Source organism: Miscanthus floridulus, chromosome 18 (genome assembly GCF_019320115.1).
Source record: "Miscanthus floridulus cultivar M001 chromosome 18, ASM1932011v1, whole genome shotgun sequence".
Classification (NCBI taxonomy): domain Eukaryota; kingdom Viridiplantae; phylum Streptophyta; class Magnoliopsida; order Poales; family Poaceae; genus Miscanthus; species Miscanthus floridulus.
The window spans coordinates 95,391,992-95,522,209 of NC_089597.1; the positions used below are offsets into that span (position 1 = coordinate 95,391,992).

Consider the following 130,218-nt stretch of genomic DNA (forward strand, 5'->3'; position numbering starts at 1 on the left):
GACTCTAACTAGATCATGCTTAATCAATCTATTCAATCGTTTCATTCCAACATGACTAAGTGAAAGTGTAATCAAGCCCTAATTGTGGGTTTTGTTGATAATGACCACACAATAAGAGGACTAATGAGATTTATCGAGATGACAAGTAGAGAATCTAGAATTGAGGATGTTATACGAAATGGAGGAGCCCCCATTACAAATGATGACTGCTTCAAACTCAAAGGAGGTTTAAATTCTTTTATATTTCGAATTTGAGTGTAGGAATGCCGTACTATAAAGGAGGACACAATAAACTTGCTAAAGTGTGCAACCAAGTGCTCAATCTTATACACATACATCCTTAGTTGCTCAGCCAAGATAGCCATCTTTTCACTGTTTTCACCCTTGCTGTCTTGCCTAGTGTAGCAACGCCACACCTGAAGAGAGGTGCTACTGCAATGCGGCACTACTGTAGTTCAGCCGCAGCACTGCAGCAACTTAACTGACCGTTGGGGTTGTGGGAGTATTTATACCTATCCCACTCCTCTCTCTCTCTCTCCAATGGCTCTTCTTCCACCTCTATCCATTCAGACCTATGCCAATAGCTCTTTGCTCATTCTCTCTCTTCTCCATTGGTGACCTTGAGCTCCCAAGCATTCCTTTATGATTTCCCCATCAATCCTTGAGAGAAAAGGCTCCAAAACTCGATTAGAGAGCAGATCCTTTGTTTCCCAAAGCCTAAGAGCACATGGTTCGCGTTTTAGCCAGTGGATTGTGTTTGTTACTCTTGGAGCTTGCTCCTAGCCGGCTAGAGCATTGCCCATGGAGCTTGCCAACTTGTGTGGCAGCCCTAGGAGGTTTGTAACCATCACTTGAAGCTAGTAAACTCACCCCTCATCTCAAGAGTTAACTCTCTTGACTTAAGATCAAGGAAGGGTTGCAAAGCCCTAAGCCTTAGTGGCTAACCTCAACAACATGGACTTAGGCAAGCCTTGTGAAAGCTCTAGTTTGGTTTTAGTTAATTGATGAAACCCTAAGTGCTAACCTAGTTTATCAAGTGATCATGATATAGGTAGCACATTCCAAGTGGTGAAGCAAATGAAGATCATGACATGATGATGGTGATGCCATCATGGTGATCAAGCACTTGGACTTGAAAAGAAGAAAGAGAAAAACAAAAGGCTTAAGGCAAAGGTATAAGTGGTAGGAGTCATTTTGTTTCCGTGATCAAGACACTTAGCGAGTGTGATCACATTTAGGTTCAATAGCCATACTATTAAGAGGGGTGAAACTCGTATTGAAATGCTGTTATCAAAGTGCCACTAGATGCTCTAACTCATTACATATGCATTCAGGATCTAGTGGAGTGCTAACACCCTTGAAAATGTTTGTAAAAATATGCTAACACACATGTGCACAAGGTGATACACTTGGTGGTTGGCACATTTGAGCAAGGGTAAGAAACTTCATCGACACACTGTATAAAAAGATAGGGTTTCACGAAGCGTAACGAACATGTCCGGTGGCTTCACCCAGGTGAATGGAGGTCACTATAAGTGACCAGACGCTGGTCTCAATAGGACTGGCACGTCCGGTCAGTGGCAGCAGTGAGCGTTTGGTTTCAGTCTCATAACCGGACACTGGCATGAGAAATGACTAGACGCTCAGGGCCTGAGTCCGGTCAGTATGATGTATGATGACATATGTAGTGCATAGGGGGAGATGTTGAGTGACCGAACACTGGGTGAGTCCGGTCGGGTAGGACCGGGCATGTCCGGTCGTGATTTTTTGCTTTTGGTACCTTACTGGAAATGACCGGACGCTGGTGTTGGAGCATCCAGTCACTTTAAGCAGCGCGTCTGGTCACTACTTAAATGTACTGATGACCGTTGAGATTGGGCGATTAGTGTTTGAAGCCGATGATATGTGGCAAGCATCGTGCGACCGGACGCTGGGGTCCTATGTCTGGTTGATATGACCAGAGCATCCAGTCACCCCGAGCAGTGCCTAGTGAAGGGGTACAATGGATCTATTTCATAGGGGCTTCTATTTAAGCCCCATGGCCGGTTCAAACTCACTCTCTTGGCCATTTTCATTGACATAGCAACCTTGTGAGCTTAGCCAAAGCCCTCCCACTCATCTCCATCATAGATTCAACATCTTTGTGAGATTGGGAGAGAATCCAAGTGCATTGCTTGAGTGTTTGTATCTAGAGGCACTTGGTGTTCATATTTCGCTACGGGGTTCGCTTGTTACTCTTGGTGGTTGCCGCCACCTAGATAGCTTGGAGCAGTGAGGATCGTCGAGCAGAGGTTGGTGATTGTCTCTATTTTTTATCGTGGTGATTGTGAGGGGTTCTTGACCTTTCCCTAGTGGAGAGCCAAAAGGTACTCTAGTGAATTGCTCATGGCTAGTGTGATCCGCATCTTGTGTTGGTTGTGCGGCACCCTATTGAGGGTTTGGCGTGTGATGCCAATTAGCGTGTGAACCTCCAAGTGAGTGTATCACCACAACGAGGACTAGCTTGCCGGCAAGCAAGTGAATCTTGGTAAAAAAATCATTGTGTCATCATTTGATTCTGAGGTGATTGGTCTTCATTGGTATTCATTCTTGTGATTGATTGGTTCACTCCTCAACTCAGTGGTATAACCATCTTACTCACTCTCTTTACATTATCATAAACTAGTCATCAAGGTCTTTAGTGTAGCTAGTTATGAGAGCTTGTTAGTTTGGTTAGTGTGACTCTTTAGTTAGCTTTTGAGGGCACACTAACTTAGTATAGTGACATAGCCATTGTGTGGTTAGAAACTATAGGAACTAGAATTGTGGTAGGTGGCTTGCATTTTTAGTAGGCTAGCACAACACTTGCTTTGCCTCATAATTGTCTAACCGGTTTGCTAGGTGTTGTTGTAGAAATTTTTAATAGGCTATTCACCCCCCCTCTAGCCATTAGGACCTTTCACCTTGGTGGCGAGCTGAACCATGGGATAAATACTTGTGTCACCTTGTGCCTGTTTTACTTCCATTTCATATTATTGTTGAGGTGATTTCTAGAGTTTGAGGTCGATATACTTGCATACTCTTGTGCTACCACTTCTAGTTGTCGATCTGTGAATTATATACCTACAGGAAGCTCAGTAATTTCTCCGATCTAAGTTTCCATTCATAGTTTTTGAACTATGCCTCGAAGTTGTCTACAAGTGCGGCAGTGCCGCTGTTTTGGTCTGGCAGTGTCATAGCTCGGCAGTGCCACAGGCTCAGAGCAGTAGTGCCATGGGTTGAATTTGATGTTTGCTCAAGTTTTGTTTTAATAGGCTTATTCATCCCCCTCTAGGCTAACCAGAGATCCTACAAGTGGTATCAAAGCAAGGTTACCTCGTGTGTGCTTCACCACATGAGGTAAGGAGCCCAGAGGAGGATCCAGTGGTGTGAAGCCTATTGACATCGATCCGAAGGATGTGAGCTTGCATGACACCGACAACAGCGAGCTCAGCGCCTCTACTATGAGCAACACCACACTTCCATAGCTAGAGGCAACCGATGCCGAGAAAGTTCAAAATGAAGAAGAAAGAAGAAAAAAGGCAGCTAGAAAAGCAAAAATAGAAGCATGAGAAAAGAAGAAGAAGGAGTAGTAAAGGCTAGAAGACAAGAAGCAAAGAAAAGAAGAAAGAAAGCTCAAGAGAGAAGCATGAAGAAAAAGAAGAGAAGCTAGGAAGAAGAAAGAAGAGGAAGCAAAAACAACCAATGCATCATCAAGTGACATTTGAAGTAGTTCTGAAGATGGAGATGATGATGAGTCCTACCAAGTGACCAAGGGGGGCAAGAAGGAGAAGAAAGGAAAGGGCAAAGCCGACTCCAACAACAAATATGTTGTCGTATCCTTTAACTATTCTTCTATGCCTATGACTAACCATGATCGAAGGTCTTTCATCAATGTGCCCACGAGCAAGTTACCTCATTTCAATGGGACTAACTTTGCCAAGTGGAAGCACTTGATGAGAGCCTATCTTATGGGCTTCACCCCAACATTTCGGAAGTTGTTTGTAATGGATTTGAGCCACCGGTTGATCCCAAGAATCCAACTCTAGACGAAATGTGAATTATTCATCTCAATGGTCAAGCCACAAGTGTGTTGCTTAGTGCTTTGGATGGTGATGAGTACAATAGAGTGATGGGTGTTGATGTTGCCAAGCAAATATGGGACACCTTGCACCTTGCACATGAAGGGGTTGACAAAGTGAGGAAGGCAAGAATTAAGTTGTTGATGGCCAAGCTCAACTGGTTCATGATCTTGGATGGAGAAGGGTCATAGAGATGTTTGATAGGTTGATGGTGATTGTCGACAAGATTAGAGGCTATGGTGGTGATGAGCTAGATGATCACAAGGTAGTGAAGATTATGTTGGAAGCTTATTCACCTAGAAATGAGACTGTGGTGACTCTAATTAGAGATAAGAAGAAGTTTGAGTACTTTACACCAAATGATGTACTTGGGAGAATCTTGACCTTTGACATGCAAAGAGAAGAAGCAAATGAGAGGAAGAAGCTTGGTGAGTTGCAAGCAAAGCTAGATGGCATGAAGATCAAGGATGTAGCTCTTAAGGCCAACAAAGCAAGCAAGCAAGGCTCTACTAGCAAGTCCAAGATCAACAAGCAAGCCAAAAGCAATCAAGCAAGTCCAACAGCAAGTAGAGACTACATCATCCTCAAGTGAAGATGAAAATGATGATGAACATTATGAGAAGGTTGATGATGTTGCTCTCTTCATGAAGAGATTTCAAAAGGGGCTAAAGAAGTAAGGCTACAAAGTAGTGAAGCGGAAGTTTCCAAACAAGAAGAAGAGGACATGCTACAATTATGGTAGCACCGAGCACTTCATTGCCAAGTGTCCATTTGAGATCAAAGACAACAAGTACAAGAAGGACAAGAAAGAAGAGAAGACCGACTGTAGAAAGAGCAAGAAGTACATGGGAGAAGCTCACATTGGGCATGAATGGGAATCAACTAGAGAGAGCTCAAGTGAAGAGGATGAGAAGATTGCAACCATAGGAATTCACAAGCCATCCTCTACACCAAGACTTTTCAACAACATATCCGATGATGACTACTACTCCCCTCATATTTGTCTCATGGCAAAGAGTGAGAAGGTAAAATCAAAAGCCAAACCTCCTAGTGATATCTCTAGTAGAGATATTAGTGATAGCTCTAGTGATGATGGATCTAGTGATGAAGAAATTAACTTCATAACTAAAAATTTGGATGGAAAGACCAAATTGTTCATCACTAAGCTAACGGAGGATTTAGAGAGTGTCCAAGCCAAGCTAGAATCTAGAGAGGAGACTCTTATTCAACAAGAGGATCTCTACATTGCTAGGAAGGAAGCTCTTGCATTAGAGAGAAGTGAGATGGAATCCTTGCACAAGGCCTTGACCAAAGAGCAAGAGGACCATGCTATCACAAAGAAAGCACATAATGCTCTCAAGAAAAAGTATTGTGACTTGGATGAAGAGCATAAAGAACTTGAGCTGTAATATGGCATTCTTTGGGATAGCAACTCACATCCCACTAAAGCAAAGGAAACCTCTACTCCATCTACTAGCCAAGGTTGTGGAAAATATTATAATCTTGATTTGAATGCCTATTCCACTAACCTTGCAAATATGGAGGCTATGAGAAAGGAGATTGCTAGACTCAATGAGAACATTGGAAAAGGGTGCATGGATGACAAGGCCCAAACCAATTACAAGAAGAAGGATGGACCAAAAAGGCCACAATACAAGAAAGGAAGGCATCTCTCAATCAAGCATGGTCTCAGCCACACAAAAGGAGCCAAGACAAATGGAAGAAAGATAGTGAATGTCTATGAATGTGTGCAGTTTGAGAGGAAGGGAAGAATTGGTGTAGAGCAGCCTACACAGACCGTAGCAGTGTAGCATCCTAGAGCGGCAGTGCCATGCCCCACAAAAATAGGAAGGCTACCAATCCTGTTCCTGATCAGACTAAGCCCATTAAGAAGGTGTTCCAATAGAAGCAAGATTCCCAGAAGTCAAAGGAATCAATATGGGGCACTAAGAATAAGTATGCTTATCAACCGAAGACCCATGCACCTCAACAAAGTTTGACATCATGCTTTGTATTGAAGAACAACAGCAGTGGTCAAGTGGTTGCTAAATATGTTAGAAAGGAAACCAACATATATTGGAATACTTTTGGGTTCCTAAGTTTCTTGTGACTAACATGCAAGGCCCCAAGTCAAGTTGGGGACCTAAACCTAGCAACTAAATTTATTTTATGGGCATACTCCTCCGGTGGATCAAGTTGGGTGCTAGATAGTAGATGTACAAATTATATGACCGGAGAAAGGAGTATGTTCTCATCATATTCCCCAATGACGCACTCAAATGAAAATATTGTCTTTGGAGACAATTCAAAGGGGGATGTGATTGGTCTTGGTAAAGTTGCTATAACCCTTGAGCATTCAATTACAAATGTTTTACATGTTGATTCATTGAATTACAATTTGTTGTCTATTTCTCAATTGTGTGAGATGGGCTACAATTGTCTCTTTACGGATAATGGTGTAGAAGTCTTTAGAAGAGAGGATTCCTCTATTGTCTTTATGGGTTGATTAAAGAATAAGCTTTACCTAGTTGATTTCAACAAAAGTAAAGCTAAGCTTGAGACTTGTTTAGTGGCAAAATCTAGCATGGGTTGGCTTTAGCATCACTGACTAGCCCATGTTGGGATGAGAAACTTGGCCAAACTTCTAAAAGATGAACACATCCTTGGACTAACAAATGCTCACTTTGAGAAAGATAGGATTTGTAGCGCTTGTCAAGCCAGAAAGCAAGTCGGCGTACCTCTCCCACCAAAGAGCATCATGACCACCAAACAATCATTGAAGTTAATTCACATGGATCTCTTTGGACCGGTCATCTACCTAAGTCTCGGGGGTAACAAATATGGTCTTGTTATTGTTGATGACTATTCCCATTTCACTTGGGTTTTCTTTTTGTATTACAAGTGCCAAGTTCAAGAGAAGGTGAAGATATGTGTTAGAAGAGCACAAAAGGAGTTCTGTCTCCCAATCAAGAAAGTGAGAAGTGATAATGGGACCGAATTCAAGAATACTATTGTTGAGGAGTTTCTTGATGAAGAGGGCATCAAGCATGAGTTTTCAATTCTATACACCCCTCAATAAAATAGTGTAGTAGAGAGGAAGAACTGAACACTCATTGACATGGCAAGGACAATGCTAGATGAGTACAAGACGCCGGACCTTTTTTGGTGTGACGCCATCAACACTGCTTGCCATGCCATCAACCGCCTCTACCTATATAAGAAGTTGAAGAAAACTTCATATGAGCTTCTAACCAGAAACAAGCCAAAGGTGTCTTACTTTAGAGTGTTTGGGTGTAAGTGTTTCATACTTAACAAGAAATCCAAAACCTCTAAGTTTGCACCTAAAGTTGATGAAGGTTTTCTTCTTGGTTATGGATCAAATGAGCATGCCTACTGTATTTTCAACAAAACCTCCAAGAGAGTTGAGATTGCGGTAGATGTGACATTTGATGAATCTAATGGCTCTCAAGTAGAGCAAGTTGATTCAAGTGTTGTAGTAAAGGAGGATCCACCATGTGAAGCAATCAAGCAATTGGCTATTGGTGATATTAGACCACAAGAAGATCAAGTCACTGAAGTGGAGGTTCCTCAAATTGTTGTTGCACCAATTTCTACTGACGTATCTGATGCGGACCAGCATCAGACCCCTGCTACAACACCTACACACAGCAGTGCCATGCCTACCCACTTAGTAGCAGCTGATTCAACTCTACCTCGTGGATAAAACCTACAACCAATCTTTGAGCAAGAAGAAGATGAAGATCCAAAAGAGGAACAAGAGGCCATTGATCACCCAAGGCTAAGGCAAATGATACAACGGGATCATCCCGTTGACAATATCCTTTGGAGTCTTCAAAAAGGAGTAACAACTCATTCACATTTAGCAAACTTTTGTCAATTTTACTCGTTTGTTTCCTCCTTGGAGCCTCTTAAGCTAGCACAAGCACTTGAAGACCTAGATTGGATCATGGCCATGCAAGAAGAGCTCAACAACTTTGAAATAAATCAAGTGTGGACCTTAGTGGAAAGACCCAATACCAATGTCATTGGCACCAAATGGGTCTTCCACAACAAGCAAGATGAGAATAGTGTGGTGACAAGGAACAAGGTAAGATTGGTTGCTCAAGGCTTCACTCAAGTAGAGGGCTTGAACTTTGAAGAAACATATGCACTGGTGGCAACACTTGAAGCAATCTAGATGCTTCTAGCATATGCCACTCATCACAACTTTAAACTATATCAAATGGATGTGAAGAGTGCATTCCTCAATGGCCCTATTCAAGAACTTATCTATGTTGAGCAACCACCTAGCTTTGAAGATCCCAAGTTCCCCAACCATGTCTACAAACTCCAAAAGGCGCTCTATGGGCTTAAGCAAGCACCAAGAGCATGGTATGAATGCCTTAAGGAATTTTTGCTTAAACAAGGCTTTGAAATAGGCAACGCCGATCCTACCCTTTTCACTCACAAAGTTGGTAAAGATATATTTGTGTGCCAAATATATGTCGATGACATAATATTTTGTAGTACTAATCACTCTTTTTATGAGGAATTTAGTAGGATTATGACCAAGAGATTTGAGATGTCCATGATGGGTGAATTGAAGTTCTTCCTTGGATTTCAAATCAAGCAAGTGAAGGATGGAAGTTTCATTAGCCAAATGAAGTACACCCATGATATGCTCAAGAAGTTTGACATGGTGAATGCCAAGCCTATCAAAACTCCCATGCCAACCAATGGGCATCTTGATCTCAATGAAGAAGGGAAAACCGTGGACACCAAGGTATATTGTTCCATGATTGGCTCTCTACTTTATTTGTACGCATCTAGGCCTGATATTATGCTTAGTGTGTGCATGTGTGCTAGATTTCAAGCTAATCCGAAAGAGTGCCACTTAGTGTCCGCTAAAAGAATCTTGAAATATTTAGTACACACTTCTAACCTTGGCTTGTGGTATCCTAAGGGCTCTAAGTTCGATCTACTTAGGTATTCAGATTCCGATTATGCCAGTTGCAAAGTAGATCAAAAAAAGCACTTCGGGGACATATCAATTCCTTGGACGGTCCCTAGTGTCTTGGAGTTCTAAGAAGCAAAATTGTGTAGCCCTTTCCACGGCCGAGGCCGAGTATGTTGTAGCCATTGCATGCTATGCTCAACTACTTTGGATGAGGCAAACCCTTTAAGATTATGAATGTCGCTTTACCAAAATCCCATTATTGTGTGATAATGAAAGTGCCATAAAGCTTGCAAACAATCCCGTAAACCACTCAAGAACTAAGCACATAGACATCCGACATTATTTCTTGAGAGACCACGAAACCAAAGGAGATATCGAAATTCGCCATGTGAGCACCGAAAAACAACTAGCCGATATCTTCACTAAGCCTCTTGATAAGTCAAGGTTTTGTGCTTTGCGTAGTGATCTAAATATACTTGATTCTCATAACATGGTTTGAACTATAGTACACCTTTGCTTGATCAACTAGTATGAATAGGTAAAAGCTTTTGCAAAGGTTTAAATATTGTGCTTCAAAATGATTTATCAAAAGCAACAAGTGTATTATGATCATTGCTTGTATTGATTATCTATTGCTTATCATAATATGCTTGAGATATGTGTCCATATCCCATATATGTAGAGCTATTTAGTTTGTAGCTAAACCCTTGCTGTTGTGGGATGTGGCAGCACCACGCTTGTACTGCGGCAATGCCGCTCTATGGTAGTGCCGCATATAGGCCATGGCAGTGCCGCATTTTGAAATGCGCCTGGCATTTGGGAAAAAATGGCAGTTAATGTGGCCCCATCTCTTATACTTTACCTCATCTGGGCTACAGTAACTCTCTCCTCTCTCTCTCCCCCCATTCACCTCGACGCGCCGCTCCTTCCTCTCTCATGCGCCCGCATCGCCTGTGCCATCGCCACGCCTTTTGTTGCGCCCCAGCAATGCCGCACCAGTGGCAAGAGCTCCTGTGCTACATCGGCCACCGATGCTGCTCTTGGGTGGATCAAGTTCTCTCCTTTCCTCTCCAATTCGTGAGCTTCAAGGTGAAACCCTAACCTTCCCCGATATATGCAATGGAGTTCGTTTTGTATTGGATTATGGTTTCTAGTGACTACATGATTAGGATAGAAGTAGATTTGATGAATAGATTGAATCAAAATAGATATTCATGGTTGGAGTGTCACCAGTCCATGCGTTAGTGCCACATGCTAGGCGTGGCAGTGTCACGCGCTGCAATCACCATTTGCAGTATAAGATGACATTCCATCGATGGCTCTCTATTGTGATTGGATTTGTTCACCATATCTATTACTATCTTAAACATGAAGTCACTTTACCTATTAATTGTTGAACTCCATGTTTCTAGTTAGATCTACATTTTTTGAGATTGTGTAGTGGCTTAGAAGAGTATTTGAGGAGTGGTTTGAGTAAGCAAGAAGAAGCAAGTCATGGGCAAGGTGAAGCACCAGGTGCGGTAATGCCACACCACCTAAAACAGTATTGTTTAGGGTGCTTTCCTAGCTCAAGATTTGAATCATCTCACCTATTCAAACCATTTCACAAGTGTTCTTCTACCCTCCATTTATACAGTTTCTCATTTAGATCTATATTTTGCATAGATGGCATCCGGTGGAGATGATGATCAAAGGGTTCAAAGGAAGTTCGATGCTCCAAAGGAGAAGCCTCTCCCTTGATGTGGTAGAGGGGCAGCCAGTAGCAGTAGAGGAGCAGTAGGCTCCAATGGGGTTGCCCATGATAGGGGGAGTCATGATGAGCAGATTCGGTTGGAGGAGGCTTGGAGAGAGTTGGATGTGTCATCCCTCATCATACTTGTCTAGAGACACAACCTCATCTAGATGAGTTTGATCCTTCCTATATCAGGAACTATGATGAGGATGTGGTTGTAACACCTCGGGTGTTTAAATATTAAAATCTAACATGTCATCATATGCATTGCAAAGCCTTTGGCATTTGATGAAAACTTTGATGTGCATTTACTAAAACAAGTTTACATTTGTGTCATGAGTGTTGAATTGTATTGTTTGACTCAAGTTCAAAGTTTGTCTGGGTTTTGAATTTTTCAAGAAAACCCTGCTTTTCAACATTTAAATCCTACCCTGAAAATTCATTTCAAAATCTAAGCATATTTTGGGGTTGGGCCCAAAAGCAAAAGTGTAGAGCTTGGCAAGTTAAGAAAAATTTATCTTTGGAGTTTTTCAAGTTGTTTAGAAAAATTTTGAGTAATTCAAAAAGGCGTAATTCGTTAAATTTCCCGATTCAAATTCAAAAGTTCATTTCAAAATCTATACTGAATTAGGAGATGGTTATAAAAGCAAAGTTGTAGAACTTTTGATTTTGAACAACTTTTATTTTTGGAGATTTTTGAGTTGTTATGAAAATTTGTGAGTAATTTGTGAATTTTGGCGAATGGCAAACTTGTAAATACTGTGAACAGTGTGCACCGCCGTAGCTACACCGCCGGCGACCTTCAGTTCGCTTCCAGGCGCATGCGTGGACGTCCTCGGCTTCGCGCTGGCACGGAAACGTCTCCTGTGTCGCTTCCTTGAGCTTCCTGGCCATCCTTTATAACCAGAGCCATCGCCGTTTGCCCCCGCCTCTTTCCTCTGTTTTCCAGTCACCGTCGTCGCAGCTCCGTCGAGCTTTTGCCATCGAACCAGCACCCACGCCATCGCAGCAAAGCGTGTTCCAGCTCCGCTAGTTCCTTGCGCGTCCAGCAAACCAGTCCTTGTGGCTTGTCTTCACCGAAAACTAGCGGTGCACGCCCTTCTTCCTCGCGGCCGGCAATTCCTCCGCCGAGCACGATTCGCCGTGGCCAGAGCTCCACGGTGCATCTCTGTCCCTGGTTTTGGCTGATTCTGTTTCGTCTCGATGCTATAGTACTTAATCCATAGCTGGTTGTTCATTTTGACCACTGCAGTCACCGGTACACCATCGCCGACGATGTTTTGCTCTGCCGTGATCACCGTGATCGTCGTCATGCCTCTCCGTTGCTTCTCCGACCTCACTCCTTGCTTCAATGTGTTCGGGGTGAGCCACTGGTGCTTCCTGGATCCCTTGTTTGAGCTCTACCGGCCTATAGCCGCTGGCGTAGCACTGCCATGCCACCGCGTCCGCCATGGTCGGTGTAGTGCTCGGTTCGGGCCGTAATTGGTCGCGTTAGTGCCATAGATCGATGCGCTGTAACGTAGTGATCATGTTAGTACTCTTGCAGTCACCGTTGGACTCACCGTCGGCGAGAAATCGCTGGTCAGCGCCGTCGCCGTTGTGGTCAGCGCGCGAGGTTAGGGATGACAGGTGGGGTCGGGTTGTCAGTGACTCAGCGTTCAAATGGATTTTTTCTATTTTCAGATTTGAATGAATAGTGTCTATTTTTGTTATTTTTGTGTAGATTTATTTAATGCTCCAAAAATTATGAAAATTTTTGTGTGACTTCTCTGTGATGTATAGTATTTAAGAAAAATATGAAATAATGTTTTTCAGTACTTTTTGAATGTGATAAAAATTTCTCAATTTATTAATAAATGGATTTCCATGATTTTTCTAGGCTTATTTAATTGTCCAAAAATTATGAAATTTGTTTTGCCACTTACTTGTCATGTAATGAACATTTACAAAAATTTTGAGCTCAATTAGAATAAGTTGATTTATTTCATAATTTTGAATTAAATAATTAATTCATAAAAGCAAATAGTAACCTTTAATGATTTAGGTTTTATTTGAAATTTTGGATTGGGTCATTAGTTGATGATGATCCTTGGCCATTGATGTATGTGTTATGAAAAAGATTTAGTTGTTTGACTTGCAACTGTACCATGAAGGAAAGTTGTATTCAAATTGTTAATTTTGCATCCATCATCGAGCATCATGTTTCGTATTCTGCATCATGTTAAACATGGCATTGTTATTACGTGTAGTACACGAAGGTGAAAACATGGTAGTTAATCAAGCTATTGAGGAGGTTAATCCGTCTGTTGAGGTCGGATCGAATACTTGTGTAACGTCGCAGGAGCCAGACTTTTCCGTCAACAAAGGCAAGCCCCGGATGCATACAACCCTACCTTGTGTTTTATAAATTAATTTTGCTTTTGCTTTCCGTTACTGCATTAAGTGATTAGGAGTTAAGTAAAAGCCTAATTGTTGCATTACCACCCTTGTTATTCCATGTTTACCATATTACCAGTTTTAAACTCGTATATGTCTAGTTTTGCTTAGTTATGCGTAGAATGTTGAAAGTCGGGTGACAACCTGCCACCTGCAAGTTTTAAACGGAACTTTGGTTAACTATGTTAGCATGTGATATGGGAATGTGGAGTAATAAATCTAGACCGGGCAGACTCGGTGTGTGTGAGCCACAAGACATGGAAGTCTTGTGAGCGGGGTCTTTCCGCCTGTATCGATTAAGGCACGTCCGTTGTTGAATTGCATGAGGTGAGAATTTGTAGTACTAACCACATACTCTGGTAAGTCTGAACTTGGTAATTCTATTACGAGAATGGCTACTCGCGCACTGGGAGTGGAGAGATAGCGGGAATAGCGTGTACCCATGTGGCCATGGGCTGGAATGGTGGAGTACTGTATTCTCGGGTGGCGCGGACCCGTTCTTATTTTAGAGGATCTAAGGGTAGGTTGGTATATGTAGGTCGGGGATCTGCATATGTCGTGTGGTCTGGAATTCCCAGCTGGGTCTATAATCGGTTCGAATCGTCGTTGCTCCTCGGTTATGGAGACTCAACTCACTGTTCATCATCGTAGAATTAATAACCGGAACTTGAATAAGGCTTGTGAAGGTGTTGGATATGAAGTTTCATGATCTCAGTGCGGATCGTGTCAGCTTTGTATATAATTCTTGAGAAGTTTTCTATATAAAGAATGTTGTTAAAAGAGCTTTTACGCAAAAGAACTTTGATCATTGTTAAAGCTATACCTTAAATCCCTGAGCCTGCATTACTGAGTTTATCAGTTAATATTTTTGGATAAGTCTTGTTGAGTACTTTTGTACTCAGGGTTCGTTGACCCCTTGTTGCAGGTGAGCCTCATGAGCAGATCTATTTTGGATCGTGCTACATGACTATCGTTCGTTCTGACGATGAGAAGTAAATGTGTGATCCTTGGGCAGGATGTTTATTTTGTGTGTCATGTTTATGTTAATTATGCCACTCCACTACTACTATGGTTTGTAATAATTATCGAACTTAGTTTGTAAGGTTTGAAACACCTGGTTTGTAAACTATGTTATCGTAAGACTTTCGCTATTTTTACTCTGGTTTTGATATTTGAATAAATGTTGTAATACTGCAATGACTCTATAACGTGATCCTGCTCGGAAATTGTGGATGATTCGGGGTTCCCCGAGGACACCCGATAGTCTTTTTAAGTTCATGGAAACATATGCATAGATGTCAAAGGTCGTCGGACTGTGACAGGTGCATGTGGGCCCTATAACTTAGGAGGTTCTGCCATAGTGGTGGAGAAGAGGGCCAATGACACTCGTCAGCATCTAGTTGTTGACTATATGAGTAAGCAGAAGGCGGTTGAGGAGGCTAGAGAAGAGAACCCATATTTGGTATCAAAGGACTTGGGTGTTGATTATAGATTTTGGAATGTCTTCCATTCCAACTTCTATACCTCAGTCATATTCAACAACAAGAAGTCCAAGATTGTGAAGATGCAGTACCACTAGTAGGAATATCCACTTCTATGATGATCAGTTTTCATCACTGAATGTGCCAAATTCATTATAATTTCAGTTTTATGATGAATTTATGATAAAAACTGGCTCGTCATAGAAGTCGCATCACACTTGAAATTATATGATGATTTTCGCAAATCATCATAGAAGTGGAATGATTTATGATGAAAACATAACATCATAGAATTGTTTTGGCATGCATGGCAGGGGCTGCCACGCTAATGGGTGTTTCCATTGGAGATGCTTTCCTCATGTACATTCTATAGCTGGTTGCATTGGAGATGGTTCGGGTATGTGTCACCTTCTTATTACATAACATGGCCATCTTTGGTTCTTGCACATTTTATATTCTTACTGGACCATGTGTCATGTTCCTGTTGTTCCACATGTTAGTTTTCTATGGGCACACGTGTCGTGTTGCGGTTGGATCATGTGTCACTTCTTCATTGGACCATGTGGTGTATTTTTATTGGTCCCCGTGGCCATTTCTTATTCGACCACACATCACGGCACTGTCCGTCCACATTTCGCATTTTTATTTGGCCACGTGGCTCGACGACATCCTTCTACATGTTAGATTTTTAATAGCCCATGTATTGTGCTCTAACTATTTCACGTGTCATGCACTGGTTCCTCCACGTGTCGTATTTTTATTTGATCACGTGGCCTGTTCTGGTTCTACCGTGTGGAGTACAATCAATTCATCATAGAAGTAATTCGACATTGTCACTACTGCATAGATTTACTACATAACAATTCAGCCTGGCAATCAAATAACCACAATTAACATTTCACACGTTAGCAGTGAACCACTGATAGAGTATCATAACATCAAACCATCACATGTGTCCACACAACAGACCACAAATGTTCACCGCATCAAGCCATAGGAGTTAAAGATAGAGAGTTAATTACTAGGAGAGCTTAAGCGCAAGACTAGCTCAATAAGCCTATTGTACTCCTCATGTTGTTGTTGCTTAAATTCCTCAAGCTCCCTTTTAGCCTTTTCTGTTCTCACCTTTAGTTCATCCACTAGTTCGACAAGCTCAGATGTACTTTTCTGTTCACCAGCAAGCTACTCCCAAAGTGTCATCTTCGTTGATGTCTATGCTCTGGTGGAGCTTCTTAGGATACCAGCATTCTTCAAAAAAAAGTTTTTGTTGCTTGCCTGGGAGGGGCGCTTGCCCTGGTAGAGGCAGAGAACCTTGGAAACAACATTAGCACTAGTCATTGGTTGCTGCCCATAAGCAACAGGTTCTACTTGCATAGCTTCCTGTGAAATTCAATCAGTAAAACATTAGGTTACAGATAGTGAAAGAGGACTTCAACTAAAAACCCAAGAGATTAATTCATAACAAGTAATGCATAGGACTTCCTCAGACGACTGTTGATAGAGATTACATAAGCACAATGCATAGGTCTTTTGTAGCCTACTACCGATAGAGATTATATAAGCATAATGTATAGGTACCGTATTGATTGGTGTAAAATTGCAATTACAAAATTAAATGATGTTGCCACATTGGGCTCCTACTGCGTTTCCTTCTTTTATGGCAATGGGTTCAGTAGATTTCAAGGAAAGCAAATGAAGGTGCTTACAACTGCTACTCTTGCAACATCACTCAGGCCCTTTTCGTACTAGTATGGAAGTCCTTGAAGACTTCCACAACATTAACATCTTCATCAGGTCGACCATGTTGTTCAAGTCCTAGATCATCATGTTGTTCATCAAGTCCTTGATCAAGTTCTGTGGCCTTCCTCTTGTTCTCCTTCTATTTGCATTGCACATGAGTTTTTGTTTATATTTATACAAAGGCAAGAGTAATAATAAAACACAACCATCACTTACAAATATTTGTAGCTAGACAATATAGGAGCGAGATCCTATAGACTGGTGGTACTTCACTTATGCACGGTTTTGCTTGTTCATCTTAGATGTTTCCTATAGCTTCATTTGTGTTAGACTCAGCACAAGTAGACCATAGCAAGACTAGATAGGAAATCGATGGGTTCACACACACCTTGTTCTTAGCACTAGACCAAGTCTCGACAAGTTCACACCATTGTGCATCGCTCATGCATGGGACAAGAGAGGTCGTACGGATCTGATTAGCAAAGATGCCATTGAAGTAGGTTTGCTTCAACCTGTAGCATGCCTGTCGTACCCCACATTGTAATACATTCCAGCAAGCTTCTTGTGTTGGTGGGTGAGCCTTTTCAATGTCTAGCCTTGACTGCATGTAGTAGTGTGAATGAAAAGTAAATCTGTTAAAGTTGCTCAAAGCAGAGTTGAATGTCAAGAGAGGATACCCATACATATAGTTAGCCTCTCCACAAAATTCCTATAATGGATGACACCGGAGGTCTTCTTGTAATGTTTCCAATGTGTCAAAATTGATATTTCATGCCTGGCTACTACACCTACCTCTGAGGCAAACTTGACAGCTAGCACTAGATCATGTGGCCTTCTGTTCCCCTCGGTAACAGAGATGGGCATCCTCAATCCTCCCATTGATTTGCTCATTTTGTCAAGCAAAATTCCATGAGTTTGAGGCCTCAGCTTCCTCGCACTTCTTGACAATGGTACTACAAAGTTTTCATACATTTAGATTGTTAGAAAAGTAACATGGACATTTGTAAGGTAATACCAACCTAGGGAACTGTTATTGTTCTATGGGTGGGTGGAGATGGGAGTTTGCTCAAAGGGCTCCTCTTTGGCATGGCTATCATCATCTGGCCATGGGCAGTATCTCATAGGGCTAGGTAGCTCAGATGGCTCCTCTTTGGTATGGCTATCATCATTTGGTCGTGGGCCATCTCTCATAGGGCTAGGTAGGATGTCGTCCCGATAAATGTCTCTAGTCAATTCATGAAGTTTGAATTGATCCCTAGGTACATGAGTCCATGGTGATGGAGAATTATATTCACCTACTGTTGATACCTCCACCCTTTTGCTAGTGGTAGCCCTCCGAGTACGAACTCCAAGAGCAAACTCTCCTAGTCATGTTGAATTCAACCGCTTGGAGTGCCTTCACCTAGGACTCATGGCAGCGCTGCCTTTTGTCCTACTGACAGAGCCTCCTCTATGGCTCCTTAGACCCAGACACTAAAATTGGAGATACAAACTTAAGCAGGAAGCATGTATAAATTTAATTGCTATCCAAACAGTAAAGCAATGCATTGCTACCTACACACCGCCCCCTCTGAACTAAATACAAGATAGAACAAGCACCTCAATTGCTAGGGGTACTGGCTCATCTTCTAAGTCTAAATTTGTTTTATCTATAACATCAAATCCCTCAACTACCTCCCCTGGTTTAGGGATATATTCCAAATCTTCACCATGTCTACCCTTTGTGCTTGACTTTTTTGCCTTTGGAGACACAGGTTTTGGTCCCACACATATACCAAGTTCTTCCATCTTTCTAGATTATAAAGGCATTTATTAACTAAAGCTTCTACGGAATATCAACACAACAGAGCAAGAGTATGCAAATAAGTGCCTAACTAGTACATAACTTTAGCTTATACGAAAGTCATTAATCCAATAAAACATATGTCAGCTACACTCAACTATAGGAAATATGTAACCCCATCTCTATCTACATATTCTTGGTTCATCCTCTACAATAGATCACACATCATAAAAGGAATTTGGGTACCTCTTCCTCTATGTCCGTGTTTAGATCTTATCTTGTCATCGTGGTCATGGAGCTGGTGCGGCTAGCGTTGACGCAGGGCTAATAGATCTGGCTCTGGCTAGGGTTCAAATCTGATCGGTCGTGGTAGGTGTTGAGGTTGGGGATCTACATCTAGCTTGTACCGTCATTGAGGCTAGGGTTCAAAAATGTATGAGAGAGGGTGCAGCTAGAGAGTCAAGAGGGAGTCGAGCTGCTGTGCCGAGGGTTCAGAGCAGGGTGGCAGAGGGGGCGGCTAGAGAGTGGAGAGGGAGGTCATGGGACTAGGATTTAGAGCTAGAGGAGAGACGGTGCGGGTGGAGAATAGAGATGGAGACCGAGACGGCGACTCTTTGCGCTTTTATGTGGCCATCACATTACCAAAAATGCCTTTGTCTGAAATCGATGGTGTGGTATACCTATTTTCCGCACGGAGGGCAAAAGAGAGACATCTAATTTTCGGTGTGTGTTGGTGGGACTACTTGGCGCGGTGCTCAGCAGAGACCGGAATTTATTCTGTGTTTTAATAGGAAATGATTACAATAAAATGTTACTTACATAATATTCGTCTTTTCATTTTTTTTCTCATGTGCACCTGTTTATATATCCGATTAGTTAGTTGTTGCCTTTTTTGTTTTTTCATAATAATATAAATAAATATAAAACTAAAAGAGGATGATAATAAATAAATAATTAAAAGATGCATGAATTTGACACCTAAAATTTACCAAATAAAACCTACTTGTTGTAGCTTGTTGCACTGCATCGGCCGATTAATTTTTTTTATGTGTGTGACTGCATCTACGGTTGTTTTAATTAAGGCCTATAATTTGGAAGCAAGGGGATGGCAGACCCAGGGATGAAAACCCCTCCATAAATAACTAAATGGGTTATTAGATTTCTCAACCTATAAAAAGTCATGGATTCTAAGGGGATTTGAGTTTCCAAAGAAAGAGAAAAAAAGCATCCTCCTCCTCGCTAGTCCTCTGGCGATTCGCCAACTCACCAAACTCGTCACTGGACGAGTCGCAGTACTCCGGATCGTTCTCCTCCTCGTTGGAGTCACAGTCGGTGCTATACATGCCATTGCTCGAGTATGTTCCCATTGCTCATCACCTTTACTACTCGAATCACCAGTGTAGTAGTCGAGGGGTTGACGCATTTTTTTTGCTCTGATAACGAGAAAGTCATTGGCTCTATGTATTTACCATGTCGGACTTTCTCATAATCAGAGCAGGAAAACTACTATTCTGACTGCTCGTATTCTAAATCTATTTTATTAGTTATTCGTAATGCTACGGGAACTCACTCTTCTAACGTTTGTTAGTGTCTGTGTCGAGAATAAATATCCTTCCTGGTCTCTTTTACTTAGAACTTGCAAGTTGCTAGCCAAGGAAATGAGGCAGTGTTATAACTTTGTTAGTAGGTGTTGCCCATAGAACAACAGTGATCATCCTTGTTGAGATGAGTTTTAGTTTCTTTGTCATTTTATTCTAGTCAGGATCTCAATCGAGGCTAAGATATTCTAGTCTGTTGCTTTGTGCTAGTTCTTGCTTGTTCAAGGTATAGTGTTTCATATGTGGTTTTTTCTAATGATTTTTTCCTTGGGTTTTTGTTGTTTTGTATGTATAAAGAGAGATGTCATCGTACCACAACACCCATGTTTATTCCATTAGCAAGCTTGCGCTTTGGTAGCTAGGAGTGTCGCCAGGTATCGTACAAGGGGTGCTTGTTGCTTGGGTATGTCATGTTCATCAACAGCCTCGATAGATCGTTGTTGAAGCTACAGTTCATTATATGCTTGATAAAGATTGCTTTGTTACAGTTGTCGAAGACTATGATAGTGGTGAGATTTTTGTCCGTGTTAGGAATTTTGAGCAAATGAAAAGACTTGGTAGTGTTACTATGTTTATGGGAGGAGACTCTGTCATCTTCACTCATGTCGATCAACTGAATAAAATTTGTCAACCGTCTGACATGAGTCCCCTTGGTAAGATGAGTTATTTTAGACATTAGAGATTAGAGAAAAACTATGTAATGTACTTTTCTCTATAATGGAATGAAGTTTTTATGTTGGTCCAACTATATTTATCTTCCTTTATTTCTTTCATACTTTATATACATTGGTTGATTCTTATTACATTGAGTTTTTTTATTTTGTCAAATTTGACAATCTGACTCGTCGATTTGGGATGGAGGGAGTAGTTGAATTCATATTTGGGCTGATCGCAACCGTCAAAGGACGGATAAATAGCTGTTGAAATGTTTCTGCACCCTATAGACAGAACGATCCTTTAAAATTTTCACTAGCCAGACACTAGTGGAGCAATAAGGTTTGTCATAGAAGGTCTGGCGGTTTGAAATCGTGACTACTCGGATAGTATTGATGAACGACATGTGGAGTCCATTTTCATCTTGTAGGCTCCTAGATTCCTGGGCTAGCACACACATGTGGGTGGTGTCAGCGGGCAGTTCCAACAGGGGCATCGCTTCGTGGCCCATCGCATTGATGTGACAGAGAAAAGCCACCTGTCCACGCAAACATGTTAGTGGTCATGGGGCATGGGGTGGTTCCACGGCCCCAAACTATAAACGACACAAGGGTGTGAGAGGGAAGGTTATTTGCTACCTTCTGCGATCATCTACCTTCCCTCCTAGATCTCTTCCTTCCATCCCAAAGCTTTTGCCCTTCAATGCCTCCTACAAGGACCATGACCACGCAGTGGATGAAGTCATCCATCGACCGCAAGGCGTTCGATGAGCTATGACTAAACACGGTGATCCCAGAGGCTGCCGACACAATCGGGTGGAGAGTCCCACTAAGAACAGAAGTGGAGCCAAGGCCAGAGGAGAATGAGGTCGTCTCTTTCACTCATTTCCACTCTTTTGGGTTTTGGGTGCCAGTGCACCCCTTACTCCGGTGGTTGCTGTACTACTATGGGCTCCACCTCCATGACCTGACCCTAGAGGGGATCCTCTACCTCTGCGTCTTCATCATGCTATGTGAGGGCTTCTGGGAGTCCCTATCCACTATGAGCTATGGCAGTCTTTATTCTGGGTGGTTCACTCAGCGCCCAGGGGGTTCCATCTTCCTTGGATAGGGAGCACCTTGATCCAACTTCATCCTAGATTGGAGGACAGGTACCTAAGCCTTGACCGCTACCCTTCTATAGACTTGGGGTGGCAAAAGTTATGGCTCTATGTCCCCAATGAGAGCCCACCGCTACCGTCTTATTCTCCTAACTGGCTGCGTGGTGACCTCTAGGAGTCATGGGAGGAACTACCGCCCCTAGAGTCCTACAGGCACCATGTGCCCAACTTGTTGGATGCGATCAAGGACCTAAAGGACTAGGGCCTGACAAGAACAAGGGTGATCCATACCTTCATCGGTCATTGGGTCCTCCCTTTGAAGATGGGGCACCACCCCCAGTGGTAGTTTCGAGGCCCAACAAACCCTACAATCGAGTCGAGGGTCACCATCCATGAGGATGACCTAGACCAATGGGTGATGAAGGTTATGGGAGAGTACATGATGGATCATGGCAGAAGGGAGTCCCCGGTGGCCTTCAGCGTAGGCCATCCTCCACCGACAGATGGACCTCTCATCGGTGTGGTCTCACACCCACTGCCAATTCCTCCTGACGAGGTGATTTTTTCATGTACCGCTATTCATGTTATTTCTCTTCATTAAATTAACTAGAGTTTGCAAGCAACGCTCATGCTAGTCTTTGTGTTCATGCTGCTTAATTTAACTAGTATTTGGAAATTGCCTACTTTCTCAATAGGTGGACGTGGGCGTGATGGCGTCCCTAGGATCTTGGCCCTAGAGCAGGGTTCTTCATCCGTGGTCACGCTCGAAAAGCGGCCTCAGGAACCATCCCCCGGTGGGGGCAGCCACTAGTGATGATTCTGTACCATGCTACTTCGGATAGTCTGGTGAGTTGTTTGCCTTCTCAATCAGATCGCTCTCCCCCATATCCTATGGGATTGAACTTGGCTTGTATTGTGTAGAGAGACATCCCATTGCCGTTCCTATTAGACCTCGGATAGTCTTCTGGTGATGCATCGTCGGACCATGAAGTCTCGTCTGACCTCGGATAGTCTTCTAGTGATGCATTGTCAAACCACAAAGAATACTTTAAGTTAAAGGAGTCTTACCTTAAGGTCACAGACTTGTACTCAGGGGCTAGTCTGGACACCGACAAGCTATGCGATGAGCTAAAGGCCACACGCGCTGCACTTGGCATCGCCCAACAAGAAGCCACCTAGGCGTGAGACAAGAAGGCAACCACTAAGGCAGAGGTCCAGAACCTACTTGTCGATGCTACTACCGCCTATGATGCTGCCTTCTTGGTGCAGACAGTGGATGATCTGGTCACTGCACTAGAGGAGCGCCTCCGAGCCTTGCCGACCCACATTCAGGCCATGGTGTCCGAAGTCGTCCGTCAAGGGGCTGCCACGGTGCTGGTCGCTGCCTAGCTTGAGTTTGGCACAGTGGTGAAAGTCCAGGTGGTAAAGTAGGCTTTTCCACTAGCACCAAAAGATGAAGATTATATTGATGATCTGTTCAAGCATGTCAAGCTGGCCACCAACGCTGTCTTAGCGAAGGTGAACATGGACAAGATCCTACACGACCGCCTCAACCATTGATCTGTGGGACGTATCAGTAGTACAAGTCATGACTAGGTTTGGTCTGTGGGACGACCATATCTGAAGTCTTAATTATTTGCATGCATGTCTGTGTTAACTTTTATTGAACTTCATATTAGGTCTATTAAACTCTGTTGAGCATGGTGTAGCTCAATTCCTTTGGTTATTTGGTAATTTGTTTCTAGCCCTTGCTGGATGCTCTTGCCTATAGATTTCTTTTAGGTTTTCTTTCTGATCTGTAAATATACTAACTATGTTCACCCTTTCTGACCAGAGGACGTGAGTGTATAGATGTTGAAATTTTCTTTGATAAAATTTGTTGAGCTTGAAAGGCCACTTGGATCTAATGCAGAACGGATGAGCCACAGCTGTTGACTTTTACTATGAATGCAAGAAAGTCCGTCTATAGTGTATTTGATCTCGTAGGATAGTATAAAGTGTCGTAGCAATCAATCTGCCCCTCGACTGATGTGACTACTTGGATTGTAGTGAAATAAGTACAGAAAAGACCTATCACAACCGTACCAGGCATTCAAGTGTCAAGCGTGTCATGGTGGTCAAAAGCTCTTTTTCTCAATTCACTTCTTGTGTCCAGCTTTCCTGCCCCTCGGCTGTTGTGAGTCTACGACCGCTTGGGTAGGACTGCATTATATAGTTCACTGGATAATAGAAGCTCCGACCTGACTAAAATATTAATTACTCAAATACTATTAATGATGAACGTGGTGCGCTCGCGTTAGAAGCCTGTTCCAGCCCTGGCGTCCCTGTGTGTACAATGGCGATGCCGGCGACAATGAAACTATGAGGCGGTACATAAGACGGGTTGAGGGCGAGGAAGTATTGCGGACGGTGGTGGCAGGTGGTGGTGGTGGTGGGCGGTGGTGGTGGACCAACGAGTAGGTGGCTAAGAAACAAGGGGTGTGTGTTGTGCCACCTCTCGGCTACCGAGGTGGTCCTCCAAACAATGTGGGGCAAGTTGTCGCTGCCGCCACCGGCACAGGTGTGCGGTGATCTTCTATGCCCAGGCGGCATTTGTAGCTATGTAGATGGATGGGAAAGATAGGCTCTGTATTACAGTGAGGACTGTAGGTTTTGCCAAGAAATCCATTTTTCGAATGGGAAATTGGAATATGAAACTAGTAATTCACTATTTTTGAATGTAGTGTATTCTGGCATTTGAAATTCGTCCTCAAATATAGTGGATTGAGATGAATACATGCATATACAAATAAGTCCTTAGGGATTCAACGAAAGTACTAGTACAAAATAGGTTTCCCTGTATAATATGAGACGTGTCTGGCCTGGTCAGATTTACAATGCTCGGACTTTCTTATGTGCGCAGTAAACTTTGAATAGCTATGTGGCTCCTCTGTTAGGCATTAGATCGATGGGAGACTTGATTGGATGAATATTGTTATGCATATTTACCATACTATAGATCAAAAAGAGAACCAGAAAGAAACCAACAGGCAAAACCAACCAACAAGAGCTAGAAAACGGCTACCAAATGACCAAAGGACCTGATCTACACCACTCTCAACAGAGTTTAACCCATGCAATCGCTATGTCTGTGTTAACTTTTGTTGAACATTGTATTAGGTGAGTTAAACTCTGTCTGGCCCCTATTGGTTGCTTTTGCATGCAGTTCTCTTTCTGATCTGTAGGGTACTAATGGTGTTCGCCCTTTCTTATCGGAGGACGTGGGCATATAGATGTTGAAATTTTCTAGAGCCTAAGATAGTCTGACCCTAGGAAATATAGACAATCCAGATCACTACGAGTCGATGAACAACAAAATACAGTGATGGCAACTATCAGGGGCCATCCAACTAGTCCATAGAACCCAACAATTAGTTCACGATACAAATAGGTATGGACTAATAAAACAACTAATTGGCTAATTTTTAGCCATGGCTAACTAGTCGCAGTTCATCCAAACAGGGCCTAAGATAGTCCGATACTAAGAAATCTTGACAGATCGGATAATAGTATTGATGAAACAACAAAATACAGATTGTGTCAACTCTTGCGCTGAGTTCACTGCCTCCATCCACCGTTTGTCTTGCGCACCTCCTCCTTGAGCTTAGCTTCATCGTCCTCTAGCTCCTCCTCCCATTCCTCGTCATTGTCATTATTTCAGGTGGCCTCATGGATCATGCTAAAGAAGTAGGTGTCGCCGATGTTGAGGTTGTTGTCAGCGCAGAAGGCGCCCCACCCGTACATGAATGACACTCATAAGACTTTGTTCATGTGGGTCCTCTTCAAGCCCACAAACCAGGACTGCCTAGCCATCTGTAGCTCAACCATGCGCCACTACTTGTAGTCGTGCGCTCACTCAAAGTCCACTGGCATGTTCTTTGCCTCGCACAAAAAAAGACTAATGACAAAGAGGACAATGGTAAGTTGTGACATAATCAGTACGTTCTACGTCTTGCATGAGTGCTCACCAGATACTTCACTTTGAGGTGGTACTTCTTTAGGATCACTACAAAACTCCTCGGCTCCACGATGGGTAGGGAGAGCTGACTACCACCGGCCTCGAAGTCGTGCAGGTACTGCTTGCGGTAGGTGGTAAGGTCAAACACCTTGGCATTAATATGTGACCGGACGTCATACTGCAATACAAGAGAGAACACATCTTGGAGGTCAAGGGCGCAGGTGAAGTGCTTCCATCCCCGATGGAGGTACAAGTGACCGCCGTCCGAGAACACCTCCACCTTCCATTGGGCTAGGCTCTGCTCGTCGTCCAGACAAAGGTCGAGTTTTTGGCAACCTCTGACGGCCTGGGCCATTACAACCGGTAGTTTCTGCATGCACAACAATCAACATAGCCAGATAGAGGGACAAGTTCATTCCCAAAGGCAAACCCCAGCAGATCGGATTCAGCATACAGAAAACGGCCACTTACCAATGTTTCTGCATACAATCTAGGAAGAAGGATCTTCATGCACTCTAGGTCACTCTAGCTCGGTCCTACCATGTCTTCTTGCAGCCTTGCCATGCCAATTAGGGAACTTGATAGCCTTGAGGAATCCTTGCTAGAATGTCTCTGTTCTCATTCTCCTCTCATGGTGGTGGTGGTCTCTCCTGGCCCGTCACATTGACGTGACAGGCCAAGCCCTGCCACCCACCCACACAAATGTCTTGGTCATAGGGTGACCGACAGCCACCAAACTATAACAGTAGAGACAAGAGGCAAGAGAGAAGGTTATACATGTTGCCTTCTCTCTCTAGAGCTCCTGATTTCATCCCAAAGCTTTTGCCTTCCACTCTACTATGCTACCGACGCCTCCTATCAAGACCATGGTAGAGCGGATGAGGTCGTCTATCGATGTGGAGTCCCCGGAGGCCTTTGATGCTGGCAATCCTCCACTGATAGATGAATCTCTCGTTGGCCTGCTCTCTAACCCACCAGTTCCCCCTTTTGAGCTAGATCATCACCGTTCTTCATGTTGTTTATCTCCATTTAACCAGAGTATGTGAGCAATGCTCACACTAGTATTTGTGTTCATGCTATTTAATTTAACTAGTATTTGGAATTTGCCTACTATCTCAATAGGTGTTCATGGGCATGATGGTGTCCCAAGCCATGTTCACGTCGGTGCCCAGTTCTTCATCCGTGTTCACGCTCAGAAAGCATCCCCATGAGGCATCCCCCGATGGAGGCAGCCACCCGCGATTCCATGCCATGCTGCACCGGTAAGTTCGGTAAAAGTCATTTGCCTTCTCAATCATATTGCTCTCCCCTTATCCTATATGGGCTTGAAGTTGGCTTACATTGTGCAGTGCTTCCTCCATGGTGGTGCCATCCTAGGTCATGGGGCTTTCCCTCAGTGGTGTCGGAGAGTCATCCCATTGCCGCTTGCCGTCGCTGAGCCTGTCTGTGCCCGCACAACCCTCTGGTTCTGAAGTGGGTGAATCGTCAGAAGAGCATGAATCCTTATATGATATAGAGTACCATCAATTATTGAAGGATTACCTAGAGGTCCAAGTGGATTTGTCATTGACCAGGCTGAACGCCGAGACGCTACGTAGTGAGCTGGACACCACGCGCGATGCACTTCAAGCTTCCAAGAATCTAGCCTCCTAGGTGTGAGCTGACTTGACGATTGCCTAGATGAAGGCCCAACACATGATGAACCTTGTTGTGGCACTGAGGATGTGGGTCGACACCCTGTAGATGTCTGTGCTAGCCACCTATAATGCGGCCTTCCCCGTTAGAAGAGTGGGTAATCTGTTGGCCGTAGACGAGCACCTTTGAGCCCTGTCGGCCTAAATTCAAGCCGTGTTGACCGAAGCCATTTGTTAGGGGGCTACCACAGTGCTGGCTGCTGGCCAGCTTTAGATTGGCATAGTGGTGAACCTCGGAGTGGCGAAGCAGGATTTTCTGCCGTGTTCGACGGACGATGACATCACCGATCTGATCGAGAGTTTCGAGCCAGCCATTTTACCGAAGGTGGACGTGGATGAGATCCTACATGCCAACCTCGACCCTAGATCTATGGGACATATCAGAAGTATTAGTAGTAATGAATAAGTTTGATCTGCGGGACGCCCTTGCAAAATATGTGAAATCTTATTTGCATGTTGCTGTTAACTTTTGTTGAACTTTGTATCGGGCCTTGTTTAGATGCATATGTATCCACATCAATCCACATGTGTTGGAGTGGAATGGAATGAAATTTAGTTTAATTCCACTTCAATCCACTTCAACACATGTGGATCGAGATTAATACATGCGCATCCAAACAAGGCCTTAGGAGGGTTAAACTCTGTTCAACATGGTGTAGCTCAGGTCCTTTGGTCATTTTGTAGCTAGTTTGTAGCCCCTGTTGGTTGCTTTTCACTATAGATTTCTTTCTAGTTGTCTTTTATCTGATCTATAATATGCTAAGCATTCATGAGTGCCTTTGATCTTTGTTGAAGCCAACTCGTCTCTTTGATAAAATTTGTTGAACTTGAAAGAACCATACAGCGAGGAGTTCATCTGAACAAGTCTAGAATATTGTTTTTGCTTTTGCTTTTTTGTTGTTTTGTTTCAATTTTATTTGTTTCCTTTAGGGATTCAACAAAAGTACTCGTACAAAATAGGTTTCCATGTATAACGTGAGATGTGTCTGGCCAGGTCATATTTACGATGCTAGGACTTTCTTGCGTGCGCAGTAAATTTAAATACCTATGTGGCTCCCTAAAGGAAACAAATCTAAAGAAGGTACATGTGACAACCATTACAATTTCAGCACTTGGAACATGTCTCGCACTTACAATCTATTGAGCATGGTGTAGCTCAGGTCATTTGGTTTCTATTTGTTTTTTTATTGCCTTGGTGTCTTTGTCAATCTTTGTTGAACTTGCAAGAACCTTGCAGCGAGGAGCAAGTCTCGCCTCAGTGTAATACAGAGCAGAGGAGCCATTGGTATTGAAATGTTATTGCATATGTAAGAAAGTTCGACCGCAAGTCTCGCCTTAGTCTCATGCAGAACAGAGGAGCCATTGGTGTTGAAATGTTATTGCACACATAAGAAAGTCAGACCTTTGTATATTTGAACATATCTGACAGTATCCTCCATAGTTTTCCTCGTCTTCCTATGATGCTTGTTATTGTGTCATTTATGATTTTAAGTTTGGCTAACTTAATAGTAGCATAGCCTAGTAGTACAATTTGGTGGGTGCATTATAGTGCTTTTGAAGTGTCATTTTTTGTATTTTGGAGTGCCCTCATCAGCATACCCCATGTACCCATGACATTAGAAATCAATATAAGTATTGTACTATAGCTGAATTAATGGATGAAACAGCGACAGGAGCTGTAACACCACCATAACACATGTGCGCACCAAACAAATAATTCAATTTGCAAACAAAACAAAGATGGCACACTAGTTTAGCTGAAATAATGACAACATCCATCATTGAGGAAATTAACATGTCCATAGACAACCAAACAACATTGGTCTATTTAAAATGCATGACAGAGAGATACATCAAATGCAGCTTTACTTTCTATTCTGCTAATGAATCCAAGAACAAGGGAACATAAGAAAGATAGTATGGTCTGCAGATGAACTCTTTTTTAACAGTACGTCTACCATACCGAAAGACATGGATAGGGATGACATTAACTTTTTTGCGGTCCATGTTATATGCGATGATTGTTCCATCCTCCCTAGCAAAGAAAATCAAATTCAATTCTAGGTGAACTATGATCACTATGTTCTCGTTATCAAAATCTAAGAAACCAAATCTAATATTAATCCTTCCAAATAGGATCCGCGTGGTGGTCGTATGCTTCAATGTCCAATTATCAATACCATAGTCTTTAAGGATCTAGGTTCAAAGCTTGGAATCATTAGGACCATCAACAGTATATCAACACAAGTGACCCTAAGCTTGATGCATGGAGTGGTGAAGACCATCTGGCCTATCAATTTTCCTCCATGTGTTTCCCTCCATATCCATAACAAATATCATAGAGTACCTCCTAGAGTGCCCCATAATGTGTAGACAACCATTAAGAAACACACATGGTTGTCTGTAAAATGTCACATCAATATGCTCGCCCCATATAGATTTCTTATAGATCCATGTTGTAGTATGAGATGAGTAGATCTCCACACTTGCACACATAGCGTTTACATCCACATATTCAATCACATGGAAGTGCGAGGAGGCTGTCGGATCGAACGCCAAGCGAGCCTCACCATTAGCATGGCCAACATCATGGCCGCTAGGCGGCAGAATTTTAAACTTCTAGGTCATTGGATTACAGACAACATAGCAGTATCCATCAGCCCCAAGGCACCAACATAGGATGAGGCCATTCTAGCAATCTGAGAGAGCTACATTATCAATGTTGAAGGGCAAGAATTCCAAGGAGCGGGGGCGTACACCACGGACGACGCTGGTGAAGTTTCGATTGTCGTTCTCACTATCATAGAAGAAGTCGGCCATAGTCTGGGGTAGGATCTTATGGTTATTGGGGTCCGAGATGAGGTTTTTCTAGGAGCGATAGACACATTTGCAGCAGAACAAGGAGCGGGAGGGGAGGTGGCGGAGGATCTTGAAAATGACATCCTCTATGAGGCTGGCTAGTGCGTTCCTCTTGTTGGGTGCCTCCTCCATTTTGTCAGTGTGTAGTATGATGAGAGCTTCCTCAGTAATGAGATCACTAAAGAGGAAAATAATCCAACAAAGATCCATCAGTGAAGTCCACAACTCATACCAAAGTGCAACTTGAACAACCATTAACAATTTTCATGGTATGACCTCATGTAAATTTAGAGTAGCACCACACATATAATATAACTCAAACTAGAATAGCAGTTAATGGAGCTATAACCATTACAATTTTAGCAGTTAATTGAGCTTCCTTGGTTTTCACAAGTAGAACATCAGTGAACAAGTGGTAGTGATCATCATTGGCATCAGTAGCAACATGTGTAGCTTAAACATTATTGGCCTCAGTAATGTGAATGATGAACACAAAGCATTGATTTGCTTTTGATGCCTTCCTCTTGTTTGGAACCAAATGGATAACTTGGTTGTCAATAAGGAGAAGACACAGAAAGCAAACATATGAGCTGCATCCTAATACATCCAACAGCCATGTAGACACCATTGGCATAGAAATGTGGCCTCAGATATGTTACAAGTTCAAAATACCATAAGGACTCACCGGTGGCACTGGAGCATACGAAACAGAAATGTAGAATCAAGCAAGCAGTGGATAGAAAAAATAGTTTAAGGCAAAAGCGAAGGGCCTATATGTTTTCCTAGACAGATAGGTATAATCAAGAAAACACTTGACAATTAACAGGCCTATTTGTACATAGGCATTTACAGTAAGAACACTAAACATATGCAGAAAACCAAGACACTGGCAGAAAACCAACCAGTGCCACCTCCTAGTTCTTTTCATCAGCATTGGCCTAACTAGATCTGTAATGCTACAATGTTTCTTTATACCTCATGTTCAAGCAAGGACCAAAATAGTGAAGGCAGGAAAAGGCAAGAAAGGAGACCTGTGGATTGGATCTGTCGCCTCTACCGTGGCACACGACAGACATGGATGCCAATGCCACTGTGCTCCACCAAGAAGACCCACCGCCTAGCCTCCAAAAGGACGCTTGAGCTACCACAGCACACTAGGGATCCTCCATTGCCACCACCTCCGCAAGTCCAATGGGCACATATTTGTTTCCACTTGTAGGGGATACATCCAATATATAAGTCAACATGTCCACACAGAGAACATATACTACTATTAGGACTCCAAAGATGTGTCAACACAACTAGGCGTCAAGCACAATAGTGAAGATGGTCTATTCCTTGATCTGGGTCCCAGGTTTGACTCCCAGGTCTCATGGTTTTTTTAGTTTGAATTTATTAAACCAAGGCGGCAACAAGTGACACGCAAGCCGTCGGGTCTCATAGGTCGGATGGAGATGGAGAAAGGTCCCACTGGCCGTCGGGTGCCAAAGGATGGATGGTCCCACAGGTACACATGACACATAACCCATTAGGTCCCATAGGTCGGATAGAGATGGAGAACGGTTCCATAGGTACACGTGACACATAAGCCATCATGTCCCACAGGTCGGATGCTGAAGGGTCTCATAGGTACTTGTCGGATAGAGAAAGGACCGAGCAAAGACTTCTATGACGAATTGCAAGCATCACGAATAAGTAACTATAGGTCCCATAGGTACACGTCGGATGGAGAAGGGTCACACAGGTACTCAGCGAATGGAGAAAGGACCGAGCGGAGACTTCTATGACGAATTGCAAGCGTCATGGATGAGTAACTAGAGGTCCCACAAGTACATGTCGGATGGAGAAAGTACAGTGTGGAGATCTATGATGAAGTCGTTCATTATAGATCAAATATTGTCCATCACAGATGTGTAATAAATTCAATAATGAAGCCCTATTCATCATAGGTTTAAACGAGATCGTCATAGATGAGTCACGTGAGTGATCTGTGATGAAACCTTATGCTCTTCTATGACGTTTTTTGTGATGATGTCTGATTTCATCATAGAAAGGGAGGGTTGTAGGATCATCACCACTGATCTATGACAAAACAAAAATATTCATCATAAAAAGCTATCTTCTATGACGATTTTGGATTCGTCGTTAACATTTTCGTCATAGAAGTGGGTATTTCTAGTAGTGTACATTGGTTGGGAGGAGTTGAGAGAGAAGAATGATCCTAACTTCAATTAGGTGATTTAGGCTTGTGAGAGATGTGGTTTGATAGATATCATGGCTTTCAGGTATGATTGGAACATAGAGGTCCTAGCTCAGTTCCACGCCACCTACTTCTACAATAGAGACACTAATAAGATACATTGGATGACAAAAGGCCAACACTATTGTGTTGATTTTGTGACCTTTAGTTGTATCCTTGGCTTTGATGAGGAGCACCGTGGGTTCTCCTATATTCATGATGAGCGAAGGGCTGAGGTTAGAGAGATAGCATTCATGTATCTTGATAGTAGAGCTACAGATGGCAAGGTGAAGGGCCTGAAGAGCTACTATTACATTCTCAACAACCTAATTAGGCACACAATCAATCCCAAAGATAGAGCCGCATCTTACCTTAATGGATATGTGAGGAATGTGTTTGCTAGGTTTGCCCTAGGTGGTGACAAGTTCAATGTTCCTTGCTTCATGTGGCAAGAGATTCGAGTGGCAATGGATGATGCAAGGAAGGGGCTGCCCTATGCTCCTTACTTGATGTTTGTGATAGAAAGAGTGACTGGCTACTAGTTCTTCAAGGATGGATTGCATAAGCAATACATGATTGAGAAGGCAATACATGCTAAGGCCAGTGATACCATTGTCGCTCCCTCTTATGTGCTTAAGTCCTCTCGTTGTGGGAGGAAGAAGAAGAATAAGAACAAGATGGTGCAGTGGATAAAGACACTCTTTGGGAAGTGCACCTATGCAGTAGAGAGAGCCTATGAGACCTAGTTGGAGCAGCAGGAGATGCATGCGGCTACAAATCTTCCACCTCTTCCTCCACCGCCACCACCTCCACACTATGACTTGCCTAGTCTTTCAGATACTGAGGATGAGGATGAGGGTGAGACCGAGGAGGAGTTTGACTACTAGTCGACCTTGGGTTTGACTTTGCGCTCTATGCGCTACACTCGCCACACTTCAACCACCCATCGTCAAGGAAGGACGGTGGTGTCTTTCGACGATGACGATGGTAATGGTGGTGGGGCTGCTCGTGGAGATGATGGCATCGACTGGGAGAACACCCAAGAAGATGATGATGAGGAGGAGTGAGTAGTTGATTTCTTTTTTTCATCTCTTTTTGGTGTTTTACGCCAAAGGGGGAGAAAATTAGAGGGGTCAACTTCTTTTCGATGCCATGGTGATGGTCGCTGCAGGTGGAGCTTCATGTTGTATTCGATGAGAGTTAGCTTATTAGGTGTGAGTTTGAGAGCCACTCAAAAACTCTATTTGTGTAATATTGCTACCTAAGTACTCTATATGTATCGGATATGGACATGTATCATTGTATGATATAGCTTGTCATAATTTGTGCTAGGATGCTCTTTTACATATATATATATTGTTGTGCGGTGTTTGATTTGATCTGTGCTGTTGCAGTAAGTGCGGTAGTGCCGTACCTCTGGCCCGACAGTACCGCAGCTAAGGCCCGGCAGTGCCACATGTAGCTGTCTCAGCAAACCTCTTTATGCATGAACTGTCATTCGCATCACGATTATATACTTGACACAGTGTGCAGCACCCCACTAGAGCATGGATGTAGGGGGAGCCTCATCACAGTCACTAAAAGTGTGAATTGTGGCCTCTTATGACAATTTGAGAATTCAATTCTCTATTCACACATTTATGGGGAGGCCTACACCCATGGATCGAAAAATCTCACTTATATGCTCCTTACTTGATGTTTGTGATAGAAAGAGTGACTGGCTACTAGTTCTTCAAGGATGGATTGCATAAGCAATACATGATTGAGAAGGCAATACATGCTAAGGCCAGTGATACCATTGTCGCTCCCTCTTATGTGCTTAAGTCCTCTCGTTGTGGGAGGAAGAAGAAGAATAAGAACAAGATGGTGCAGTGGATAAAGACACTCTTTGGGAAGTGCACCTATGCAGTAGAGAGAGCCTATGAGACCTAGTTGGAGCAGCAGGAGATGCGTGCGGCTACAAATCTTCCACCTCTTCCTCCACTGCCACCACCTCCACACTATGACTTGCCTAGTCTTTCAGATACTGAGGATGAGGATGAGGGTGAGACCGAGGAGGAGTTTGACTACTAGTCGACCTTGGGTTTGACTTTGCGCTCTATGCGCTACACTCGCCACACTTCAACCACCCATCGTCAAGGAAGGATGGTGGTGTCTTTCGACGATGACGATGGTAATGGTGGTGGGGCTGCTCGTGGAGATGATGGCATCAACTGGGAGAACACCCAAGAAGATGATGATGAGGAGGAGTGAGTAGTTGATTTCTTTTTTTCATCTCTTTTTGGTGTTTTACGCCAAAGGGGGAGAAAATTAGAGGGGTCAACTTCTTTTCGACGCCATGGTGATGGTCGCTGCAGGTGGAGCTTCATGTTGTATTCGATGAGAGTTAGCTTATTAGGTGTGAGTTTGAGAGCCACTCAAAAACTCTATTTGTGTAATATTGCTACCTAAGTACTCTATATGTATCGGATATGGACATGTATCATTGTATGATATAGCTTGTCATAATTTGTGCTAGGATGCTCTTTTACATATATATATATATATATTGTTGTGCGGTGTTTGATTTGATCTGTGCTGTTGCAGTAAGTGCGGCAGTGCCGTACCTCTGGCCCGACAGTGCCGCAGCTAAGGCCCGGCAGTGCCGCATGTAGCTGTCTCAGCAAACCTCTTTATGCATGAACTGTCATTCGCATCACGATTATATACTTGACACAGTGTGCATCACCCCACTAGAGCATGGATGTAGGGGGAGCCTCATCACAGTCACTAAAAGTGTGAATTGTGGCCTCTTATGACAATTTGAGAATTCAATTCTCTATTCACACATTTATGGGGAGGCCTACACCCATGGATCGAAAAATCTCACTTATATTTCATATCTTTTGTAAGCTCTAATTGGGTTGTCATTAATCAACAAAAAGGGGGAGATTGAAAGTGCAATCATGCCCTAATTGTGGGTTTTGGTGATAATAACCACGCAATTAGAGGACTAATAAGATTTATCGAGATGACAAGCAGGGAATCTAGAATTGAGGATGTTATACGAAATGAAGGAGCCCCCAATTACAAATGATGATGGCTTTAAATTTAAAAGAGGTTTAAATTCTTTTAAATTTCGAATTTGAGTATAGGAATGTCGTACTATAAAGGGGGACACAATAAACTTGCTAAAGTGTACAACCAAGTGCTCAATCTTATACACATACATCCTCAGTTGCTCAGCCAAGATAGCCATCTTTTCACTATTTTCACCCTTGCTGTCTTGCCTAGTGTGATAGTGCCACAGCTGAAGAGAGGCACTGCTGTAGTTGAGCCATGGCACTGCTGCAACTTAACTGACCGTTGGAGGTTGGGGAGTATTTATACCTCTCACACTCCTCTCCAACGGCTCTTCTTCCACCTCTGGCCATTCAGACCAATGCCAATAGCTCTTTGCCCATTCTCTCTCTTCTCCATTGGTGGCCTTGAGCTCCTAAGCATTCCTTTGTGATTTCCCCATCAATCCTTGAGAGAAAAGGCTCCAAAACTCGATTAGACAGCAGATCCTTTGTTTCCCAAAGACTAAGAGCACTTGGTTCGTGTTTTAGTTGGTGAATTATGTTTGTTACTCTTGGAGCTTGCTCCTAGCCAGCTAGACCATCGCCTGTGGAGCTTGCCAATTTGTGTGGCAGCCCCGAGAGGTTTGTAACCATCTCTTGAAGCTAGTAAACTCACCCCTCATCTCAAGAGTTAACTCTCTTGACTTGAGATCAAGGAAGGGTTGCAAAGCCCTAAGCCTTAGTGGATAACCTCAACAATGTGGACTTAGGCAAGCCTTGGTAGCAAGCTAAACCACGGGATAAATACATGTGTCACCTTGTGCTTGTTTTATTTCCATTGTATTTTATATTGTTGTTGAGGTGATTTCTAGGGTTTGCGGTCAATCTACTTGCATAGTCTTGTGCTACCACTTCTAGCTATCGATCTATGAACTATATACCTATAGGAAGCTTAGTAATTTCTCTGATATAAGTTTTCATTCATAGTTTTTGAATTGTGCCTCGAAGTTGTCTGCAGGTGCGGTAGTGCCGCTATTCTGGTCCGACAGTGACGTGGGCTCAGAGCGGCGGTGTTGTGGGTAGAATTTGATGTTTGCTCAAGTTTTGTTTTAATAGGCCTATTCACCCTCCCCCTCTAGGCTAACAGAGATCCTACACCAAGCCTTCCATGATATACCAACCCATGCTAGATTTAGTGAACAAGCATATTGACAATTGAGCTTTACTAGCATTGAAATCAACCAAGTATAGATTCTCATATCTAAAGCCTTTGAAGATCAAATTAGAGCCATCTACACTTATGATCTCTACATCATCTACTCCAAATATGCACTTTAATCCAAGATCACACAATTGAGCCATGGATAGCAAATTGAAGTTCAAGCTCTCAACTAGCAACACATTAGATATGCTCGTCATTGGATATTGCAATCTTACCAAGCCCTTTGACCTTGTCCTTGCCATTATCACCAAATGTGATACTATCATAATCATTGCTATCATTTGTGTTGATTGAGTTGAACATTCTTGCATCACCGGTCATGTGTTGAGTGCAACCACTATTAAGAATCAAATGTCTTTCTCTAGCTTTGTAATTGACCTACAAAAGAAGATCAATTCCTTTTAGGTACCCAAACTTGCTTGTGTCCTTGAAGGTTAGTGACCAAGCTTTTTGGCACCCAAATGGTTTTTTTCTTTGAGCCCACAATTGGAGTACCAACAAACTTAGCATGCACACCATTAACACCCTTGGTAAGCAAATAACAAGAATCGAACTTAATTGAGGATACATTAGTGATTTTGTTCTTGTTTTTGCAATATTGCTCTACATGTCCAACTTGCTTGCATCTATTACAAACCCGATCATTGTTCTTCACAAAACTAGTCTTGTGAGGAGCAAAGATCACCTTGCCTTTCTTGGGGGTATAGCCCAATCCCTCTTTGTTGAGAGAAAATCTTTGGCTACCCAAACACTTTAGCAAGCGGGCCTTGCCACCATAGGCATTGCCTAAGGCACGAGTGATCTCATTGACCTCCTTTTTTAGTGTCTCATTCTCAACCATTAGTGAGGCATCACAAGTGAAACCATCACTACTAGATGAGCTAGAAGTGGGAGTGCTACAAGAAGGGTTAGTGGAACCAACAATGATAGGCTTATAGAATGATTCTTCAATTATGTCACAAGTTAAGCCTTTGTCACATGTTACAACATGCTCCTTCTCATTTTGCTCATTAAGTAGAGAGGAATGAGCTTTTTCAAGCTTCTTGTGAGCCTTACCAAGCTCCTCATGGTCTTCCTTTAGACTCTCATGTGATGCATTGAGCTCATCAAAGGCTTGCTTAAGGGCTTTTAGTTCCTTATGTAAGTCTTTGCATTCTCTTCTCTTAATGTAAAAATATTCTTCAGCATCTTCCAATATGTCAATAAGTTCATTTTTAGTTGGTTCATCATCATCATCACTTTCACTTTTCATTATCATGTTCCTCATCACAGCCATCATCATAAGTTTGTACCTTAGTGGCCTTAGCCATGAAACAAGTTGATGGAGTGTCGAAGAGAGAAGGCTTCTCATGTAGGGCAATGCTTGCAAGAGCCTTCTTCTTGGTGGTCTTGTCATCATCACTATCATCATCATCACTTGAGAAAGCATCACTATCCCAAGTGACCACATATGAACCACCCTTCTTCTTCTTCTTGAATGTCATCTTGTCCTTCTTCTCCTTCTTGCCCTTCTTGTCATCATCTTCATTCTCACTATTGTAGGGGCATTGAGCAACAAGATGATCCTTGCTACCACACTTGAAGCACCTTCTTGATTCTTCCTTGTTCTTGGCTAAAGACTTCTTCCTTCTAGCACAATATCCCTTCTTCACCATGAACTTGCCAAATCTCTTCACAAAGAGAGCCATCTTCTCATCATTATCATCCCAAGAGAATGAACCTTCATCTTTACTTGATGTGTCTTACTTGCCCTTGCCCTTGGATGATGTGGCTTTGAATGCCACACTCTTCTTCTTCTCATTCTTCTTCTCATCTTTCTTCTCCTTCTTTTCTTCCTTCTCATCATCATCTCTATAAGTATCATCGGTCACCACATCACCCAATATTTGGTTTGGTGTCATGGTGTCCAAATCACTCTTCACTAGAATAGTGACTAATGTGTCAAATCTTGATGGTAAGCATCTCAAGAACTTGTAGGAGAAGTCCTTGTCCTTCACCTCTTCTCCAAGTGCTTTTAGATCATTGACAAGCACTTGAAGCCTATGAAACATCTCCGGCACACTCTCATCTTCCTTCATCTTGAAGCTAGCAAACTTCTCCTTGAGGATGTATGTCTTGGTACCCTTCATCACTTGTGTATCCTCAAATAATTCCTCCAACTTCTTCCATACCTCATGGGCCATCTCAATGTTCTTGATTTGCTCAAATGTTCTCTCATCCAAAGCATCATGAATGGCACTAAGAGCAATGCCATTGTTTTGGAGCAATACTTCTTCGGCTGTGGTGGGTGCTTCCGTATTGGCAACCTCAATCTTGGTCTCCACCACCTTCCACACCTTTTTATTGATTGACTTGATGTATGTTGTCATCTTTGCCTTCCAATAAGGATAATTTGAGCCATCAAATTGGGGTGGCTTCTTGATGTTGTTGATTTGAGCCATTTTGACACCGAAGGTTGTTAAGCCTCAAATCATGGTGACCACGGCTTTGATACCACTTGAAAGGTCCTAATGGATAGAGGGGGATGAATAGCCTATAAAAATTTCTACAACAACACTTAAGCAAGGCAGTTAGATAATTATGAAGCAGAGCGAGTGTTGCGCTAGCCTACTTAAAATGCAAGCCTCCTATCCACAATTCTAGTCATTATGATCTTTAATTCACACAAAGAGGCTAAGTCACTACCACTAAGTGAGCTCTCAAAGACTAACTAAAGAGCCTCACTAACCACTAGACACGATGCAAGCTAGCTCTCAAAACTAATTACACTAAAAAGCTTTTCTTCACTAAGAAAGTAAGTACAACAGTAGGGTAGTGATGTTATACCACCGTGGCAAGAGACAATCAATCAATCACAATAGAAATTCTCGGAGACAATGATGACACAAGATTTTTCACCGAGGTTCACTTGCTTGCCGATAAGCTAGTCCCTGTTGTGGTGATACACTCACTTGGTGGTTCACGTGCTAATAGGCATCACATGCCTAACCCATAATTGGGTGCCGCACAACCAACATAAGATGAGGATCACACAAGCCATGAGCAATCCACTAGAGTATCTTTTGGCTCTCCACCGGTGTGGCAGAATCGCCTAACCTAATGCCTCCCAGAAGTGCTCGTCTTCCATTAGACACTAAGCACTCAAGGGAGAACACTAAATTGCACAGTCTCGTCTGGCACACCCTAAGGGAGAACCCAAAAATCCATATTTTTCTATAAGGATCACAAATGAGAGAATAAAGCTTACAACATTCTTAAACTATTTCTTACATCACTTTTAAAACAACATTAGAGTATAATATTTACTGTGGTTAATAGCATAATGTTATCATGTTATCAGAGTTATGAATAATTCAATTGAACAGCGAAATATAAACATGTGAACAGAGTTACAATGAAATTAAACATCTATTTATGACATGATGAAATATTGATATATAAACTTTCATTTAATAAAACATTTGGTGAGAGTTATAAATAGAGACTATGATCGCAGCGTAAAGGAAATCCTCTCTAAGCCCACCAGGAGGAATCGACACACAAAGATCAGCTCTAGCCTCCACCTGTCACCTGCAACAGGGGGAAATAAAACCCTAAGTACTCAATTGTACTCAGCAAGACTTACTGGATAGAAGGAAAGAAAAGACTCTAAGGATATGCAAGGCTAACTAGCTTATGGGTTTATTGCATCTGTAGGAAGCATTACTAAGTGTGCGTCCTTATATTCGATTTTTATTAGCAGTGCATTAGTTCGTTAGCTAACCATTCTATGTAAGCACCTATGCTACTTTCAAGTAGGTGGTAAGCAATCATATTTCCTTTTATCATCTTTCATCTTCTAGTTCTTACTACGGTGCGGGGCCATAGACAAGTCGTACTGGATTATCCGATGATTCACGAATCAATGCCCCCAACTAGGTACCCCTAAAACACATGCCCTGATTGTACCCCATGCACAAGCAGGGCCAACCCACTACCCTCCTGTCATAGGGTCTAGGTCCCCATCCAAACTGGGACTCCAAGCCCCCGCCCCTGAGTCTTGGACTTAGTACGGTGCAAGGACCTCCTTACCCAAAAACCACCCTAACAGTCGGTCCGAAAAGAGCCAGAACCCATAACAAGAGAGTAACAAGTCTTCCAAGTGCCCATACTCAAATATGTTCTCGGGATAATAAGTCTGTGACTTGCCTAGAGTCTAATGCAACGGCCGGTCCTTAACCGACACGGATGGAGAAAATAGTGTAACCAAGCTATGCCCTATTGGCCGCAGGACACAACCTCTTACACCCACCAATACCCAAACCATATCCCTGCCTGGTCACCATTTTTCCTTTCCACCATTTATATTTTCCAGGTGATAATAATACAGTAATATATTTTCTATCTCTCGCGAGTGATAGGTAATCACTTGACTTCTACCGGAGTCCTATAGCATAGCAATCAACATGATCCTGTCATACTAGTAAGACTCATAGGATAAAGTTTTATATATGCAAGTGGGTTTCATTCAACTCCTTAAAACTTAATGCACAAATATAATTTAAAGTGTAGAAAAGTAGGGGTTATGCACCGAGGCTTACCTGGGTAAGATTTAACCAAAAGTTAGCTTTCCATCATAGCGACACAATCTCTAAAAGTACCATTCTCTAGCAACTCCCGCTGACTCTGCGATCCATCGACGTCCCTATCATGATATGCAATGCGATGCAATGCAACGACGTAATTAATCAACTGCAACCGTGACTCATAAAATACTATTTACGCCTTTCAAGTTAACGAGCTAATTCTAACAACTAAAGTACTAACCTACGTATCAACATCGTCAAGAAGGGTGTCATTTCTCAACAAGTGTTTTAGTTATACAAATTTCAAGGTGTTTCTTTATTTCATTTATTTGATTTACTATATTCGAAATAGGACATCATTATCTATCTAGCAAAATAATGATTCTGGAGCTACAAAAATTACACTGAACAGCTAATAATATTAGTAATTTACTGTAAAATTTTTAGAGTCAACACTATCACCATTTTCTCACAAAAATTCCCATAAGTTCAGGTTTTAACAATATTAAACATTTTAAAATAATTAGAGCAACCCTAAAAACATATAGAACTTATGCTAACAAAATACACTATTAGGTAGATCATGATTTTATAAACTTAAAAAAATTGGTTTCGCCATTTTTTGACACCTACACAAATTTATATTGATTTTACAAGTTTGCTTCAGCATTAAATTAGAAAATACCTCAAAAATGAAAAAGGGCCGGTGGCAACTAAACCGGCCCAGCAGCCCCGACGCGCGCAGCAGCGGCACAAGCCGGCCCAGCACGCAGACGACGGCGACCGGCCGACGCAGCGCGCGAACGCAAGCGGCCCAGCAGGGCGCGCGGCAACAGGTCGGCCCAGCGGGGCGCGCAGCGGCCCAGGCGCGCAGGTAGCCCACGATGGGAAACCCAGCGTCGGTGGCACCATTTTGCACCGAGGCCCTTGAGATTTCCTAGAATTAACTAAGCCTTTTCTTGTAAAGTTATGAGTCAAGCACTTTTGCGAAATGAACACGATAAAGAATCCTATTTGCACTTGAGTCCTCTTCTACCTCAAAACAGAGCATCACAAGGGAGGCGTTGTGGTCGCGCTCGGTGATGGCGATGTCATGCGGGTCGTGGCAGCGAAGACGGAGCAGCGCGGGGAGGTGCGTGGCCACAACGACGATGGGACGGCTGGCTCCCAGCGCGGGTCCCTCCGTGACCCCAAGGCAGCCACGGCACGGCCAGAGGCAGTGCCAAGCGTCGGGACCACGCACAGCGACGGCCGTAGAGCAGAGCAGAGGAGCGCCAAGGCAAGGTCGATTCCGGTGGGGTGGCCACCTGTGGCGTCGGCCTCACCCATACCTGGCCCTGGCCCGGCAGCGGTGGCTTGCGGTGGCTCAGCCATGGCCACGGGTGGCGCCCAGCCCCTGTGCCATGCGCAGCAGCCGGCGGTAGCCAGCTAGCCTGGCGTGGTGAGGCAAGACGGTGCCATGGTGGACAAGTGACGCCAACATGGGGTGGCACAGCAGCAGAGTGTAGCAGCACGGGCGACACAACACCGGCACCGACATGCGCGCGGCAGCAGCGCGGGGCCATGGGGGTAGCAGCCTGCTATGGCGGCCTAGTGATCTACGGTGCATAGCAGACAACGGAGATGGAGCAGCACGGCAACACGGGGGCATGTGCACGCTCATGTGTGTGGTGGCCAGCGACAGGAGCGTGGCCACGGTGGGCACTGCGGGTGGGACAGCGGTCCAGAGCAGACCAGGGGCTCACACACAGGGGAGGGCGAGCAGGAGCTTGGCCTTGTTGCGCTTGCGCGTGCTGTGGCCGGGCGACGGCGAACGGAAGGTAGGGAGGTACGGCGCTAGAGGAAGAGCGAGGAGGCACTGGTGCTACACACGAAGGAGCAGCAGGGAGCGGCAACGTTGATCCTGGCGGTAGAGGAAAAGGGAGGGAGTGAGAGGCCGGTCTGGCTCGGCTTGGCCTTATCTTGACGCGATGCGACTACGAAAAAGGCGGCACAGCACCGGCACCGGCATGGCATGGCCCACCTAGGTGTCCTTGCCACAGTGGTTGGCACAGGAACGCACAGGGCTAGGGGACGATGGGTGCATACATGGCGTGCTGGCACGGCAGCGCAAGCATAGGCAAAAGCAGACAAAGGCAAAACTAGGAGAGTAAGAGAGAGCAGAGGTGAGGAAGAAAAAGGTCTGCTGCAGCTTGGATGGCTCGGTGGTGCCGTAAAGATGCACTGCACCGCTGCACATGCTCGGCTGGCAGTCCCATTAAATTCGAACACAACACAAGCGAGGGAGAGAAGGACGGTGACTCAGGCAAATGCTGCACCAGGGTGCAGAGTGCACATGGACATCAACGCTAGCCGTGCATGCAGGGGCACAGGTGGCCTGGCACAACGTGGTCGGCAGGAGCAACGCGACGCGATGCAATAAATCAAATGACTGATTTGGAGTAGGGGGAACACACCACGTCGTCACACAAGCGCATAGACAGGACGACTCAAACTTGGCGGGATGCTCTCGACGGCAGCGGAACAGCGGGTGCACGTCGAGTTGCCACGCGGGACCGACGCACCATGATGCGACGAGAGGAGCAGTAACACGAAATCAATGAGAAGGGAAGAGAGGCACCAAGACAGACTGGTTGCGCCGAATGTCGATTCATGGACAGAGCGCCATTAACATGGTTAACATGTTCAAAGCAAAATGGGGAAATTTTTACGAGAGCCTCGCGACTTCCAAACCAACCACAACCTACACCGTGTTCAAGTACACCTATTGATGCAACCAGTCGTGCAAAAACATAGCTCTAGTGCTTAACCATTTTTGTTGGAAATCAGGTGCCAAAATGGCATTGTCTACTATCATTTCCGACAGAGAGAATAATAACTTAGCTAGAACTAACAACCTTAGCGCTTTTGCTATAATTTTTAATATGCCTAAACCGAATTAATCTCAACAACTATGCATTTCATACACTAGTCCATACATCATACTAACTCGTAGAAACAAAACATCTAGGAACTAATTTACCCGTTGTTCAATATAATTCGACAAAATGACACTTTTAAACATAAGTTAAATTTTAAAATCCGAGAAAATCGTTTTGGTAAATCCTCTTAGGTCTAATTATCGGTGCTAAGTGAGTTCGTAACACTAGAGGTGTTACAACCGGAGCTGGAGACAATCACCACCCTCCGCTCGATGATCCTCGCTGCACCAAGCCGTCTAGGTGGTGGCAACCACCAAGAGAAACAAGTGAATCCCACAGCGAAACACAATCACCAAGAGCCTCTAGATGCAATCACTCAAGCAATGCACTTGGATTCACTCTCAATCTCACAAAGATGATGAATCAATGATGGAAAAGAGTGAGAGGGCTTTGGCTAAGCTCACAATGTTGCTATGTCAATGCAAATAGCTAAGGGGATGAGCTAGAGCAGGCAAAGGGGCTTAAATAGGGAGCATAAAAGAATAGAGCCGTTGGCCCCCTGCTGCCTGCTTTCACGACACGACCGGACGCATCAGTCAGATCGACCAGATGCAGATGCCCCAGCATCTGGTCTGGCATCCACTGCCACGTGTCCTTTTGATTCAACGTGAGCCGGTGATCGCTAATGGCTAGGTTCCAACGGCTACATAGTTAAGTGGCGATCGTACGTGGCGATCAACAAAACCGGATGCGCCGGTGCATAGTCAGCCCCCGCGCGTGCCCAAGCCACCAAGCATTGACCGGACGCACCGCTCTACTCGTCTGATGCCGAGCCACCACGCGTCAGGTCACTTCTAGTAAGCATCCAGAGCCAATTTTTCTTGACCGGACACATCAAATCACGCATGACCGGACACACCGGTGAGTCCGGTCACCTCTGCCTCGCTCTGTTGCTTGTGTTAGCGTACGTCACCAACGACCGGACGCACCTCCATCACGTCAAGTCACAAACACTGTTCAGCGTCCGGTCACACAACCGACTGCGCCCCTCACTGCGCAACACTGACCGGACACCGGCTCAGAGTCCGGTCGCTGCGGGAGTAGCGTCCGATCTCTAAAAAACAGTGCCTCCACTTCACCAACTTCTTCACCCTTACTCAAATGTGCTAACCATCAAGTGTATCACCTTGTGCACGTGTGTTAGCATATTTTCACAAACATTTTTAAGGGTGTTAGTTCTCCACTAGATCTAAATGCATATGCAATGAGTTAGAACATCTAGTGGCACTTTGATAACCGTATTTCAATATGAGTTTCACCCCTCTTAATAGTACGGCTATCTATCCTAAATGTGATCACACCTACTAGGTGTCTTGAACACCAAAAACAAAAGCTCATATAGATATCACCTTTGCCTTGAGCTTTTTATTTTTATCTTTCTTCTTTTCCAAGCCCGAACACATGTTCACCATGGCCTCTCCACCATCACCATGATCTTCATTGTTTGCTCCACCACTTGAAATAGTGCTAACATAACTCATGATCACTTAGAGCAAATGATTAGCACATAGAATTTCATTCATTCATCAAAACCAAACTAAAGCTTTCAATCTGTTAACCAACAAGGTGCTTATCTAGGCCACATGTGCCGCCACATAGTTTCGGCCTAGGCTGCCTGAAGACACTACGTGCGTGTTGCCATGGCCACTTCCGGTCTTCCGCATGAGCGTTGTGCCGCGATGCAGTGCCGGCACAGTTCCCGCACTGTGGCCATCATGCTATCGGGATAGGCTAACTGACCATGGTCAGTGACACCGTGTGCACGTGGTGCTGTGGCCGCAGGTTCGAGCCACCTCGCTGTGGACATAGTGTCTCGCGTGCGGTTCTGCCGTACAAGCATGTTCGTGGCGGCTGCAACCTAATGAATTATGATCCCGTTGCAATGCACGGGCATATTTGTTAGTTATATTAATATAGCGTCAGGCGAACAAGTCTAATGAGCGGGTGCCGGATGACAAATAGTGCACGTCCCAAACAGCTGCGCCAGACATGGAGCAGCGCACGCCGCCGCCTGCCGTGAACTCGGCGTCGGCTGAGCGTCGCCTCAAACGCTTCGTGGACAAAATCAAAAAACCACGGACGCCACCACTGCTGCAACTTCCCCCACCAGAGCAGCCCGAGGCTACCCCATGGCCAAAGATCCCGACGCGTAGCAGGCGCATTGCAGCACAAAGCCTTTCGCACATCCTTGCATCAAAAAGGGAAGGGTTCCTTGTGAGGAAGCGGCTCGGGCACACTGAAGCACAGGCGGAGCTCGCGTCCACGGCAAAGCCGACATATGATGAAATCTTTGGCAACAACCATGACCATATGCAGGCATTACGTGAGCTATTTCCGCCGGAGGGCTGCGCGCAAGAGGCGCCGCCAGCAGACCGCGAGAGCATAACTTGCCCTGGGTTTTCGCCAAGCACGTTGGTTGCCTTCTAGAGCGAGTAATAGGCTAAGCGTCGTGTCGTGTCAGGGAGACAATGAGCTTTATTGAAAATATTTAAGTCATCCAGTTATAATCAAACTATTCTCTCTTAATACAAAGATGTGCAAATTTTTTACGTGATCCAAAAAAAAATATTAATATAGCAAAGGAAAATATCAGCAGTAGCGCTAAATAAATATGATAGGTCTACAATAAGGATGCATAAGACGAGAATACTTTCCAAATAGTAGCTGAGCATGAAGTTTAACGTGAAGTAATTGCCTTGGATGAGCAAATTACCTATTTATTGTTAGACCACTATATATGTTCTTTTGCGATGTGGTTATCCTTGAGAATTGCTAGTAGCTACATCTTAAATATGCACCAAGTTTGGGATCTTGACTGATTAAAACATAGACTTAATCTATAACTGAATGGTCCAATCTTACTCCCTGTCTCAAAATAGAAGTCATTCTCGCTTTCCGAAAAGTCAATTTTTTTAACTTTGATCAATTATATATAAAAGAATATTAATATTTATAATACGTAATTAGTATCATTAGATAGATCGTTGAATATGCTTTTATAATAAATTTATTTAGAGATATAAATATTGCACGTATTATCTACAAACCTAATCAAAGCTGAGAAAATTTGACATGCACGTATCTCATAACGTCGTTCTTTGAGTCATGTCCCATATCAGCATGATACACTGGTTAACACAATGAAAACACGGCTTTGCTATGTTTCTACTCTGAGGGAAAACGAACCACCCAGTATCGTCATGGATGGCAGGATGGGTCAGGCCCAAAGTTAGTCATGAGTGGCAGGATGGGTCAGGCCCAAATGGCGCAGCGAGGGTCAGGCACAAGGGGCGGTTCACTTTCTGGCCGATGCTTCCTGGTGCAGCGTCGGAGCTGAGATTGATCCAATCCGAATCCGAATTATGAGGATATGGATAAGAACTTTTAATATTCATGCGGATATGGAAAATTCGAATTCAATTTTGAGCGGATGCAGGGTAGAATACGGAATAGGTAAAATCCGGTGGATATGGATTATCAGCAATTTCTATGTAGATTATCCGATGTTTAAAATAGGATATCCGAAAGTTTTTCTTCCTAGACTAAAGAATTTGGAATTTAAAAAAGTTTGTTAGCAGAGAACTCTTTATTTTGTGATATGGTTGTTTGATGTCCTAATTTTAAAATTAAGAATTTGCTAGGTGTTATTGTTTATTGGCTAATAACTTATCATTTTTTAGTGAAAATATCAAGTTAAGTGTTAATTATTAGTGTGATAACCGCAATATGGAATGCAATGCAAGATTATTATCTATTGCTTGTTCTTGGTTCTTTACTAAATCAATTCTTGACAAACTTATAATTCTCTACGTATGCACATATTACTCAACTATTTAAATCCGTCTCCGATCTGGTTTCGCTCCATATCCAGACCACTTCCGACATCCGAAAAAATCCACATCCGTGTATTATCCGCTCCGCACCGAATCCGAAAAAGAAAAACGGATTAGGATATGAGAAAGGCATTATCCGCACCGATCCAATCCGTTTTCATCCCTAGGTGAGATCAATGCCTCGTGTGGCCCATGTGCTTGTCCACTGAAAATTACCGCCATGAAGATTACCGGCACTAGTCACCGTATTCCTCCGTCTAAAGATAATAATTAACGTATCTCATTTTAATAAAAAAACAAATGTTGTAAATGCTAAGTAATAATTATCCCAGTTAGATATAAATTCATACAGAGATAAAACTTGTATCAATAGATTTATATTCAAAATATCTCTACATTTAATATTATTTTTTAAAAAAATAACAACGTATTTAAAAAAATTAATGGTTGAAATCTATGTTATAGTCTTTTCTCATCAAAATACTGTGTATCATCTCGTAATGGAGGGAGGAGTAATTTCAAGACGTATATGAGAATTGACACCATTATGTTTCCCTTAGGATGTTCCTGTGTTCAACTGTTACTCCGTTTCTAAGTATAAAAGAATCTTTGAATTAGAGATTCCTTAAAGACGACCTAGATCGGAGGATTTTTATTTTATACTAGTATCAAAAAAAAATCATTCTAAGGGATCTTTGTCTCTTCCTCCCTCTTCCTTAATCCTCCAAGCGCACCATTGCCTTGAGATTCCTTGCCTAGGTTTTCCTCCTGTTCTGACTGCCCTCTGCGTGTTTGGTACAGTTTTGCCCAGTGTGTCCACGAAAACCCCAAAACCCTAGTTTCTGCTAGCCCTTGTACCTTGTGTCCACAGACTTTCCGATCGCCTTTGGAGTGTTGGCAGTGCGGAGGCGGGCTCCCGAGTGGGGTTTCGATGGAGGGGGTGGAGGGGATGTTAAAGAAATTGCAACTGTCGTCGGAGGAGAAGAGAAGCATCAAGTTTGAGGCGGAGGCAGGGAGCGGGGAGAATGATCGCCCACCTCAGGCAGTCACGAAGCTGTTCTCGGAGAGGAACGTTCGTCCTGATGTCATTGAGCAGTCTGTGGGGTGGATTTGGTGTCCAGTGAGGGGAATCTCATGCAAAGATCTTGGAGATAATGTCTTCTTGATCTCGTTCAACCAGGCGTCGGGTTTGAGGAGGGCATTGGATGATGGCCCTGGATGATTTCAAAGGAACTCCTGGTGGTTACGGAGTTTGATGAGGCGAAATTGGTGGATGAATTTGACTTCTCCGTTGTTCTGATCTGGATGCAGGTGGAGCGCCTTCCTCTGGGTCTGATGAATCGGGCAGCAGCTAGGGCGATTGGTGATGATGTTGGAGAGTTCATGGAGGTGGATGCGGATGGAAGTGACTTGGCGACGGGCAAAGATCTGCGTCTCAAGGTCCGGATGGATATCCGTAAACCTCTCCGTCGGGGCATCTTAGCGGATATGGGACCAGACAAAGGAGATCGGTGGTGCCCGATCACTTATGAACACTTGCCTGATTTCTGTTACATTTGCGGGCTGATCGGTCATGTAGATCGCGCTTGTTCGAAGAAGTTGGGGAAGGGTGAGAAAGCCCCATACAATAGGGAGTTGCGGTATATACCACCTCGTAAGCCGATCGGGGGAATTGGAGGATCGGGGTCGTGGAGAGCTGGGCGTTCTGATAGCTGGAGCAGTGGAAGCAAGTCTCGGTCGGATGGTCCTTCTTGGAGGAAGGATGCTGAGAAGGGAGATGTGAAGGTGATCGAAGGAAGGAAGGATGATGGGGAAGAGGTTACAAGCCCTATAAAGGAGATGCAACTCTCGGAGAAGACCCTAGGTGCAGTGAGGACTGAGCTGTTTCCAAAGGAGTTGGGCGATGAGCATAGTAAGGGGCACGTGAACAGTACCATGCAGAAAGCCCAGAATACTCCGGCTGTGAAGAATAAGGAAGGGGAGAAAGATAAATTTGGGGGTAAGTTCAAGAGAGTCGAGAGGAATGGCAAGCGGCAGATGGGGGAGACGATCCCGGGGGAGACACAGAAGAAGAGGAGAGGTAGGGGAGAGGATATGGATCTTGATGACCAGGCTGAGGTGAAGAGGTCCAAGCGAGGTGTTTCGGTGGAGAAGGCGTCCGAAGTTGAAACTGTTGAAGCGGGGCTGTCGGAACAGCCCTGCACGTCCCAATAAACATAATAGCTTGGAACTGCCGGACCGGGGGTTGGGAAACGCCCCGGCAGTTCGGGGGCTTCTTCGGTGCCATATAGCCGAAGAAGCTGACATTCTTTTCTTGTTGGAAACAAAACTAGACGAGAAGAGGATGATTGTGCTCAAAAAGAAGTTGGGTGTGGAGAATTTGGAGGTGGTGGATTGTGAAGGAAAAGGCGGGGGGCTTGCTGTGTTGTGGAGGAGAGGAATCAGTGTGGTTTTGAAGGGTAAATCGAAAAACCACATTGATGTCGAGGTCCTAGAGACTGGTGGACAAAAATGGTGGTTTACTGGGATTTATGGCGAACCCGAGTTGAAGTATAAAACTTGGGAACTTATGGAGTGGTTGAAGGATCAAGACAATGAACAACTCCCCTGGCTGTGCGCGGGACATTTCAATGAAGTCCTCTTTCACCATGAGAAGGAAGGGGGGGTTCCGAGGGCTCAATCTTGTATTGATCGCTTCAATGGTGCTTTGGAGGTATGTGAACTCGATGATCTTGGTTTCTCTGGTGACATTTTCACTTGGAGAAATAAGCAAACCACAGGTAATACACATATAAGGGAGAGGCTCGATCGAGCAGTGGCAAATGCGAGATGGCGTATGAAGTTTCCATTTATGCATGTGAAAAATGGAGATCCCTATCACTCGGATCATAGGCCTGTAGTGCTGTCAACTGAGATGATCCAAAGGGGCGGAGGAGGTGGATGTGGTTTCAAATTTGAAGCGAGTTGGATAAAAGAGGAGGGTTGTCGAAAAATTATTGAAGAAGCGTGGGCGCTGAGAGAGGGCGTTGGGTGCTGCTTAGGCGAGAGCCTTAGAGGAGTAGCGGCTAGTCTGAAGGATTGGAGCGTGAATGTTTTGGGAGATTTAGAAAAACGTTTAAGGAAGACAAAGAAGGAGCTTGAGAGATGGAGAAGAGAGCCAATTAGTGATGAGTCGGTCAGGAGGGAGGCGATCTGGAGTTACAAAGTGGACCGGCTAGAGGAACAAATTGATATCTATTGGAGACAGAGAGCTCATGTGAATTGGCTGCAGTTCGGGGATCGAAACACGACTTATTTCCATAATGCGTGTTCAGCTAGGAGGAGGAGGAATAGAATTGGTAGTTTGCAGAGGGAGAACAGGAGTTGGATGTCTGATGAGGAGGAGAAGAAGGTGTTTATCTCTAACTATTTCTCCCAGCTTTTCAGGTCAAGTGTGGGAGGCAACGGGGAGCACTTACAGCAACTCCTAGCTGCGGTGCAACCTGCTGTCACTCCAGAAATGAATGCCATGCTTACTGCAGAGTTTATCGTGGAGGAGATCAAGGGTGCACTGGATGCCACTGGTGACCTGAAAGCTCCCGGTCCAGATGGAATGCCGGCCATATTTTTCAAGCAATATTGGGACGTCGTGGGTGAGCAGCTTACCAAGGAGGTGATGACTGTGCTGAGAGGGGGCCGAATGCACCAAGGGTGGAATGACACAATCATCTCGTTGATTCCGAAGGTGGAGCGGCCACAAAAGGTTACTGATCTACGACCCATCAGCTTATGTAATGTGGTATACAAGGTTATTTCAAAAGTCCTGGCCAACAGACTAAGGGGTGTATTACCTGATATTATTACTCCTAACCAAAGTGCTTTCGTACCGGGAAGATTGATATCCGACAATATTCTTATAGTTTATGAGTTAACCCATTATTTGTTGAATAAGAGAGAAGGTAATTTGGGTTATGCTGCCATCAAATTAGATATGAGCAAAGCCTATGACAGGGTTGAATGGTGCTTTTTGGAGAAAATGATGCAACATTTGGGGTTTAATGAGCAGTGGATCTCTTTGATTATGGAGTGTGTAACTACAGTGAAGTATCAGGTAAAGGTGAATGGTGAGCTTACAAACAGTTTTACTCCTGAAAGAGGGCTGCGGCAGGGGATCCCTTATCTCCCTATTTATTCCTACTTTGTGCCGAAGCATTTTCAGCCCTGCTGAAAAAAGGGGAAGCGGATGAATTGATCGCTGGAGTGAAGGTCTGCCATGGTGCACCAAGCATATCACACTTGTTGTTCGCCGATGACTCATTAGTTTTGATTCGAGCGAATGAGGGGGACTGCGGCCACCTGCAGAACATACTCCAACTCTATGAAGATTGTTCTGGACAAGTGATAAACAAAGCAAAGTCAGCAATTCTGTTTAGTAGGAACACAAAACCGGACCAGAGGAAGAAGGTGTGTGACTTACTACAAGTTACAAAAGAGACGATGAATGAGAGATATTTGGGTCTGCCGGTGCATGTTGGGCAGTCCAAGATGAAAACCTTTGCTTATCTGAAAGATCGTATTTGGAAACGAATGCAAGGATGGAATGAAAAATTCCTTTCATGGGCAAGCAAAGAGATTTTGATCAAGGCCGTTGCTCAAGCTATCCCTACATTTGCGATGGGCTGCTTTGATCTCTCTAAATCCTTGTGCGATCAAATTGGTGCTATGATTTGCCGATTTTGGTGGAATCACCAGGAAGGAAAACATAAGATCCATTGGCTGAGTAAGGAACAGATGCTCAAACCGAAAGAAGAAGGAGGGCTGGGGTTTAGAGATATCCACCTATTCAATTAGGCAATGCTCGCTAAGCAAGTCTGGCGACTATGGCAGCAACCGGACTCCCTGTGCTCGCGGGTTCTGAAAGCCAAATACTTCCCCCATACATCCATTCTGGAAGCCAAGCCAAAGACGGGGATGTCTTATACCTGGCGAAGCATTCTTGGGCCTTGTTTACGAAATTATTTGGGAAATGGTATTGTAGCACTTTCGTTGTTATTTGGCAATTAGTGTCCAATCATAGTCTAATTAAGCTTAAAAGATTCGTCTCGTGAATTTCGTCTAAACTGTGTAATTAGTTTTATTTTTTATTTATATTTAATGCTTCATGCATGCGTCTAAAGATTCAATGTGACGGAGAATCTTGAAAAATTTTGCAAAATTTTGGCACTTGGTGGACTAGATGTGGTGAAGAAAGGCATGATTTGGAGAGTTGGTGATGGGGCTGGGCTAAATATATGGTCGGATCCTTGGATTCCAAGGGAATTTTTCAGGAGACCGCGAACACCACGAGGCCATATTCTACTCTCGGAGGTGGCCGAATTGATAGATCCTTATACTGGACAATGGGATGTGCAGTTGGCCCGAGACACTTTCTGGGAAGAATATGCTGAGTTGATCCTTGCGCTACCTGTCCATCAGGGTCGGGACAATAATCTTGCATGGCATTATGACAAGCATGGTGTTTTCAGTGATAAAAGTGCTTACAAAGTGGCCCGAGCTGATTTCTTGAGGAACAAATGCAACTTTGGACAGCAAGGAGGAAGCAATTGCAATCCTGGCGGTCCATGGAAAAATATCTGGAAGCTGAGATGCCCAAATAAAATCAAGCATTTTCTGTGGCGATTTGCACACAATAGCCACCCTTTGAGATGTAACTTAGCTCGTCGGGGCATGAAAATCTGCACCAGATGCCCAGTTTGCAATCATATGGGAGAAGATTTTTTGCAGGTGCTCTTCAGGGGAATCCATTGGCTACGGCAGTGGGCAAGACTGCAGCGGCGTGATGATCTACAGGACCAGCTGATCCTTGTTGAGCAGCATTTGGCAACTTCAGCCCTGCATTTCTTTAGTTACAGTGAATGATTATCTACTAGGTTTTGTGGTTTTTCTTAGTCAGGACTTCTCTTCATGTTTTGTTTCCCAAAGTCTGGATGTGAGCTTCTCAACCTTGAAAGTGGTGTGCTGTGAACTTTGTAATAATGAGCCTGATTCTACCTCGGTAGATGAAGCCGAATATAAACTATCCTTTATCTAAAAAGATGGAGGCCATCTGTTCTTCAAATGCCGAGTGGCAAAACTTCTCTGGCGTTTGCTGGGCATGGAAGCTGAAAGAGTGGAATTGGCCTCTATTCAAATGGCGCTAGGAAATGTAGAGTTTATTCTAAAAGCCAGGGAGCACAAGAAATTGCTGATGGTCATTGCATTATGGATCATTTGGACAAAACAAAATATTATCAGAGAAGAGGGGAGGCGGCGAAGTGCCCAGGACCTCGCTAGATGCGTTGAGTTGTATGCCCATGAAAATCTTGAGCAGTCCAAAACACCGGTGGTCAGGCAAAATTGTCGGCGAAGTCGCTGGACAAAGCCCCCTGTGGACATTCTAAAGCTGAATTGTGATGCCTCCTTCCATTCTGATTCGGGGTCAGGCAGCTGGGGTGCACTGATCAGAGACAGCGATGGCGATTCGGTGCTGCCAGGAAGAGGACGAATGGACCATGTATTTAGTCCATTTCATGCCGAGCTAATTGCTTGCCTCCAAGGTACTCAAATGGCAGTGAACCTTTGTATTGGTCGGCTCCAGGTAGAGTCTGATGCACAAGTGGTGAAGGCTATAAATTCGGATGTCTATGATATGTCAGTAGTGGGTCATTTGGTTGATGAAATCAAGTCGCTGGTGTTCTCAAACTTTATTTCTTTTGAGTGCGTTCATGCTGGTAGAGATTGTAATAGAGCCGCTCATGAGCTGGCTGCGCTGGGTCATTTGCGTAACGAGGGTGAGGAGGTGATTACCAACTCTATCCCTGATGCTGTACCTGTGATCGTTGCTAACGATTTGATAGCAAACGAGTAATGAAGGAGCCCAGATTCAAAAAAAAAGGATTTTTATTTTATATAAAAAATACATGACTCAACAATCTATTCGATCCTCTTTCTATAGTTGGCTCACGCATTATACATATGATGTAATATAATGCATTCTAGAAATTTTAAGATAAATTAAGAGAGAACATTAAAAAAGAATGTATCCTTATTTTATTTCCTAATCAGACGCTATCATCAATATGATTAATAATAATTGATTGGTAAATAAAAAATATTTAATGTAAAATTGGTTTTTGTCCCAAGAATACATTATATTTGAGAATAAATTTTGAATGAACGCTCTGTATTCCAGGACAGAGTAGGATCCATGCAAGGACTGCCAAGTTCATTTAAAGACCCACAATGTAGGATCTTTCTATGTTTTTCAATCCCATGTTTTGCAATTGCATTCTTGTACACCTTATTCAACCTACTTCCAAGAAGTGGCCAAACAATTCTCAACGACTATACAAGCTCGACTCCAAAATGTAAAATAGTACTCCCTCAAATGCTTGACATTTCTCTAAAAGATCTCAGCCAAACAGTTTAGATTGGAAACTTAAAAAGATATTAGGCAAAAAAAACTCTTTGAAAAATGCTAAAACAATGCAGTAGTCAAAACTATATTTTCAGGACTACAATCAAAATGTATCATAGGAATCAAATTTTCAAAACCATCAATAAGCAATTTGGCAACTTTTTAGATTTAATTTGAACACAATAGATATTAGACAGATATGGACGAGCGAATCATGAGCTATTAGGTAAACAGGCACAAACTGCGACAAGGGTAGTAACAAAACTCATAACCATGTATGGCTCACACCCCATGTTCTATATCAAAATAACAGAAATGAGTCTTAATAGCACCCTGGATTTAACCAATGAAAATAACAGTACTAAATCGACCAGACAAACATTGCTAGCACAGTTTAGTTGTTCAAGCAATAACAGCAATAACGTGACCAAAACGAGATATTTTAAGCTCCCACTAGGTATCCCTCAAGCAGACACAGAACCAGCCAGACACCTCATTTCTTCTTGGCAGCAGCCTTGGTCACCTTCGCTCCAGTTGGGTCCTTCTTCTCCACACTCTTGATGACTCCGACGGCCACCGTTTGCCTCATGTCCCGGACAGCAAAGCGACCAAGAGGAGGATACTGAGAAAAGGTCTCCACCACCATGGGCTTGGTGGGAACCATCTTCACCATACCAGCATCACCGTTCTTGAGGAATTTAGGCTCCTTCTCAAGCTCCTTGCCAGACCGTCTATCAATCTTGGTAACCAGCTCAGCAAATTTGACAGCAATGTGTGACGTGTGGCAGTCCAGCACTGGGGCGTAGCCATTGCCGATCTGCCCAGGGTGGTTCATGATGATGACCTGGGAGGTGAAGCTAGCAGCCTCCTTGGCAGGGTCATCCTTGGAGTTGGAGGCCACAAACCCACGCTTCAGATCCTTCACAGCAACATTCTTAACGTTGAAGCCAACATTGTCACCAGGAAGGGCCTCCTGGAGAGCCTCATGGTGCATCTCAACAGACTTAACCTCAGTAGTAAGGCCACTAGGACCAAAGGTAACAACCATACCAGGCTTGATGACACCAGTCTCAACACGCCCAACAGGAACAGTTCCAATACCACCAATTTTGTACACATCCTGAAGAGGGAGACGCAGGGGCTTGTCTGAAGGCCTCTTCGGCTCATTGATCAAGTCCAGAGCCTCAAGTAGGGTTGGGCCCTTGTACCAGTCAAGGTTGGTGGACCTCTCAATCATGTTGTCACCTTCGAAACCAGAGATGGGAACAAAGTGGATCTTGTCAGGGTTGTACCCAACCTTCTTCAGGTAGGAAGAGACTTCCTTCACAATCTCATCATAACGGGCCTTTGAGTACTTGGGTGTGGTGGCATCCATCTGTAAAACAGCAAAACCCGAACAATACCATTAGTTGAACGAGATAAGTGACCTAAACAGCAAGCAAACAGTAAAAAATGCAGGTCGACTACACTTGCTCAAGGAATGAAATTTCTTGGGGGTCAACAGAAATAACCGCCAGGCAGATAAACATACTTCACAAATTTATACATGCTAACTAGAGCAGGCTATAAAAATATAAAGCACGCAAAACTGGTGCATGCCAACAAATCCTACTAATTAACAAAGTAACAATTATAATCATATAAAGACAGTTAAATTATGCAAACTCTCATGCTTTAATTACATATGTATTGCAAGTATTCCAAGAACTTCAGAATTTCTAAAAACAAGTGGAATCATAAATTTAAATGATCTATTGGAAAATTGTCCTGGAAAAATCATATTAGATTATGAAAACTGATGAAAATGAATTGCTATCATACATTAACATGTAGGAAGCAGATGGCCTAAATTAGCTATTTAATCAGAACGCAAATACAGTATCCAACTTGAAGACAGTATAATTGAGTGCAGATAAATATTGCTAGACTATTCAAGCACATAATTACAAGCATCTCAGATCATGAACCAGACTAGAGAGGAATTTCTGGAATCATACCTTGTTGCAGCAGCAAATCATCTGCTTCACTCCAAGTGTGAAAGCAAGGAGAGCATGCTCACGGGTCTGGCCATCCTTGGAGATACCAGCCTCAAAACCACCAGTGGTGGAGTCAATGATAAGAACAGCACAGTCAGCCTGGGAAGTGCCAGTGATCATATTCTTGATGAAGTCACGGTGTCCAGGGGCATCAATGACAGTGCAGTAGTACTTGGTGGTCTCGAACTTCCACAGGGCGATATCAATTGTGATACCTCTCTCACGCTCGGCCTTGAGCTTGTCAAGCACCCACGCATACTTGAATGACCTCTTGTTCATCTCCGCAGCCTCTTTCTCGAACCTCTCGATCACACGCTTGTCAATACCACCAAGCTTGTAGATCAGGTGGCCAGTGGTGGTCGACTTGCCAGAGTCGACATGGCCAATGACCACAATGTTGATGTGAGTCTTCTCCTTACCCATGGCTTAAGGGAAATGTTACACTGCTGCTTACATCAAAATTAGCAGATAAAAACAGTTAGAAATAAATATATGTACATCCAATTTAGCAGATAAAAACAGTTAGAAATAAATATATGGGAATAAACCAGAAATCAAACAATCCCCAAGAACAGGAAAAACTAAAGTGGAAGTACCCCACACACGTAATATCAGAGATCGGAAACTGAATCTAATGAACAACGCAACAGTAATAATCTATGGCCGAGATTCAGTTGCAAACTGCAATCAGGTTTATATACGGAGTACATACGAAAGGTAGATGAGGAGGCGGAAACAAAACTACTCCAGCACATGAATCGGCTCAGTTCAAACACGAAAAACAGAGTTCAAGTGTCTCAGCCACGTAATATCATAGATCGGAAACTGGATCTAGTCTAGAACAACGAAACGGTTATAATTTATGGCTCAACAGTTGTAAGCTGCAATCAAGTTCATACATAGACACTAAATAAAAGGTAGCGGGGGCGGAAACAACACTAGATTAGAAATCCAGTGCATGAATCGGCTCAGCTCATCACACATAGACGACAAACTCTAATCAAGTGCATGAATCGACTCACCCCATCACACATAGACGACAAACCCAGTAGATCTGGGCATCAAACGAACAGGCTCAAAGCACAGCGAAAAGAGAAGGAAGAGAAGCGCGCTCAAAGCACAGCGAAAAGAGAAGGAAGAGAAGCGCGCGCGCGCGCGTGCGGCAGAGTACCTCGTCGGGCGTCAGCGAAGTGGCGTGGTTACGGCTCGCCGCTGATACGGTGATGGCTCGTCGGCTACTCCCGGTCTGCGGCGGCCGACTGCGTATGAGGGTTTGTGAACAGGATGGAGCTAGGTTTTTATAAGGAAGGCGCCCTAGGGTTAGGGCATGGATGAATGGGCTATTGGGCCCAAAAATAACTTCATGGGCTACAAATGAACAAAAACAAAAGCGTCCGACCTGCACATTCTACTCCGTGTGCTACAAGACGTCAAGACCCAAAAGACCCGACCAACCACGTATCCTTCCGACCAGCTGATACCGGAATTTATGGACAGGTTATCCGGGAGATTGAGGAAGACAGCTTTTAATACTGTCGAGTTTATACATGAGCATAGGGACTTGAACACTGATGCTCATAAAGTAGCTCGTAGTTCGATCCATGCCGAGGTAGGGTGACATGTGTGGTTCTTAAATCCATCTGATGGTGTATAATATGTACAATCCTCCTATTTGAATAAAGAGGGTGGTATTGCTAAAAAAAACTAAAATGAAACATGAAAATTAAATTCAAAAAAGTATTTTGGTCGCTCAAAAAATTTCAACTTTTGGTATACTAGCGCGGGTCCTGCGTGCGAGTGGGATAGAGGACGATGGGAAAAGAAAAGTTGAGGGAGGAGACGTCGTGAGCGAATTCAACTGCAGAAAGATTTCGGAGGTACGGGGATCCTAGATTTAAGAAGTTTGAATATATGCTTGTTATGCTCTTATAGATCTTTAGATACCAGTTATACTCTAATGTCATATAGACTAGAATTTTAGACTTTAAATATAGGTCTAATAGACCAAATATTTTTTTGTCCTAACGAGGGCTCGTTTTCCTTTTGCAAAAGGGTCCTTTACTCCTTTGACCGTTCAAGCAACCCATATAGGTAATTTTCTTGGAAATGGAAAAAATGATAGATTTTGGAAAAATAGCTGGTTGGAAATTCAAGTTTGGCTATTCAATTTTAGCACTTATATGTAATTAATAACCAGCAAGGGAACATCTCTACTCCTAAAAAGCCCATAGTGGAATCGTCAACACCTTCTTCGTCCCGCTAGGCTTCCTTTGCCCTGCCTACGATCTGACGTCCCATCTCCGTCCACGTCTCCTTGAGACCCTGACCCTGTCAAACTCTCCTCGCGTTCCTTCTCTGCCGCCATCGCCGTCGCCAGCTCTACCCTTCGAGCTCCCCATCCTTGCCAGCTCCGCGCATGGCTCTCCTTACCCTCTTTGATGTCGTGTGCTGCCCCAAAGACCCCGCGCCGCCTCTGCCATCACCACCACCACCACCGCAACCCGCTTTTGTCTCTGCCAAGCAAGGAGGAGGCGACGAGGCATATTGTGGCACAAGGAGACAAGAGAAGAACCCCTACACAACGCCTTGCACGTTGTTGTCGCCACCCGTCCTCCTCCGGCACCGGTAACAGCGGTTGCGAGGGCACGAGGAAGTTGAGCTCTCCTCTGGTGCCGAATACGACCAGGTGAGTGTCTGCCTGTCCCGAATCTAGCTGCTTTGAATGGCAACACCTCACAGCAGTCTAGAACCTAGCTACCTTGAATCTAGCTCGCTTGTTCCTCGTAGTATCTAGGTCCCGTTCGCTTCGCTGCAAAAATAAATTGAAACACTGTTTCCGGCTGATTTGTTGTGAGAGAAAACATTGTTCCGGCTGAAAAAGACGGATTATAAGAGAAGCGAACAGGATGCTAGCAGCGGTTTGCCCTGGCCCAATGCCGCTGTAGACCATGTTCGACCTCTACATTCTCTGCCGTGCAGACGCCACGGCCTCCGGTTGTCCCGATGCAAGCCACCACCACAAGTAGTACAGCGAGGTCACCCCAAAGCTCAGCCTATCACTTTCACCGTCCTACCAAAAATTTTGCCTTACGCATTCCTTACCTTTTTCAGGCATTGAATTAATTTACTGGTGTCAGAAAAAAAAAATTGGTGATAAGATTTGCATTCAAACAAAAATAATCTAGAGGACATTCATGTCTACTTATTAGTATTTTCTAAAACTCTGCCTGAAAATCTGGCCTTGTATATTTATGCAGCCAATTTTAGACCATCCACAAACCCAGATAATTTCATAGTATCTTTGTGCTCGAGAAAAAAAAATATGATGTACCTATTCCAATCTCACAATCAGAGGCAGTATCTCCCAGGGCATAGCACTGCATCTGCAAGGTTAGCATTTAGCATGTTGCATTTTACTTGATTTTGTGTGCAACAACACACCTTCTAATGAAGCAAGCTTTGTTGTCTTTTTTTTTAGAGCGTGCTTAGCACGTATTTCATTAAGAGGAGATGGAAAATAAGTACACGTCCAAGATCACTTCACGGCGAGGTGCCATTGGTGATTGGGTAAAACACAGACACAAGGCACCGCTAGACGTTAGAATACACTTGTAACTAACTAAAAGACTAATTGAGCGACTGGTACAAGCTGATGCTAGCGATGCGCAGCGCCGATCACAGACAAGCTGGTAAAACCAGCGCTTACCCAGCTGTGCGCTTCGTCGACGATGAGGAGGAGGAGCTCCTGCGGTGTTCTGGAGACCCTGTCAAAAGTTGGACGATTTCGCTCCTTCCAAATTAGGTTCCAAGACGTGAGCAGCACCGCCGAGTCGAACTCTTTTCTAGCAGACTTTGGCACACAGCTTCCTAGAGCGCAGCCACCAGTCCACCAGGGTTGCCTCAGCTTGAGGAGCGATGCCCACAAACCGACCAAGTGAAGCAGACGATACCAGGTACCTCCCTGGCAAACACGCACGAGGTGAGAAGATGATCCGATGTCTCGCGGCCTTGATCGCACAAGACGCAAGTGGCGTTTTATTGTAAGCCATGGCGCCAGCGGCGCTCTGCCGTCCAAAGCCTGCCGCGAAGAGCGATCTCGAAGAAGATCTTGACTTTCGGCGGCACCTTGACCTTCCACAGTTCCCTTGCACCCATCAGCGACGACATTCCGATGAAGAAAGATTGGTAGGCCGGTGAGGCAAAGTATTTCCCGTCCGCTGTCCAACGCCAGATGAACCGGTCCGGAACCGTTTCCTGCAGCTGCACATGCTCGGTCTTCTCCCAGACCAGGACATAGTCGCAGAGGACAGGAACCGTGAGCGCTCCGACGATGTCCCTTACCCAGCAGGGCTGGTTCAGTGCTTCCCGCGCGCACCGTCCTTCCACGACGACGTCGGTCAATTGCGTGGAACAGGCTCGGCGTGACGTAGCAGAGGCGCCCATCCGGTAGCCAGGAGTCGGTCCAGAACCTTGCTGACGCTCCATCGTCTAGACGGACGAAGACCGATACCCTGAACATTGCGCTCACGATGCGTTCAATCTTTAGCCGGAAGCAAGGCCCAGGCGGAGGTGGTCTCTGTCCGGCGCAGCCATTCCCACATCAGTCGCAGTGCGAACAGGAGCACCTTGAGATCAGTGATCCCCAAACCACCAAGTTCCTTTGGTGTACACACTATCGGCCAGGCAATTTCACATTTGTCACCAGCTGCAGATTCAGTTCCTGTCCATAGGAACGCTCGGCGTCCATGTTCCTGAATTTACACCCGTGCATCAGATAATCGTTTGGTGTTGCTATAGCATATGCATTGCAATAAAGAGAAAATTGGGGAGATGTACAGGAGTGGTACAATGTAGATTTGCTACACAGAATGACGACAATACCCACACTGCGAGCTTCGTTGCAAGGTAGAGAAAAGGCTTCTCGAAGTTGTAGTTGCTCTTGGCAGAGATCTCGTAGTACTGGAGATTCTTCTTCCTGTGGTAAGTCACCGACTTGGCCTTCACCTGCCGGTTCTTCACATCCACCTAGTTGCCGCACAGGACAACCGGGATGTTCTCACACACCCTAATATGGACAATAAAAGGTGTACCAGATCAATTCAGGACACCAAAATAAGAGGCACGTATTTTCTACAAATCGAGTCAAACTTTCAGCACGGAAACCAACGACGACAATGAATTAGAGACAGAGGGAGTACTATTAACCATGTATCAAGTTAAAATACAACTTTATAGACTTTTTTTATCCTCTTGCAAAGCATAGTAATATATATTTAGACGTTAATATATCATGAATTTAATTTTTATATACTAAAAATCAAGTTCCGAAAAAACCATAGAAATATGTAATTCTTATCTATCATTGCATACCATCGGGCTCTATCCATTTCTCTCATGCGTTCTTTAGCATCGTCGACTATTAGGCATGAATTGGTAGCATTGCGGGCACGTACTCTCGAAATTGACAAAGATGTACACAGTGCATTCAATGGAATATCACAGAGAATATCGTTACATAACTCTACTGGTAGTGTTAGGCTCCGTTCGGCTTGCTAAAACTTGGCTAAAAAACACTGTTCTGACTGAAATGTTGTGAGAGAAAAATACTATTCCGGTTAAAAAAAGAAGCCAAACAAACCGGATGTAAGGTAAGCTGAACAGGGCCTCCTGTTGATACACGAGAATAGCTATTTTCCATTGCATTCACCTGTAGTAATAGAAGGTCACCAATGCTTTTTTAAGCACTCAGCGGTACTAACCTAGCTGTAAGATGAACTAAAAGACTTTTATAACCTTTAAACTGAAAAATTAAGAAGCTGTTCGGCTGACATTAATTTCATACTGTAGCAGCTAAAAACACTGTAGCAGATGTTTTTTTTAAGAGAAAAACGCTGCTCTGACTGAAAAAAAAATTGGTCAGCCAGCCGATTGTGGCCAGCCGAACAAGCCGTAAATCGGAGAGCAAAGATCATGCAAAAAGCTTATGTATATCATGACTAAGTTAGAATGTCTCCAACGAGGGACTCATATGGACATCTAAAGTTAAAATGGGTAACAAAGACCCAAAATCAACCTCCAACATACTACATATACTGGAGACCTATTTTAGGTTGTCTGATAGACACAACTCAAATATGAGCATCATCTCTCCTGGAACCCTATTTGCAGAAAGAATTATCTTTTAGGTCCTATTGTTGAAGAAGATACCGAACGGGTATTGAACTCTTTAACTATAGCGCTGCTCAAAGGTTAAATGGGTCTTATATTATGGATGATGTTGTTAGAGATAGTCTTAGCTAAAGCTATCGGTGCCACTAACTGAAAATCAGTGGTATGCAAGTCTCTACGCCTTAAAAACACAAAAAAGAATCAATAATTGTTACTGAGCAGGCCAAGCAATTGATTTCGTACGTACAACTTTTGCTCGTAGCTAACATTAAATTAAAGCGATGTAATTAAATAATTGTTATTACTGAACAGGCCAAGCAAAAAGGCAGGCATGAATAAACAAAGATCTCACCAGGGTGCTCGTCACGGACATGATGGTTTATGGTTGGACTAACGGTTTTTGCTAGCTATTTACTAACCGCCGTGTGCCGGTAGCCGGATTCAGATAGGCGCGGTAGGTGATTTCGGGTTTCGGCAGCATCATCGTGCGCGCACTCGCAGATCAAAGTCTAGATGGCGTGTGTCCTCTCACCATGGACTTCTTGATTTTATAGAGGAGGCCCAACAAACACAAACACTTGATCAAGTCGGCCTGGACTCCAAGTCAATCCCCTTTGCCGATCCGTTCCGTGAGACGCATATCCAGAGCACCATAGACCGGGTGACCATATGCTTGACTCTCATTCTCCTTTGTCTCTGTGTGTTCTTTTTCCGTTTGTGTTTTCACGTGTTTTTTCCTCCACAGCAAAAAAAACACAAAAATAATAATAAAGGAGAAGACATGAAAATAAATCAGAAATCAAAAACACAAAATTAAGAAACACATAATTAAAAAAACGGAAAGAAACAGTCCAGATCTCGGAAACAAAAGAACGGAACGGACAAGAGATCGGAGAAATTATATCACACAAAAAAAAGAAGAAACAAATCGAAAACTCACCTATCCCTAATAATAAAGAAGCAAAATTTTCGGCCATTTTTTTAAACTCAGAAACTACTGAATGGAAGGAGCCAAAGTTTGGGTTAGAATTCCAAATTAGCTTTCGGATAGATCTATTTGGAGTAGGATTCCTAACTATTTAGGTTACCTTAAGAGCTGTATGCCTGCGGGTTATATGTATAAGTCCGGACGGAAAAAAAAACTCTCCGGTAGTTAGAGTGAGATGGAAAAAAAGGATGGACTAAAAAATTTGGTCGGAAATTTTGCCTCTTTATTATTAGGGGTAGATTCGCTAAAATAGGAAAGAGGGGTGTTGCTGTACCATGGGCATGCGAAAACACTCAGTTTTCTTTTACAGTCAAAGTGAACTCTTAGTTAACCTTTTGTTTTTCTAATAAATCATTTATTCATTGTTTAGGATTATGAGAATGTTATTGCGGTAATGGCTGAAAGAGAAAGGGGAGTGTTGTTGCAAATGATGACAGAATAGGTCAGATGAGAGTGACAAATGGTTGCAGCATCTAAACTTTGGACATATGAAGCATTATGATTCGTTCCCAATTTTCTATTTTCCAACTTCTATGCATTGCTTCAAAAAGTAATTACATATTCATCTACTTGTAACTTTTATTGCAGCTCAAGGAAGAACTGTTGCTCTTAACCACCTGAGCTGGAACTGCTTTTTCTCTCAGAGCTACATCTGCACTAAAAACCGTGTGGTCAGTATTAAATTAATAAATAATAAAATACAACTAAAGTAACTATGTCATAATAAAATGTTTCCATGTCAACTTTCAGGATTATTTGATGTGATCAATCCCCAAAATAGCAGCCAAGTTGTATGGGCAATAAAAAGGTGTTTTACCATAATATGTTTTCCATAACTGACCGAACCGGGTTATTTAGCCAATTAGGCATCCCCAATTTATCATTTATATATGCATTCTGAATCTTTTGTAAAATTCATATTATTTTTTGGTTCACATATTCGGCCCAATATAAATGGATGCATACACATATAACTTGATGTGTGTGACTTCCGTTTTGTATCAAAACTTTTTGAGTGGTTTGTAAATGGTCTCAGAGTCCATCAAGCCACCTCTAAGACCATCAGCTCTTCCTTTTTACATAGAAATTACTCAATGTCGATAGATAAAAAATAATTTAAGTGTGCCTAAATGTTACTAAAATCTTGTATATTCTTATTGAACAGACAGGTATGCTTTTGAGGTTGGTTTCACGTAGGCACACCCTTCACAACGCAGAGGTGTTTATGCTCATGATATCTGATTCAACTATTCTGAAAACCAGCTACTTCCTACGTTGAACAGTTGCTTTTACGTTTTCTGTGTTGCATATGTATCTTCAGCTTCGTATCAGCCCACAGATAGCCTGAAGAAAGAGAAGAAGTAGGTTTCAAGGTTCAGATATGTAGAATGCAGCATTATTTGATTCCTTGTGTTCTGGTAATTCAAACCATCATTCCTCTTTGTGCAAATGCTAGATTTGGCACTACTACAATACAGATACCATTGGATGGCGCTGTAGTACCTCTTTCGTTCCCCTAGGGTTGTGATTCCTGCCATGATTTTTGCATTTTTCGGCTTTATCGGACCACTTCCAAAATAGCTTTTCCAGCTTGGAGGGAAGGAGCAGTCACTCTGCTATAGTACTAGATTTCATTTGATTGGCATGTTAGATCTCATTTGATTGATGATGAGGACATGACACATATGCATATGATCATGTTTGGCGCATGGTATGGAGGGTTAGGAGGCCAGCAAGGGTGTCCAAATTAAGAAGGAGGCCCGAGGCTAATTCGGTTCGAGTCTCCGAGGTGGAGGCCCAAAGCAACTAAAGTTCGAACCCGTCTCGAAGTTCAGGAGCAGCACGTACTAAAAATGATGCCCAGGTCGTATACATTGTCCGTTTTGGGCGTTCTTTATATGGATGGAAAGATAATTTCATGGAGCTTCCAATGGAACCAGTCCCACCTTAAAATTCGATCGGAGTCAACGAGAATCGTAGAAACAAGTGGGCATCCAGAATCTATCAGGGTGCTGTTCCACCGTCGCATGGTATAGAGGGTGAGCACGTTCTTAAGTGATCATTTTCATACTTTCGAGAATAGATTGCTACCTAATGATGTTATATTAATTAGGAACATTGGAGAGTGTCACGAGGGACTTAGAGGAAGAGGTGGAGGCGATGATGACCAGCAAGGACGTCCAACAAAAACCGGAGGCCCGGTCCAACATGATTTCGAGTCTGCCTCAACCTACAGGATCAGTCTGCCTTAAACTGGCCACCCAGGACGCATCTGAACTCCGTTTTCGACGATCTACGTATGGTTGGAAAGCTAATTTGATAAGGAAACTAATCCAAGTGGTCTCACATTAAATGCTCTTCAGAATCAACAGGAATCGTTGAAAGAAGTCAGCGTTCGGAATCTATCAGGGTGCTGTGACACCGTCTTTTGGTCCGTTGGACCGTGTATCGTGTTTGGGCCCGTTAGGAGGCACGTCCAGGATAGGTGATGACCCTAAGACCTTTATAATCATACACCGCCGCCGCTATTAGGTTTTGGGTTTTGCTTAGATTAATTTGTCAAGAACAGTTTCGCCGTTCATCGGTTTGTGAGATCCCAACTTCGTGAGATTAATAAATCATCTACAATTTGGTTGCTTTCTTTCTTATTCTTGCTTGTGTTCTTCGTTGCGCAGGCAAGGATTAGCCTTCTTGGCAAGGTCAACTGGATCCGTGTCTCGGTTGATAACCAGAGGAGTTGTGGTGCTAAGATTGCAGGGTTCGATCTTTTGATCTGAAGTCAGATCGGTGTGTCATTCTCCGCCACAACGATGGTTACCTCTACCTGACGGAAGATCGGGACCCTGTTCCCATTAAGTGATAATCAGAGCTAAGGTATATCGTCAAGTTCACATTTATCCCCTAGTTTTGAGTGTTTCGCATTCGTCCCATAGTCCAGTGCCATACTTGTTTTTTCCTGTCTTATAACCTTTCGCGCCATAGCCTTTGCATATTTTAGTTTCAGAGTCCATCGTGTTGAGTTTGTGTCCTAGTCGAGGTCTTGTTGCTGGCTAGGTCGTGTTAGAGTTTAGTTCGTGTATTTTTTCCCCATCGTTTCCATCAAATCTTGGCTTCGGTGACCAATTTTGCGCACATTGTTTCTGTTTTGTCCTCTAATTCGGAGTCAATTCTTAAAACTGGTGTAGTTTTCGCATACGAACTCGGATTTCGACGTTCCATATATCAAAATTGATCAAAAAAAATTTTAGATCCGTTCATCCCCTATCTTGTCGGGGTCGGAGATTTTTAATTTAGTCAAAAACTGGTCACAAGATTCTCTTTTCGTGGTCACAAGCTTTTTGTCATTTTTAGCACGTCTTCTAAAATTTCCACAAGCCATGTCTTTCACTTGTTTATGCTCATATTTTTTGTGGGTACTTCTTTTGTGCTCCTAAGTGAAGAAAAAATATCAAAAAAATAAAAAGAAAAAGTCAAAATTTCTCAAAAAAACAACGACAGTCCAAAAAATAGAAAAAAGAGAGGGACAAAAGAGAAACAATATCTAGAGGAGCACATAGAGAAAGCCAAAATGAGATGTGTTAGCGTGTGCTGTCTGGTTTTTTTTGTTTGTGTTGCTGTTGCCATCCACCATACTTGTTTTTCACACCCTTGTTACCTTGTTATCCACCATACTTGTTTGTTACACACCTGGTACTTTGAACATTTTAGACTAGCAATAAGAACAAGTACTTTGGACTATAATTCAACAATACTTTCTGTTACTGACTTGTGTGCTAGATATACATATTATTTTTTGTGCGTCTTCCAAGCTCCATAAACTCTTCAGATCAGTACAGAAAAAGGGCCTTGCAATCTCGGTACCACTGCCTCACAAATATCACGAATTAGCCGCCGGTTGTACCGTCCACTGCTTGCATTGGTAAGAACTTTGTAAGAGCTTGGTAAGATGCTTCCACTTGCTATGAAAAGTGACACCACTGTAACCACATAGTTATTTGATAGGGATATACTTTTGTGTTGTCTTTTGCTGTCTTCTAACAATGATAGGTTGTTCGTATTCACCGACTTATAATGGTATAGGGCTGATGAGTACATAGAGTGGGAAATTACCATAGATAACATATTTGCTACTCGCTTTATGTGTCCAAGGAGGAAGGTAAAAATACAGCTAGTGTTTTGCGACATTCTGCTTTATCTTGATAGGAGTCTTTAGATCCTTCTGATAAACCTCAAACTTAGAATAATATGAAACTCCTTATGCGAGAAACCTTTGTTAATCCACCTCCTGTTTTGACTTCATATGCTGAGGTGCACCATTTAGAGAAAGAGTCTGTTGTTATTTCTCTTGCTATGACTAACCTTCTGCAGGATAATGTACATAAGCGAGAGGATGACATGGAGGAAAATGAGGATCTCACAACCTCATATGCAAATTCAGAACCATCACTTCATAATGCACCTATTACTCCTGCTGAAAACACAAGTAATGCCCATGGTCTACACTCACAGAAGGTGAAAATTGTCTTAATGTACTAAATTTTTTCACAAACCATGCTATCATAGAGCAATTATTAGTGGAATCCTCTCTTGATTTCTCTTTGTCCCATGATAATTTGCTTGATGTTCCTTGTGATAAAGATGAATTGGTTGATGATACTTCAGTTTTACATGTTTTGGAATCAGTCACTTGTGCTAAAAATAAACATGTTATTCATATTGCTACTAAAACTGGTGAGCTCAAACTGTTGTCTTCTTTACATACTTTGTGTTACATTGAATTTGATGTTTTGTATAACCTAGATTGTTTGGAGGAGAGCTTTTTTAAATATGCTAATTTACCTTGGGTTTCTAAACACACATATCATGTTATTGGCAAATATAACAGTAAGGGACAATATTTGATACATCGAATATACATTCGTAGTAATATAAATTTTTCTTTTGTTGTACAAGATTATGAACGTTTAGAGGGCAGCCATAATAATATAAATATTTTTTCATGTTCCTCAAAGAAACAAGTTCACTTCCAAGAAAGGAAGCATTATTGGTTGCTACCTATGTCTGCTAGACCATCTATTCATGCATTGTCTTTGATTAGTTCTAATCTTTTACAGGATAGTGTTGACATACATCATGTGCATTCGGATCATGGAGTCTACATGCTTGCTAAAATTTTTATGCGAGATGACATGCTAGAAAATTGGAAACATGGTCACGTTCCTTCTCACAATTATTTCAGTTCCCTTTGTCTTCGCAACCCCGTTCTCCTTTATATTGTGCAGGATCAGTTTTACGCACAATCAACGCCGAGGATGGCTTTTCGTAAAGAAGGGGAGGATGATGAGGACATGACACCCATGCATATGACCATGTTTGGCGCATGGTATAGAGGGTTAGGAGGCCAGCAAGGGTGTCCAAATCAAGAAGGAGGCCCGAGGCTAATTCGGTTCGAGTCTCCGAGGTAGAGGCCCAAAGCAACTAAAGTTCGAGTCCGTCTCGGAGTCCAGGAGCAGCATGTACTAAAAATGATGCCCAGGTCGCATACAGTGTCCGTTTTGGGCGTTCTTTATATGGATGGAAAGATAATTTCATGGAGCTTTCAATGGAACTAGTCCCACCTTAAAATTTGATCGGAGTCAACAGGAATCATAGAAACAAATGGACGTCTAGAATCTATCAGCGTGTTGCTCCTTCGTCGGCGATAACTTAATTTAGAGGTGAGCTCGTTCTTAAGTGATCCTTTTCATACTTTTGAGAATATATTGCTACCTAATGATGTTATATTAATTAGCAACATTGGAGAGTGTCATGAGGGACTTAGAGGAAGAGGTGGAGGCGATGATGACCAGCAAGGACGTCCAACAGAAACTGGAGGCCCGGTCCAACATGATTTCAAGTCTGTCTCGACCTCCAGGACCAGTCTGCCTTAAACTGGTCATCCAGGATGCATCTGGACTCCGTTTTCGACAATACATATATGGTTGGAAAGCTAATACAAGTGGTCTCACGTCAGAAGCCCTTCAGAATCAATGGAAATCATCAAAACAAGTCAACATCTAGAATCTACCAAGGTGATGTGACACCGTCTTTTGGTCCGTTGGACCATGTATCGTGTTTGGGCCCATTAGGGGGCGCGTCCAGGGTAGGTGATGACCCTAAGACCTTTATAATCATATGTCGCTGCCGCTATTAGGTTTTGGGTTTTGCTTAGATTAATCTGTTAAGAACAGTTTCGCCGTTCATCGGTTTGTGAGACCCCAACTTCATGAGATTAATCAATCATCTGCAATTTGGTTGCTTTTTTTCTTGTTCTTACTTGTGTTCTTCGTTGCGCAGGCAAGGATTAGCCTTCTTGGCGAGGTCAACGAATCCGTGTCTCGGTTGATAACCAGAGGAGTTGTGGTGCTAAGATTGCAGGGTTCGATCTTTTGATCTGAAGCCGGATCCATGTGTCATTCTCCGCCACAACGATAGTTACCTCTACCTGACAAAAGATCAGGACCCCGTTCCCATTACAGATCATAACAGATAATCAGAAATATTTTCACCTTACCAATACAGAAATATTTTAGTACTTGTTTTGTTGTGGACGCTTTCGTAGGCAAGGTCTATAAGCGCCGCGACATTGTTCATGTTGTTAATAACTATTGTTTATCTATCTCTAATAATAAAGAGACAAAATTTCTGGTAACTTTAGAATTTTGTCCAGCCCAATCATCTACTTTGTTTCGGCCTAAAATTGCTCGGACTCATGTTGGGCCTAATTCTATTCGAAGTCGCATTCAGCCCATGACTTTCCTTCTATTTTCCTTCTTTGTATTCCAATCCGCACGCACGCACGCTACGCCGCCGTTCCCAGACGCCGCGCGCCGCTCGAGTTCTGCCCATGCTTCCCTCCCTCCATGTCTGATGCAGCGCTGCCATCCCCAGACGCCGCGCGCTGCCGCAGTGCCGCCGCTTCTCCCATACGCGCACAGGGCCGAGGTCGCCGCCGCTACTTTTGTCTCCGCTCCTCCCATCCACGCGTAGGTCCGAGGAGATCGAAGTGAGGAAGAATGGAGGAGCTACCTGGCTCACGGGTGCGCCACCCCTCGCCTACCGATTCTACGGTTCATGCCACTGGTGGCGAAACGAGCCAGCCTCGCTAGATCAGGTCACTTGTCGGGTCGCTGCCGCCGCCGCCTTTGGAGTTTGCTGCCATCGCCATCCTTGGAGTTCACCCCGCCACCTCGAGCACGCATAGGAGTCTGCCCCCTCCAAGATCCGGCGACGCCGACTACCTCTGATGACTCCAGTCGGCACCGATCTGTAACGTGTGGATCTGCTCTAGCCCATTGATTAAAGGTTTGTTCTTTTACTCATGCGTCCCTCTAATCCTTCTTACTTATGTCCAATTTTCCATGTCCCAAATTAGTTTCTGCTGGTGCTTGATCGATCCGTGGCAGTAGTACAGATGTTTGGGATGAACAGAAAATGAATTTGCACTGCGGTGCTTATTCATGATGAATAGAACAGATGGATGGATGGATAGGGAGTATAATATAGCAGAGGATCTGTTTAATTACTCATCTGTTATGTCCTAGGTGTTACAATTAGCTAGAGTGTGGGGGTTAGCTAGGTGTTGTATTAGCAAGTATTTATGTAAACTTCTGACTTTCTATCAATTGGACGAGCATGTGTTGTATTGTAGATGGAAAATGGCAGACTAGTGTGGGAAGTGGGATGCAGCCTAGGATAACATTTTCATAGATATTTGCTTGGAAGAGTAGTTGCTCGCAATATTAGATCTAGGAGACATCTGAATAGAGTTGGATTAACTAACCTAGAGGCTAAATTTAATGCACGCACTGTTGGAATGATCTCCCAGCCAATAAGCCTAATGGCCTATTGGGCCTTGGTCACGTGCCCTGATCGAGGGCGCCCAACCCTACATGATTGGTGGGCCCCTATCGCACTGCGCTATATAAAGTGGTGGGGGCCGACGGCTCATGGTACAAGGTTCACCGTGAGCCACTCCGCCCCACCAACAAACCCTAAGTCCGATCTAGTAAGGGTGCACAGCCAGCGATGGGAAGACGCCACCATCATCACCGTTGGCCTGACTGCACCGCTATTGCATCGTCGGACTTCACCAACTCTTCTCCGACCATCGCTGCCCGTGCGCAGAGCTTCACCGACCAAAGAGATGACCGGATCTTCCTCGACAGCGCCCTCCGATGGTCTGTACACTCCCATCCACTCTCCTCTCTCTATCACTCTATAGTGTAGTTCATTAGGATTTCTACTTGTTCGTCCCAAATACAAAGTACCACACGACTAGATGCTACTCTAGGTGATTTCTAGAGTTAACATTGGTATCAAACGCCTATCTAGTTTGTAGATCTAGATCGAGGATAGCAAAAGAAAAGAGAAAGTTTGACCGATCCGGATCTGGATCGAGGAAAGAAAAAAGAAACAAATCGAACTCTAACCCTAGTAGTTTGCCAGCCTAGGGTGTAGATCTAGGGTTTTCTGAATCAAAAGCAAAGGAAAAATGAATGAAAAGTGTATTCAATTCGGATACAATAGAACCCAACCCTAACCCTAAAGATAGGGAGCCTACCTGGGCTTTCCCCACCGCCGGCGGCATCGCCACCGCGTGGAAAGGAGATTGTGGCGTCGCTCCCGAACGGCGCACGGGACAGTGCAACGAGTCGCACTGCACCTTGCACGAGCGGTCACGGTAACAGGGCACCACCATGCGGCCCCTCGACGGCGGCGTGCTCAGCCTCGGGCGAGCATGCACGCCGGCGAGAGGGCACGGGGCAAAGCCCCTCTTCTTCTCCTCCGGCCACCGAGGACAGCTGCTGCTGCGGCTGGTTCTCAGAGGTGCGCTACGCGATGAGAGAGAAGGGGAGGGAGTGAATGAACTAGGGTTTAGGGAACCCGCGGCTGGATGGGGTTTTGTTTCCCCGCGGCGCACGCTCGTCCATCCGATCTGGATGGACGGCGCTGATAGAGGCGGGGCGGTGCCGGCGGCTAGCTAGGCCTCTTTCTCGGCCTAGGCCTAGGTTACGGCCTAGGCGTGGGGAGAAGCGGCACGCGAGCTGGGCCATGCACCGCGCTGGGCTACGTTGCCGAGGCCTTCGGGCCGAAATGGCCATGTGCATAGTAAAAAAAATTATTTAGTTTTTCCCTCTTCCAGAAACTGATTTGATTCATATTTGATGAATTTGAATTGAATTTGATGATAATTTATGTACAAAATTTATCCAACGATATTTTTTGTTCAGTAAATAGTAAAGTTGCTTCTGGAAAATATTATCATGGGAATTTTATTCAAAGTTTCCGTGGCGTATTTAAAGTTGTTGTTTTCATTATTAAATTCGAACCAACGGGATAATTTAATTTTGAAAATAGACATGTTATCAAATTATCATAATATTGTTATTATTCTGACCAACATTGATTAATGACAACATTATGATGTTATTATGGTTTTTTGTCATACATTAATTCTATTTCTGCCCAACGGTGATGTAGAATTAATGTAAAAGGATAAATTGTATGTTTTAATTTTGATCAACGTTGAAACTAAGGCATGCAATTGTTGTTATTATATTATGTTCTCACTTTCAAGAGAAATTATGTTTTCAGGAGGATACTCCTTGATGGCTTATATCAAAGATATCCCAACTCTCAAAGGGGACAACTACATTGAATGGAAGAAAAAATCGACTTGGCCTTTATCTTGGCTGAGGTTGACTGGGTAGTCACCACACCGTGTCCCAAAGAACCTGAGGCATCGGTGAGAGAGACTGATGAGACTGATGCTGCATGGCAGAATAGAGAGCGGGACTTTACTCCCGTAAAGATGTCTTTTGACCTTGAACATAGAAAGTGGGTCACAACCAATAAGAAATGTTTGGCTATGATAAAGAATACAATTGAGCCTGCAATAGTGGGATCAATTCCAGACTATGACACGGTCATAGAGTATCTAGAAAGAATAAAGAGTCAGTTTACTAGCTCTTCAAAGACATATGCAACCCAGCTGATCAAGCAGCTGGTGACAGAAAGGTACTCTGGTGGCGGCAATGGCATTAGAGAGCACATACTGAGAATGAGCAATTTGGCATCTAAGCTCAAACCAATAGATTTGTCTCTCAAGGATGAGTTTCTTATTCATTTGATTTTTGCTTCTTTGTCAATTAACACTTTTGTTGTTAATTACAACATACAGCCCGAGAAATGGGATTTAGAAAAGCTCATAGCCATGTGTGTGCAGGAGGAGGAAAGAATAAAAGTTTCATAGGGTGGTACTATCAACTACCTAAAAGATAATAAGAAAAAGAACTATAATAACAACTCTTCCTCCAAGTCACCTGGAAAGGGTCCCATGCAACAGTCTCAGAACAAGCAATTCCTATTGGATAAAGATCAATGTCTTCATTGTAAGGGCAGGGGACATTACAAGCAAAATTGTCCTGATTTTCTAAAGATGATTATGAAAAAGAAAGGTGAGAACATTATTACGTTCGTAAATGAATCCTTGTATGTCAAGTTTTTAAAATCTACTTGGTGGATTGATTCAGGTGCAACTATTCATGTTGCTAATTCTTTATAGAGATTCCGTTCGATGAGAACTTTGCAAAGAAGCGAAAGTTTCATTAAAGTCGCAAATGGAGTACAAGATGTTGAGGCCGTTGGTGATCTTCCGCTAGAGCTTGTTGATGGCTTCATACTTTTTCTTAGAGATGTTCTTTATGTACCTTCTTTGCAAAGAAACTTGATTAGTGTTTCAAAGTTGGACCACGATGGTTATGATTGCCATTTTGGAAATAGCAAATGTCAGATATTGTTTAATAATAGATGTATTGGTCTTGCCTTCCGACAAGATGAGCTTTATTTGTTATCACTTCATGAAAATGTGAATTCCGTATGTGATGTGAATGTGAATGTATCCTCATCGAACAATGCAAACAGAAAACGAAAGAGAACTCCTAATGTATCGTCGAAATTATGGCACTGTCGTTTAGGCCATATTTCGAGGGGAAGAATAGAGAAACTAGTTAAGAATGAAATTCTTCCTCCACTGGAGTTCTCTGACTTAGAGCAATGTATGGAATGTATTAAAGGAAAGTATGTAAAGAAAATTAAAAAGGATGCCAAACGAAGCACAGGAATTTTAGAGATAATTCACACAGACATATGTGGTCCTTTTCCTATGAAAAGTGTGGATGGTTATGATTCATTCATAACATTCACAGACGATTACTCTTGTTTTGGCTACATTTATCCAATTAAAGAAAGAACAAAAGCGTTGGATAAATTCAAAATATTTAAAGCAGAAGTTGAAAATCAGCATGATTTAAAGATTAAGATAGTCAGGTCTGACCGTGGGGGGAGTACTACGGTCGGCATACCCCATATGGATAAGTTCCTAGACCTTTTGTAAGGTTCTTATAGGAGAATGGTATAGTCACCCAGTATTCAACACCGGGCGAACCTCAGCAGAATGGAGTAGCTGAAAGGCATAACCGTACCTTGATGGATATGGTGCGTAGTATGATTAGTTACTCCACCTTACCGTTGAGCCTATGGATGGAGGCGTTAAAAACTGTTATTCTTATTCTCAATAGAGTACCAAGTAAGTTGGTGCCCAAAACACCATATGAATTATGCACAGGAAGAGTACCCTCACTAAAACACTTACGAGTGTGGGGGAGTCCTGCTGAGGCTGAAGTATTTAACCCAAACATTAGGAAGTTAGATCCTAAAACAGTAAGTTGCCATTTCATTGGCTACCCAGAAAAGTCAAAAAGTTTTCGTTTCTACTGTCCAGATAGACATACAAAGTTTGTAGAAACGAGACACGTTGTTTTCCTAGAGGATGAAATGATAAGGGGGAGCATGGTAGCTCGAGAAATTGATCTTAAGGGGAAACGGGTGTATGCACCCACTCCGATGGTTCAGGAGCCATTTTTCGAGCTACCTGCTGCTGCTACACCTACAACGCAAGATGTTGTGGTGCCAGCACCTGTTGTTATTCCTCCTATGACAACAATAAATGAGGATGAGGAACCCATGGTTCAGAATCCTACAGACCCTATTGCCACACATGAGGGGGAGCAACAACAGCCTCAAACAGTAAATGTGCCAAATGTAGAGGCCCTTAGAAGGTCTCAAAGAGTTAGAAGATCAGCTATTTCTGATGATTATGAAATCTATAATACTAAAGAGTTTCATATGGAGGGTGATCCCACCTCATATGAAGAAGCCATGAGAAGCGAACACTCATCAAAGTGGTTGAAAGCTATGAAAGATGAAATGGAATCTATGAGTTCAAATGGTGTTTAGGATTTAGAACAAATTCCTAAAGGAGCCAAAACAGTAGGCTGCAAATAGGTCTACAAAACAAAATATGACTCTAGAGGGAATATAGAAAGGTTTAAAGCGCGACTTGTGGTGAAAGGTTTTACACAAAGAGGGGATAGATTACAATGAGATATTTTCTCCAGTCTCATGTAAGGATTCTCTCAGAATTATAATGGCATTAGTGGCACATTATGATTTAGAATTACATCAGATGAACGTAAAGACGGCATTCCTAAATAGAGATTTAGAGGAAAATATTTACATGGCACAACCAAAAGGTTTCGTAGTAGAAGGAAAGGAAAGAATGGGTTGCCGTCTAAAGAAATCCATTTATGGATTGAAACAAGCTTCAAGACAGTGGAACTTGAAGTTTGACAGAACAATAAAGAATTTTGGGTTTAAAGAGAATGTTGAGGACTATTGCATTTATGCAAAGTTTAAGAATGGGAGTTTTATTTTCCTCGTTCTGTATGTGGATGACATTCTACTTGCTAGTAGTGATGTGAGCCTACTGTAGGAGACAAAGAAGTTTTTGTCCTCAAAGTTTGATATGAAAGATCATGGTGAAGCTTCGTTCGTTCTAGGGATCGAGATTCACCGAGATAGAAGTAAAGGGGTATTAGGACTGTCACAAAAGTCATACATTGAAAAGATTTTAAAGAAATTCAGTATGTATAAATATAGTCCCTCACCTGCTTCTATAGTCAAGGGCGACAGATATGGGGATTTTCAATGCCCTAGGAACCAGTACGAGCTCGATCAAATGAAAGCGGTTCCATATGCTTCAGCTGTCGGAAGCTTACAGTATGCTCAAGTATGTACGCGCCCTGACTTAGCTTTTGTTACCGGGTTGCTTGGCAGATTTCAGAGTAATCCAGGAATGGAACACTGAAAATTGGTAAAGAAAGTCTTGCGATATTTGCAAGGTACGAAAGGCCTCATGTTGATGTATAGAAGATCAGAATCTCTCCAATTGGTGGGGTACTCGGATTCTGATTATGCGGGAGATGATAGAAAATCCATGTCTGGATATGTATTTACTCTCGCAGGGGGAGTTGTTTCATGGAAAAGCTCAAAACAAACCGTCACTACATTGTCCACAATGTATGCCGAGTTTGTAGCATGTTATGAGGCAACGGGGCAGGTGAACTGGCTAAAGAAGTTCATACCTAGTTTGAAAGTGGTTGACGACATCTATAGACCACTGAAGTTATACTGCGATAATAATCCAGTAGTACAGTATGCTCACAACAATAGGTCAAGTGGTGCTGCCAAACACATTGACATAAAGTATTATGTTGTGAAGGATAGAGTCGGTGATCAAATGATAAGTCTTAAGCATATAAGTACCGAAAAGATGCTCGCGGATCCGCTTACAAAAGGCTTACCACCAAACGTGTTCAGAGAACATGTAGCCGACATGGGTTTAAGGGAAAGCCTATGATTCCTGGACTATAAAGGGCCCAAAAGTTAAAGTATCTATTTCAGATCAGAGACGTGCATTGTAGCTGTTAAATCTATCGGCGATTGACCGTGACGATGAAACATGCTCTATGCATCATCTGTGAAGAAATGAGTAAGGAGAAAAGGATTGAAGTTTGAAGTTTAAAGATAAAAGTAATAGTGTGAGATCAAGTGGGAGAATGTTGGAATGATCTCCCAGCCAATAAGCCCAACGACCTATTGGGCCTTGGTCACGTGCCCTGATCGGGGGCGCCCAACCCTACATGGTTGGTGGGCTCCCATCGCACTACGCTATATAAAGTGGTGGGGGCCGGCGGCTCATGGTACGAGGTTCACCGTGAGCCACTCCGCCCCACCAACAAACCCTAAGTCCGATCTAGTAAGGGTGCGCAGCCAGCGACGGGAAGACGCCACCGTCATTACCGTCGGCCTGACTGCACCGCTACTGCATCGCCGGACTTCACCAACTCTTCTCTGACCATCGCTGCCCGTGCGCAGAGCTTCACCGACCAAAGAGATGACCGGATCTTCCTCGACAGCACCCTCCGATGGTCTGTACACTCCCATCCACTCTCCTCTCTCTATCACTCTATAGTGCGGTTCATTAGGATTTCTACTTATTCGTCCCAAATACAAAGTACCACCCGACTAGATGCTACTCTAGGTGATTTCTGGAGTTAACACGCACATGTTGCTTGCATTCCGAAAATAGATGGAGCACTCTGAGACACAATTATCTAATATCTAACATGGAAGACATTGAATTTAAATGCATCTGGCCTATAGAGGGATCCTAAAAGTGGCCGGTGATGATTCCGGTGATGATTGGTAGGAAGAGCAAAGAAAAGGTATGATCTTTAATTAGTGCTAACATCTTGCATGGCCAAAAAAAAGTATGATTCTTTTTCAGTTCTAACATCTTGGATGGGTATATGAGCTATTAACATATGCCAGTTTGTATTATATTTTTTTTAGGTGCTGCCAACTTGTTTCAAGTATCGGTACACACCACTTGAGAATGAAGATAAGCTACAAGTGTTATTCAAGCTCTATGTATTTACTCTAGATTTTGAAACTTATTCTATATGGTCGGTATGCCTTCAATTGTTGAACATAAGCAATAGCTTCTTATATTTTCAGACAAGCTGTGCAGAGTACATCACGCTGCTAGAAGACAGCTTACCATCAAAATTTCCCCTCAGCCGATTTAGCTTCTACCAACATCAACCTACATGCATAATTTCTTCACAATCATAATGAGCTTGGCAATTATCCCATCAGTATATGTCTTGAACTTAGTCTCCTCCCATGTCATTCTGGTAAGTAAAAATGTAGTCTTTAAGAGCAATGAAGAGTCAGAACAAATTTTCTAAAGAATGACAGTTGAAACTTGACTCAGTGCTATATTTTAGTTGGTTTATGAACAACAACAATAATCATTCCGTCAATGAAGAATTATTCTTGACCATCTTTGTACTCAACTTTCACAGCTAGAGCTGTGACAATTATAGTCGTCACTTTCCTACTCTGGGTTGGCATTGGAGAACAAATTGGGTTCCACCATACCACTGTTGTTGCGAGTTATATCCACCTTGTGGTACCAATTGGCCTGTATGAGCGCTCACAGTTTCGTTCTGTGCTCATGTTTTCGTAAGTACAAGAAGATGCTAATTTCTCCCATTGCATACAAAAAAACATTGCCATGGATTTTTCTTCGGCCAACTGAGCAAATTATTCTTAGAAATTTGTTTGATGATTTGCATGCTCTGATACTCCCATGTGCATGATATCTCATCAAGAAAGGTGCAGTACCATTGTGCGAGCTAACAAGTAACGAAATCGAAACAGACAAACACCAGCGGATACCAACCCTGTAAGCTGAAATTGCTACATGGTATATTTATGATTTCGATTTTTCTTTCTTTTCGGGTGGTCCTCTGCATAATTATCATAATGATTGGGGTCGGTTTGACAAATTGTGAACTGGCATGCTGTCAATTTTTTGTGGCAATGTAGATTTGTTCCATCTTTTTTTTTTACAGAGATTGGGTAAGACAATTTTTTGTAAGAGGTGAAGATTGTGGATTTGTCATGTTTTTTTTCAAAGGATGCTATGTGTTCTTTTATGTCAGCACTCAACACTATTTAGCTATGTTAACAAAAAATTGATGCAATTGTTTTATGCCGATTATGGAAAGCAAAAGTTTAATTAGTGATAGTGGTGAATGAGTGGATGGTACGTTTGTACTTTTAAGTTCTGAATGAATGATGTTTTAAGTTGTTGAAATCCAGACTACTTAGTTGAAACAAGGTGTGACTTAACATATATTTTCTTAATATATGGTCATCCGTAGCAACGCAAGGGCATTTTTCCTAGTATTATATTAATGTATCAAAGGAAAATATCAGCAGTAGCGCTAAGTAAATATGCTGGGTCTACAACATCTATACTAGGACAATAAGGATGCATAAGACGAGAATACTTTGCAAATAGTAGCTGAGCATGAAGTTTAACATGCAGTAATTGCCTTGGATGAGCAAACTACCTATTTATTGTTAGACAACTATATATGTTCTTTTGCGATGTGATTATCCTTGAGAATTGCTAATATCTACATCTTAAATATGCACCCAGTTTGGGATCTTGACTGATTGATCTAATCTGACGAGTTATGAGGAGCGAGCCGAGATAACAGGATTTATACATGGTAGCTCCTAGTCTAGACGGAGAGGATGTCCGGCTCCCACCATGCCGACCTGGGTTCCAACCCCCTCGGGGGCGACCTCGGGCTCCGAGGTTTAAAAAAATTCCCTCGCTTGTTCCGAGTTCCCAAAGCACATGTAAAAGGATCGGCCCACTCACTGAGTAACAGGCCTCCTGTGTGCGAGTAAGGCATGGGGTTCGAGAGTTTTCTTGGGCTAAGATGAGAGTCCTCTACTTTAAGCTAAAATAGCTCGGGTGTCTACCTCCGCAGCCCGAGTTTTTTTTTAATATCAGTCGTACACTGGTCAACACCATGAAAAGCGCGGCAAAGCCGCGATATGTTTCTAGTGTGAGGGAAAACGAACCGCCAATATCTGCAGTTGGGTCAAGATAACACATGGATGGCAGCAGGATGGGTCAGGCCCAAAGTCGTCATGAGTGTCAGGATTGGTCAGGCCCAAACGGCGCAGCGAGCGTCAAGCACATGGGGCGGTTCACTTTCTGGCCGGTGCTTCCTGGTGCAGCGTAGGAGCTGAAATCGATGCCTGGAGGCCCATCTGTGTGTCCACTGAAAATTACCGCCACGTACTTGTCCACTGAAAATTACCGGCACTAGTCACCGTATTCCTCCGCTTAGAAATAATTAACGTATCTTATTTAAAAACAATTTTTGTAAGTGCATAATTATCCTAGTTACATATAAATTTATACAGAGATAAAACTTGTATCAATAGATTTATATTCAAAATATCTCTAAATTTAATATTACTTTTAAAAATTACAACATATTTAAAAAAAATCAATGGTTGAAATCTATTTTATGATTTTAAAATATAATTTATATTTTTTTTCTAATGAAAATACTGTTTATCATCTCGTGATGCAGGGAGGAGTAATTTTAAGACGTATGGGAATTGTGACCATTATCCTTCCCTTAGGATGTTCCTTGTTTGCTCAATTATTACTCCGTACTAATAGAAGAGAAACTTGATCCCTTAATTAGAGATTTAGTAATCTATGTTTATATTTGCAAGATATAATAAAGAATTCTTTATATACTTTTTTATGTCGCCTGGACAACAAAATTACATAAAAACAATTAGAATAGAATATTTTGATTGGTTTAAACTTTTTTGCTTGCCATATTAAGACATTCATTATATTTTATTGAATGCATACTTAACTAGTATAATCAAAGTTCTAAGTGCAAAGAATGCACCTTCGAAAAACTAAACATATGAGCTACGCTTAGTCCATATATATGAAATTTTTTTAATCAGATCCCTAAGTATAATTTCTGGCTCCGCTGTAAAAAAAAAGATGGTTAATTCTTCCCACGCTGAGTGAATTATTTATTGATTTCCCCTGGCATGCAAGACGATCGCTTTACTTCCCTTCCTCCCATTGGTCCACCGTACATGAAGATTTAAATTCACTTTCTCTCCCACCGAAGAGCTTAGACACAAACGCTACTTTTTTCTGACGTTTTGCAAAACAAAACAAAACAAAAACAAAAACAAATACGACAAACACGCTAGCGAGCAGCTCACGACGTGCGCCATCCCGTGCGCCACCCACGTCGTGCGCACGACCGCAGCACGTGGCATCGGCAAAGCGCGTAGTGCCGGAGCATGGCGAGCAAGTGGCATCGGCAAAGCGCGGACGTGGTAAACGAGGACGCCCGACGCGCACAGCATCATGCTGGCGGCACACGACGAGTGCAGTAGCAGGCCGTTCAGCAGAGGTGATGTGCTGGTTTTGAACAACCGACGATTTTAACGGCCGAGTGCAGTTGATAAAGCAGAGGTGATGTGCTGGTTTTGAACAACCGACGATTTTAACAGCATTTGATGTTTGGAGGCATATAAATAGTAAAAACTAAAGGGAAGCTATAGCGGATGGTAAAAGCTAAAACCAAATGAAGTGGCACATCAGGAATAAGGTTGTTTTGATGGCATCGAAGGAATTTTGTCATATTTTCTGGACTACATTATTGTTTATAAAAAATCGAAAGAGCTTGAAGCACAAGAGGCTCATACAGAAAGCAATCAGCCCATAGCCCAATATCGAGACCACAGCCTACTATTCAAACCACAAAGGATCCGTCTTTCATCGTCCAATCTTCTCGATCAAAGATATCGACAATATGCGATTTGTCAACTTAGGGTGCGTTTAGATCCAAAAAATTTTGGATTTTGGCTCACTGTAGCATTTCGTTTGTATTTGGTAATTAGTGTCTAATTATGAACTAATTAGGTTCAAAAGTTTCGTCTCGTGATTTCTCGACAAACTGTGTAATTAGTTTTTTTTTCGTCTACATTTAGTACTCCATACATATGCCGTAAGATTCAATGTGACAGTTACTATACAAAATTTTTTAGCAACTAAACAGGGCCTTAAGATAAAAAAGATCGAAGAGCTAGTGAAATTTGAAGGCAGCAGACAGGTATGGACGAGCGAATCAACAGCAAACAGCACAATAGGTAAACAGGCAGACACACACACACAACAATTAGTAACAAAACTCATAATCATGTATGACTCACACCCGATGTTCGATAAAAATAACAGAAACCAGTCTTAATAGCACCCTGGTTTTAACGAAAATAACAGTACTTAATCGACCAGACAAACATTGCCAGCATAGTTTTAGTTGCTCACGCTGTAACAGCAATGACGAGATATTAAGCTTCCACTAGGTATCCCTCGAGCACACAAAGAACAAGCCAGACACCTCATTTCTTCTTGGCAGCAGCCTTGGTCACCTTGGCTCCAGTTGGGTCCTTCTTCTCCACGCTCTTGATGACTCCGACAGCCACCGTTTGCCTCATGTCCCGGACAGCAAAGCGACCAAGAGGAGGATACTGAGAAAAGGTCTCCACCACCATGGGCTTGGTGGGAACCATCTTCACCATACCAGCATCACCGTTCTTGAGGAATTTAGGCTCCTTCTCAAGCTCCTTGCCAGACCGTCTATCAATCTTGGTAACCAGCTCAGCAAATTTGACAGCAATGTGTGACGTGTGGCAGTCCAGCACTGGTGCGTAGCCGTTGCCGATCTGCCCAGGGTGGTTCATGATGATGACCTGGGAGGTGAAGCTAGCAGCCTCCTTGGCAGGGTCATCCTTGGAGTTGGAGGCCACAAACCCACGCTTCAGATCCTTCACAGCAACATTCTTAACGTTGAAGCCAACATTGTCACCAGGAAGGGCCTCCTGGAGAGCCTCATGGTGCATCTCAACAGACTTAACCTCAGTAGTAAGGCCACTAGGACCAAAGGTAACAACCATACCAGGCTTGATGACACCAGTCTCAACACGCCCAACAGGAACAGTTCCAATACCACCAATCTTGTACACATCCTGAAGGGGGAGACGCAGGGGCTTGTCTGAAGGCCTCTTCGGCTCATTGATCAAGTCCAGAGCCTCAAGTAGGGTTGGGCCCTTGTACCAGTCAAGGTTGGTGGACCTCTCAATCATGTTGTCACCTTCGAAACCAGAGATGGGAACAAAGTGGATCTTGTCAGGGTTGTACCCAACCTTCTTCAGGTAGGAAGAGACTTCCTTCACAATCTCATCATAACGGGCCTTCGAGTACTTGGGTGTGGTGGCATCCATCTGTAAAACAGCAAAACCCGAACAATATCATTAGTTGAATGAGCTAAGTGACCTAAACAGCAAGCAAACAGTAAAAAATGCAAGAACATACTCCCTCCGTCCCTAAATGTTAGTCACCACGATTTGTGTGCCAATAACTTTGACTCGATTTATAGAAAATACGTGCAACATTTCTATCTCTAAATAAATTTATTAAAAAACTAGATTTAAATATCTATCCAATGATACTAATTATGTATCATAAATATTAATATTTTTTAATATATATTTAGTCAAAGTTGTTTCTCAGGAAGCGAAAACGACAGACATTTAGGGACGGAGGGAGTACTTATCAAAACTAACAGGACCACTACACTTGGTTGAGGCAAAATAATTTCTAGGAGTGTCAACAAAAATAACTGCCAGCGGATAAACATATTTCACAAATTTATTCATGCTAACAAGTGTGGGCTGTAGAATATAAAGTATACAAAAAATACAGACCTTAACAGGTGCATGACAGCAAATCCTACTAATTGACAAAGTAAACTAAGTAACAATTGCAATCATATAAAGACAGTTAAATTATGCAAACCTTTAAGCTTTTGATTACATATGCATTCCAAATATTCCAACTTCAAAAAATTTCTAACAAGAAGTGGAATCATAAATTTACATCATATTAGATTATGCAAACTAATGAAGATGAATTGCTATCATACAAAAACATGTTGGAAGCAGATGGCATATTCAACGTAAGCAATTGGTGCTTCATTTTGTCAAACTTTAATCAGAACGCAAATGCAGTATTAAACTTGAAGGCCAGGCATCTCAGATTATGAACCAGACTAGAGAGAAATTCCTGGAATCATACCTTGTTGCAGCAGCAAATCATCTGCTTCACTCCAAGTGTGAAAGCAAGGAGAGCATGCTCACGGGTCTGGCCATCCTTGGAGATACCAGCCTCAAATCCACCAGTGGTGGAGTCAATGATAAGAACAGCACAGTCAGCTTGGGAAGTGCCAGTGATCATATTCTTGATGAAGTCACGGTGTCCAGGAGCATCAATGACAGTGCAGTAGTACTTGGTGGTCTCAAACTTCCACAGGGCGATATCAATTGTGATACCTCTCTCACGCTCCGCCTTGAGCTTGTCAAGCACCCACGCATACTTGAATGACCTCTTGTTCATCTCCGCAGCCTCTTTCTCGAACCTCTCGATCACACGCTTGTCAATACCGCCAAGCTTGTAGATCAGGTGGCCAGTGGTGGTCGACTTGCCAGAGTCGACGTGGCCAATAACCACGATGTTGATGTGAGTCTTCTCCTTACCCATGGCTGAAGGAAAATGTTACACTGCTGCTTACATCAACATTAGCAGATAAAAAGTCAGAAATAAATACATGGGAATAAACCAGTAATCAAACAATCCCCAAGAACAGGAAAATCCAAATACAAAGTACCCTACCCACGTAATATCAGAGATCGGAAACTGGATCTAATGAACAACGCGACAGTAATAATCTATGACCGAGAATCAGTTGCAAACTGCAATCAAGTTTATATACGGAGTACATACTAATGTTAGATGAGGCGGCGAAAAGAAAACTTGGATTAGTACTCCAGCACATGAATCGGCTCAGTTCATACACTCAAAACAGAGTTAAAGTGCCTCAGCCACGTAATATCATAGATCGGAAACTGGATCTAGTCTAGAACAACGAAACGGTTATAATTTATGGCTCGACAAATCAGTTGTAAATTGCAACCAAGTTCATACATAGACACTAAATAAAGGTAGCGGTGGCGGAAACAACACTTGATTAGAAATCCAGTGCATGAATCGGCTTAGCTCATCACACATAGACGACAAACCTAGTAGATCTGGTCATGGTCATCAAACGAACAGGCTCAAAGCACAGCGAAAAAGAGAAGGAAGAGAAGCAAGCGCGCGTGCGGCAGAGTACCTCGTCGGGCGTCAGTAGAGTGGCGTGGTTACTGCTCGCCGCTGATCTGAGGATACGGTGACGGTGCGTCGGCTACACCCGGTCTGCGGCGGCCGACTGCGTCTAGGGGTTTGAGAACAGAATGGAGGTAGGTTTTATAAGGAAGGCGCCCTAGGGTTAGGGGATGGATAAATGGGCTATTGGGCTCAAAAATCACTTCATGGGCCACAAATGAACAAACAAAGCGTCCGTGTGCTACAAGACCCCTGGCCTCGTGTGGAAACCAGGTACCTCGTGTAGTCGTGTGGAAACCAGGTACTAATTCGAAACATGTAAATTAAATTCAAAAAAGTATTCTGATCATTCAAAAAAATTAAAATTTTGGTATACTAGAGCACGGGTACAACGGGCGAGTGAGATAGAGGACGATGGAGAAAAAACGTCGAGGGAGGAGGCATCGTGAGCGAATTCAACTGTTTTTGATGAAAAGAACGAATTCAACTGTAGAAATAGTTGGGAGGTACGGTGATCCTAGATCTTGGATTTAAGAAGTTTGAATTTATGCTTGTTATGGTTCTTAGATCTTTGATACCAGTTACACTTCAATGCCATATGGACTAGAATTATAAATACTTCAAATATAGAGCTAATAGACCAAACATTTTTTTTGTCCTAACATCGGTGCCCCTTCCTTTTGGAAAGGGTCCTTTACTCTGAACCGTTCAATTGAACCGTTCAAGCAACCCATATAGGTAATTTTTCTTGGGTTGGAAATGATGAAAAGGTTAGATTTTAGGGAGATAGCTGGTTTGGGGATTCAAGTTTGGATATTCGACTTTGGCCTTTGTATGTAATTAATAACCAGCAAGGGAACATGTGGTACATTATGAGTTAGAAAGTAGTATTGATGAAAGCTTTTATCTAATAAAGAGGACCACGATATTTGGAACTGCAGTTCCAATGGAACTAAGACCTTGTTTATTTTCCCCTCCTAAACTTTAGCCTCTGTCACATTAGATGTTTAGACACATGCATAGAGTATTAGATATAGACTAATTATGAAACTAAATGCACAGATTGAGACTAATTTATGAGACAAATTTTTTAAGTCTATTTAGTCCATAATTTGACACTGTGGTGCTACAATAATATGTGCTAATGATGGATTAATTAGGTTTAATAAATTCGTCTCGCGGATTAGTGAGGACTTGTGTAATTTGTTTTATTATTACTATCCAAATACTCGATGCGACAACCTAATGTGACACCCGATGTGACACCCCTAAACTTTAGTCCTTAATTTAAACACCCCCTTATTTGGTGCAAGCCCTTCATGCAATAATAGTCATAACCTCATAGGGGTGTAAAATCTGATTTTGTACACACTGTTTGGAAAATTCATGTCCAGCTTGGGTGTAGGTTTTTTCTGCCTCCTAACAAATAATAAAAGGCTAACTAAGGATAACTCAACTAAAAGAAGATCAGTAAAAGATGCAACCTGTTTGTTCTGCTCTGAGTTGGAATCTATTTTCCATTTATTTCCCAAGTGTTGTGTGGCGATGAGGATTTGTAATTTGATCTCTGAACTGATGCTTATCAACCTAGGGCCTGACTTTGAATTAGTGGCTCGTCTTTGGATTGTAAATAAGAAACATATTGTTACTAACATTGTTGTGACATATGTTGTGCTTTGGTGTCTTCGGAAATTACAAAATGATCTTTGATTTCAGGTAGTGCACGGATGGGAGAGAAAAAGCTAATACTGAAGATAACTGGAACTCTAAGGAAACAATTGGTACTGCTCAAGCTGGAAACGCAAATAGAGGTTGAGGGTCCGGTGACGAGTTTGGAGAGAAAAGCAAATCAAGCTCCAAGATTACGCTGGGAAATGGCTAGGGAAGCGATACAAATATCAGGTGGGGTACGGCCTGTTTGGTAGGGCTCTATCTGATTTTGATTATCTAAGGAAGCTGATTCTCTAAGAGAAGTGATTATGCGGCTATAAGTGATTCTCTTTTATTTTTTATCATAAACTCTTAAAATCATGATACACAATCACTTCACAGAATCAGGAGAATCTACTTTTTTCAGCTCTTAGCCTCCTAATTCATTCAGAGAGTCACTTCACGGAATCAGCAGAGAATTACTTCTTTTCTGAAAAACTGTTTGGCAAAGCTCCTGCTGGATTCAGCAATGAATCAGCTCTGGGAGCTCTGCCAAACGGGGCCTACAATTGACGCTCAACCTTGGGAGGAGGATTACAACACTGCAAATTCACATCAGAATGAAGAGTTGTTGCCTTAGCCGAGTGTGGTGTCAGCTACTTGTAATAATCTTAGTTGGCAATCTCTTTGTGGAGTCTAGAAACAAGAGCTAAAATGGCGGGCGCGCCTAGAATATGCCAGAACGTACTCCGAATGTTGACATGCTTTATGCAAGTAAAGTAGGGGAAACCTATTTTCTAAAAAAAATATGTTGATGACGAGGAGGAACATCACCTGTTGACTCGAGCTGAATGGAGAACCAAGGAAGCAAAGACTAATGGACGCACTAGGCCCCGTTTGGCAGAGCTCCCAGAGCTGATTCTCTGCTAAATCCAGTAGGAGTTCTGCCAAACAGTTTTTCAGAGAGAACAGAGAAGTGATTCTTCGTTGATTCTGTGAAGTAATTCTTTGAAATAAACTAGGAGACTGAGAGCCAAAAAAAAGTAGCTTCTCCTAATTCTATGAAGTGATTCTCCATCATGATTTCAAGAGTTTATGCTAAAGAATCAAAGAAAATCACTTTCAGCTACAAAATCGCTTCTCTCAGAGAACCAGCTTCCTTAAAGAATCATAATCAGATAGAGCTCTACCAAACAGGCCCCTAGAAAGTTCTACAATAAGAAGGTGAAGTGTTTTAAATGCAAAAACTTTTTTTACAACAAAATGCAAGAACTTTGGTCATTACTCTTATGATTGTCCCTTGGAGAAGAAAGAAGGGAAGTCATATATTGCAGAGAAGCAAGAAAAAGAAGATGATGATGAGCCTGTTGGTTTGATCTCCCAACCACAGTGGCCCAACGGCCACTTGGGCCTTGACCTCGCGCCCTGATCGGGGGCGCCCAGTCCATCTATGGCTGGCGGGCCCCCGTCACACTATGCATTAAATAGAGGTGGGGTCGGCGGCTCTCTATACGAGGTTCGCCTAAGCCGTACGCCCCACCTAAAAACCCTACTCCGATCTAACAGAGGGGCGCAGCCAGTGACGGGAAGCACCGCCGCCGCCACTACACTACGCCACCACGGTCTTCACCGCTACTCCGACCGTCGCTGTCGTGTGCAGATCTTCATCGATGAACCAGCGAAGGCAGGGAGCTCCTCCGATGGTCAGATGCTCCTACTCTCTCTCTCTGTCTCCTACTACCGAATGAAGCTCTAGGACTATTTGATTCAACTGATAAAGAAATCACCCACTGGATCCACACCTAGACGATCTAAAGTAAATTAACAATGGTACCAGAGCCAGTTTTAGTATGGCCGTATGTGGATCTAGATCGGGGCAAAGAAAAGAATAGAACGGAGCTAGATCCGATTTGGATCGAAAGAAAAGAAAAACAAAGGGTTCATCGAACCCTAAACCCTAGCTAGGTGAAGACAGAAGGGGCTCGGCTTCAAGACTGCTTGATCCAAACCCTAAACCCGTGACCAGATCTTGGGGAAAGAAATAGAAAGAAAAACAGAGAAGTAGATGATTCAAAGTAATTAACAATGGATCAAGAAAGAGGAATCGAAACCCTAAAATCCCAGTCTAGTTCGTAGATCTAGATTGGGGACAGGAAAAGCAAAGAATAGAGAGAAAGGGGAGGGGTACCCGTAACCCTAACCCTAACCCTAAATGAACACAGAAAGATGGACGGAGGGGAGGGACCTACCTAGTTCTCTCGTCGCCGTCGCAACCGCCATCGCGCGGGGAGAAAGAGGCCCGACAGCGCTGTCGATCTCCTATGCGAGCTCACCGCCGGTCCAGATTAGGGAGCCGCGCTGCTACTATCTTGTGCTCGCGCGCGCGAACTCGAACCAAAAGGGGCGCCGGTCGCAAGGCCATTCGACGGGGCCGCGCGCAGCCACACGCGTGCACCGGTGAAGGGCCTCACGGCGGCGCCATACTCTCCCGCCGAAAGCTCCTTTCCTGGCACCGGTACGTCAAGCTCCTTTGCGGTGGCTTGCCGGTGGCGAGAGAAGAGCGGAGGGAGAGAAAGGAAGAACGAAATGAGCTAGGGTTTGGGGAGGGGCGACCGGCGGGCGAGGTTTTGTTCCTGCGGAAGTCACGCATGGTCGTCTGATCAAAATGAATGGCCACGATTCGCCGGGCTGAATGAGGCCTAGGCGGGGCGACGAATTCCCGGCCCAGGCCTAGGTTGCGGCTTGGGCGCGGGGGAGCGAGCATTGCGCGCCGGGTGCTGAGCCGCGAGCCACGTCTGTGCTGCTGCTGCTGTGCTGCTAGCCCACGGGCCGAGCGCGGCGCACACAGAGCTGGGCCGCGGCAAAGCCGCGCGCAAATGGGCCACAGGCCACTTTTCTGAGGTGGGCCAAAAGAATAGAATTAAAGGGTAGCTCATGGTTTTTTGTTTTATCATTTTCAGAAGCAGATTTAAATGATTTTTGATCAATTTTGAAGGTTTAAATTTCTGGTAAAATTGCACCAACGTGTTAGATTTTCTAGAGAGTAAAAAATATAGTAAAATGCTTCTGAAAAGTAGATGAAGAAATTTTGTTAATTTTTCGCTGCAAAGTTAAAGGTTTATTGTCTTCTAATTTGAAGAGCAGTTATAGTTATTCAGTAAATGATGAAAAGTTTATCCTCCAGTTAAAATTAGAATCAGCTGGAAAATTTTAATTGGAGGAATAGTCGGTTGATAGTTAAGATAAATTATAGTATTATTATTTTCTGACCAATGTTGATGATAACAATATTATAAGTTTATTTATGAGTTTAAGTTTAAAGTTAAATTATGGTATTGTTATTTTCTGACCAACGTTGATGATAACAATATTATAATTCTATGAGTTTTATGTTTAAAGTTTAAATCTCTGATGAATTTTGCATCAAAGTGACCAATTTTTCAGAGAATAGATAAAGATCAAAGAATGCTCTTAAACTAGAGAAATGTATTTTCATGTTTCCGCTGCAATGAAGTTGATTATCTTCTAATTAAATTCGAACCAACGAGAGAATTTAATTTTGAGGAACAGTTCTATGTTTTCAATATTATTGAATTTCTATACGTTAATTCCATTTCTGCCCAACGGTGATATGGAATTAATGTAGAAGAATAATGTTTTATTCTATTTCTGCCCAACGGTGATATAGAATAGAACATAAAGATTTCAAAGTTTAATGAGCATTATTGTTGAATATTTTTTCAGACAAAAGACTTCCTTGCTTTCATTCTTGAAGGCAGTAAGAGAAATGAGCTGGGTACTTGTGACTCAGATGATGAAATGCCTAAGGGCAAGTTATATATGAAAGAATGCCATTGTTTAAGAAACTACGTTCTCTTTAAAGAATGGCTTCAAAAGAAAAGAATTCTAAAATTGATCCAAGAAAAGAGATAGATCAATGAGAGTCTTCATTGAGAAATGTCTTTTACGTACTCTCTGTGAAGAAGAATTTATTTTTAGTTTCACTTATGAGAGTTGTAAAAGTCATATACGTATTTAATTTGACTAACATTGGATTACACATGTGTGTTAAAGAATATTCGGATTTATTTCTGAATTTGATGATTGAACACGAGCCAATCCTGGCAATTATGTCTGTTCAAGAGAACTATCTCGCATGGTAGGAAAAAGTTTGTGATAGTACTCGCATGGCGGGAAAAGTTTGAGGAAATACCCGCATGACGGGGTAAAATTGACATAGTACATATGTTAACCAATCCTGCATGGTGGGAGAGTTTGGCATAGTACTTATCCCGCATGGCGGGAGGAGGATGTGATGATTCATATGCTCTAAAGAAATATCCCGCACATGGAGAGAAGTTTGGGATAGCTCTTATGCTATTCTAGTATTTACCGTACACTCTGATTGTGTTATGGTCATAAGTACTCAATGAGTTTGAGAACAAAAAGAAAGTTACATGTGAACCAAGATATAAGAATGATATGCAAGTGTGACTTGCAGAAGTATTGATAATAATAGACTATGTTGAGTTTTGAAGTGTAATGAGGAAAATGTACTCCCATACAAATTTTATTTGCATGATGTAATCATGTGGATGAAGTAAGTAATCAAAGTTTCCTCATTCACAAGAGTTCTGAATATTTCAAAATTCTGGTAGAAAAGTTCATACCACATTTCGAGGGGGAGAAATGTAAGAATAATTAAGAAAGACAATTAAGAAAGATACTTTCCCCCATACTTCAGATAATGCAATGCATACTATGCATTGCAGGTAAAAGTGATCTATAAAAGATGAATATGATCATTGAGGGAGTAAGACGGTCATAATAATGATACCCCTAAAGTAAAGAAATAGCTAAATTCCTGGACCTTTTATAGTTTCGATAGGAAGATAGCATAGTCAGCTAGTATTTATACTGGATGACGCCATATGAGTTTTTAGCAGATTAAACCCAAAATAAGAAATTTGAAGATACACTATCTTTACAGAAGATGGAGTAATCTGGGGGAGCATGGTATGTAGATACCTAAAGCTTGAATAGAAGTGGGATTACATATCCACTATAGTGTTTAGAGCAACAAATTGCTTAATACATGTTGATATTGTATGACATATACAACACCAGATGTTAGCTCTTAAAGAGGATGAATAAGTAAATAAGGATCTTGTGATACAGGTGGCTATAGAATAATTGCCTTTTGGCAATGAAGAGTAACAATAGCCCAATATGAAAGAAGTGCCACAAGGATCTAGAAGATCTCAAAGAATAAGAAAATCAGATATTTCTGGTGACTAAGAAGTAAAAGTTAAGAAAGAAATTCAAATAGAGAGTGATTCCACCTCATTTGAAGAAGCCATGAGAGACGTTCATTTGTCTAAATGGCAAGAAGCAAAGGAACATAAAATGAAATCGATAAATACCAACGATGTTTGGGACTAGGAAGAAATTCCTAATGGAGCCAAAACAGTAGGCTATAATGGGTCTACAAGACAAAGTGACTCCAAAGGGAATATAGAAAGATATCCAAAGAGAATATGGAAAGCTATAAAGCGCCACTTGTGGTGAAATGATTTACATAAAGAGAAGGAATAGATTATAATGGGCATGCAAGGATTCTTTTAGAATCATAATGGTATTAGTGGCACATTACGATTTACAGTTACATCAGAAGGATGTAAAGACACATTCCTCAACGAGGATTTGTATAGAAATATTTACATGGCATAACTCAAAAGGTTTTGTCGTGGAAGGAAAAGAACGTAAAGGGATGTTGCCTAAAGAAATCCATTTATGGATTAAAGCAAGCTTCAAGACAATGGTTCTTGAAGTTTGACAGTACAATAAGAAAGTTTGGGTTTTAAAGAGAATGTAGAGGACAATTGTATTTATGCAAAGTTTAAACAAGGGAAATTTATTTTCCTAATCCTACATGTGGGTAGCACCTTACTCACTAGTAGTGGTGTTAATCTACTGTTGGAGAAGAAGCAGTTCTTGTCCTCAAGTTTCAATGATAATGATCTTGGTAAAGCATCATTCATTACAGGAATTGGAACTTACCAAGATAAAAGGAAAAGGGGTATTAGAACTATCTCAAGCATATACTTAGAGAAGATTCTAAAGAAATAAAGTATATATATGAATAAACCTACGCCTGTTCCTATAGTCAAGGGTAATAGTTTTTAGAACTTTTAGTGTTCCAAGAATAAATGTGAGATCGATCAAATGGACGTCCTATATGCTTCAGCTGTTGGAAGCTTACTGAATGCTTATAAGCAAGAACTTACCCTGACACAGTTTATGTATCCGGGATGTTTTTGGTAGAAGTCCAGTCCAGATATAGATCACTGGAATAGAGTTGAGAATGTTTTGCAATTATGCAAAGATTTATAAGCCTCATGGTAAGTAAGAAAGAATAAGTACTCTCAAATAGTTGTGGGTACAAATGTTAAATTTTAGCGAGATGTTTAGTGAAACCCACATAGTAACTAACACTCGTAGTTGGAGTTTTATTGTGGAAAAGCTCCAAAGAAACAGTTGTGATGTCATCAAAGATGCATACCCATGGTATAGCTTGTTATGAGGCTTAAGGACAGGCGAAGTGGTTAAAAGAACTTACACCCGGAATTAATAATGGTATGTAACAGCAATAACCATTTAAGTAGTTCGCTCCTATAACAACGGGTCAAGTGTGCTGCCAAACACATTGACGTTAAAGTTGTACGTTGTGAAGGAGAAAGTCCGGAATCATACTAAAAGTATTGAACATATAAGTAACGAGCAAGTGCTTGTGGATCCACGTACAAAAGGCTTACCACCTAGTGTGTTTGGAGAACACACAGTCGACATGGGTTTATGGTATAGCCTATGATTTCCGGACAACAAAGGGCCCAAAGTTAAAGAATCTGTTTCAGAACAGAGATGTGTATTGTAGCTGTTAAGTCTATCGGCGATTGACCGTGACGATGAAGCATGCTCTATACACTAATCTGTGATGGAACAAATAAAAGTGAAAATGATTAAAGTCAAAGTTTAAAGTTAAAGTATGAGTTGAGATCAAGGGGGAGAATGTTGGTTTGATCTCCCAACCACAGTGGCCCAACGGCCACTTGGGCCTTGACCTCGCGCCCTAATCGGGGGCGCTCAGTCCATCTATGGCTGGCGGGCCCCGTCACACTACACATTAAATAGAGGTGGGGTCAGCGGCTCTCTGTACGAGGTTCGCCTGAGCCGTACGCCCCACCTAGAAACCCTACTCTGATCTAACAGAGGGGCGCAGCCAGTGACGGGAAGCACCGCCGCCGCCACTGCACTGCGCCACCACGGTCTTCACCGCTACTCCGACCGTCGCTGCCGTGTGCAGATCTTCATCGACGAACCAACAAAGGCAGGGAGCTCCTCCGACAGTCAGATGCTCCTACTCTCTCTCTGTCTCCTACTACCGAATGAAGCTCTAGGACTATTTGATTCAACTGATAAAGAAATCACCCACTGGATCCACACCTAGACGATCTAAAGTAAATTAACAGAGCCGGCTTTACTTATGACCGAGGCTTGCTTGCTTTGACATCAGTTTCATGCAAACTCGACTTCAGGGCATTGAGAAGATGTGTACACTGTCTTAAGTTCAGTTTGTTTAAATTTGGGTGTTGATTAGTGGAGTTCTCCAACCAAGGAACTCCATGATGTCAATTAGTTGAGTTCTCCATCCAAAGAGGGAATATGTCTAGGATATCGATAAGCTGAGTTTTCCATCCTAAGATTGGAGGTTCAAAACGTCTTTTAGTTGCGTTCACTGTCTCGAGAAATTCAGGGTTTCAATTAGTTGTGTTCTCCATCCTGGCAAAGTGAGCTCTTGGCGGCGTCGACTGTAGTAGTGAAGTCATCTTGGCGTCGTAGTAGTAAACTCAGCAGGACAGTAGTGAAGAGGCCAATTTGGCTTTTACTTTAAATTGTAATACAGTATATGCACTAGAATATGGGATAGTGTTATCCCTCTGTGGTTTGCGAGTCCTATAAAAGGATCTACACTGTCCTGAAATGTAACCTTTTTGAGTTTGAATAAGAGAACGTATCTCTGTTAGACTATTAGTTCCTCTCCTTTGATCATTTTCCTTTCCATACCATTTAGTTTGGGCTATAAAGAGTGACAGGACGGCGAAGCACATGAGCATGACTGATCTCCGTCTCAAGCCTCTTTAATAATGACTAGGATGTCTGGCGCGCTCTGCCGCGCCTGCGCATAGGCTGAGTGCTGGTAAAGCCGCTTTTCTTGTTTTGTCTGTGTTCGGTGACTGGGTCTTAAGCTAACCATTCCAAAGTATTTGTAAAGCCTACATCTAAAACACCAAAAATTTGGACAAAATTAGACACTGCTTAGAAGATTTTATACAGCATAAGCTTAGCAACACAGCAGAAGGCTTACTAAATGTTATACCGAAATAAGTATACATGCACAAAAGATTGGTATCTTGACATTCTAACATGGCGCACATCTAAGGTTCCAACATGGCGCACACCTAAGGTTATGTTCTGTCATAAGCAAACAGTAACGGCACGCTTCACTTTTGTTTTCATCTAAGAAATAGCATCTCTCCTTTTGAAAAGCCCAAAAGTTTTGACTTCGCCCTTCTACTCGCTTTAGATAACTAGCGATTGGCGCGCGCCCATGCGCACAAGTGATGGCCGCAGTTCTATCTGAGAAATGGAATAATGTTGGCAAAGAATAAATATGACAGGTTCTAGTTAATGGAATAGAGGCATTTCTTCCCATTACTCAGTCCACAGTTAGCCCAACAACACTGTAACTCGCACACTGAATAGAAGGCTTAACTTCTAAAACAGTTGCGACATGTTCAAACACTATATATAGATTACATGATACAGAGGATGCCCAAATAGTACTTGTATATATCTTACACGAGACAGTCCTACACCTCCTACACCAGGACCCTAGATGTCCAAATAACACATAATTTTACACGAATCAGTCATAGGATAGAACACCGAGGTATAGTTTCTGAGATGGCACAACACAGCATAGCACACATAGCAAAAGTCAAAGTAGCAGATGATCGGACATAGCTCTTAAGGAAAGTGGCATCAGCTCCTGAGGTTGCTCTGATGTTTAGCGCTGCTAATGAAGTTTCCAGCTTCAATCCGAGTCAAAGTTGTGGGCTGGAGCACAATCTATTTAAATCATCAAAATAAAGGTCAATGCCTGTTATGTCATTGCAAGCATGGTTTAAGAACTATTTAGCTGCGCGTGATAACATTTTAATTTAATGAAACTGACTCTCAGTGGGGGATTTCATTTCATTCTTTCCAAAGACAAGCTAGAGCGGTTAATGTATGCAAGACATTGTGATCCAATATGCCATGTAAACTATGTGGCTGAGTAAAATTATTTTGAACTAAATTATATCAGAACAAATGCATTCGATCTCCTGTATATACTTAACAAGGCTTCACATGTCAAGGAAGCTTCACACACTAAGCATTCAAACGTGTGAGATCACAAGCAGCACCTCTGCGGATTCACACTGCATGCAAGTGATAAGAAAATGGACAGACACAGCAAAGTTCCAGTTAAGGATCATAGTCTCAGGTTCAGATACAGTAGTCCCAGGTTCAGAACTGAAATTAACTAAACAGAACTGAGATTAACTAAAGATGACTCATGACCAACTATTCTCCTGAAAAATGTACTCACAGGTGCACAAAAGCATCAGGTTCACACCAAAAAACTCACACATGCCAGGTAACTATTGTCCTGCACAGAAGCATTGCTACAAATGGATTTTTATGCACCACTCTGCATAAAGATTCAGCTCAAAAAATGGATGTGGCAGCCTACCAACACTATTTCTCAATTAATCATCCACCCTGATGCTAGCCACAATTCAAACAGGTTCAGTAGTTTACTGCATGATTTCCTACAGCCATGTAGTAGTTGGTTCAGTAATTTAAGAATACAGCAAACAGGGTAGAGCAGATCTGTAAAATAGAAAAAACAGTGCAAATTCAGTACTTTCAGTTTTTTGTTGTTTCTGCATACTGCTCATTGATCTAAAACAGCTGAAAGTTGTTTCAGTTATTTGCAAATCTGTAAAAATTTTCAACTTGATACGAGCTGATCTAACACATATAAAAAACTTCCCTCCAATAAACATACATTCAATCTCACAAGATTTGGGGACTTCTATCTTACTCATACAGGAAAAGACATGCTGTAAGCATCAACAAATAGACATGCAAACAGAAAAGACAGTTTAATTTTGCACTTTAATTTGGGGATTAATCTCGCACTTTAATTTTGCAAACAGAAGAGACATGTTGTAAGCATCACCAAATGGATTAGTATTGTTTCACATGTATGATGTATATGAATCTGCAGCCATGACAGTTTGAAGACAAGGAGATGAAAATCATCATGGAGCAAATAAGAATTAGGCACCATCAGTAACACATGATACAACCAAGGTAATAAGCAAGGGCTAGCTTATATATGGCTAAACATATATGAGGGTCAGTTTAATTTAAAAAGAAAAAAGGCAAAAGGGGAGGGATTGCATTTGTGCAGAAGCTTAAACAAACCTGGAAGATAGAAAAGTCCTTTGCTCCCCCAGGTGTTTCATCTGCACAAGGCCTGTGCACATTGAGCTGTAGAAACAAATCATTAAATCCATTGCAATAATAGAGAAAGTAAACCCATGGTAACTAAGTGACATGAATAAGGACATCAATAATATATAGTTCTGAAGCCAAGCTAAGAACAAAAAAAATGATTAAAATATTAAGTGCGACATAATATTTGCGTGCGACCATGCACGGGTGATAACTTTGCGGTTTTATTTGTCAAATGGAACCTTGAGTGTAAAAAATATTTGACATAAAACAATTCAAATGCACACCACGCCACGGTTATGGAATCTGGTACCTTCGATAGTTGGGATACCCATGTTTCAAGTATGATAGCTATAACTCTATCTTTGTTAATAGCTGAGAAAACAGAGCCAGATGGTAAGGTTGCTAAGCAAGCATTCCAGATGAAGTCTCAGACTTGGACAAATAAAAAATACATATTTTCAAAAGTGAAGGACTCATGGATGTGCATGCCAAACTCCCAGACAATAATAAAGACATAGCTGAAGATGTTTCACAAAAAGGATAATTGAAAATTGTAAACTCATCTTCATTTCTTATAACATGCAAGTACCTAGAACAAATGGCAGGAATTAGCTTACCAGGTAGCCATCACCGGTGCTGCCCCCTATCCTCGCGTGCCACTCCCATTTCAAAATAGCCGTATGTATTTAGGAACATTTTTATCAGTAAGAAAACTGAACTACTTTTTTTACAGTCTACTTATCCTCTCAGGTTGTAGGCATAAACCTCGGTGCTGCCCCCTATCCTCGTGTGCCACTCCCATTTCAAAATAGCCGTATGTATTTAGGAACATTTTTATCAGTAAGAAAACTGAACTACTTTTTTTACAGCCTACTTATCCTCTCAGGTTGTAGGCATAAACCTAAACCAACATTTAGCTGGTTGGCGAAAAAAGCCAAAAGCACAGTTGTTGGTAAAACATAACCATGTCAAGCACATTCCAGTTTTTTGCATCACTAAAAAATGGAGGTGTCTGTGCAAGTTCTTTACCTGCCCATTGACTGCATACTCTTATCTTCTTTGCCCTCGTCTTCTTTCCTACTCATAATAATAATGATTCAGTAAGCATTTAGGTCTCTAAGGGCCATGCCAGCAAAAATAATAACATGAAACCTCCGAAATAAAGTTCTAGATTCACATTTCTAGGTTTATGAAATGAATGTGATCAATATATCAACAACATCACCAAACAAAAATTGTAGGCCCTGGAACTACATTGATTGGGACTGCAACAAACTAACTGCGCTCAAGTTTCAGTGTAGGTACTGTGAGCTCTAAAACAAAGAAAAACCCGAAAGAAATTGCCAAGAAGCATGCCACAGAATGCATTGACAATAATGTCATCAGAAGAAAATAAACCTCCACACAGGGTCGCCTCAAACACAGAAAAAATAACATCTGCAGCCATATCCAAGCTTTTCTCTCATGTGCTGTTTTTATACACTGATTTCATATTGGTTAATGTTGCAGGAGCTGATATACTTCCCATTATAATCAATCTATGAAGCACATTCATGGGACAATACTAAAATGTTAGGTGAATTTATGAAAAGAGCGAATAGCAAAAGAACTTCCATGCACAGTACTGAACATGAAACCTAAAGGAAACGATCAAAGCATCACTTTCAACCTTGCAGGACAGTAAAAGAACAACAAATGGCACTACTGGTACTTCTGTGATCTCAAACTTCTAATAGTGTAGCTAAATATGTACCAGCGATTAGTAAGCTAACATATAGTATGCAACCCAACTAAGTACCTAAGTAGGGTCATGACGTTTGTTACAGACCAGATAATGTTTTTTTTCAAGTGGTTGGCTTGTTCTGAGATTTTACAATGTGCATATAAATTGTATCAAACTAAAAATTCAAGGTTTAATCTATATGGAAATTTTAGCACATGGTAGAAGAAATATGATAAAAGCAATGGATCAGGAACACCTTGATGCCGTTACACCTGCTGATAGCCCTCAAAATGCACCCATGGAATGAAGTTGTCTCGAAACAATATTCTTGCACAAGAATAAAAATCATTCTGAGAAACCTGGGCAAGCATTAATAAAATAATTTAGCTAAAACTTGATGGAATCAACTGTACTGTTGAGCAGTGGGCTCCTTTTTTCTTTGTCTAGATGGATACTTCCTACTCAGTAAATAATCTAAGAAAACCAGTAGCATCATACAAATTCGCAAAATGAAGCAAGTTCGTTGAGGATGCTATAATTTATGAACTGAAACTTTATCAAACAGGTAGAAGAATGACAAAAAGAAGGGAACAAAAACACTTGATGTTGTCGCACCTGATGATAGTCCTCAAAATTGGCCTATGAAATGAAGTCCTGTGTCGAACCGAAATCACTACACAAGAATAAAAATCAATGCGAGAGAAATTTGTACTATATATCGCCCTTTGCGTCACCCAGACCATGGCGCACAGCCTGCTGCCGCCGTCGGGCTACAGGAACTGCCACTCCCACCGCTCTAGCAAACTGGAGAAGATCGATGAACACCAAGAAAAAAATCCACTGCACCGAAGAACTTCCGCTGCTGCAGCCCCCAACAGTCGCACTCCGCCACTGGCGCAGCACCCCACATCTGCGCCCCACCTGCCACCGCAGCACCAAGGGGCCGTGCCCTGCCATTGGAGCAGCACTCCGCGGCCATGGCCACCGCCCCCGCAGCCTGCAAAACCACATCTGCCGCCACCTCTAAGGCTTCATGCTTGGTGCTCTGCACACATCTGGTGGGGGAACAAACGGATCTGGCTATGGAGGCCCTGGATCCGGTCGTGGAGGCCCCGAATCGACCCGAGCAAAAAGGCCGACCACCACAGACCGACGCTAGACCTCGGCACTGGCAAGGGAAGGAGAGGAGGAGCAAGGGAGAGATGCCACCTTCACCTAGGTTTGCTCGTGCCGAATTCAGCGAGAGAGGAGGAAGCTGGGAGAGGTGGGCGCGCTCGCCCTGCGCCTGCGGCTGGCCGTTGGAGAGCGCCCGTGCTGGGGCGCCACACCGCCGCCGCTACCGTGCCACGCCGCCACCACGTCGGGGCCCGCCCATGCCAGGGCTGTCGTGCCTAGGGCCTGTGTCGGGTCCCTGCCACGCCACCGCCGTCCAGATGCGCACGATGGGGCCCGCCCTAGCCGCCGAGAGAGGGAGAAGGAGGAGATACGGGCATGAGAGAGAGGGGAGTGCGTGCGTGCTGTGAATCAGAAGCCGGGATATATATCTGGTGTTGAGTAGAAGCGGAAGCAGCAAAAGCCACACGAATATGCTCCAGATGGAAGCGGCTTCAAGCAACGGCAGCCGTAGGATCGAAGATCGGGTGGCCAGAATTAATTGAGTGACGTGTACGTTCTCATCGAGGTTGAGCTCCTGCGGTTCTCGTCTTTAAATGTTGCTCGTGCCGGATTCAGCGAAAGAGGAGGAGGGAGCTGGGAGAGGTGGGCGTGCTTGCCCTGCGCCTGCGGACGGCAGCTGGAGAGCGCCCGCGCTGGGGCGCCACACCGCCGCCACGTCGGGGCCCGCCTGTGCCTAGGGCCCATGCCGGGTCCCGGCCACGCCGCCGCCGTCGCCACCGGCGAGATGCGCGCGATGGGGCCCGCCCTAGCCGCCGAGAGAGGGAGAAGGAGATATGGGCACGAGAGAGAGGGGAGTGCGTGCGTGCTGTGAATCAGAAGTCAGGATATATATCTGGTGTTGAGTAGAAGCGGAAGCAGCAAAAGCCACGCGAATATGCTCCGGATGGAAGCGGCTTCAAGCAACAACAGCCGTATGATCGAAGATCGGGTGGCCAAAATTAATCGAGTGACGTGTGTAGGGTCGAGATGATGGACTAGAGGGGGGTGAATAGTTATTTCTAAAATTAATCGTGCCAGCTTACCGAATCAAATACGAAATTAAAACTATCGGTCTAGCCAAAACTGCACCCCTCTATCTAAGTTCACAAGCACCTTATAAAGATACTAATAGGCAACAAAGGTGCTTGACTAGCTAGAGCTCACCTAACCATTTATAGAAGAAAGGTCACACAAACCTATACCACTAGTACTTCAAGCAATGGGGGAGCTCCTACACATGTTAGTAAGCAAAAGCACAAAGCCACCTAAGCTCACTAGCAATACTCAATAACAAGGCTGCACAAGCCAAATTATAAAACGCAAATTACTTAGCTACACAATCTAAGCAATGTGACTAACAAGGTTACTCAAACCGAATTAGTCACGTAAGGGAGCTACTTCTATGCTACACAAGCAAGAAGGTAACTAGCAAGCTACATAAGCTAACTAATTACAAGAGCAACTACACAAGCACAATGTAAATGAAGTAGATACAAACTTGTGTAACGAGGATGCAAACCAACGGGAATACAAGGATGACATGGTGATTTTTATCCCGAGGTCCACGTGCTTGCCAACACGCTAGTCTCCGTTGAGACGAGCTCCAAGGTTGTCGCCGATCCTCTTGCCAGTGGTGACCCGCAAGTCACTCTCCCACATGGAGTGCTTACCACAAGCTCCAGCGCTTGACCCGGCCGGACCACTTGTCGTCCTTCACGTCTCGCTCTACTAGAGTTACTCTTCGCGGCTCCCACAGGGTGAGCACAATGCCCCTCACAATCTCTTCTCCAGAGCACCGCGCAATCTTCTTTGTGTGCTTCAACGGAGACCACTACCAAACCGTCTAGGAGGTAGCAACCTCCAAGAGTAACAAGTACCACCGGCTTGCAACTCAATCACCTAGTGCCACCCGATGCAACCTCACGATGCAATCGCACTAGAATCGCTCACTCACTCGATCGGATGAACACTATCAAGCTTAAGTGAGTTAAAGGGCTCCCAAGCACACCTACACAAGCCACCAAGGCTCAAGGGTGTTCAGCTACCGGCCTAAGGCCGGCCGCCACTTCTATTTATAGCCCCACGGGCTAAACTAGCCGTTACCCCTTCACTAGAGGCAACTCGAGGTGACTGGACGCATTGGTCAAGATGACCGGACGCACCCGGCCAGCGTCCGGTCGCTGCGATCGCGCCACGTGGCCTCCACGTTCAACCTTGGCCGTGCGATCTCAATGGTCACTGACACCACCTCAACGGTCAAGTGACGACCGGACTCAAAGGAGCATGACAGGACGCAGCCGTGTCGCGTCAGGTCATCGCAAGCTCGCTCACGCCGAGAAATCGAACGGACACGCCGATCCCTCCTTCTGACGCTACGCCACGCAGAGTCAGGTCGACTCCAGAGAGGGTCCAGAGAGGCAAAACCGCGGCCTGACGCGTCCGGTCGTCTCTGGTCAGCCCACCAATGCCACGTCACGATACATCACCAACGAACGGACGCAGGAGCGTCACGTCCAGTCACCAGCAGGCGCCAGCATCCTGTCATCAAGACCGAGACCGCGCCTCTCAGCCTACATTGACCGGACGCGCAGGTCCTGCCGAGGCTTGCGTCTGGTCACTATCAGTGACCTCCTTTCGCCTTCGTTTCCTCGCCGAGTTGATCCACTTCAACTCCAACATCTTCTCCTTTGTAAATGTGCCAACACCACAAGTGTACAACACCTTGTGCACGTGTGTTAGCTTTTCACAAACATTTTTAAAGAGTTAGCCACTCAACTTGCCACGTCACTCGATCCTAGCAACGATGCAAAGTTAGATCACTCGAGTGGCACTAGATGACCGATATGCAAATAAGTTTGCCCTCTTGATAGTACGGCCATTTATCCTAAACCCGGTCATAAACTTCTCTACACACCTATGACCGGTGAAATGAAATACCCTAGGTTATACATTTGCCTTGCGTATTTCATTTCAACTCCTTCGATGTTGATGCAACACATGCACCAACATGATCAATAATAATATGATCCACTCCATATCATCACGTGACCATATTGGTTCATCGATCTTGACTTCACTTGCTCTTCACCATTGCTTCGGTCCACCGACACCAAGTCATCACTCAACTTGCCCTTCACACTTGCAACCGGTCCGTCGAGCCAAGTCATGTCTTCTTCTCCACCTTGATCACATGACTCAATGTCATGTCTCATGTGCAATGAGCTCCTTCATCACATGTGTGAGCTTTGCAACATCTCCAAGTCATTTCACCTTCATGGCATATGTTGCTCACAACATGTGCCTGTGGACTAATCACCTGTGTATCTCACATTAAACACAATTAGTCTACCTAGGTTGTCACTTAATTACCAAAACCAAACAAGATCCTTTCAACGTGTACGTTCTCATTGAGGTTGAGCTCCTGCGGTTCTCTTGTCTTTAAATAGGAGGCGCCGGAAGACTACAGGTCACTATGCCAGCTGAACCACCTGCGGGTTAATTCCAGAGGCATAACTCAGTTGTTCAGAACTCAACTGCAAAAAGAATAGCAAGTGCTTTGAGCCTGTAGGATATTACTACAGGCATGAAAGCAAGAGAGTAGCAGCTAGCCTGTGGTATGAAAACAATCACAGGCATGCACAGGTGTGTGTAAACAGAAAGGGAGTATAAATGTGTACATGCGTATTTGTCATGCTTTGTGCTTCTTAATTCTAAGCCAAAAAACCGGAAGCCTCTACCAACAAATATAAAAAAATACCATCTAATCAGAGCAAGGTCATGAATTGTCATTGTTAACATGCATATTCAAAAAAAGAAATTCAATCAATCAACTATCTATGTGGTCAGGATTAGAGAGAAATAACCACGAAAGTAAACGGCAATCCCCTGGATGAACCCAAAAAATTATTTCACCTAATCGACAGTGTGGCCTAGCTACATTTCATCAGTAGAAGCCAAAAGGGAAAGCATAAGCTGCTATATTCATCCAGCGAACATCATATGTTATTCAACAACATAATAGTTTATTCATCCAGTGAAATGATACATGGTTTCGCCAAGAAAGGTAGTGTAGTTAATCAGAAAATTGAATAAAGGAAATTAACAACCATCTGTACCACTAAGGACAGAGAGCACAATTATAGCTGAGCTACTGAAAAAGCAAAAAGCTGAAATAAACAACTGATGTGCGCATCAGGAACCAAACCTAAGCAAAAAGATCTGAGATCAAAGAAAGCACAGGCAGGACTGCACATTTGAGCATGTTGTAGTTGGCAGATTTATCTGGGCATAACTCAGTCCTATATGGGATATGCCATTAGCAATGGTAAAACCAATGGATTGTGAAAAAACAACATATGGAAGGAATGAACAATACTGTAGCGCTGTATAAACAACTTGTGATCTAAAAAGGGGGAAACTGAGGTTGCAAAGAGTAGTGAACATATTTTTATTTTTTAATCTGCATTGGTGACTACATCATAAGAAATATTAGTTTGTTACGAAATACTCAGATCTATTATCTTCACAGAAGATGAAACATATAGGCTAGCTGGGTCCAGGTGGCCCTTGGCTACTTTACTGAACAAAAGGGGAAACAACTAAACTTTACCTCCTTAATAAGAGGTGTACAATGTGTTCTTAGATAAGGTAATGCTTTGCTGCTCAAATGAGTTTTACATGTCTAGTGCTGCACCCTGCTCAAATAAAGGTTTGAAGCACGACAAGCATGGCTATAAAACTGTCAAGTATTAGGAAGGTATAAAAACCTTGGCTCACAAGAAAGAATATGAAAGCACTGACAAACCAGGATAGAAGATAAAACAATGTATTTTGACATTTTTCATGATTGTGAAGTGCCATCTGTTAGTCGCTGAATTCTTACTCTTGGTAGTAGCAGAATTCATACTCTCATCGAGAGAGGATGACACTAGGAGTTGAGGCAATTTTCTGGTTTATTTCCAAATGCCATGCCAACCTGAAGGGTTGGGGGTACATATATATAGGCTGCTAGCCAGCCAAGCATATGCGAAGATGCTAGTCTAAGATGCTGTCCTAGATGCTAAGATGTTGTCCTCTAAGATGCTGTCCTCTAATCTAAGATGTTGTCCTCTAGTCTAAGATGCTGTCCTAAACACAGACCATGCAGCCACAAGGACCATGTGACCAACACAGCCCCACAAAGACCAGCCAACACATGAGACTTATCCCATCGTTCTCCCACTAAGTCTTGTGCGTCGTCTTGTGAGAAAGTTGAACCATCCCGGTTCTGGAGCAGAGCTCAAGGAACTTGATCCTCCCAAGGGGCTTGGTGAGCAGGTCCGCAAGCTGGTCCTTGGTGTTGATGTAGCTCACCTTGATGCTCTCTTCCTCCAAACAGCCTCAGATGAAGTGGTACCTCACCCGGATGTGCTTGCTGCGTTCATGGAACACGGGGTTCTTTGCCAGGGCCAGAGCGGACTTGCTGTCCACCCTGAGCTCCACCGCTCTAGTATCTCTGCCGAGGAGATCACCGAGCAGTCGAGCGAGCCAGAGCGCCTGAGTCGAAGTGGCGGAGGCCGCTATGTACTCGGCCTCGCAGCTGGTCAGGGCCACCACCTGCTGCTTGACCGACTGCCAGCTAACGAGGCACTTGCCGAGGAAGAAGACCCCGCTCGTGCTCTTGCTGGTGTCGATGTCGCCGACGTGGTCGCTGTCGCTATACCCGACGAAGTGTGCCGCCCCAGGGCATCTAGGGTAGTAGAGGCCGTAATCGAGAGTCCCCGCAACGTAGTGGATGATCCTCTTCACAGTCTGCTGGTGCTCTGTCGTCGGTCGCTGCATGAACCGACTAACGTAGCCGACGGAGAATGCCAAGTCCGGCCGTGTGTGGGCGAGGTAGCGAAGGCTCCCCACAAGACGCCGGTACTGCGTAGCGTCCACCTCCTCCGTCGTGCTGTCGCGGCTCAGCTTCAGCCTCTCCTCCATCGGAGTGAGAGCTGGGTTGCGGTCGGTAAGCCTAGCTAGCTCAACGACACGCTTGGCGTAGGCGGTCTGTCGAAGCGTGATCCCGGAGTCATCCTGGTGCATCTCGATTCCCAAGTAGAAGAAGAGAGGCCCCAGGTCACTCATCTGGAAGGTGGCCTTCATCTCTTCCTTGAATGCCGCCACCTCCGCATCCTTGATGCCGGTGATCACCAATTCGTCGACATAGACACCCACCAGCAGAGCATTTCCTCCACTGCCCCGTCGGTAGATGGCCGCCTCGTGCGGGCTTTGCCCGAAGCCCATCCTTTTTAGCGTGGAATCCAATTTGGCATTCCACGCCCTCGGTGTCTGCCGCAAGCCATAGAGGGCCTTGCGTAGGCGGAGCACCTTGCCCTCCTTGCCGGGGATCGCAAATCCCGGCGGCTGGTGCACGTAAACCTCCTTCAAGTCGCCGTTAAGGAACGCCGACTTGACGTCCATGTGATGAACACGCCAGCCTTCCTGGGCAGCTAGCGCAAGGAGTCGCATGGACTCCATCCGTGCCACGAGAGCAAAGGCGTCGTCGAAGTCGACCCCCTCCTGCTGCACGAAATCTCGTGCCACCAAGCGAGCCTTGTGTTTGGCGATGGCGCCGGCTTCATCCCTCTTCAGCTTGTACACCCACTTAAGGGTGATCGCACGTGACCACGAGGAAGGTCAGCAAGCTCCCAGGTGCGGTTCTTCTCAACCGCATCCATCTCCAACTGCATCGCGGCGCGCCATGCCGCGTCTCTCGGCCTCTACAAACGACCGAGGCTCGCCGTCATCACACGCAAAGTGCAACTACGCCTCCAGGTCGTGAGGCACCGGTCCCGGCACCGGCTGGTCGCCGAGAAGGTTCTCCATCGTACGGTACCGCAACGGCTCGCCGTCGTGGTACGCGTCGATGCGCTCCTCGTCGTGAGAGAGCGGAGTAGCGAGCTCAACCGGGCTGTGCTCGACACGAGCTGGTGTTGGAGTATACGTGCCCGGAAAGGTGCATGTCAGTGCTGGAGTGCGTGGCGGTGCCGGCTGTGGTGGAGCCGATGAAGGACTCATCGCAGCCGAGGTCCTGGCTGGAGAGCGTGGTGCTGTCGGAATAGCAGACGCCGGGGTCGGTGGAGTCTCGGGGACTAGGGTAGACGCGCTCGTCGAAGAAGAGCTACCTACTCCCCTAGCTCCCTCGAAGTCGACATACTCGACAGTGAAGTTGTCGTACGTCGGAGGCGAGCCGTCGTCCACCGCCTTGTCCCACGCCCATCCTCGCCCTTCAACGAACACAACGTCGCGCGCTGTGCGCACACGCTGTGTCTTCGGGTCGAGGATGCGGTAGGCCTTCGAGCCCTCCGCGTAGCCGATGAACACTCCCGGAGTGCTCCTGTCGTCGAGCTTGCTGATGTGGCCAAGCTCCTTGACGAACGCGAGGCAGCCAAAGACCCGCAAGTGAAAGACCGCCGGCTTGCGCCCATGCCAAGCCTCGTACAGCGTCCTGCCGTCGAGCTCCTTGGTAGGCGAGCAGTTGAGGATGTAGACGGCCGCCACCACCGCCTCTCCCCAGAAGAAAGCCGACATCCCCCTCTGCTTGAGAAGGGCCCGAGCCATCCCCACAACCGTCTGGTTGCGCCGCTCGACGACGCCGTTCTACTGCGGGCTGTATGGCGCGGAGTAGTGGCGCTGAATGCCCTCATCAGCGCAGTATGACGCGAATTCAGCCGCCGTGAATTCGCCGCCGTTGTCGGTGCGCAGCACGCGCAGCTTGCAGCCACACTCCGCCTCCGCAGTAGCCTGCGAGCGCCTGATGGCGTCCGCAGCCTCTCCCTTGCTGCCAAGGACCATCACCCGCATGTAGCAGGAGAGGTCGTCGACGAGCAGCAGGAAGTAGCGTCGTCCTCCCGGTGTGGCCGGTGTCATCGGGCCACACAAGTCCCCGTGCACAAGCTCGAGCCTCTCCTTGGCTCGAAAGCTCGCCCGCTGGGGAAAGGGGAGTCGCCTCTGCTTCGTCAACACGCAGACGTCACAGAGCTGCTCCACATGGTCGAGGCACGGCAGGCCTCGCACCATCTTCGTGGCACTGAGCCGCTTCAGGGCCTCGAAGTGAAGGTGCCCGAAGCGCTCGTGCCACTGCCACGCCTCGTCATCCCGACGAGCAGCGAGACAGAGGGGTTGTGCCACCTGCACGTTAAGGACGTAGAGTCGATTTGCGTTTCTGGATACCTTGGCAAGAAGGCGGCAACGGCGATCCCAAATCCTCATGACTCCATCCTCAACCACCACGCGCGAACCGTTCTCATCCAGCTGTCCCAAGCTGATGATGGAGTTCCTCAACGTGGGGATGTAGTAGACTCCGGTGAGCAGCCTGTGCTCACCAGACACGGCGGTGAAGATGACGGAGCCGACGCCCTTGATCTCCATGTCAGAGGCATCCCCAAACTTGACGGAGCCTTAGACGCTAGAGTCAAGCTCGGTGAAGAACTCCCGTCGACCGGTCATGTGATGGGTGGCGCCGGTGTCGAGGCACCACCCGTCAGTCTTGTCGTTGCCGGAGCCGTCGCCGAGGAGGGCGTGTGCTTTTGGCTCGTCAAGGTCGAGGAGAGCCACTGCGGCCAGTGCCGCTGGAGGTAGCTCGATGCTTGCATGTGCCATGAACAGAGCCAGCTCCTCCGCCGCCTGTGCGACGTGGGCCTGGCCGCGTCGTGGCTGTCGACAGTCCTTGGCCGAATGGCCAAGCTGGCCGTAGTTGCGGCAGGCGTCGTCTCGTGCTGGCTTGTGCCTGCCGACGACGCCTCCCTGGGCGCCTCCGCAGGCATCACCCTCGGCATGTCCTCGCGCCCCGGCTTGGGCGTCTGCGCGCCTTGCACGGCTTGCCACGCTTGCGGCCGCCTGCCGCGGAAGAAGGCTCCCCCTTCTTCCGGTCACCTTGGCTGGCAAGCCACTGCTCCCGAGTGAGAAGGAGCTTCCCGCCAATGGTGATGGGCCCCGAGAGGGACTGTGGCTCATCGTTGTCGACGACCTTGAGGCGACCTATCGCCTCCTCGATCGACATTGTGGAGAGATCCAGCAGAGACTCGATCGAGCGAGCCATCTGCTTGTACTTCTCGGGGATGCAGCGGAAGAGCTTTTCGACAGCTCTCTCCTCGCCGTAGGTGTCATCGCCGAACTACACCATCTTCTGCAACAGTGTTGAGACGGAGAGCGAAGTCATCAACATCCTCACCTGGCTTGAAGGCCAGGTTCTCCCACTCCTTGCGAAGTGCCTGCAGTGTGGACTTGCGGGCGCGATCGCTGCCGATGCGTGCCGCGCGATGGCGTCCCAAGCCTCCTTGGCAGTCCGGTTGTTGGTAAGCGAGAACTGCATCTCGGGCGGGACTACAGCGATGAGGGCATCTAGCGCCCGTCGATCTAGGTCGTAGTCGACGTCGCCGTACCGGACTGCCTCCCACATGTGCCGCACCTGGAGCTTTACCCTCATCACCGCAGCCCACTCGACGTAGTTGGTCTTGGTGAGGGTAGGCCACCCACCGCCGGGGCCGACGTCTCTGACGACAGCCTGGAGCCCGTGGTAACCATGGTACCGATCCGGGGAGAGAGAGCCACGCTACCTGTGAAGGCCACGCTCTCTATCGACCCGTCCGCCACCGTCGCCGAGCACGCCTCCTCCAGGAGCGCCACCGCCATACGCGCCTCCTCCAGGAGCGCCGTCGCCGTGTGCACCTCCTCCAGGAGCGCCACCACCGTGCGCGCCTCCTCCAGGAGCGCCACCGGCGCGTCTGAGCCTGTCGGGGCTGCCGCCGCGCTTGTGGGCGTGCGCGGCTGCCCACTACGTCGCCCGCGCTCGTCCTGTCGCCCTCCCCAACAACTCGAGGTCCGCGTCGGCGCTGTCGTCAGCAGAAACGGAGCTGCTGATGCTGCCGCGCAGGGCCTCGACCTCTGCTGCCGCCGCACGCGCTGCATCCGCCGCCGCCGCGACTTCGACCGCCGCTCTGGCTGCTACCAGCTCCGCCGCTGCCAGCCTCAACGCCCTTGCCGCCGCCGCAGCGGTCTCTGCCGCCGCTCGCTCGTGTTCCTCTGCCGTGGCAAGTTCGGCCTCCTGCCGACGCCGCGTGCTCGAGGCGACCGAGCGCTGAGACTGCCCTGCGGACATGACGCGCTACTGGGGAGCTGCTGCGTGGGAAGAGGGCTGCTTCAGACGAGCTCGCAGAGGGAGAGGAGTGAGCATGAGCGGCCAGAGCTGCTGCTGCTGCTCTTAGCTGGGGCTGTTGCGAGGCTGGGAAAGAAGATGAGTAGGAGATGCTCAGGCTACAGGATAGTACGGCTCTGATACCAGTTGTTAGTCGCTGAATTCTTACTCTTGGTAGTAGCAGAATTCTTACTCTCATTGAGAGAGGATGACACTAGGAGTTAGGGTAATTTTCTGGTTTATTTCCAAATGACATGCGAACCTGAGGGGTTGGGGTACATATATATAGACTGCTAGCCAGCCAAGCATATGTCAAGATGCTAGTTTAAGATGCTGTCCTAGATGCTAAAATGCTGTCCTCTAGTCTAAGATGTCCTCTAGTTTAAGATGTTGTCCTAAACACAGACCATGCAGCCACAAGGACCATGTGACCAGCACAGCCCCACAAAGACCAACCAACACATGAGACTTATCCCATCACCATCACTCAAAAGAGCACTGAATAGTACAACAATTATGGACCACAAAATAAGCACAAAGATTAATTCCTGAAAGCCTAGACCTTCATTGTTGAAACATCAAAATATTTTAACTCAGTTCATACATGTAGGTTAAGTATAAAATATCAGATGACTAAATGGCCTGTTGTAACAACAAAAATGGCTAAAAACAAACATGAAAAAGATTTTAATTCAGTTTGTGTGTGTGTGTATATATATATATATATATATATATATATATATATATATATATATATATATATATATATATATATATATATATATATATATATATATATATAGCTGGCTACAAAATAACTTATTCTGTAGCCACTTTGAGTTACGATAATTACTATGTTAATTTACGAGATTATAGTATCTCCTTACTAAGTGGTTTACTATAACGTTATGGTAAATATCCCCATGTGTTATAGGAACCCAACTATCGTAAATACGTATTGACATTATCGTAAATTAGTATATAAAATTATCGTAAATGAAGTTGGCTACAGAATAACTTATTTTGTAGCTGGCTACTGAATATACTCTATTACAATGCTAACCCTGATTGGTCACAGTCATAAAGAAACCTTCAAGTATTTGAAATTTGGAACATGGCAAATAGATTATGTTGTAGAATATTCGATAAGGATGCCAGCAATAGAGGAAAAAAAAAAGAAATGCTAATTACCTGCCAGCATGACTATCTGGAGCCCGTGAACCTCATCAAGCTACACAGAGTGACATAGCTCATCTCTCCTAACAAAGAAGATTTGCTCTAAGGAAACAGTTTTAGTGGCATCAGTAACTGCCATAAGCATGGAACAGTAGCCAAATAGCACAAGAATGGAATAGTATCTAACGGGCATAATCATGAAAAAAATGTATATATACTATATGACTAATATAGTAGAGTCTTACCGCCTGTGACCGGAAGGTCCCGGATTCGAGTCGCGGTCTCCTCGCATTGCACAAGCGAGGATAAGGCTTACCACTGACACCCTTCCCCAGACCCCGCACAGAGCGGGAGCTCTCTACACTGGGTACGCCCTATACTATATGACTAATATGATACTGGATCTCTAAATTTAATGAACCAATGTTCATAAGAAATCGTACGAATTAAGAAAATACTACCACCTCACAAATTTGTGGAATGTGACAGCAAGCAGCTGGCCAGACAAAGCAGACCAAGATACGTAATGTCAACCCTACATAGTTTGCATCCTCAATAGAAACACATAACATTAAAATATAGATATCATTAGCATACATAAAAAATGTAAGATAATTGAGTGCAACATCAGACCTGAAGGTTGCAGTTATAAATCGAAGTTGAATGTTGCTACCTGCAACATCAGTTTTGAGTCTTGCTATGCACAGGAGGAACCAAAGACCTGAAAATTTTGGTTGGATGAGGAAGGCAACCATCTGAAACAGATCTTCTCTTCATCTCGTTGACGACCCCATCTTGAGTAGGCGACGACGGCAACCAGTGTGAACTTGTCCACGGGCAAAACTCTAGCAGCGCTCCCACCGCCCCCAATCCCCCATCCCTGCCTCTGCCTGCACGCCGAACCCTCATGAAATCAATCGTGGAAACAGGAACCAAGAATCCCATCCCCGCGAAGCACGAAGCACAGGAAAACATGGACTCAACCTGTAGGAAACTCGCGAGCACCGCACAGACAGCGTCGATTAGAGCCCGTAACAGAAATGCATGGACGCAAACCAGGCAGGCCGGATACACGAACGCGCGGGTACGGTAGGATTTTAGGAAACGAAAAAAGGAAGGATCAGAAGGCGAAGAGACCGAAGCTTACCGCGGAAGGACGACGGCACAAGAACCAAGGAGGCCCCAGCGGAGCCGGCGAAGGCGAGAAGGTAGGGGGTACGACCCGCCGGGCGGATGCAGCAAAATGAAGGCCACCAATCACGGGCATAGCAGCCTCCACACGCCGCCGTACATGGTGCAGGTGCGCGGACGAACCACGAGCGGCCAGATTGTTGACGGCGAACTGGTGATGTCCAGGTCTAGGAGGAGGAAGAGGAGGCGGCAGCTGGAGCAGGTGCGGTGGAGTGGAGGGGAGAAGGATTGAGCAGGCATAGAGGAGCGGCGGCGGCGAAATGCAGCGGAGAAGCGAAGGGAGTGAGAAAGGAGGGAGAGGCGATGGATTCGCTGCATCCGTTTTGTTTATGGCAGACTGGACCGAATTTTTTACTATTTGGTTTTTTTTCCGAAAGTTTCTCACGAATATATTTTTGGCGTAAAGAATTTCGAAAATAAACCTTTGACGCCACGGCCACTGGCGCTGAGCTCCTGGGTACGGAGAAATGACCTGTCAGGGGGCTCGGCGCCAGAATGACTGGCGTCGAGCTCGGCGCCGTAGATCTTGGCGTCGAGCTCGGCGCCAGAGTGAATGGCGCCGAGCCACCTGCATTTAATCTAGCCCACCCTTCTTCCCCGAGTGTTCTTCCTCTTCTTTCTCCTCCCTCTCGGGTTTTTCTTTCCCCACTTCACCCTACCTCACGAATTGACATATTGGACCTTGAAAACCTTGATTTGATCCGTAGATCTTCGAGAGCAAGGTATACTCGCTCACCTCCTTGTTTTTTCGCATCGATTCGGTACATATTAGTTGGATTTTTGAACCTAAGAATCGTCATCACTTAGCGTTTCATTGTATCCCTCAATATATGTATTATACAACCGTAGGTTGATTCCAAAGGTGTGGAAAAAGCTAGCAAATCAAGCCGCATGTAGTTATGTTATGGGTTCATTGTTGTGGATGAAATGAGAAACCCTAGGTTTAGGGTATAATGTTAACTACTTTTGGTTCTTAGAACGAAATTGGTTATATTGTAGTTATGGTTCTCATTGATATTTTTTGTGATGTTTTTATTTAGGGGCTCTTGCGTTTGTACCCCTGCTTTGTATCGAAATTGTGATTTTGCCCCTTTTTTGACTTTGTGAATTTACCCCTACTGTGCCATTCACGAAGCACCAGTTTACCCCTGCTCCGTCATCCACCCCTAACGGTATTAAACTTTGTACAAAAGGACATGAATGCCCATGCAATTTTGCTCCTGTTTGTTATGCCTAATTGTGATTTTACCCTGATTTAGAATTATACTTTTTTATTGTATGCTGACAATTGATTAAATTTGGTCAAACATATTTGGCACAACTTGCAATTATTTGAACTCAGATTTAATATTGATAAATATTCAAATTTTTGGCACCAAAAGGTTCATAATGATGATAGATGTAACGCCATAAGAAATATTTCGATATAATCTTTTGCGTGGGACCAAAAATCTTCAATGTAGAAGAATGCATGTAGAACATCGGTTAACAAACTGTATAAGTAGATGCATGCACTGATAACCTTAGTGCCTTACCACATAGAAATGTCATACAATACATGTTTTTTTAGCAAAAGTAATCGCCATACAAGTTGGTTCATGTAACACTACAAGCCCTAAAACTACACCATGTATTTACTAACCAAATTGAAAAAGAGAATGACATGAATAAAAAGACAGTTGTGAATCATCATGATCGACCATAGCAGCATTTCCTACAGAAACGCGACGGCTCCGGGTCGTAGGCAGCACCAGCACGACCGCTGAAAAATATACAGTATCTGTTAGTGTAAGTGAAAACTAACAATCAATTTGCTTCGACGATAAATAGCATATTGACACCAATGACATGTACACATCTGCAGTGATGGAAAGTATCTCCTTTACTCAACTGCTGAGTGTAGATTTTGGAAAGAAAAATGGAGTGCATCCTTGCATCTATAAGATGTGTAAATACAACAAACAACAGGAAAATGAATGGTGAAACAATTATTCAGTGGGGAGGCAATGCACTGCAATTGGCATGGTGTTACACAAGGAGGCCAAAGTTTGGACAGAAGGAGCTACATGGTTTTATAGCGTCCTCTTACAAGAAACAACAGATATGAGCATAGAAGATGTGGCATAATAGCAGGCCATTCAGCAACAAACATGCATCTAAGCACATAAATGTTTGGATGGACATGGATCTGTTCATGTGCTTGATTTTTTTTCAAACTATGAGTGAATAATTATTTCAATGATGCATAACAGAAGAAGGGGCGGCAGAAGAACAGAATCAACAAATCCTTGAGAATTTTGACCTTCTGGCAGACTAAAGTGGAAAAGTTCAAAAAGAAAATAGAAGAAAATGAGACATGTGCTTCTAGTGAATTGGGATTGGAGGAACACAGCATCTAAACAGTTTGTTAACCAGAACCAAGTCTGGGTCACGCAGCAAACATATGTGCAGTAATGCACGGGCTTCATTACCCTTGTTGCAGACATAAAACTAGCACAATACCAGTACTACTTTGCTTCATTACCCTTCTTAATAAAAAAATCAACTTTTCCTTTTGAGTATGATGACAGAAAAGAAACAGTAAGAGATCAAATTCCTGATCAGCAGCGCATACCAACAACGGAGACGGCTAAAACATGTGATGCCTCATAGAAGGAAACACCAGATCACCCAAGTCACCTCCTTTACCTTCACAACAGGTGGTTGTTATACTAGTTTATTCTTCATGTCATAATCCATCACCCAACAGAGTATTACTACTAACTAACGCGTGATAAAGGATACCAGAAAGATACCAACCAGTTAGACCAAATTACAGTCCCAACAACCACCATCCTTCTAAAATTCCACATGCAAGCAAAAATTTGTCATGGAAAATGGCCCACGAGCTATTGAATTGAACCAGTCACGAAATCTGAACCGAAATGAATCACCTAGGAAACCTCAGCCGAAAGCTCCACAGTACCTTCTCCAGCTTCTCGAAGGAGTCAGCCTTCAGCGGGATCCACCCCTGGATGGCCTCCCCGGCGACGGCGCTGAGCCACGGCGGCCACCCGACAGCCACCTGCTCACCCTCAAGGCTCTTCCGCAAGCTCCGCAGCCGAAAGCTCCGGGACGCGGTCGGCACGGCGACGACGGCCTTCCCTGGCTTGTTCGCTTCGTCCTTGACCTTCTCCGACCTCCTCGCCACGGATGACGAGCTGCGCAGCGAAGACACGGGCACCGGCAACGGCATCGGAGCAGCAGACTCCTGTGGGCACGGCTGGCTCCGGTCCTTGAGCCCGCTGGACAAGTCGACCGCCGACGTCACCGAGACGTCGCGTGCCAAGCCCCGCAGCCCTCCCGCACCCCCACACCGCGCGCCATGTGCCGAGCCCCGCCACTGCCCCACACGCGACGAGCCCCGCCGCCGGGAGCTGTTGCCGCACCGCGCGCCGTGCGCTGCCCCCGATGCCCCGGTCGATGCAGCCGGCCCGTCAGAAAGGCAAAGTTTCCTCATGGAGTCTGAATATAAGGATAAGGGGCAATTTGGTCTTTTCGCCTTTGTTTTTTCAGATTTTGAATTTTTTAAATTCATTTATTTCATGATCATCTGACGGCATCCAAACTAGGGGCAAACGGATGATTCAATTCAAAATAGCAAGGGCAAAATCACAAAGTTGAAAAAACAAGGGTAAAATCACAATTAGACTCCTACATAAGGGTAAGAACACCATTTTCCCTTTTATTTATGTTTGTTAAATTACGTCCGTTTTGTTAGATGCAAGAAATGTTTCGGGAGGAGTTTTGGCGAAAACGGGGTCGTCCTCGAGAATTATACCCCGATACGTCTAGCAAAGATGCCCCCGTCCCTTCTGACCTTCCTGTCCCTAACTGTGACTATGGTTTCTCGGCCCATATTTTTCAATCAAAATATCAGGACACAACCGCATGTTGCTTCTACACATGTAGTCGGTTTAATGTAAGAAATTGTTTGTACTATCCTTTTTCTTTATTTGTTTAAGTATGGTACTAATATTTTGTTGAAATTTCGTTGTGTAGGACCATGAGAGGTGCTTTTTCTTTCAGTGGATCGATGGTGCAGACAGGTTTGATCCTAGGTACCTCTTTTTCGGTGATTAGTTTAGAGGGAGACATCCATGTGAGCACTTCAAGCGGGTTCCACCCCCTAACCCTTCAGCAATGACGGCTAAGGAGAAGCACCTAGCCACAGTTAGACGACTCGAGAAACCTCCTCTATGCGATTGTGGAGATCGAGCTGTGATAAACCCTGAGAATACGTTGGAGTTTGTGTGTCCAAACAAGTATGAAGTAAGTGCAAAGTGTATGTGTTAAAATCTTGAGCTATATGTGTTCATGTACTAATGTCTCATTATTTAGTTGTATTCAATAGCGAAGTGTCGTTTCAAGGAGTGGTTGTATGGTCCTAAGAACCAATGGCCAGAAGAACCGCGGAGGGTTAAGGAAAAGAAAAAAGAACAGGTAATCTACAAAGCACCTCCTATCATGTGCGAATGTGGTGTAAAATCCAACTATGGCCTAGTCCCTTCGAAGCTTGGAATAGGCTATTATTGCGGCCATATGATTAAGTATGATGAGGTTCGTTATTTTTCTGGTAAACATGAAATCGTATTTTGTTTGCTTTGCTAAGACATATATGATATAATATTTCTTTTGAACAGAGCACTAGAAAATGCAGTTGAGAATGTTATGATGGTCGAGCTAAGTTCTTGGATGAACTGAAGAAGAGGCAACTAATTGCACGGAAGAGGGGATATGGACCTGACTATGTCAACCTATTCGTTAAACATCACAAAGAAAAGATGCGTGAGTTTGCTAGACAGCGCGGTATTTATAACCCGATCGATGTTGGGCTTAACAAATGGGGATTGGAAAGGCGGATGACGTTAGAGGAGGAGAGGGCAAGGAATGAGGCAAGGGAGGAGACAAGAGTACAGATGCAGGTCTTGAACGAGCATATTGCTACATTATGTGCTAGTGAGTGCTTAAAAACCTTTTTTCGTTGCCTGGTTTTAAATGTAATATAATCACGTTGCTAACTGATTGCATTTTATACATAAAGGGATTGGTTGCAGCGGAGAATATGCTGCAGAGATTGCTCGTGCAAGGTATGAGGAGAAGAAGTTAGATGGCCATAGATCACGAGCTGGTTGCACCATTCAATCACCGATTGTGTTGTGTGATGACAAAGACGAGGATGAGGACGACACTGGTAGATTGAGTGAGCTCATTGCTTTAGCAGAGGTGGGCATACAGGCACAGGAGGATGAGGACGACACTAGCAGACTGAGCGAGCTCATCTCTCTAGCAGAGGTGGGCATTTAGGCGTAGAAGGCTGACGACGACACTGGCAGACTGAGCGAGCTCATCGCTCTAGCAGAGGCGGGCTTACAGGCAGAGGAGGATGACGACACGTTCTTCACTCAGGCCGCAGCGATCGTAGATGAAGCGGAGGCCGCTTACTACAAGCGACAGGCAGGTCAGAGCAACGTAGTTGAGCCTAGCCATAGCAACAGGGTTGTAGTAGAGGACTGGTACTCGGATGATGAGTTGCTTACTCAGTACATTTCAGACTGAGGATTTGGAAGTGCATTTGCCCCTATGTCTACTGTCAGCACGTAGTTGTAGTATTAATATGTTGTGTAATGTGGCATAGTATCGAACTTTTCATTATGTGGTTGTTTTCATTATCAATGGTCTTAATATTCTGCTTAATAATACGGACATATTTACATTTGAACACGTGCTGCAAAAAACACTTAATGATGTATGGCATTATAGAAATCAACACACGAAACACATTAAATGGCATGTGACTACATGTACCGAACCTGGGTACAGAGTTTTCTTTGACTAAACCTAACATGCCTTAGGTAATTAAACCATGCCTTAGGTAATTAAACCATGCCTTAGGTAATTAAAACATGCCTTAGGTAATTAAACCTAGGTACATGTGAAAAATATAAAGTCATCCTAGTAGTGTGGCCACATAGCAAATTGTGTTGCACCTTCTCCATAGTAGCCTCTCGTTGTTGTTGGTGGGGGTGACGGGGGAGGTCCCTTTTTATTGTGGTTAGGGCAGGTGCAATATGGATCATTGTAGAGTGCTTCCTGTGAATCGGCACCATTGTTGTTGTCATCCTGTTCGTCGTCCTTGTAACCGCTGCTAACTTCCCTTTCTAGATTGAAGATATGGTCTTGTAGGTAGTAGATATACTTCGCATGCGGATATATAGGTCGAGGATCGACCCACCTACTGAACCCATAGTTTTCTTTGGCCAAGGAAGACTACAAAAAGTATGTCGTGTAAATGATATACAAGATAAACATATTGAAAAAACAAATAGTAATAGCAATTACCCATGCTCGCGGGCATTTGAAGAAACGACGACCTCCATCTATTCCCTCGGTGAACATCTGCACTAGGCAGTCCTCACCATGCATGCATTTTGGCCACTCTTCTTTCCTTTCATCATATCCTCTCAGTGGTGCCTCTTTGGTGAAATCACTTTTGCTCTCAACTGGGAACCTCTCATAAAGAGCTTCCTCAAAAAAATCGGGACCAAGAGGACCCTCCCACCCCTAGGTAGTTTTCTTCCCCTTTCCTCTCCCTCTAGACGACCCTCCAGACATTGGTACTGCAATGAAAGCAAATGTTGAGGAGTGTTCTTCTTCCTTGTTGTTTGTGTGAATGAGAGGGAGTGAGTGGTTATTTATAGGTTAAGATGAGGAATGGAGGCCTGTCAATGTGCCATGTCAGCGATCCGTGTGCCTCTTCACCTCAGCCCTTGGATCAAACAGTCATAAGATGGATGGTGGAGATAGAGTGGAGTTGTGCTTCCTTGCATGCTGTCCGTGTATCTAAAAAGTCTATATCAGTGATGTGATAATTCGATGCTATTCGTGTATTTGAAAAGTCTATGTTTATTATCTGAAAAGCATAGATTCGTTCACTGTTGCTTGGTAATCCTAGATTCTTCTACACAGCGTATGTACAAATATTCCTAGATTATACATGTAATAAATTTATAGTTAATCTGTGTACTATATTTGTGCCTTTATACAAGTGTAGTATGATTAAAGGTTTACGCAAAAAATTCGCAAGATACGATCTGTATTAGGAGCATCCACAGTTACAAACAGAGACATCAATATATATTCCAAACATTTAATCATCCAACGAGCATAATGCAACCACAACGAATATCACAACCAACATAATATGTTATGCAAAGTCCAAATAGTCCACAATGTCCATACAGTCCCGAATAGTTACAGAAAAGTAAATACAAAATTCACAATAGTTCATAGTAACACCTACCACGTCACTCACTGTCTCCTACTCTTGCCCCTACCCTTGTGACTGAAAGCTCTAGTTTGGTTTTGGTGAATTGATGAAACCCTAAGTGCTAACCTAGTTTATCAAGTGATCATGAGATAGGTAGCACACTCTAAGTGGTGAAGCAAATGAAGATCATAGCATGATGATGATGATGGCATGGTGATGATCAAGTGCTTTGACTTGGAAAGAAGAAAGAGAAAAACAAAAAGCTTAAGGCAAAGGTATATTTTATAGGAGCTATTTTGTTTTTGGTGATCAAGACACTTAGAGAGTGTGATCATATTTAGGTTTGATAGCCGTACTATTAAGAGGGATGAAACTCATATCGGAATGTAGTTATCAAAGTGCCACTAGATGCTCTAACTCATTGCATATGCATTTAGGATCTAGTGGAGTGCTAACACCCTTGAAAATGTTTGTGAAAATACGCTAACACATATGCACAAGGTGATACACTTGGTGGTTGGCACATTTGATCAAGGGTGGTGAAGTTTGGGTGCAAGGGTAAGAAACTCCACCGGTGGAGTGTCCGCTCATAGAGTGCGGACAGTCCGACAGTGCCACCTGCGCCCTAGACAGAAAAGACGGAGGTCACTGTGAGTGACCAGACACTGGACTCGGTTGGACCGGAGCATTCGGTCAATGGCAATAGAGGACATGTGTTTCGGTCTCATGACCAGACGCTGAGTCGCTCAGTGACCAGATGCTGGCAGGGTGCGTTCGGTCAGTGCTGACGTACGCTGACGTAGGGTGTACAGAGGACATTGTGTGACCAGACACTGGCTGTGTCTGGTCAAGCATGACCGGACGTGTCCGGTCGGGAAAAATTGCGTTTGGAACCTTACTGGAAACGACTGGACGCTAAGGTCCAGCGTCCGGTCACTTTCTAACTGACGCGTCCGGTCAATAGACGACCATTGAAATCTGACGAACAGTATTTGAAGCAGGGGACACATGGCGTGAATCATGTGACCGGACGCTGAGGGCCAGCGTCCGGTCGATTGGACCAGAGCGTCCGGTCACCCCGCATTGTGCCCAGTGAAGGGGTACAACGGCTCTATTTCGTGGGGGCTTCTATTTAAGCCCCATGGCCGGCTCAAGCTCACTTGATTTAGCCATTTGCATTGACATAGCAACCTTGTGAGCTTAGCCAAAGCCCTCCCACTTATCTCCATCGTTGATTCATCATCATAGTGAGATTGGGAGTGATCCAAGTGCATTGCTTGAGTGATTGCATCTAGAGGCACTTGGTGTTTGCGTTTCGCTACAGATTTCGCTTGTTACTCTTGGTGGTTGCCGCCACCTAGATGGATTGGACTAGCGAGGATCATCGAGCGGAGGGTGGTGATTATCTCTGGCTCCGATTGTGGTGATTGTGAGGGGTTCTTGACCTTTCCCCAGCGGAGCACCAAAAGGTACTCTAGTAGATTGCTCATGGCTTGTGTGATCCTCATCTTATGTTGGTTGTGTGGCACCCTATTGAGGGTTTGGCATGTGAAGCCAATTAGCGCATGAACCTCCAAGTGAGTGAATTGCCACAACGAGGAGTAGCTTGTCGGCAAGCAAGTGAACCTCGGTAAAAAATCATTGTATTCATCATTGATTCCGAGGTGATTGGTCTTCATTGTTATTCATCTTTGTGATCGATTGGTTTCTTCATCAACACGGCGGTATAACCTTCTTGATCACTCTCTTTACTTTACCGCAAACTAGTTGATAAGCTCTTTAGTATAGCTAGTTGTGAGAGCTTGCTTGCTTGGTTGGTATGGCTCTTTAGTTAGCCTTTGAGAGCATACTAACATAGGGTAGTGTCATAGCTATTGTGTGAATAGACACTATCTAAACTAGAATTGTGGTAGGTGGCTTATATTTTGAGTAGGCTAGCGCAACACTTGCTTCACCTCATAATTGTCTAACCATTTTGTTAAGTGTTGTTGTAGAAATTTTATTAGGCTATTCACCCCCCTCTAGCCATTAGGACCTTTCAAGTGGTATCAGAGCCGAGGTCACCATTAATTAAGGCTTAACAACCTTTGGTGTTAAAATGGCTCAAATCAACAACACCAAGAAGCCACCCTAATTTGATGGCTCAAATTATCCTTATTGGAAGTTAAAGATGACCACACACATCAAGTCAATTAATAGAAAGGTGTGGAAGGTGGTAGAAACCAAAATTGAGATTAGTGATCTAGAGAATCCCACCGTGGCCGAAGAAGTGCTTCTCCAAAACAATGACATTGCTCTAAGTGCTATTCATGATGCAATTGATGAGAGAACATTTGAGCAAATTAAGAATATTGAGATGGCTCATGAGGCTTAGAAGAAGTTGAAAGAATCATTTGAGGGCACTCAAGCCATGAAGGATGCAAAGGCATACATTCTCAAAGAGAAGTTTGCAAGCTTCAAGATGAAGGAGGATGAGAGTGTGCTAGAGATGTTTCATAGGCTTTAAGTGCTTGTCAATGATCTCAAAGCACTTGGAGAAGAGGTGAAGGACAAGGACTTCTCCCACAAGTTCTTGAGATGCTTGCCTTCAAGATTTGGTACATTGGTCACTATTCTAGTAAGGAGTGGTTTGGACACCATGACACCAAATCAAGTGTTGGGAGACATCATGACCGATGATACATATAGAGATGATGATGAGAAGGAAGAAAAGAAGGAGAAGAAAGATGAGAAGAAGGATAAGAAGAAGAAGAGTGTGGCATTCAAAGCCACATCATCCAAGGGCAAAGCAAAGCAAGAAACATCAAGTGAGGATGATGATTCATGGGATGATGATGATGATGATGAGAAGATGGCTCTCTTTGTCAAGAGATTTGGCAAGTTCATGGTGAAGAAGGGCTACCATGCTAGAAGAAAGAAGTCTTCATCCAAGAACAAAGAAGAGTCAAGAAGGTGCTTCAAGTGTGGAAGCAAAGATTATCTTGTTGCTCAATGTCCATACAATAGCGACAATGATGATGATAATAAGAAGAACAAGAAGAAGAACAAGAAGGAAAAGAAAGAGAAGAAGGACAAGATGGCCTTGAAGAAGAAGAAGGGTGGATCATATATGGTCACTTGGGATAGAGATGCTTCCTCAAGTGATGATGATGATGATAGTGATGATAACAAGATCACCAAGAAGAAGGTTCTTGCAAGCATTGCTATCAATAAGAAGCCTTCTCTCTTCGAATCTTTATCATGCTTCATGGCTAAGGCCACTAAGATACAATCTTGTGATGATGAAAGTGATGAAGAATATGATGATGATAATGATAATGAACAAGAAAATGAAAATGATAGTGATAGTGATAATGATAAACCTACTAAGGATGAATTATTTAACATGCTAGAAGATGCTAAAGAACACTTTGACATTAAGAGAAGGGAATGCAAGAGCTTGAATAAGGAGGTAAAAGCCCTTAAGCAAGCCCTTGATGAGCTCAAAGCAACTCATGAGAAGCTAGAGGAAGCCCATGAGAAGCTTGGCAAGGCTCACAAAAAGCTTGAAAAGGCTCATTCCACTTTGCTTAATGAACAAGATAAAAAGAAGCATGTTGAAACTTGTGATGTAGGTTTAACTTGTGATATAATTAATGAATCACTATCTATGCCTATCATTATTGCTCCTACTAACCCTTCTTGTAGCACTTCCACTTCTACCTCATCTAGTAGTGATGGTCTCACTTATGATGCCTCACTAGTGGTTGAGAATGAGAACCTTAAGAAGGAGGTCACTAAGCTCACTCACACCTTAGCTAAGGCTTATGGTGGTGAGGACCGCTTGCTTATGTGCTTAGGTAGCCAAAGAGCTTCTCTCTACAAAGAGAGATTGGGCTATACCCCCAAGAAAGGTAAGGCGGCCTTTGCTCCTCACAAGACTAGTTTTGTAAAGAACAATAGTCGGTTTTGCACTAGTTGCAAGTAAGTTGGTCATAAAGAGCATGAATGCACCAACAAGAGCAAAAATGCTAATGTATCCTCCCTTAAACTTGATTCATGCTATATGCTTACTAAGGGTACAAATGGTGTAAAGGCTAAGTTCATTGGTAAACCATGGATGGGCTCAAAGAAGAAAGTCATTTGGGTACCACAGAGCTTAGTGACTAACCTTCAAGGACCCAAGCAAGTTTGGGTACCTAAAAAGAATTGATCTTCTTTTGTAGGTTAATTATAAAGCCAGAGGAAGGCATTGGGTTCTTGATAGTGGGTGCACTCAACACATGACCAGTGATACAAGAATGTTCAACTCAATCAACACCAATGGCAATGATGGTTATGATAGTATCACATTTGGTGACAATGGTAAATGCAAGGTCAAGGGGCTTGGTAAGATTACAATATCCAATGACATGAGCATTTCTAATGTGTTGCTAGTAGAAAGCTTAAACTTTAATTTGCTATCCGTGGCTCAATTGTGTGATCTTGAATTTAAATGCATATTTGGGGTAGATGATGTAGAAATCATAAGTGTAGATGGCTCTAACTAGATCTTCAAAGGCTTTAGATATGAGAATCTATACTTGGTTGATTTCAATGCTAGTGAAGCTAGATTATCTACATACTTGTTCACTAAGTCTAGCATGGGTTGGTTATGACATAGAAGGCTTGGTCATGTTGGAATGAAATAATTGAATAGATTGGTTAAGCATGACTTAGTTAAAGGCTTAAAAGATGTTGTGTTTGAAAAGGATAAGCTTTGTAGCTCTTGTCAAGCTGGCAAACAAGTTAGAAACACCCATCCTAAGAAAAGCATGATAAGCACTAGTAAATCATTTGAGTTATTGCACATGGATTTGTTTGGGCCAACACAATACACTAGTATCGGTGGAAACAAATATGGATTTGTGATAGTGGATGACTACACTAGATACACATGGGTATTCTTTCTAATGGACAAAAGTGATGTGTTTGCAACATTCAAATCATTTGTCAAGGGCATTCACAATGAGTTTGAAACAACCATCAAGAGAGTTAGAAGTGACAATGGTAGTAAGTTCAAGAATACTAGAATTGAAGAGTTATGTGATGAATTTGGAATTAGACATCAATTCTCGGCCAAATACAATCCACAATCAAATGGCCTTGTTGAGAGGAAGAATAGAACACTTATTGATATGGCAAGGTCTATGCTTAGTGAGTATAATGTGAGTCAATCTTTTTGGGCCAAAGCTATCAACATGGCTTGCTATTGTAGCAACCGCCTCTATTATCACCGATTGAAAGAGAAGACACCCTATGAGCTCTTGAATGGTAGAAAGCCCAATATTACATATTTTTGGGTCTTTGGTTACAAATGCTATATCTTGAAGAAAGGCACTAGATTAGGCAAGTTTGATAAGAAATGTGATGAAGGATTCTTACTTGGATATTCCACTACAAGCAAAGCATATAGAGTATGGAATTTGGATAGTGGTACTCTTGAGGAAGTTCATGATGTTGAATTTGATGAAACCAAGGGTTCACAAGTAGAGAATGAGAACTTGGAAGATGTTAGAGGCATTCAACTTTCGAATGCCATGAGGAACATGGATATTGGTGAATTGATGTCTAGGCAAGTGATTGATGATGAAGATGATCAAGTGCAAGTGCTCTCCAACTCAAATGTGCAAGATGATACAAATCAAGCTAGTGCAAGTGACTCTCATGACATTGATCAAGATCAAGTGGCTAGTACATCATCTCAACCCAATGATCTAGCAAGTGCAAGCAATCAAGTTCCATTGCTCCAACCAACAAGTATTGCAAGAGATCATCCTTTGGATATAATCATTGGTGATATTTCAAGAGGTGTGCAAACAAGATCAAGATTGACATCATTTTGTGAACACTTCTCATTTGTGTCATCCATTGAACCAAAGAAGATAGATGAAGCTTTGAAGGATGTTTATTGGGTGAATGCTATGCATGAAGAATTGAACAACTTCACAAGAAATCAAGTATGGGAATTAGTAGAGAGACCAAAGGGACACAATGTGATTGGAACCAAATGGGTCTTTAGAAACAAGCAAGATCAAGATGGGATAGTAGTAAGGAACAAAGCAAGATTAGTAGCACAAGGCTATACACAAATTGAAGGTCTTGACTTTGGAGAAACATATGCCCCGGTTGCTAGATTGAAAGCAATTAGAATCTTGCTAGCCTATGCTTGTGCCCACAACATCAAGCTCTATCAAATGGATGTTAAGAGTGCATTTCTCAATGGCTACATCAATGAAGAAGTATATGTTGAGCAACCTCCCTGTTTTGAAGATGATAAGAAGCCCAACCGTGTATACAAGTTGAAGAAAGCTTTGTATAGTTTGAAGCAAGCACCTAGAGCATGGTATGAGAGATTGAGGGACTTCCTCCTCTTTAAAGGGTTCACAATTGGCAAGGTTGACACCACTCTTTTCATCAAGAAGATTGGAAAAGACTTGTTTGTGTTGCAAATCTATGTTGATGACATCATATTTGGATCAACAAATTAAGATTTTTGTGATGAGTTCGGAAAGATAATGGCTAATGAGTTTGAGATGTCCATGATTGGAGAGTTAAGTTACTTCCTTGGTCTTCAAATCAAGTAATTGAAAAATGGTACATTTATAAGTCAAGGCAAGTATATCAAGGGCATGATCAAGAAGTTTGGCATGAGTGATAGCAAAGTTATTAGCACACCAATGGGAACCAATGGCAACTTGGATAGTGATGTAAGTGGAAATATGGTAGATCAAAAGTTATATCAGTCTATGATTGGAAGCCTACTCTATATGACCGCATCAAGGCCGGATGTCATGTTTAGTGTATGCATGTGTGCAAGATTTCAAGCCTCACTAAGAGAAAGTCATTTGAAGGCTACAAAGAGGATATTGAGGTACTTGAAGCATACACCAAATGTTGGTTTGTGGTATCCTAAAGGAGCAAAGTTTGAGCTAGTTGGTTACTCCGACTCGGACTATGCAGGATGCAAGGTTGAAAGGAAGAGCATCTCGGGCACATGTCAATTGTTGGGAAGATCACTTGTTTCATGGTCATCAAAGAAGCAAAATAGTATTGCATTATCAACCGCCGAAGCCGAATACTTATTCACCGGTAGTTGTTGTGCACAAATTCTTTGGATGAAGGCCACCTTGAATGACTTTGGAATTAAGTTCAAGAAAGTGCCATTGCTATGTGACAATGAGAGTGCAATCAAGTTAACCAATAATCCAGTGCAACATGCAAGAACAGAGCACATTGATGTCCACCACCATTTAATAAGAGATCACCAACAAAAAGGGGACATTTGCATTGAGAGTGTAGGCACCGAAGATCAACTTGCCGACATATTCACCAAGCCATTGTATGAGAAAAGGTTTTGCAAGCTAAGGAATGAGTTGAACATATTGGATTTCTCAAATATATGTTGATGCACCCCCCACTTTTATGACATGCCTCTCCTTCGAGCACTCCAAGGTAAAAGTTGATTGGCATGACATACATCTTTGCTAAGGACATGATTAGTGCATCTAGTCACATTTTTAATTTTATTAGGACCTTTCAAGTGGTTCTATTTTATTAGGCTCATTCATGAAAATCAAATGAATTTGATGTTTATATGGTATCACTATTGCTTCTATGCTTGATATGATCTAGTGATAGCATATGACATGTTTATAGGCTTGTATACCTAGTGTTTAATCTAGAAAATGAGCTATAAGTGTTTAACTCAACATGGTACAAGATAACCCTTATTTGGAGGTGTGAAGAAGCTTGTCCTTGGATCAAACCGAGTTAAATATCTTTGGCATATATTCTAGTTTGAACCAAATTTGGGAAAATGATCCTCACCCCATTGATTGACATTGATAATCTCGACCCTACAAGTAATACTATCTATATTTAGAACCTTTGTGATCATTGATGACAAAGGGGGAGAGAAACAAAGATAGTGAAAAAGAGGGAGAAATATCATAAAGGGAGAGAAACATAAAGATATCTTGATATATGAGAGAAATGAACAAAGGAAAGGGATCAACTAAAATTTTGAGCACACAAGTAGGGGAAGCAAGCTCATGAACTTGTATGGTGCATTTGAATATGCATTTCATATGTTTTGCTTGCATGGCACAAGTTTTAAATTTCGATATCCATGCTTGTGTGGTGTATGCTAGTTGTAAGTTTGAATGATGAAATGAAAAACTAGCATGCATAGGTTATATAGTGGTTTCATTTTTCAAAGTATTGTTTCCAAGTGGTATCAAGTTAACCATGATGCTAAGGATGGTATAATGGTGCACTCCGATTGGTATCACGCTTCAAAGGTCCATCTTTTATACCTTAGCATTATTTGGTAGACATTGACTCCTATATTTCCTATCTAATCATATGTGCAAGCTACAATCCAAACTCTTAGCACATATGTAGGGGGGGCAATTGCTACCATATGGAGTTCATGAAACTTGTCCATATCCTCTTACACATGGTAAATACGCTTGGACAAGCAACAT

At 43.6% G+C, this 130,218-nt stretch overlaps 5 protein-coding genes and 1 pseudogene across 23 annotated transcripts; 3 read left to right on the plus strand and 3 right to left on the minus strand.

The window, feature by feature from the left end:
• The first annotated feature begins 50,355 nt into the window (after positions 1-50,355).
• On the plus strand, positions 50,356-52,218 carry LOC136524216 (uncharacterized). Its single transcript, XM_066517668.1, has one exon. The coding sequence runs from the start codon at positions 50,356-50,358 to the stop codon at positions 52,216-52,218; it is 1,863 nt and encodes a 620-aa protein (XP_066373765.1).
• Positions 52,219-54,144: 1,926 nt separating this feature from the next.
• On the plus strand, positions 54,145-54,897 carry LOC136524217 (uncharacterized). Its single transcript, XM_066517669.1, has one exon. It carries the CDS (start codon positions 54,145-54,147, stop codon positions 54,895-54,897), a length of 753 nt encoding a protein of 250 aa, XP_066373766.1.
• Positions 54,898-55,648: 751 nt separating this feature from the next.
• Positions 55,649-58,764, minus strand: LOC136520008 (elongation factor 1-alpha-like). The gene is made up of 3 exons (XM_066513413.1): positions 58,654-58,764; positions 57,444-57,928; positions 55,649-56,821 (listed from the first exon to the last, which is right to left on the minus strand). Exons 2-3 carry the CDS (start codon positions 57,903-57,905, stop codon positions 55,940-55,942), a joined length of 1,344 nt encoding a protein of 447 aa, XP_066369510.1. The 5' UTR covers positions 57,906-57,928; positions 58,654-58,764; the 3' UTR covers positions 55,649-55,939.
• Positions 58,765-72,823: 14,059 nt separating this feature from the next.
• Positions 72,824-76,977, plus strand: LOC136524218 (uncharacterized; annotated as a pseudogene).
• Positions 76,978-83,675: 6,698 nt separating this feature from the next.
• LOC136521087 (elongation factor 1-alpha-like) lies at positions 83,676-86,854 on the minus strand. 3 transcript variants are annotated; one of them, XM_066514802.1, is made up of 3 exons: positions 86,727-86,854; positions 85,634-86,118; positions 83,676-84,780 (listed from the first exon to the last, which is right to left on the minus strand). In XM_066514802.1, exons 2-3 carry the CDS (start codon positions 86,093-86,095, stop codon positions 83,899-83,901), a joined length of 1,344 nt encoding a protein of 447 aa, XP_066370899.1. In that variant the 5' UTR covers positions 86,096-86,118; positions 86,727-86,854; the 3' UTR covers positions 83,676-83,898. The 3 variants fall into 3 exon arrangements, with proteins under 3 accessions (XP_066370899.1, XP_066370901.1, XP_066370900.1); XM_066514804.1 differs by having other exon boundaries at positions 85,634-86,097; positions 86,727-86,844; XM_066514803.1 differs by having other exon boundaries at positions 85,634-86,115; positions 86,727-86,832.
• Positions 86,855-97,259: 10,405 nt separating this feature from the next.
• On the minus strand, positions 97,260-114,694 carry LOC136524853 (uncharacterized). 17 transcript variants are annotated; one of them, XR_010776222.1, is made up of 8 exons: positions 114,359-114,694; positions 113,227-114,101; positions 101,337-101,394; positions 100,978-101,048; positions 100,028-100,075; positions 99,616-99,915; positions 98,966-99,031; positions 97,260-97,558 (listed from the first exon to the last, which is right to left on the minus strand). XR_010776222.1 is itself a non-coding variant. In XM_066518099.1 (7 exons), exons 2-7 carry the CDS (start codon positions 113,234-113,236, stop codon positions 97,472-97,474), a joined length of 342 nt encoding a protein of 113 aa, XP_066374196.1. In that variant the 5' UTR covers positions 113,237-114,101; positions 114,359-114,694; the 3' UTR covers positions 97,260-97,471. The 17 variants fall into 17 exon arrangements, 4 of the variants coding, with proteins under 4 accessions (XP_066374196.1, XP_066374193.1, XP_066374195.1 ...); XR_010776219.1 differs by having other exon boundaries at positions 99,616-100,075; XR_010776212.1 differs by having other exon boundaries at positions 99,616-100,075; positions 100,978-101,080; positions 113,227-114,195.
• Positions 114,695-130,218: the final 15,524 nt, after the last annotated feature.

Excerpts from the sequence above, each read along its gene's own strand:
- LOC136524217 (XM_066517669.1), top strand. The coding sequence starts at position 54,145 with ATGGAAGCTGAAAGAGTGGAATTGGCCTCTATTCAAATGGCGCTAGGA.
- LOC136524853 (XM_066518096.1), bottom strand. The coding sequence starts at position 101,464 with ATGGTCTGGGTGACGCAAAGGGCGATATATAGTACAAATTTCTCTCGC. Across the intron at positions 100,076-100,993 it reads ATTTTGAGGGCTATCAGCAG|GAAAGAAGACGAGGGCAAAG; the intron begins GTGTAACGGCAT and ends TATTATGAGTAG. Across the intron at positions 99,018-100,027 it reads AGTATGCAGTCAATGGGCAG|GCCTTGTGCAGATGAAACAC; the intron begins GTAAAGAACTTG and ends CAATGTGCACAG.
- LOC136520008 (XM_066513413.1), bottom strand. The coding sequence starts at position 57,905 with ATGGGTAAGGAGAAGACTCACATCAACATTGTGGTCATTGGCCATGTC. Across the intron at positions 56,822-57,443 it reads TGATTTGCTGCTGCAACAAG|ATGGATGCCACCACACCCAA; the intron begins GTATGATTCCAG and ends GCTGTTTTACAG.
- LOC136524216 (XM_066517668.1), top strand. The coding sequence starts at position 50,356 with ATGATTGTGCTCAAAAAGAAGTTGGGTGTGGAGAATTTGGAGGTGGTG.
- LOC136521087 (XM_066514802.1), bottom strand. The coding sequence starts at position 86,095 with ATGGGTAAGGAGAAGACTCACATCAACATCGTGGTTATTGGCCACGTC. Across the intron at positions 84,781-85,633 it reads TGATTTGCTGCTGCAACAAG|ATGGATGCCACCACACCCAA; the intron begins GTATGATTCCAG and ends GCTGTTTTACAG.